At 42.1% G+C, this 109,930-nt stretch overlaps 2 protein-coding genes across 8 annotated transcripts; one reads left to right on the forward strand and one right to left on the reverse strand.

The window, feature by feature from the left end:
* Nucleotides 1-7,091: 7,091 nt before the first annotated feature.
* LOC131683987 (arginine/serine-rich coiled-coil protein 2-like) lies at nucleotides 7,092-22,321 on the forward strand. Of its 4 annotated transcripts, none has more exons than XM_058966424.1 (5): nucleotides 7,106-7,216; nucleotides 8,085-8,337; nucleotides 8,654-8,801; nucleotides 20,414-20,758; nucleotides 20,821-22,321. In XM_058966424.1, exons 2-5 carry the CDS (start codon nucleotides 8,297-8,299, stop codon nucleotides 21,955-21,957), a joined length of 1,671 nt encoding a protein of 556 aa, XP_058822407.1. In that variant the 5' UTR covers nucleotides 7,106-7,216; nucleotides 8,085-8,296; the 3' UTR covers nucleotides 21,958-22,321. The 4 variants fall into 4 exon arrangements, with proteins under 4 accessions (XP_058822406.1, XP_058822407.1, XP_058822408.1 ...); XM_058966425.1 differs by lacking the exon at nucleotides 7,106-7,216 and adding an exon at nucleotides 7,307-7,828; XM_058966423.1 differs by lacking the exon at nucleotides 8,654-8,801 and having other exon boundaries at nucleotides 7,092-7,216; nucleotides 8,101-8,337.
* Nucleotides 22,322-40,269: 17,948 nt separating this feature from the next.
* Nucleotides 40,270-108,705, reverse strand: LOC131683988 (ubiquitin carboxyl-terminal hydrolase 32). Of its 4 annotated transcripts, none has more exons than XM_058966429.1 (13): nucleotides 108,254-108,705; nucleotides 98,090-98,371; nucleotides 85,854-86,088; nucleotides 76,417-79,034; nucleotides 75,843-76,154; nucleotides 75,388-75,671; nucleotides 50,774-51,414; nucleotides 50,553-50,716; nucleotides 50,285-50,493; nucleotides 50,031-50,216; nucleotides 42,032-42,676; nucleotides 41,636-41,966; nucleotides 40,270-41,468 (listed from the first exon to the last, which is right to left on the reverse strand). In XM_058966429.1, exons 2-12 carry the CDS (start codon nucleotides 98,145-98,147, stop codon nucleotides 41,694-41,696), a joined length of 5,625 nt encoding a protein of 1,874 aa, XP_058822412.1. In that variant the 5' UTR covers nucleotides 98,148-98,371; nucleotides 108,254-108,705; the 3' UTR covers nucleotides 40,270-41,468; nucleotides 41,636-41,693. The 4 variants fall into 4 exon arrangements, with proteins under 4 accessions (XP_058822412.1, XP_058822413.1, XP_058822410.1 ...); XM_058966430.1 differs by having other exon boundaries at nucleotides 75,445-75,692; XM_058966427.1 differs by having other exon boundaries at nucleotides 75,388-75,692.
* Between the last annotated feature and the right edge of the window lie 1,225 nt (nucleotides 108,706-109,930).

Consider the following 109,930-nt stretch of genomic DNA (forward strand, 5'->3'; position numbering starts at 1 on the left):
CAAAAATCTGTGTATCTGTACATACACGCAAAAATCTGTATATCTGTACATACAAATTCTTGGTCTGAAAAAGGCTGAAAAATCTGTACAAATGCAGATTATTCTGTATTTTTGGTAACCCTGCTTCAAACATCGTTTCCCGTATAAATAAATGCCATTCCAGAAATCTTTGGAACCATTTCCAAAATATTCATATAATACTCACCATATTGGGAATACTACTGATATTCCATTATAATTGAACTGTTATCCATTTTAGTTACCATTTCCAATACCTTACGTGTATCCTATTTTGGAGATTTGTATACTCTGGGGATCTTTGTTATTCGTATATCTGTTTGCCCTGCTCCAAAAATCTGTAGTTTAAGATGGTTAAAAATCCTCGTCTTACAATGTTACTGCGATAGCTCAATTGGATAAAGCGTCAGTCAACTAGTGTCATCGAAGCTTTCTTCAGAAGATGGCGTGAACAAAATAATATTTCATCAATCGATAGAATTGAAATGTGAAGGGGAAGAGATTTTTTTTCTCCATCTAATATTTTATCCATCACTAGACCTAAAATATGCATGCCACCATAATCTGTATGTTTGTTGAATCGTATGTTGTCAAAATGTATATGGAGAACTGCACATTTTGATATGGTGACTGTTCTTAACAACCCGTTGTTTGTATGGTCGAGTATGGAAAACCGACACAGGTTATGTTCGATCAAATACAAAGTCAAATTCTCGATGAAAAAATCATGTTCCGCTGTTTAATTTTCTTTGATTATAAATCAAATTAAATCGTATTAGCTAAAATAACGACGTTATAACGAGGATATAGATTTTCAAAAAAAAAATATCATTTGGCAGTTCCAGCTATCGATGAATTAATAAAGATGCGCGTGTAGCGTTCAATACTAGGGGCAGATCACTTGTGATGCATTTTTAAAAATCAGCGAAATTAAATGCATTTATTTCCATCAAAATAGAAATTCATAATGTATTTTGCGTTGCGTGCAATGTTGTTTGCGTTCTCTGTAAGACGTCAAAACCCTACAGAAAAACTAGCCCTACATTTAACAAAACGTCGAAAAAGGGGATCAGCGTAGGACGTTTGTTAAACAAACTTTTCCGCGAGGGAGTGCCAAGCTGATGCAAAAATGGAAATTAAATGCATTTTTTCTAATTTGATGCAAATTTGTTATACATTCTTAGAGTGATCTGCCCTTAGGTTCAATACGTTTGCTAGTATTGACAAAAATATTGAACGTGCTTGCATCATTCAATTGGCTATCGTCGTTGTATCCGCCTTGCTATTGAATATAGGAACTATACCTTTCGCTGTGTTGAAAGTTACATTTAAAGTGTTTGAAGTTTACAGTATTACAAGTTACAGTAATCGGTAAAAGTATACAGAAATCTTCCTGTGGTAGTATTACTACTTCTGCAGAGCATTCGTCATGTATCATATACCGTGGCTGCCACTTAACATACCCCAGGTATGCCTATCACCACCCATTTATTTACTTCCATTAACTTTCCAATTTCCTTATATTCATCAGTTTCCATTCATGATCCCTAACTTTCAAACTACATTCGGGTCTATCCAACCCTCCCGCAACTTGACGTTTAGCCTAAGTTACTTGAAACCACCGTGTTTCGAATGATGTCGCCACCATAGAACGCCGTCCACTAATTGCGATACTGTAAATTTCTATGCGAGAAAATAATTTCGTGACGTCTTTTACGAACTTGTTTTCTTTATTTACATTCGGAAGAGATAATCAAGATGATCATTTTAAAACAGCGTAATAATTTAAGATAAATACAAACAAGTTAAGGATTACAAATTGTGCCGAATGTAAAATATAAAATGCATGATTTGATTTGATTTCTAGTGTGAACTTTTTCCTCTCCCATTGCCCTTGAAATATCTTTCGCATATGACAATTCTCGAAAGTTTGTCGTTAATCTTTAAATACATTTAGCTTTGTGATTATCATTTTTCACTTCGCATTTAACAAAGGCAGGATTGACTTCGACTGTTTATTTCTGAAGGTAGAGCATCTAACTGATAGGTGCTGCGACTTGTACGGTGTAAAGGTCTCCACGAAATTCAGAAGTGATGACAGTTCATTTTTTATCGGAGAGGGAGCAAAACAGTCCAGTATCATTGTGTGTGTTTTTTACATTGCAATACAAATATTACTACCTAATATCTTAAGACTAAATAAAGGTGCTCACTAACTAGTATAAGCGCCGCTGATTCCAAAAAATCATGAATCATTTAAAAATATTGCATCGGAACAAAGATGCATTTTTATACCAAAACAACACCAAACGCCCAAAAAGTCTACAAAAATGAATTATCGAAAGTAAAAAAAATTGAACAAGAAAATTTTCACTGTGAAGAATTTTACGCTTTTTTTAGAAATTGTTCTTGAATAAAAATTGATCCGCCATTTTAGACCCACAGACCCAAATAAAGCGGTTTCAACGATTTGTATAGGAGCTGTCAAGTTGTTCCCCCTCTGGGTCTATCAATGCCATGTGTCGTACCATATTATACTTTGCCTGTTTCTGCGTCTGCCAGCAGAGTAAATTTTATTCGGGATTTGAATTTAGAGCCGACTGTGATATGTTCAGTTATAGACCAGCCAAATACTGGACCGGGACAACCAAATCCGGACGGTATGTCGGTACGAAAAGGGCGGCCATCCGGTCAGTCCGAATCAGTCAAATGTACCGGAACAAGGTCAATTTTCACTTCCTAAACAAACCAATCCGGAAAGAATACCACTGAGTACACCGACGTAAAAGCGCACTTAGGGATTTTTCGGTTTCGGTTCCGCCTCATTCAGCTTTGAGTGAGAATCAGTTCACACCGTGTGCGAATGTATTGCCAGCCGCTACGGGTAATGATCTGGAGCATGGTCAGTCGAACCTGGGACAGGGACAGGTAGGTCGGTAAGTAGAGAGTTCGCGCCAACAACATTTCGCATCGGAATTATTGACAGCCGGTATGGGGATCAGGGTCGATCAAATGTCGAACCCGAACCAGAAGGTTGGTTTTCACTTTGTTGATTAAAACAATCCGGAAAGATTTCCACTGGGTATACCGTTGCAAAAGCGCACTCCTCCGAGATTTTTCACTGTTTCGGTTCCGCTTTGAGTGAGAACCAGTTCACATCGTATGCGCTACGGGTACGAATCTGGAGCATGGATAGTTGAACTTGAGACCGGGAGAGGTTGGTTAGGGTACGCGCCAAAATAATTTAGCATTGACAACGGAATTATTACCAGCCGGTATGTTTCTAGTTGTGGATCAGGGTCGGTCAAATTTTGGACCGGTGATCGGTTTTCACTTGTTACTCATCCGGGAAGTATACCGCAGGTTTTGACTATAAAAAGTGACAGCGCCCAGAATTCATTTGAGCAGTTTGTTATTCCGGGTTTCAGTGAATCATTAGGTGCGGAATTACCAATTCCACCATTGGCAGCTTTGGAGAAAACCCAAACCATTCTACCAAGAGATAATCGCAAGTTAAAATTTTGAATGCACGAGTTTTGGAACTTGGGTCTAACTCTTATTTGGACCCGAGAACAGTTGAATCTTCACCTGAATGTTAAAACAAGAAAGTTATATATCTACAAAAGAGGCCATGACACGTAAAAAATTAGAATGCATTAATGAATGCATTGATTATAAGAGCCAGGTTCCAAAGAACAAAAAATCCGCTCGATTAAGATATTCTAGTAATACTTCCGTTACATTCAATATATATCATGAAATGGATAAAATTGACCATCCAATAGCCTTAGCCAGTCAATTGCGAGGGCAAGCATGGGCAGAAAAAGGCTTTTACAACAGAGACCGCGAATGTTTCTTCGCGATTCTGATCAATAAATCGAAAGACAGGCTGCAAATTTAGAAATAGATAAAAACCTTACAAATTCTATTTCATAAACATAACTGCTAATATTTTAGCTTGGTTTCCTTGGATTTAATCGGAATCATTTGCAATATAAGGTTTCGTCACAGAAACTTTATACAAAAAGCTTCATCTATTAAGATTCAATAGAAAAATGGTACAACATTACAAGCATCTTTCTTTTTCATACAGAGGCAGTGATTTTCTGCGATATTTTCTGTCGAACGGAATTATTAATTACCATATGATGTTTTATTGCACATTCTCAGGAAGATCACTGAATCGAACAATGTGGACACAAAATTTTATGTTTATTGATTTTTTTAGTTTGAATAGCAGGTCAGTGTTCGGCTACAAGTGGTTAATTTTCATTCATATTGCTTCAATTAATTGGTTCCGTAGTTCATTAACTTTGCTTTAGGGGTAGGGTAATGAGTCTGTCTTTGCGCTGTTTCTTAGAGCAGTCAACTTTGTGGTCCGACGCTTTCATTTTCTATAACACCACCAGTTTAATTTTCTCGAACTACGTTTGTTCCAAAAATCAATTCATCGTATTGCAAAATGTCTCCAATTTGTTATCTTTTTTTGCCCCCTAACTAAATAAAATTTTCTCTGTCGTTAATTTGATGGATTCCGTTAGCTGTTCATCTGCGCGAAATGAAGGTATGTATCCAGCGGTCTTCATTTACTGTTGAAAATATAAAGTTAACAGCACAATTTGCTAGATTTCTTTTTCAATTTTTCCTACCAATTTTTTATTTTTCTGGTTAGATTCTGTAAGGTTAGCAGGAAAATGCAGGGAAGTCTTTGTTTTTTGTTGTGTGAAGTTAGCAGGAAAAGGAGTTGCAAATTTTTGTTTTCCTACACTGAGAAACAAAAATATGCATAGATGGCATACTTTCTATTCCGGTCTCTTCTCTTCTGCTGTGATTTTTATGTATTTTCATGCATACACACAGAAAAAAAATATTGGTAAAAGTTAGAGTGTTCCGCTCTTAGCAAAAAACAACCAACGCCAACTATTAGGTTGAAAGTAAAACTTTTAAATTAATCAAGTAAAACTTTTCCTTTTAAGCAAATGAAGAATAGTACTCAAAACAAAAGTTTTATGTTTAAACTAAGAGTATGCGTTGGTTGTTTTTTGCTAAGAGTGAAAAACTTATTTTTACCAACATTTTTTTCTGTGTGTATACTTCTAGAAAGCATTCAATGAGTGGATAAACCGAATATGTCCAATGCATAAAATTTACAGCAGAAGAAACGAGAGGCAGATAGAAAAGCATGCTATCGATGCATAAATAAAATTCTTCGTGTACCAGAATGTGTGAAGTTAGCAGGAAAAGAGTGTGGCTTTGTAGTGTACTATTTGACATGTAGATGGCGCAGTGATCGTTTTTTCCTGCTGGAATTTTTTCCCGCTGTTTTGATCGCCACAGTAGAAACTTGACGGCTGCGTGATACTTTCGCATTGAGATATCTGACGTTTAAAATATGCAAACTGCAAATTCGAATTCAGCGACCCAAAATTTACTAAAGAAAAATTTTGTATCGAAATTTGCGTTTCAGATATCGACGTCAACATTTCATGAGGCATTATATACAATATGCTCATGTTGAGAAAATGGCGTCTGAAAATTACCTCGTACTTTATATTCCCATTTATGAACAGGAGTTTGATTTTAGAACCAATCATCGCAATGCCGTGTTAAATTAATAATTTTTTCCGAATAATATACCAGATATATTAAAAAAATTGTATTTTGAAGCATTTTTTTCAGATAAATGTTTTGGTCCCTTTTGAAACATCGCACTGGTTTTGTGCCCTCTGCCATAATCCCCTTTCGGCGAGACGTTAGCTTATAGTGCATGCGGATGTACCCTTTTGTTTACATCGCGGTTAAATAAAACAACCTGCAGAATAAGTTCTTTTAACTTACTTTGAAAGCGACGCACGCTTTCGCCCTTATTAGTGTTGTCAAAACAAAACGAAAGATTCGACTCAGTCGAGGTCTTCCGTGGAGGAAGGTACTTTTGAGTTGTTTGGGGTATACTCAAAATTAGGTAAATTGAACTTAAATTCGAGTATAAAAAACCTATCAATAAATTGTAATTTTGCCGTAGTTAAATGGAAACTACCTTCAACACGGTTTACCTAATTTTAACTTCCTCCACGATACCACGAGATTGAGTCAAAGGTAGTTTTTCGTTTCCGTGTACAGCAAATGATTATATGACGTTTATTTTGATCCCTTTCTTGGTGTTGGGATGTTTTTGTTCCCTTTTCAACAGGGATACCAGATATATGTTTCAATAACGTCTTCATATTTCATTAAAAATGTCTCCATTTGTCTTCAACGGCCAGGATTCTGAATCGGCTATTGATTTTGAGCCAGAATTCTGCCAGAAATCAGTCAGACATAAAAAAAATTGTCTTCAAAATCCATATTAAATTTGCAAAAGGGCGAATAAGATTTGTAAACAAACTTTTATTTTGATGATTTCTCTTAATTTACTATAATTTCAAAGCAGAAAACAACTGAAATTACTTCTACGAAGGGTAAAAATTTGCATTAACGCATATTTTTCATGAAATTCCACTCTGCAGCAAACTAATGAGCGAAACAAGTTTGTTTACAAAAAACAGTTTCGCCCTTTTGACGAATTAATATTGAAATGAAAAACACGTCTTCACAACATTTCCAATGTCTTCAAAATGAAGACAAATCTTCAAATATGGCATCTCTGCTTTTCAAGTATAGTCTTTTTCATTAAGAAAAGGGCCCATAAACAATTTTTTCCGTTTTTTTGTTTGCTGGTGTATATGAACCGTTAATTTTTGAGGGGAAGTGAAAGGGAACATAAGCAAAACAAGTTATTTTGCTTATGTGCCTTTTCGACAATCTATTATTTCGCCAACAGCCATGCTTCAGAATCGACTTATTTAAGGTGGGTATAAAGTTTTGTTAGTGTCCATTTGAAGTAAGTATTAACCGGAATTGTTTACGTTTTATTTATAAGCCCATTTGAAATGTTGTCGTCGATATTATTGGCTCAGTGTGCACTGTGGCACTTGTGCTAAACTCATTTATAGGTTTATTGACACGAGTGTGTAGCCCATGCAACAACATTTTGAGCAAACTGTCATAATATTCCCTTTTTACTTTTCCCATAATTTAATTCCATTCGCAATCAGCTCACTAGCTGTCGTTTTCTTCGCATTTCAAAATGGACTCTCTTCTGCAAAACTACAACAGTGACGACGACCAGGAAGATAAAACGGATTTGTCCCCGGAAAGGGTAAGTATTTTGGACCAAAATAGTGTTAAATGCTCCGGGAGCAATTTTGCTATCTATGGAACGTTTTGGTTGAACGCTGGTTCGGTTTTTTCAAGCGCTGTGGCTCATTTTAGTTTACGCATTCGTGGGAAAGGGCTTGGCGTAGCGCTACTTCCCTAAAAGGAAGAAAACGTTACCGGATGGTGAAAAATCGATACTCTTGTCAGAAGTAAAGATTATAGTGCACCGAGTTGAGAAATGGTTAACAGTCACTGTTCATAATATTATTGTGCTAATACCAGGATAAGGTTTTTGCACGCGTAATCTATAAAAACGTCTATGCAATCAGGAATCAATATATTGGCTTAAATGGCACGTTCCCCGTATGTAGTCGGGGATTTGTGCCTTGATTGCAACAATGTTACATCCGCCGTTCAACCAATCAAGTCCCCTAGTTTCATTAATAAGGGCACAAATTAAATTGATGCACATCTTCGCTAATTTATTTTATTAGATAAATGGATAAATTATGTTCGAATGCGCCACCGCAAATGTTGCCCCGCTTCGAATTTTCCCAGTTCTGATTCAAAATGTAAAGTTATAGGATATCAAAATCAGAATTAGGATTACAAAGTTAGTGATGTTCGATTTTAGGCATGATAACGCCTTAAGATATTCTAGAAGCGTGAAATTCATATGCTGATTATAGCCGAGTTTCACACAGTATTTAGATGTCGAAGTAAATAAGTTCACGTTTAAAGGACCTGTTTGCTCGGTTCATGACTGCCAGCTAATTGGGTGCATTTTCGTGAACACCATTTCAATCGTCGATGTTGTTACAGTGCCACATAATAATACAATTTGCTGTTTGCCTATATATCTTGAATAGTCGACCCTTCCTTTAGGATACCACACCGCTGACCACCAGCAGCTCTAAATCAACATCAACGACTGTCCGGAAAGCGCCGTCATCATCGCAGGAAGCTCGTGAAGAGAAAAAGCAAAAACGGACGTTTGAAGATGATCATGATAAATCCAAAAAATTGAACATTCAAGGCAAAAAGTCTACTGACGCTAGTCTAAACAAGAAGAGCTCGAAAGATGTCAGCAAGGATAAAACCAGCAAGAAGCGCACCAAAAAGGTAAATATCTACAAACTTTCAGATACTTCATATGAGGTTCGATTTTTGGGAATTGTTTGTCTCTGCTTTAACTATTGTACCCATTTCCTCGTGGTCATGATTGCTGTAACCCATTCAATTGCAGCAATCAATGGCAAATTCAAGGAAACTAGAGCTTCATGAACATACTCCCTTTTAACAAAAAATAAATACCCCCCACATAAATCCCTTGTTCGATTGCCAATTACCTAGAATAATCTGACACTTGTTATGTCGTTCAAAGAACCATTTTTATTATGATAAATTCAAACCAAGTGATAGTATGTGTACCGTAAAGAAACCCCAGAGTTCCACACACCGCAGCCGCACCGCGCAACAAACCGCAATTTGGTGAAGGACCAATACACTCTAATCACGATGCATCAAGGATGAGTGCTACTATTTTAGACCTGTTTGATTCCTGCATCCGCACATATGATGAATGGGTAATTTATCTATTATATAAGGTTTCCTCACTGTGATCGTTGCGTAAGTATATATAATTTGAGGGGATTGTTTTATGGTGAAAAGGTGTGCAAAATTGGTTGCACTGTTAATACAATCGAGAAGATACTGAAAGCGATTTGAAGTTTGTTAGGCGAAGGCACTGGATAGATAGAGTTTGAATATATCAAGGGTTATATGTTATTAGGGGTTATCCATATACTACGTGGATGATCTGGTGGAGGGTTGAAGGAACAAAATAATCCACACTTCTCTGTGGAAGGAGGGGGGGGGGGAGGTTAACAAAAAACCAGCCCGGGGACAACTTGACAGCTCCCATATATTGAACTCATAAGTAAATTTTGTGGTGATTTGGTGATGTCATGGCGGCTCGAATGGAACAAAATTTAAAAAAGGCGCATCCCATCTATTATTTTCTATAGCTGTAAAAAATGAACAATTTAAGCATTTCTATCACCAAATTTATTTCGCTGTTCAAATTAAACACTGTCCTTACCTTAACAGAAACATAGATTCCATTTTGGATCTAAAAATCTAAGCAAAATAAATCGATTTTCAGAAATACAAGAAGATGGCTTTCAAAATCGAGCCACTTCCACTTATATTGAAATTTCCGAAAATCTTCGAGATCGAAACAACATGAAATCCTTCGGTAGACGTCGTTCAATTAGTTTTCTGTCGGGCTGGAGCTGAGTAATATGCGAAATGAATTCTGAAGGAATCCGTACCAAAACAATCGCAAAATCTTTTGGACAGAATTATTGCAAAAGTCGAATAAAACTCTGGTAAGAGTCGAACATAATTGTATATGGGGCCGTACACAAATGACGTAGCTTTTTTCGGCGATTTTTGACCCCTCCCTCCCCCCTCGTTGCATTTGGTCACAAAATTCTAACCTCCCCCTCGTCCCATGCAAAGCGCCCGGGTGATGAAAAAAAATTACATGGTTTTCAATTATTTTAAATACATGTCCTTTCAAACTGTTTGACGACTTTTATCAACATTTTCATTATAACAGCAAATTTCGTGCAAAATCAGCCCATTTCATCACAAATATAGTGTTGATTGTTTTGTTTGGAATTTTATATGTCAAGGGTAGCATAAAGAGAAGTTCTCTCAGTTCACAATCCTGCGGCTGCCAATGATTCTAAGAAGCATACGTTCATCTAAATTACTAAATTTTGTTTGGTTGAATCCGAAGTGAAAATTTAATTCAGCTTCCAAACTAAGTCTAATAGTTAGCAACATTAACTAACTAATGTAGCAAGTTAAATCCGCATACAAAATCTTTTCGTATTTTTGTGAACTTGTAATTCCGCGAACCGTAAATTTTACCTCATGAAAAACCGCATCAAAAGTAACTTGTTTGAATTTAAATTTATTTCTCTTGGGAATAATGGTGGATCATTAAATTGTTTCCTCTAAACAATGGGTTTTAAACCTAATGCTACGTCGCACAACTTCTGACCCTACCCTCCCCCTCGTCACACTTCGTCACAAATTTGGAATAACCTCCCTACCCCCCCCAAATGCTACGTTATTTATGCATGGCCCCTATTCCTGGCAGCATTCTAAAACCGGGCACTACCGGTTTGCTGCCAGAATTCTGGTAAAAGCGCACAAATTCTATCCAAAACCAGTTTTGCTAACTGTGTAGAAAATCCTACATATTTCGTTTATATTCCCAATCAAAATTCTAGAGTTCTTGACGTTCTTAATTAATTTGAAACAAGATGTCATATGTTCACGAATTTTAGGCTTGGCGATTTACTTTCATTGGCCAAAATGATTTTCATTCATATTTTTCGGGCAAAAAGCACAAATGATTTACCGATTACACACTTCACACAACAATAAAACAAACAAAACAGTTAAATTATTAATAAGATTTATGTACCTTGCTGACAGTTTCCAGTTAGGGAAAAAAATATTCTCTAATAATTGTTTTCTATATCCACATTTTGGAATACGCTTTTTCTAAATGTTGTTCTTGCTGCATTGACGGCGTTCATAACACACGTAACGAAACACGCTTTTCTCTTGAAACTATTTCGTTTCGTTGTTCGTGGTACTCGTACGGAAAAGGCATACTAGCGCCACCATCAAATTAGTGGTACATATATGAAACAAGCACTATCTGTCAAGTTGTCCCCGGGCTGCAAAAAACCGATTAAAGTTTTGCTCCAAGAAATACTTGATTCAATCTTCTATACCGTTTTTAAATCACAGTATTTGTTTTGTACGCATGTTTAAGTTATAGCACATTCAAGAGCTCATAGTGCATTGCAATTTTGTGTTATAATGAATGAAAAATCTGTCGTTTAGACATTCAAAGTTTGCAAATTTGATAAAAAAAAAATTGAGATATTTGAACAACTAATGAAACCTATGCAATCCTATGGACAAAGTTTGAACGCAGTGCAACACATTGGGAATCCGTTTTTGTTCTAAAATTGGAAACCCTTATGAAATTGACAAAAAACAGAAAATGTACTCGTGGACAAAAAGCAGAGAACCCATCGCCACATGTGGATCGACGTCAGTAACATCCTGATATTCATAGCTAAGTTCAATGCACAGGACACAGACTACAAATTGGACGGCGACTTTGGGATGACAGGCTTACTGTTCTACTCCCGGAGTAGGGAAAGATTACTTAAAATGGCGTGTGGGCCGTACTGCCTCCGTCCCGCTAATATATTGGCAGGTCACCGAGCACGTTCAAAACTCATCACCATTTAGTAGGTGGTACTAGGTTCGGATGAATCATTTCCGATTTTACCCCGATCCGGTTCTGAGCACTACTCCCTACGAAGGATAGTGTCAACCCTAGCAATGCCTCCCTGCTTGCATAGATAACCATGGGATTACAGGAGGCGACTATGCACAACGAGCGGAAATAGCGATGTGGAGTTGGAACACAGTAAAATGAAAGAAAAAGCAAGGCAGCGTCTGGTTGAAAATACCAAGCTTATCGAATAAAATAATATCTAAATAACTGGAGGGCGAGCTGCACAACAAGTAATGTGCACAAGGGCATAAAGACACTAGACTCGAATATACAAGGAAACCTCCGATTGGTCGCCAAGGGACGGAGAAATCGGGAGCAGAAAGCGGAGTGAACCGAAAATAAGGTGTCGGTGGCCAAGATGTCCTTGGAAATAAAAAAAAACAGCAGCACCACCAAAAATGAGGGAGATCTACGAGGCAATAGAAAAGCTTCAGGGAACGGAAACCGTGTCCCTCTACGCCGAAGAGATCAAGAGCTTCACCAGGTGATGCGAGTCTAAGGGGTTCCAAAAAACATGAAGGCTTCCAGCACCGTGGTACGTGTAGCGAAAGAAGCAGCTGCTAACGTGGGTTAAACAATCAACCTCTTCAAGGGACGAAACAAAGGTGAAGCACTCGTAGTCAAAGCTATTCGAGCGGCACTCAAAGAGCTGGGCTCAGACGTTAATAAATTCAGGAGAACCCGCACCGAAAAGATGATCCTGGAAGTTAACAAGGGTGCGAAATCAAACAGCTCTGCTTATAAAGAACTCACCTAGAAAGCCATGGGCAACGCGGTGGAAGTGAGAGCCTTGTTCCCGGAGGCATCCATCCAATGTAAGGACCTGGATGAAGTATCCTCGGAAGAGGAGCTAAGAGAAGCTCTGACACAACAGATGCGAGCTTGGAGAAGTGCAGATGACGATCCGAATGAGAAAGGAACCTTTCGGCATGCAAGCGGCTTTCAGTCGAGACAGCTAACACGACACTAAAAACCGGGAAGATCAAAGTTGGTTGGTCTGTACGGTATGTCCAGAACCTGATTCCAGTCTTTTTTTACAATGGAGAATGCAATGTACGCACTGACGCAGCACACGTGCTTAGTAGATGCCAAACTACCACACGGAGTGTACTGGAGTGTCGGGCTCCACCATAAACAAGGTAATACCGACTAAACTCCATTGGGCTCCGCCATTGTTCTCCCCAGGGACTACCTCTCGGTATTACTTCTGGGGGGATGGCTGTACTTGATGTACTCACTCACTCTCGCTCACGCGTTCATACATCCTGTATGAGGCTTACTTGGGTCTAGCTCTGTCACGCCCTGATTCACTCTCTAACACTCCACATGAGGCTTACTTTTGTGCTCATCTTTTTCGTTCCTTGCGAGGCTGACTTGTGTGCTCGCCTTTTTCATTCCTTGCTAGGTTTATTTTTGTGCTAGCCTCTAACATACCATGTGAGGCTGACTTGGATGCTCACCCTATCACCTGGTTCACTCTCAATCGTACCACTCTATTACACCTCTGTCGCTCCCCCTGGCATCCCTTGTGGGACATTTTTCTTAGGCCCCACTTCTGGCATACCATGTGAGGCTTACTTGGGTGCTCACCCTTTCTCTCCTCTGCCACGCCACGAGGCATCGATAGCTAAGTTCCAACATACTACGCTACGACCCTCCCATCCTGGCATGAGGCAGTCCATATATACGCCTATTCACTCACTCTTCTCCCTTGCTTCGGTGTGGCTGGGGTTACCCCTTACGCGGTTGCCAGTCGCTGCGCCAAACCTACCTCAGCACGAACAGACCATTCACTCACTTTTCACTAGTTAGTCGTGACCGTTTTCTGTTGCTCGGTGCGACAGATTCTCTATAGCCTGCAGGCAATCTGAGTGGTTGCAGTCGAGATTGCGTTCCACTTCTCCACCGCTTAACACATCCTCTGGATAAGGGTATCAGGGGTTGTGTCCCGGTCGCAGACGTCTAGCATTGCTCTTCTTTTGACGTCGAGACGAGGACATACGAACAGCATGTGCTTTGCAGTTTCGTCAACGCTTGAGCAGTCAGGGCAGACGGGGGCCTCCGCGTGCCCAAACCTGTGGAGGTACTGTCGGAAGCAACCATGGCCTGACTGGAATTGTGTCAGATGGAAGTGAACATCCCCATGGGGTCTTCCCACCCAGTTCGATATGTTAGGTATCAGCTGGTGGGTCCATCTACCTTTCAAGAAGTTATCCCACACGCGCTGCCATCTGGCGACCGAAGCCACCCTGGTACGCTCGCGGACTCCTCTAGTGCCACGCAGCTCAAAACACTCCTCGTCTTCCCGGATAACTAGCCCAATTGGCATCATGCTCGCTATCACGCAGGATGCATCGTGTGATACCGTGCGGTAGGCAGATATCACTCTGAGACACATCAAGCGGTAGATGCTCTTCAGTTTCCGAACTGGTTATTCCCAGCGAGACGAATTGAATGTGTATCAACACATTTGAAGTACTGGCTCCTTATGTCTTCTACATAGCTCCGCTTATGTCGCTAACATTACCCACCCATCTTTTTATTCTATTATATCAGTAAGACAAATTATTGGTAAACAAACCAGTGGCGTAGTAAGAAAATTTTTCGGTGTGTCTTTTAGAGAGCAGGTGTTGGGTAGCCACCCGACCCACTAATACAACTACTTTTGCACGGAACCTGATTCCTACCCGGCATTACCGTACGCCATTACTTCAGGAAGAGGTTTTTTTTATGTGCACAGCACACACTCCTATCCAACTACTTAGTAGTTAGTTCTTTCAGTAGGGTTGCAGCACCCATCCTCGACACACTATCAGATTTCGACCATCCACGCAACATTATGGTAGTATGAAAGCTAGTTGTGTGTCGAGAATTAGAGCTCTTCCCCTGCGAGGACAATCTGGACGGCAAACTTCAGACTGTCTAATTTACTGAGCCTCTCGGTTCCCCTGTGCCATTGAATACCATTTCCTCGTTGAGCTGCCGACTTGTTCGCAAACTACTCGGTCTAGTCCCTGACGATGGATCTAGTCTACTCCGACGAAGAGTTCACGTCACGGTCTACTCAGTCTAGTTCCCAGCAGTGAATCTAGCTTACGCTGACGGAGAGTTCCCTGGCGAAAGAAGTTCTCCCAATACCGATTCTTCTTTGGTTTTCGCTATATTTCTATCGGAATAACCGGTGGGGTGTCATGGTCGGTCTGGTGATTGCGGATGGAGTGTGGGGTCCGGTTCGCTGGCGTTTCGACGACCCATACTCGGTGCTCTGTTGCAGTTTACTCGACTAGTCCACGGCGGTGGATCTAGCTTATTCCTGCGGAGAGTTCCCTGGCGATGATTGCTCTCCCGAAACCGTTGCTCGACGTTCATCACGCCTCGTACATTCGAAGACCACATGCTCCGGGCACAATGATGACGTTGTGTACCCGAACTGATGAAGATACTTTCTGAAGCAGCCATGGCCCGACAGGAGCTGTTTCAGGTTGGAAGGTCATCTCTCCGTGCTTTCTATTGACTTATGTTGAAAGGTTTGGGATGAGCAGGTAGGTCCACTTTCCTTTCTCCGTATTGTTCCATTCATGCTGCCACGTCACCATCGAATCGATTCTCATCATCTTCCTCGCGTTTCTGGCGTTTCATTGATTGTAGCACTTGATATCCTCCTCCGCCAGGGTGATGCAGATGGGGATCATCTCGGCGATAACGCATACTGCCTTCGAAGATATTATTCTGTACGCAATCGCAAGTCGTACAACCACCAACCGGAACGTCCTGTTCAGTTTTTCGCGGTTCCGCTTGGTTTTCAGCGCCGCACCCCAGGCAGGAACCTTATATCCCAGTTTCGATGACAAAACCCTAGATAACAGATCGACTTTTTGCAGGTGGTTTCCAAGTGATTGTTAAAGCTTAACCAGTCGTCGATTATTACTCCCAATTGCTTCAGTGTACGCTTCGATGCAATCACGTACCCTTCGACGATGATGTGTATCCGCTGAGCCGCTTTGCAGTTGCTGACCTACAACACATCCGTCTTGTAGTGAACTATTTGCAGCTTGACCCCGTCCATCCAGCTCTCGATCGCGTCTACTATCTTCGTCACCGACACTTCCATTTTTCCAAGTGTCTCACTCATCACCGTTAGTGACACGTCATCCGCGAAACGTACGATTTTCGTTTTCCCGGGCAGTGTTAAGACCCTATCGTACTTCCCGTTCCAAAGAGTTGGACCGAGAATGGAGCCCTGAGGAACACCCGCTGTGACTCGCATTGACTTCTGCCCTTTGTTCGTCTTGTCCAGCAGTACTTTACTCTGGAAGTAGCTCTTCAGGATCTGGCTCATCTTCTGTGCAGCGCTGCGGCATTGGTCCATACGATGCTGGATGGCCCGGCAACTTCCCTGAGCAACACCAGCTTCTGTACCTTCCACATTTCAGGGAAATTGCCATCATCTAAACACTTCTGCAGTAGCATCCTAAACATGTCGGATATGCCAGGATCGCAGCTTTCAGCGCCACGTTTGGTATTCCATCCGGACCGAGGGCTTTTTTTTTATTTTAGTCGCATCGACGCTTCTTTGAGCTCGTCGTTAGTCGCTTGCCATTAGGCTGTGTTTGCTCCTTTTTCTTCGCAGTACGGTGTCGGTAACCAGCTAGTTGGATCGTGTTTCGGGAAGAGACCCTCAACGATTATCTTTAGCTTACCCGGGCATATTTCAGCTGGTGTCCACGGGCCCTCATCTTCGTCACGAGGACTCAGGGATTGGCGCCTACATCTCAGCACAGCTCCCTAAGGCAAACCGGCTTGCTAAGCTTGATATCCCGTTTTAAAGCGGTCCTAGTTTATCAATGCGTCGCTTGCGCTCCTCTCTCACTCGGAGCTCGCCTTCTGGCTCTGAGACAAGCAGCATGTAACGTAATTGATCTACTCATTTTATTAGTAAGCTGGACGCCGTGTGCTGCGTGGTTCTAGTTTGCGCAGCATTGTGACGTCACAAGGCGTCACAATCCTTCTTGTAAAATCAGCCGCATCAACGTACTTTATTCCGCTGTTCACCGACGTGACTCAACAAAGAGGTTTTTGTTAAAGACTTTCGTCTTCCACTTTACCTTGCGGGTCGTACTTCTCCGTGCTACAGCCGAGTTCCATAGGCCGATGCGGTAGCGAATCGCCTGGTGGTAGCTATGGGGATACATCTCGCACGCTCTCCAGTTCATGTTCGCCGTTAGTCAAGGACTACAGAATGTGGCGAAATTTCTCTCAGTACCGATGTCCGTTTCGTGAACCAAAAAGCTCCCAGTTTTGTCACGATACCAGGATCCATTTATCTCACCGTTTCGCCGCGATTTACTCATTGTAGTCCTCGGTGGTAGACCTAGCCTCGTCAACGAGCCGACCCGTAGTTGTTGAGGTCTGCCGCCAATTTTCACTACAAGGAAATATTCTCACAAGATAACTTTTGCATATGTTGAACATATTGAATTTTTTCAAAATATTTCGGGGGGTCTGCTACCCCCCCTCTACTACTTCGCCACTGAAACCAACCCAATGTTTCTTTTAAATATACTGCGAAAAAATCCAAAGCGACGCAGCCGCATAAGTAACAACTTACCCCGGCTCCAAACGCCAGTAAAACAAACAGTAGCCTATTTCGATCGAACCAGATTAGTTCGTAAACTAAACTTTCTGAACATTAAAATAGTTATACCAAAGGACCGTCAATAGTAGCATAGCTTAAAATTATGCCAAATGACCTTACTTCTCGCTAAGTCTGAAATAATGCTCTTTCCTGCCGATTCGAGAATTGTAACCAATGACCTTCAGTGTCATCACTTCTTAAAATTATGTCAAATGTTCGTTAGACCAAATGACTTTCACTTTACAAAGCAACTTTTTTGTGCATAAGGTCACAATACCTAACATAAAAGTTTGGTTTTTTAGTGTTTCGGCTTCTCCTCGTCAGTAACTAACACCAACTTAATGCTAGTTAGATAAGTTGAAACTAGCATCAGTCAAGTGATGTTTCGGTTGTAAGCGCAGAAGTTCATGTTTGGTGTGGATGAATATTGATCTGAAACCGGCTGTTAGAATGAGACCCAGACGCCTGGTACTATGCGAACGAAAAAAATATTGTCTGGCATTTTATATCTATCTATCGATCTATCTATCCATATATAAAAGAGTTAATGTTTGTATGTACGTGATTTATGGACTCCCACGTTCCACATACGTAGCAGACATTTGTTATGGAGCGTGTTTGTGTGATATTGGTTGGGAATTATCTACCCGCCAGATGGCGCTCCCGAACAAATCGTGTTTTACTCCTATTTGATTGAAAGTCGCAACAAACGCGCGACGGGTATTCGCTAGTATACTATAAAATATACTTTAGGCTACGAAATTGGCGTAAAAGATGGAAATCAAACAAATCAGTTTGATTATTGGTATGAAATTCTTTAATTATAATTTTTTTATCCCTTTATGGGCACCAAGGGCCCAGGGTGGTGGCTAGCGGATTCCATACATTGTTGAACTGACGGACGAGGCTATGGTGCCTTGAACACAGGCAACGCAGATCCAAGGCCATCATTGAAATGATAAGTTCTGCATTTGAGATGTACTTCCCCCGGTTGCCAGACGAAAACCTGTAATTATTGCGTGTGAAATTGTATGTAAAGTTTAATTATAAATCCTGTGGTGGTGTGTGCGTGGAATGTGTGAGTTTTAGCGTTGGAGTCCAGGGGTTTATACCTGTCTGTTTGCGTGGATAGTGTGATCGCGAAAGGCTCGAGCTTTTGTATGTTAACGTGTTTGTCGCTTGCGCTAGTGTGTGTGAAACTTCTCGTGCATAAATTCGATGTTATAATCGTGTGACCATTCGCATGTATTCTTGAATGATTGTGCGCTGAACGTGAGTCTGATGCTAGAAGATCAGATGCTAGGAGTCAGTTTCCCCATATCACTAGAGTTCCCGGTCATGTCGCCGTCGAAGGTTTTGTCAAGTGAGTATGAGCGTCATTGTTTGATTGGTCCAACCGAGGGTAGACTTCCGGACACGACCGATTCATGATTCATGGTGGGTTTGCTTGAATATGTGTAGATGATTGCAATTGCATGTTCGCGTTTGGCCAGGTTTGTGTTATCGCGAAGGAACGATCGTTTGTACGTTTGGAATGGGGGAGATTGTGAGTGTATATGAGAGAAAATGCAATTAATTGTGTTAGTGAGTGTTAGTATGAATCTAATTTAGGATATAGTAATAAAAGGGTTCATAACATGCCGAATAAAGAAATAAGATGCAAAGCGATTAACTAGAAGTGTATAAATTGACCGATATTATTTTTGGAATACATCAGTAGTGGAAAAGCAAACTAATAGAACTACAACAAAAACAGGATTTTATCATGCTATGCTGTCCGGGAATGGATGATCCACGTGCGTCGGTTAACTAATTACACATCAATTTACCATTCCAAGCTTCTTGAATGAATAGAGTCGAATGTACATATTGAACACTGGATTTACCAACTATTCTATCTTTTGCGCCTGTTCTGCATCTATTTCCTGATCTAGCTGTCACAAATTCTCAGACGAACACACACAGATAGACAAACGACTAGCATGTAACCATTGTACACTAGTACTAAAAACTAACTAATAGATTTCGACTTCTACATTTCTTTATTTATTTTCTTGACCTGTGCACGATGACGAAGCTGACCAATAAATCGATGCGCAATGACCCCCATTGCGAGGTGTGCCCACAAACATTACCATTAAGCTGTTGACCAATGTTTGCAAACACAGCCCATAGAAAAGGCCAATCCACGGCGATCCACCAGCCTGCCTCGCCAATGTGCACAGGCTGTTGGCTGACTGTTATTTTGGGCTGGTGCGGTGTATGGAAAAACATAAAAAAGGCACATAAGCCCTCTCAGTCTCCTCGATACACCACTATCGAGGCGTTCTGCAGTAACCTTCTTAAAGCAGTTGTCTGTCAGGTGCTGCTTGAAGATGTTTGCAATACCGCTAAACCCGTCAATCTAGGGGAGTGATATGAAATTCTTTAATTATAATTACGGAATAATAAAACTAGTTAAAACATTGTTATACAACTAATTAAACTAGTGCATTAACATTTTATATTGGCGTAGATTTCGGTACGGATTTTCTCCAAAAATAGAGCGGCTAGAAAAGAGGCAACACTACAAGTAAACCACTTTATTGACCAAACACCACTGGAAGAAAGTGACCAATTAAAATGACGAATAAAGCTTCCTTCTATCAGAATTAGTTGGATTCAAAATATTCTGAAATATGTCATGGACTAAGTGTAAAATAAAGGACATACGAAGTAAAGTAAATAATGCATCACAAAACCAAATTAAGGACAAGACCTTTAAAATTAGAATGGTTGAAAACGCTATATAAACAAAATGTGCTGTATGCAGTACCTATCTAGTGAATCTAGGAAGAAAAGGATTCAGAATAAAATTTCGAAAATTATTTTTGAGTGTTCTTGGCAGAACAAATGCACAGACACACAATTCCAAACAAAAATTCTAAATCATATAGCTTGTATGGTTTTAGGTTCGTTTAGCTTAATACGTAAGTTTAGAAAATAGCGCGTTTATTTACAAAATTTAGAATGGCATTTGGTGAAGCCAACACAATGAACGAAAAATCGCTTTCAGTATCATAACTCCTAATTTCCAATCATCACTACAACAAATAGTTATATTCAAAAATATGCTACCTCTCGAATCAGGTTTCTAACCTACCGCCACATCGTTTGTATCATTACAGAAACGTTCGCATTCATCGTCTTCATCATCCGGCAGTGATTCTTCGTCTTCGTCATCCTCTTCATCGTCCTCTTCCGGAAGCGACTCTAGCAGCGACAGTGACAGCAGCAGTAGCAGTAGCAGCAGCAGCAGCAGTGTCAGCAGCTCCAAGGATCGCAAATCTCGAAAGAAATCGAAGAAAGCGCCCAGCAGCAAAGCGCATAGCACTACTGCTACTACTACGCAAAAAGGAGTTTCCGAGGTATCTACTTCGAAGCACAGCAGTGAAAAGGTAGCCAAACTGACGTCCCCTTCATCGTCCGATAGACGATCACCACCGATTAAAAAGCCGAAAACAAATGATGAGGTAACGACCGAAATGATCCATTTTCTTCATCGCCGAAAATCTGTCTATTTTTTCGATTTCAGAGCCCGGTTAGATCAAGTCGTAGCAGTGTCGATCACAAAAAAGGAAACGCAGATCGAGAGAAGCGTCGCGAACGAAGCATTTCTCGCGATCGCCACGAAGATAGCAAGCGTCACAGCGATAAAGGAAAAGATCGTCGTGATCGTGACTGGCGTGATAAGGAACACACCTCGTCGAAACGCGATCAGGAGGATAACCGTGACCGTGATCGACGAGATAAGTACTCCAGTCGTAGCAGCGGTGATAGACGCGACAAACATGACGACAGACGCGACAAACATGACCGCTATGAGAGGAAGGAACGTGACCGTAGCCGAGATAGAAAGGATAAACGCGATTACGACAAAGATCATCGCAGTAAAAGATCATCATCTCGAGACCGAAAGCAAAAATCGAGCGTTGAAAGAGGCAAGAAAAGATCCCACTCTAGAAGCAAATCTCCCGTTAAAAATAGTTTCTCTCCGAGCAAAATTCCCCCACAGATGGAAACAAAGCCGTCAACGTCAGCAATTGGATTCACTCCCGGCATAAAACCAACTCCAACCCCGCCAGCTTTTATCCCACCATTAATGGGAATTAATGTCGGGCCAGTAGATCTGCCGTCGAGGCCAAATGTGGCTGGCGGCGGTCTTTCGATAGAGGCAACTGCTGCTCTAACCCGTAGCACATTGATCCGAAATAACGTGAAGGCAGCCCAGTTGGATAAGATGGGCATCGATATACTGCAGCAGAGCAAGAAAGCCGTGGAAGCGGTTCCGTTGCCATCGTACTATAACCCAGGCGTTGTTAATCCTGTTCGATACGCCGACCAGGTACAGAAGCGAAAGTTACTCTGGAGTCACAAAACACCTGAGAGCAAGGATGTCACCACCAATATCAGCAAATGGGAGCAGGCAAAATTCTCGCAGGATAAGGATGGTAAAGTGGCATCCAAGTTTCTGCGTTTGATGGGCGTAAAAGATGGTCAGAAGGTGCCCGGTGAAGCCAATGCAAAACCTGGTAACAGCACGGGGGACAGTATTAACAAACAAGAAGAACTTTTCTCAACGATGGAACAACAGTACGAAGTGGCACGACAGGTAACTCACACGATGCGAGGCGTCGGACTTGGTTTCAGCTCTCAGCCACGTACCTTCTAGAACCAGGGTAATTATGATTGGATCCCGCAAAGCTGTCATTCAAAAGTAGCGTGTAGACTGTCTTAAGAATATATATATATATATCCAACTTATCTATTGAGCCCCAAAATAGTAATTTGCCAAAATTGCGAGAATCGAGCTGTACAGTCGGCAGTTTCAGAGTGAACTTGTGCTCTTCCTTAGCGATATCAAGGTTACGTTACTTCTCTGTTTAGCATGGAATGTTCAGATCAGCAAATGGGTATGTAGCATTCGTACCGAGCGAGTAAGTCAGGGATATGCTTCGAATAATTTTGCACTGAATACTTCACACACCATGCGGGTGTGTAATAATCAAGATTCAATAAATTGAATGAAAGAAAAACCGCAAAACTTCTTATTCGAAGTATCACAGTATTATTCCGTGTTTTAATTTACTTCATCAAGTCTTCTAGAAACAACAGGTAAGTGTATGCATACATATCAGCAATCAGTAGCGACTGGCTCAAATGGCATGTTCCCCGCGTTGACCGTAGGTTGCTGGCTTGGGGGCCATCCACTAATTACGTAAGGGCATATAGGGGGAGGTAGTGTTTGAAAAAATCCAATCCATGCGAACCACATCATCAAACACCTCAAAATGGACTATATGCATGTGATATCTATTTCTTTCTATAGCTAATATATTTATTTTCATTTACTCAATAGCATAGAAAATTTCTATTCTCTTACTTTATAGATCAATTTACTCTGTCTTAACATTATACATGCATACTAAAAATAACTACATCCATCTTTGCTTGTTTCTACTACTTTGTTTGACAATTCTCGGTGGTTTGTTTACGTGGGAGTTACGTGAGTACGAATGTAACATGAGCAGTGAGCACCCGTTGCACTCGCACTCACCTAACTGACAAAGTAAACAAACCACCGAGAATTCGTGTCGTCATCTTGTAGTAGTCAATTATCATCATGTCTAAATTGTATATAAATTATAGCTACACGGAAAAAATCTATTCATAAATTCATGAACAAAATCGTGACCAAGTTCCTGAAATTGTTAATAATAAACCTCGTTTTCATGAAACTGTTTTTCCAAAAAAATATTTCGCCCCGAATATATACATAGCGTTACATTCGAATGTTTGGTTGGGTTATTGGACATGTTTAGTTTTTGTTATGATTCTCGTTCATAATTTGGGAATACACAGCCGACTGTCAAACGAGGTTGCTGATTTCAGGAGCTTTTTCGTGATTTTTGTGTATACTCATCACGTTACCTTGCTATTTTATTCATGAGTTTACTATCGGATTTTTATGTCAGACTGGCGAGATTTATGTTTATGATTTCAGGATCTTAGTCACGAATTTCGTACTTTATATTCACGTTATTGTCATATTTTAGTCATGAATAGAGTGATTCATGTTCATGATCTAAGGATCTTAGCAGCGATTTTTGATATTTTTATCAGGAGTAATGATATTTATGTTCATGATTTCATGTTCGTGATATCTTAGTCACGAGTAGAGATTTATGTTTATTTATGTTTTTGATTTCAGGATCTTATGTCACGATTTTCGGAATTTCTGTTCGCGTTATCGTGTAATTTTTTCTAGAGCTCACTTTCGAATTTGACACGTGGAGTAATGTGACTCATGTTCATGATATCAGCAGTTTTATTCCGTGAACTATATCACGAACACGATTTGTGGTGCTCAATGCAATTTTCGTTTTCTGACAAGACATCACACTGAACCTTATCAAATGAATAACGATGTTCGAGGTTCTAATAATTTTCCTATATCTACTGTTTGTACATATTGCTGGTCACTAGCAGCTGGACATTTCATGAAACAGTGTATTAAACCAAAATGATTCCACCAATGATACCCCAAATTTTGTGAAATAATTCCCGTGAAAATTTCACAACCAAGATGCATGAAATTAAAAATGATTAAGAATATATTCTAAACATTACAAGCAGACGAACTAAATCGTAAATCATATACTAGGAATCATGAGCTAGGTCACGAATCCATGAATAATGTTTCATGAATTTGTGAAATATTTGACGAGCACGAATAGTCAGACGAGACTATTGTACTAGGAATCATGAACCAGTTCATGAACACATCGACAATATTGTATGATTTCGGAAACTATTTCACGATTACGAATGGTAAGTCGTGTCTATTATACTAGGTATTGATTGAATTCATGAATAAAATTCCAAATTTCTTAAAATAGTTCACGAGAAAATATCCAGAATGTTTTGATTTTGTGAACTAATGTTCCCAAATCTATGAATATCATCATGAGACAACCCTTGGATTTATGTAGAATGTTCATAAATATATGAACTAGTTCACGTTCAGGAAATCCATGTGGTAATGACATGGCGGAAACCGTGACTGAAGTTCACAAAATAAAAACAAATGTTTCACTAATAAAAGCGTCATGCGAGCGTTACTGAAGGTAAATTGAACATATTTATAAAACACATGCTTTTTGTTCATGGACCTGTAACGTAAAAATGTGATTGTTCTAGAATTCATGGCACGTTATTCGCGATCTTGGAAACAATTTTTTTTTCGTATATCCAATACCGATAATGTGCTTCGGTCGCTTTGGTAGTCGTTTCTGTCCCAACCCCGCCGCTTGCTTGAACTGCAGTCAACAACATAAAACATCCAACGACAACCCATGTATTATCACAAGCCCTTGCAGCAACTGTAGACAAGGTCACTCCACCCGTAGCAGGAAGTGTTTATCGAGGAAGAACAGATAACCAAGATCAAGATAAAATTCTCATCTTCACCAGCGTAGCTACAGGGAACACTAAGGACGACGAACGGGACATAATCATAGCACAGCTACAGAATGAGCTAGCGACTCTGAAGGAAAGCAAGTCCCAAAGTTCAAATGACAGTAGAGATTGGACATTTAACCAGCTGAAGGAATACTGTGCCAAGCTGTAAAAATAGCTGCAAGTGGCTACGGCAAATATAACGAAACTGCGACATGCCTTCTCCGAGCTCCATCTACATCTATCCACCCTAGGGAGAGCACCAACGAAAAACCCCTATGGGAACAAAAGCTTAGAAGGGCAAGGTTACCGAACCAACCTCCGCAACCGGAGCTCCTGCCGCCCGTCCAACCAACCAGAACCCAGTGGGTCAAGTCGCCAAAAAGTAAAGGACACCAGAAAAAGTGGCTCTGACAAATCCAGAAGCCCCAACTTCAAAACAACGTCCGATATGACCTTGCTGATACCCGAGCTTGACGCCATTATGTCATAACGCCACGCCCATGGAGGTTCTTGGCCTGACGTCAGACCAAGAACCTCCACCGACCGTTGACTCGGACTTTTCTCAGAGTAACACAACGCACACACGCTCAACCCAACAGACAACAAAAGCAACAACATTCAATAGCCGAAACCAAACAAACAATCCTCCCGCGTCGACCCCAACCGGGGACGTTCCGAGTTTTCCCGATACACCCCCGGCGGCTGTTGGCGTGGGCCCGAGTTTTACACAGGCATCCAATACTTACTAAACGTCACCTTGCCGCCCACCACCGCCCAAATATAAAAAACAAATGACATCGACCCCTTGTCGCAAGGACAACAGCGACACCAATCGTCGGCTCCGCAGTCCCAGCTCCGTCGCTGGCAGCTCGCATTCTGATCTTCCTCAGAATCCTATTGCATCAACACAGCTGAACAAATCGAGAAAAAATATACAACCTTCGGAGGCATACGAACCAAGTGAGGAGCAGCCTTTGGATACACAGGCCGTCAAAAGAGAAGGAACGCGGGAAATCGGCTAGACCCAACAAAGTGACCCAATGCACAGAAACCTTCCACCAAGGACGTTAATAACCTTACTAGAATGCTTGAACATAGTCTGGGATAGTGGGGACTTCCAAACGTGACGCGAGGCGCTGGTCATTTATATTCCCAAAAAAGAAGGGAAGAAAGAAGCCCAACGACTTCCGACCCATCAATTTGATTAACTGTGTAGCTAAAAAAGGACTAGAGACTAGCAAACTGGCGCCTTGGAACGTTTCTAGAGAAGGAAAACTACCTCGACCTCCGGCAGTTTGCCTTCAGAAAAGGACTCGGCTCAGGCCTCCATCTCGGTTCGTTTAGATAGGTAGTCGGTCAGGCATTCGAGGAAAACAAGCATGTTGATGTCGCGATCCTCGACCTTGCCAAGGCCTACAATATGGTCAGGCGAGAAGGTGTACTGCGGCAATTGCATCAATGGGGGATAAATGGGGAATGGAACAGAACCTTCCGAGTGTGCCTCGAGGGAAACAAATCTGATACCTTCTGGGAAGCCAAGGATCCGTGTTGGCGGTCACCCTTTTTATCGTAAGCATGAACACGTTGTTCAATGCTTTACCGAAGGGAGTATTTATATTCATATACGCTAATGATATAATTTTGGTGGTGATCACCACGATAAAAGTGCAGGCAGCTGTTAATGCCGTAGGAGGCCGGTGGGCCGAAGAAACCGGTTTCAATATTGCCCCAGAAAAATGCGCTATTGCGCACTGCTGCAACTCCTACCACGTTGCATTCGACCGACCCGTGAAATTCGCCGACGCAACTCTCGAAAATTCTCGGAATTAAGGTAGATCGGAGAATGACCTGCACAACCCACTTCCAGCAAATCAAAAAGGATTGCGAAAGCACGAAAATGCTAGTGCGCACCATAAGCTCCCGCAAAGTCCAAGTCTAACAGAAAAACAGCTCTAAATGTGAGTAAGGCCCTAATAATACACTCAAAATTATTCTTGGCCTTGAGCTCACCTGCAGAAACTGGGAAGTTCTGGTCACTACACTAGCGCCTGTTTACCATGGTGCGGTCAGACTCACGCCTGCATGGAGGCAGGTATTCTACCATGTCAATGGGCGGTAGTGATTAACGTTGTAAAACGAGCACAAGTTTCCTCGAAAAAAGGACCGGGGGACATGTCAAATACTAGATATAACCAAACATATCTACTCTACATTCACTAATACCCTACTTCCTGCAATTACCAGTATGCACAGGATCTGGAACCGGCCCTGGAACAAACGTTGTCCAAACCTAGACGCCAAACTGACACGTAGCGTAAAAAAGACGATGCCCATAGCGCAACGCAAGTAAAGTTTCAGCAATTGGTCAACCGCAAATACCAAAATCACCGCAAAATCTTCCCTGACGTGTCAAAACTGGAAGAAGTTGGAATAGGGGTGAACAGTATCTAATGTGAAGGATTAGCTTTCCGTCTGCCGTCAGACTGCTCGGTATTCCCCATAGAAGCAGCCGGTATCGCCGTCGCCATAAGTAGGAAATCCGAAGACATACTAACGGTAATGTTTTCCGACTCCATCTCGGTCATCTTGGCACTGTGATAATCTCACTGCGATTTGCTAGGTTCCGGGGCATTGTGGAATCAATAGCAAACGAGAATGCTGACCATTAGCCTCTATCAGTTGGCGAGCGAAGTTAATGGTTACCAGGAAAGTCCCGGTAAAGGACATCATCACATCCTTCAAGGAGAAAGCCTCTAACCATTTCATCAACCACCGCAGGAATCTGCGAAGACACCCACAGAAAATCAATGGATCTCTTCAAAGATAGAGTGCAAAGGGTACTCTCGCGATTCCGTGTAGGGCACACCAGAATCACCCACGTCCACACTATCTCCCTAGTAAATCCACCAGTATGTTCCACGTGCAACAGCAGGTTGACAGTCGAACATTTACTCGTCAACTATCCCGTCTACGAGACCCTTCGTCGACAACACAATGTATCATCATCCATAACGGATATACTTGGAAACGACCCGTCACAAGAGGAGAAACTACTGGCATTCTTAAAAAGCGCCAACTTGTTCGCAGACATTTGAAGAGAAAGGAATACCATGATTTCCCTCGGGATCTGAAGCGTATCTCTCGCGATGCCTTCCGATTTTAAGTAGACTTCCTTAACTGGAATACATAAAATATACTGAGATGTTACATAGAGTATAAGTACCCTTTGATATGCGAATGGCCACATCGGTTAAAGCCTATAAACAAATAAAAAATATTTAGTGTTTGTTTTATTCTTCTTGAGTAAGCGCAAATCCCTATATTTTATCCATGCATTCTATGAATTTAGCACTAAACTCCTATAACATGTGTATGTGTGTTAACCATCCTATCTTCCACTATCTAATAAAAAAATATACACGAACTTTAACCCATGTAGTGCAACGATTCCACATATTGTTTGGATGATACCCTGAACTGTTAGGCGTTAGGCTCTTGAATCATAAGATGTTTATTAGGGTAGCCGATAGTAATTTACAGAAAAAAGCTGTTTGCATGTATTTAAACATATTCATGCAAATAACTTGGTTAATGAATTTAGCTAGGTGTTAGCTCAATTGACTTTCCAACGACCCATTTCGTGTACAGCGCCAGACATATTCCATCAACTAGCCCTAATGTAATGTTTGTATCAATTGGATTTTTACATTCCAGTAAAACTTTTGATTCCTTCCCTGGAGGAAGAAATCGACGTGTTTTAGTATATACACGAAAAAATTGTTCCCAGAATCATGAATAAAGTGCCATGAATTCAAGAACAATCACATTTTTACGCTACGTTTTTTTGAACAAAAAACATGTGTTTTATATGACGCTTTTATTAGTGAAAACATTTGTTTTTATTTTGTGAACTATAGTCACGGTTTCCGCCATGTCATAACCAAATGGATTTTCTGAACGTGAATTAGTTCACATATTTATGAACATTCTTCATAAAACCAAAGGTTGACTCATGATTCATATTCATAGATTTAGGAACATTAGTTCACAAAATCAAAACATTCTAAATTTCTCGTGAACTATTTTACGAAACTTGGAATTTTATTCATGAATTCATTCAATCCTAATTCATGATTTATAATATATTGGCTACGATCGAATATATCGTTCATTAGTTAAAAAAATCATGAAATATTATTCATGTATTCGGGAACTCGATCATGACTCCTAGTATAATAGTCACGACTGACGCGCCCGCGTGACTGTGAAATAAAACACAAATTGTTAAATATTATTCATGTATATGTAAATTAGTCACGACTTGCCATTCATGCTCACAGTTCACAAAATCTTTAAATATTTTGCATGCATTCGTGAACTGGATGATAATACCTAGTGTAATAGACACGACTTACCATTCGTGATCGTAAAACAGTTCACGAAATCATGGAACATTATTCATGGATTCGTGGCCTAGCTCATGATTCCTAGTATATGATTTACGAACTACTTCGTGTGCTTGTAATGTTTAGAATATATTCCTAATCATTTTTAATTTCATGCATCTTGGTTGTGAAGTTTTCACGGGAATTATTTCACAAAATTTGGGGTATCATTGGTGGAATCATTTTGGTTTCATACACTGTTTCATGAAATGTCCAGCTGCTAGTGACCAGCAATATGTACAAACAGTAGATATAGGAAAATTATTAGAACCTCGAACATCGTTATTCATTCGATAAGGTTCAGTGTGCTGTCTTGACAGAAAACGAAAATTGCATTGAGCATCACAAATCGTGTTCGTGATATAGTTCACAGAATAAAACTGCTGATATCATGAACATGAGTCATATTACTCAATGTGTTAAATTCGAAAGTGAGCTCTAAAATAAAATATCACAATAACGCGAACAGAAATTACGAAAATCGTGACTTAAGATCCTTAAAACATGAACATATATCACATGACTCGTTACAAAAATGCGACTAAGATCCTGAAATCAAGAACATAAATAAACATAAATCTCTACTCGTGACGAAAATATCACGACCACGTGAACAGAAATTAAGAAAATCATGGCAAAGATCCTGAAATCTTGAACATAAATCTCATTACTCGTGATAAAAATATCAAAAATCGCGGCTAAGATCCTGAGATCATGAAGATAAATCACTTTATTCGTGACCAAAATATGACGATAACGTGAAAATAAATTCGCGACCAAGATCCTGAAATCATGAAAAATCCGATAGTTAACTCATGAATAAAATAGCAAGCTAACGTAATGAGTAATCGCAATAATCACGAAAAAGCTCCTGAAATCATAAACCTCGTTTGACTGTCGGCTGTGTATTCCCAAATTATGAACAAGAATCATGTTGCCGGTCTACTCGTTGCCGAGTAGACCGGCAACAATTTTGACATTTTTTCGGAACACCGTTAAATCAAACGGCAATTGGCTTTACATACCATATGTCAAATATAACCTCTTTCTAAAAACTAGTTCACTCAGAAGAGTTTTCAAGTTTGTATGGTAAAATATATGAAAAATAGGCAAAGAAACAATAAATTCATTAAAAAATGCCAGCATCATCTTTAGTATCCCATAATCTACTGAAGGTGTAAGGATCAACATTGCCGAAGACTGCAAATTGATGCGATTTTGCAGTAAAAAGATATTCTCATATAAAATTATGTGCTGCCTCTCTTTCTCGCACATGCTTAGAATAGGCAATTTCAAACAAAAATCGGTTGGTCTTCAAAGTTAAATAACTGTCGGGAAACCTCCAATCAATATGCAACCTTCAACAAAGTTGTTCGTCATAAAATAAGCTATGTGGCCCAAATTTTTGAGGTATCCAAAGTTACTGTGGAATTTTTTATTTAATTTTAAGTTTTTATTTCCGAGTCACCATATATATTACTATAGAAACTTCAAACCTATTGTGGGTGAACTAGAGCTATCAGAAAAAGCTCATATTTTGCATATGATTTGTGCATCCAATTACCATTTGAATTAGCAGTGTTCCGAAAAAAAAGTCAAAATTGTTGCCGGTCTAATATCCAACAACCCAACCAAACATTCGAATATACCGCCATGTATATATTCGGGGCGAACTAGTGTTTTGGAAACACAAATAGTTTCATGAAAACGAAGTTTATTATTCACAATTTTAGGAACTTGGTCACAATTTTCGTAAACCGTTCAGTTCACGAAATCGTGATCTTTTGTTCATGAATTTTTTTTCCGTGTAGTACGGGCGGATACTGGTGCGGAGTAGGCTAATGAAAACGTGATCCGGAAGTGTAGAAGCAGAGAAGGGAAGGATGACCAGTGATGTGTTGGTCGGCTTACCGTCAAGGATGTTTGTTATTCAGCGAACATTCGTGACCCCCTGAGTCTTTAGCTCTTCCAGTAATCTGGCTTCTTCTGAATCTTTAGTGGCAGGATCGTAGATCACACCCTGACCTGTATTGAGGGTTGCGTGGGGAATCAAATTCCGGCTGTAAAAGCTTTTTCTTCGATCGGGTTCTTAATACATATCTGGATCCCTTTGCTTCCTTTGTCGCGCACACCAGGTTTCTTGGGTCGATGCCGAGCACTGATGCATATATTGATTTTAGAATAAGAAAGGGATCGGCGGGAGTCCCTCGTTTCCTGGTTCGTTGGTGGGCCTTAATAATAGGGTCTGCTGATCTATCACATCTCCGGAATTCATGTAACTCCCCGATCGACTTAGGGGGAGGGGGGTTCCTCACCCCAGTCCGGGGACGAAGGGCGTGGCATTATGCTTGATTGTTGGGTGCTTAAAAGGTCTTGGTCTTGCTTGCAGTCGAAGTGTACTGCCCGTTGACTCTATAATTACTTGTTCTTGCACACACACACATAGTTGCTGGGTTGAAACCTTCAAGCTTTACTCGTTTGAAATTTGTCACTTTACTATCATGGAGGTCGCTTCGCAAGCACACACCGATTCGATTTTTCTGTTTGAAGTTCGATATTTCACACGCGTTAAAATCGCCGGCAGTCGGCAGGTCAATGGAGGCGCAAGTCGTTTACTGATTTGAATCTTCGTCTAGGTGGAGACGCGATCAGTTCACCGAATTAACCTATACGTCATATAGGAGTTTTGATGGAGGCGCGAATGGTTTACCACAGATAACAGACGTTTAGGCTAGAACAAAACTTCTTCAAAAACCTGTGTAAACTTTCAAATTGATAAACGTTAGAAATCCGTGTTTCACTATTGCCATCTGCGCAACTGTTTGCTATACGCGTTTGACAGCTGCAATCTAACTGCATTGTATCGATCACTGCGCCATCTACAAACGTTTGCCAAACGTGTTTCAGACGTCTGATTTATTCGGAATTTCAGTAGCGGGTATTTACACACGATTCAAATCGAGCTCAAACGTCTGTTATCTGTGGGTTTACCTTATTAAGAGTCTGTGCTCCTGACACCTGCTACGATTTTCACAATACTTTTTTCCCGCGGAATTTCCCATAGCAAACGAAATAGGTTGGAAACGTCGCTTTGGTGTATAATCCGTCCCTCAGGGCACCGGAGACCCGTCGGGAATCGAGTTACGAATCACTTGGTTTTCATCCTACAAATCGGGTTTCGGAGCACTGTACTTACGTAAATTATCGTTGAGCTAACGAAATGTCGCGACAATTGGTGCCGGATATCAGAGACCGAACTCAAAAATAAATGCGGGTGGTGTAGGTCGAACCACAGATAACAGACGTTTGGGCTCGATTTGAATCGTGTGTAAATACCCGCTACTGAAATTCCGAATAAATCAGACGTCTGTGTAATGTATAACAGTTTCAGTAGAAAGCTTTTCTTTCAGTGTAAGAATTACTTGTCTAGAGAAGAAGCATAACGATACATAACGCTATCAATACTCGATAGCGATCTGAAATAAATATCAGCAGCTAGCAGTCAGTCTAGTCTGAGTAGCTGAGTCGACTTGAAGTAAAATATTTAAGTAGTGTTTCTTCTTCCGAAAACCAGTATTCCGCCGAGTTCCTGGTGTTTTCTGCCGTCATAGGCCAGGTCCGCCATAGCTGGGGGAAATCAGGAGAGGTTTTAAAGGTAAGACAGGAACTCCTATTCGGGATCATCCTTTTGTCTTTTAAGGACAAAACAGTGGCGACGAGAAAAACAAGATAAGAAGTGCGTTAGTATTCTATGGCCTTAATAGCCAAATAAGAAAAAAACGTTAAAACTACAAATTTTGTCCACGAGGGAAATTCTTTTGTTTCATTTCTTTTGTGTAGGAATAAAGCGTGTTCTATACAGACTCCTCGGTGATTGCACAATCTAGTGCATTGATAAACGTCGTAAGTGGGGTGGTTAAAAAAAAAAAAATACCGAAAAGTGATTTGAAAAAAAATTAACAAAAAAAAAAGTTATTTTAATTTTTTTTCATAAAATAAAACAAAGAAAGCCATTTTGTGCAGAAGCGTGGTTTTCTCAATTCTTTTGTTTTATAGACAAAGCGATATTTGTGATATCCCATTTTATTAAGAGTGTTTTTTTCTTTTATTTAAAATAAAGGTTCAACAATCAGCGCAATAATAGGAAGTCGCCAAAGGGTGAACAAAAAGACAGTTTTCCGAGACTGGTTCCAGAAGCACATTGAACGGGCTCTACAGATAAAGCATTGCGGCTAACTGGCTAATGGTACTATTATAAAGCAAAGGGAGTAATAAAGGTGAGCGGTGATTATTTTCTTAAATTTTGACTTAGTGCATATTATTTACAATTACAAATCACTTATTTCGTTGTATTTTTATTGAATTTTTTTTGAAATTTTTATTAGTTTCCTTTTTCGTTTGATTTTTACTTTACTATATTTATTGATTTTCAATGGCTCAAATGAGCATAACGATCGAACCTTTCCGTAAAGGATGTTCTTTTACGGAATGGGCGGAACGTTTAGATTATTTCTTTATCGTGAATAAGGTACCGGAGAATGACAAAAAGGCACATTTCATTGCCTTGTCTGGGCCAGCCGTGTACACTGAGTTAAAGTTAATCTATCCTAATGGTAATTTAAATACAACAACCTTTACGGATATTATATCGAAATTGAGAGCTCGTTTTGATAAAACAGAATCTGATTTGATACAACGCTTGAAATTTAATAATAGAGCACAGCAAACGAATGAATCTTTGGAGGATTTCGTATTAGCTTTGAAGCTACAAGCTGAGTTTTGCTCTTTTGGTAGCTTCAAAGAGGCCGCTATTATAGATAGAATCATTTCGGGTATACGGGATAATGGATTGCGTAAAAAATTAATAAACGAAAATATGGCATCTCTCGAAGCAACCGAACGGTTTTTGACAACCTGGGAGATGGCAGATACGAACGCCAAGAGCTTTGCGGTACACGTACCGAATGACCAGGATAGAATCGCTTCCCATAATACTGCGAACAGTTACGGGTCTCAATTCAATAAACTTCAAAACGTTTACGAGTCAGCAAGAAAGTACAATTACCCTGCCAATGGACAGCGGTACGAAGCTCCGAGAAGCAACGTGAAGAGTAGATTGGGATATAGTTATAAAAATAAATATCCGTACAATAAGGAAAGTCGATTCAATCCAGCGGTGCGGCATGATAAAGAGGACAGAAAGCGACCCGATTACTCGCAAATGATTTGTGATTTTTGTGGTGTCAAAGGGCACATTAAGAGAAAATGCTTCAAGCTTAAGAACATTCAGCGCGGTGCGGTAAGATTTGTGGATGAAGGGGAGCAAGCAGGACCCAGCCAGGACCCGGGTTTGAGCGAGATTTTTAGCAGGATGCGAGCAGATAATTCGGAGAGCGATGAGGAAGATCGCGATACAGGTGACATTTTTTGCATGCAACTTTCTTCTATCAATAGCATAAATAACCCTTGCATAGTCAATGTCGAAATCGAACAAAGAATTATTCAAATGGAAATGGATAGTGGCTCTTCTGTTTCAGTTATGAGCAAAAACCAATATTATTCAAGCATTAATAATCCGCTTTCTAAAAGTTTAAAAACATTGATTGTGGTTAATGGGGATAAACTGAAAATCGAAGGGGAGGCACATGTCTGTGTGAAATTCAAGGGTAAACAGGCTAAACTCAAACTGTTGGTTTTGGATTGCGATAACAATTTTATTCCTTTGTTTGGTCGAACTTGGTTGGATATTTTTTTCTCTGATTGGAGACAATATTTTTCGGGTAACGAAAAAATTCACAATGTTATTGACAGTCATGGCAGCGAAATTGCTGCAGCCTTAAGAGAAAAATTTAGGAATGTGTTTATCAAAGACTTCTCAAAGCCAATCAAAGGTTTTGAAGCAGATCTAGTTATGAAGGACGAAAATCCTATTTTTCGAAAAGCTTACGATGTACCCTACAGATTGAGGGATAAAGTCTCCGAATATTTGAGCAAGTTGGAAAAAGAAAAAGTTATAACACCGGTGAAAACGAGTGAATGGGCTTCTCCGGTGGTTATAGTAATGAAGAAAAATAACGAAATACGACTGGTAATTGACTGCAAAGTATCCGTAAATAAATTGATTATCCCTAATACGTATCCTTTGCCGACTGTTCAGGATTTGTTCGCTGGTCTGGCGGGATGCAAAGTGTTTTGCTCTTTAGATCTAGAAGGGGCCTACACCCAACTATCACTTTCAAATAGATCTAGAAAATTTATGGTTATAAACACATTAAAGGGTTTATATACATACAACAGATTACCACAGGGAGCTTCATCTAGCGCTTCAATATTTCAACAAGTAATGGACCAAGTTCTTAATGGAATTGAAAATGTTTGCTGCTATTTAGACGATGTTTTGATTGCGGGTAAGAACCTTGAGGAATGCAAGAAAAAACTGGAATTGGTATTGGAGAGGTTGTCCTCTGTAAATATAAAAGTTAACTGGGAGAAATGCAAATTTTTCGTTACGAAATTACCTTATTTGGGACATATTATTAGCGACAAAGGGTTATCGCCTTGCCCAGATAAAATATTGACAATACAGAAAGCAAATGTACCGCGAAATGTGACAGAACTCAAATCATTTTTAGGTTTGATCAACTACTATAATAAATTTTTACCCAGATTGTCTTCTAGTTTATACCATTTATACAATTTGTTGAAAACTAATATAAAATTTGATTGGAATGAAAACTGTGAGAGAGCGTTCCAGGAGAGCAAAAATTTGCTAATAAATGCAAGAATTTTAGAATTTTTTGACCCTTTCAAGCCCATTATAATTGTAACAGACGCATCAGGATATGGACTGGGGGGAGTTATGGCCCACAACATCGATGGTGAAGAAAAGCCTATATGTTTTACTTCCTTTTCTTTGAATTCAGCACAGAAAAACTATCCTATTCTCCATTTAGAAGCCCTTGCTTTAGTGTGCACAATAAAGAAATTTCATAAGTTCCTGTATGGGAAAAAGTTTACGGTTTTTACGGATCACAAACCATTAGTGGGAATTTTTGGAAAGGCGGGTAAAAACTCGATTTATGTCACAAGGTTACAAAGATTTATTTTGGAATTGTCAATTTATGATTTTGAAATTCAATACAGGCCTTCTTCCAAAATGGGCAATGCGGATTTCTGTTCGCGTTTCCCATTGGAAGAAGCAGTCCCTGCAGAATTGGATGAAAATTTGATAAGAAGCATAAATTTTGGGAAAGAAATTCCGATTGATGCGGTAACAATTGCTAATATGACAAAAAATGACGAGTTCCTACAGGAAATAATCAAGTACATGCGGAATGGTTGGCCAGAAAAACTAGGTAAACGATTTGTAAACGTATTTTCTAATCAGCATGATTTGGAAATAGTTGACGAGTGTTTATTATACCAAGACAGGGTAGTAATACCACAGCAATTGCAAGGCGGAACTTTGAAACTCTTACGTACCAACCATGCAGGTATGGTAAAAATGAAGCAACTAGCTAGAAGACTGGTGTATTGGTTCGGGATAAATTCAGACATAGAAAAATATGTGGCGAGTTGTGATATTTGCAACAGTATGGCAATTGTACATAAACCTAAGATCGAGTCTAAATGGACACCTACTATAAAGCCTTTCAGCAGAATACACATAGATTTTTTTCATTTTTCATCTCATACCTTTTTATTGATTGTGGATAGCTTCTCAAAGTGGGTGGAAGTAGAATGGATGAAAAGGGGCACAGATTGTGCTAAGGTATTAAGAAAGTTGACCACCTTCTTTGCTCGTTTTGGGTTACCAGACGTGCTGGTATCGGATGGTGGTCCGCCTTTTAATTCATATAGTTTTGTTGATTTTCTTGAGAAACAAGGAATAAAAGTTTTGAAAAGTCCACCTTATAATCCCCCTAGTAATGGGCAGGCGGAAAGACTAGTTAGGACAGTGAAGGAGGTTTTAAAGAAGTTTTTATTAGAGCCAGAGTTTGCGAAATTGGAATTGGAAGACCTCATAAATATATTTTTAATTAATTATAGGAATAACTGCATGACGGAGGATGGTAAATTTCCATCGGAGAAGATTTTCTCATACTTACCAAAGACTTTATTGGACCTTTTACATCCAAGGAAGCATTATAAGCAAAACTTACTAACACAAACAGTCCCGAATGATGCTAAAGCTAACAATCCAATGTGGAATGATACTAAAAACGATCCTTTGGATAAACTGATAGCGGGAGATGTGGTTTGGTATAAGAACCACAACCCCCAAAATCAGTTCCGTTGGTTGAAAGCAAATTTTATTAAAAAGTACTCTCTTAATACATTTCAGGTTGCAGTTGGAAGCGCAACCTTTATGGCACATCGAACGCAACTCAGGACGGTCGACACGGATAGGTTCGTGCGACCAAATGTTAAGGTTTCGATTGGCATCCCGACTGTAAATATGGACCAAGAAAACGACGATGAGCCATTTTTGGGATTCCCGGAAATCGACTTGAAAAGTAGAAAGCGAAAAGGAGATGCAGGGGAGTCGGCGATTGTCAGTCCAAGGCAATCGAAACGTAGGAGGATGGCGATTGTCGATCCAAGGCGATCAAAACGTAAGAGGAGGGCGAAGGCCGATCAAGATTTCATTTATAAATAGAATTTGAATTTAAGTTTTGAATAGGAAAGGTCAGTAGAATAGACCAATGAATTATTACTTTTTTCCGGCAAATGCCGATCTGAAGTTGTCTTTAAATTTTGAATTGATAGATTAGTTAGAGTACTAACTCCTATTGAAAAGGGAAGAGCTGTAATGTATAACAGTTTCAGTAGAAAGCTTTTCTTTCAGTGTAAGAATTACTTGTCTAGAGAAGAAGCATAACGATACATAACGCTATCAATACTCGATAGCGATCTGAAATAAATATCAGCAGCTAGCAGTCAGTCTAGTCTGAGTAGCTGAGTCGACTTGAAGTAAAATATTTAAGTAGTGTTTCTTCTTCCGAAAACCAGTATTCCGCCGAGTTCCTGGTGTTTTCTGCCGTCATAGGCCAGGTCCGCCATAGCTGGGGGAAATCAGGAGAGGTTTTAAAGGTAAGACAGGAACTCCTATTCGGGATCATCCTTTTGTCTTTTAAGGACAAAACAGTCTGAAACACGTTTGGCAAACGTTTGTAGATGGCGCAGTGATCGATACAATGCAGTTAGATTGCAGCTGTTAAACGCGTATAGCAAACAGTTGCGCAGATGGCAATAGTGAAACACAGATTTCTAACGTTTATCAATTTGAAAGTTTACACAGGTTTTTGAAGAAATTTTGTTCTAGCCTAAACGTCTGTTATCTGTGGTCGAACGCTTGCTTATTCGATGGATCACGGAGCCGGAGAAAAAACTCAAATAATCACTCGGAATGATTGATACGATCTGAAAACAGTAAATAATTTCAAATACGATTTGCTCGGTTTGATGATTTTGCAAATGGGGTGTGTACAAATTTAATACTTTCAAACCTTATTCCTCAGTAGGTCTTGGTCTTGGTCTTGCTTGCAGTCGAAGTGTACTGCCCGTTGACTCTATAATTACTTGTTCTTGCACACACACACATAGTTGCTGGGTTGAAACCTTCAAGCTTTACTCGTTTGAAATTTGTCACTTTACTATCATGGAGGTCGCTTCGCAAGCACACACCGATTCGATTTTTCTGTTTGAAGTTCGATATTTCACACGCGTTAAAATCGCCGGCAGTCGGCAGGTCAATGGAGGCGCAAGTCGTTTACTGATTTGAATCTTCGTCTAGGTGGAGACGCGATCAGTTCACCGAATTAACCTATACGTCATATAGGAGTTTTGATGGAGGCGCGAATGGTTTACCACAGATAACAGACGTTTAGGCTAGAACAAAACTTCTTCAAAAACCTGTGTAAACTTTCAAATTGATAAACGTTAGAAATCCGTGTTTCACTATTGCCATCTGCGCAACTGTTTGCTATACGCGTTTGACAGCTGCAATCTAACTGCATTGTATCGATCACTGCGCCATCTACAAACGTTTGCCAAACGTGTTTCAGACGTCTGATTTATTCGGAATTTCAGTAGCGGGTATTTACACACGATTCAAATCGAGCTCAAACGTCTGTTATCTGTGGGTTTACCTTATTAAGAGTCTGTGCTCCTGACACCTGCTACGATTTTCACAATACTTTTTTCCCGCGGAATTTCCCATAGCAAACGAAATAGGTTGGAAACGTCGCTTTGGTGTATAATCCGTCCCTCAGGGCACCGGAGACCCGTCGGGAATCGAGTTACGAATCACTTGGTTTTCATCCTACAAATCGGGTTTCGGAGCACTGTACTTACGTAAATTATCGTTGAGCTAACGAAATGTCGCGACAATTGGTGCCGGATATCAGAGACCGAACTCAAAAATAAATGCGGGTGGTGTAGGTCGAACCACAGATAACAGACGTTTGGGCTCGATTTGAATCGTGTGTAAATACCCGCTACTGAAATTCCGAATAAATCAGACGTCTGAAACACGTTTGGCAAACGTTTGTAGATGGCGCAGTGATCGATACAATGCAGTTAGATTGCAGCTGTTAAACGCGTATAGCAAACAGTTGCGCAGATGGCAATAGTGAAACACAGATTTCTAACGTTTATCAATTTGAAAGTTTACACAGGTTTTTGAAGAAATTTTGTTCTAGCCTAAACGTCTGTTATCTGTGGTCGAACGCTTGCTTATTCGATGGATCACGGAGCCGGAGAAAAAACTCAAATAATCACTCGGAATGATTGATACGATCTGAAAACAGTAAATAATTTCAAATACGATTTGCTCGGTTTGATGATTTTGCAAATGGGGTGTGTACAAATTTAATACTTTCAAACCTTATTCCTCAGTATTATGGAATCAATGATTGCTTGAAATGTCAGTAATGCGCGGTTGTAGAACTTTGTTCAGCGTCTCTCTTTGATATCATAAGACGAGCAGAGAACAATATGCAGTACTTGCCAAATAGATAATTCCAAAAAAACTGAAAATAAGGATTTCTTTCAAAAATTTTACACAGTAAAACAGCTTTCTTTGAAGTAGTAATCATCAATATTTAATATTGCTTCAACCAAGTCACATTCGATACGCAACAAAGGAATTGCTTCCCATAATAGTAATAATAATAATTAATAAGATAAAAGAAAATATAACAAACAAAAAGACGATCAAAACGAATGATTGAAATCCACAAAACTTTTTGCTGTAGAACAACAAACATAAAAAACGCAAAACATCATTTCATAACAACTCACTGTCTGTCCTTCCAAAGGGTACCTTATCTATCAACATCTAATTTTAATTGTTTTATTGATGAACAGAAACCAATCATTCTCAACAGAGTATTCAGCGCACAACGAAAATAACAATGACTGTTTGGAGTTAAAATTTTACTTCTTAACGAAAGCTGATTAAATATCCATTATTTTCCCATTTTACTGACTACACACATGCCGTAGAGCACAACACTTAAAAGCTAGCTTCGATGCCGACGTAATCCACGTTAGATGTTAGGTATCTTTGCGTGGACCAAAATAATCTGCAATTTGGAATGTCTCTTCTTCATGATCTATTGATAGTTTTCTCTAGATGCTCCGATTAGATGGTGAATCAATTTATCTAATTGCTTATCTTATCGCTTTAATAAAGCTAGTATTCTCTTAACAATTTACAAAACATAGATCAACAGCATTGATCTAGCTTGGTCCGCAGCGAACTGTAGGAACAACCTACACACGGACGATGAATTATATATATTTTTTTTATTATATAATGTATTTATATTAAATATTTTTTCCTAAGCCAAACAACATATGTAGCTTTCTAAATGATTTGTAGCACATGATGTTGAACGAACTTTTGAATTGTGTTCGCATTTTAGAAGTAGCGTGCGATTCTACCAAAATGTGCCTTACCTAGCTATGATACAAAATAAAGGAACAAGGATCATTAGCCTGTACGGGCTCTGCAGATTTGTTTCCAGCAATGGTAGCAGAAAGCAGAGCTGCCCGAGTCGCACGGGTGCAAATCCGATTATTGCTCCGGTTTTCTGCCGTACGTCGTACAAAGATCGGGAACGAACTTTGCTCATGCATGCAATAGTTAATTACGGCTTCAAATCAATCAAAGGGGAACAGATCTCATTCAATATCAGGAGCACTATCAGTTGCTGTTGTCCTACAGTGATGGCTTACCTACTCGAAGGCAACGATAGGTTGAACAATTTTCCTGTAAGTAGTTTGATGAAACAAGTCTATTACTATTTTGTACACTGTACAATTTAGATTCGATGGTATGCATTTCTGCGTATACTGGACTAGTTTGAGCGATGATGACCATTTTCTATGACGGGAAACAAAAGATAGCACAAACAAGGGTTATCATCAGTCACTTACCCAGCGTAGCGGAACCCCAACTTCGCATTGGGGTCGTTATCGCCGATGGGGCTAACTTCTACATAATCGTACACATTTTCTTGAGGTCACTTTCACTCTCTTCAAATTCAGCCAGATGCTCTGCTGAAATGTGTCTCCCGTCTGCATTAGGCAAATACGGTTCATAATCAAGATCGCGTCGCTCATAAAACAAGAGATAAGCGGTGCTTGGGTCGATCTTTGGCCGCACAGGAATCTCACGACAAGAACTGTCGTTGTAGCAATACCACGATCCGTTCGGATTGGCAGCGTATGAAATGTAGTGACCACCGTTCAGCATACCCGAGTGGCACTGTAAATGAAAAGTGTGTAGTTACGTAAAATGCTAGAAATGCTATCGGAAAATTTGCTACTTACTACGGTGGCGTATAGTTGGTATTTTAGATCGAACGGATCCGTATCCGGTTTAAGGTGATGATTATGGAAATCCTTGAACTGTCCATCGACAATTGGCGTTTTCGTCAAACTAGACGACACGAGTCGCTTTCGTTGACCTTTTGACATGGCACTGATTCGATGTTTCGATTTACTCGGACTTTCTTCCGATTCACTACCTTCCTGTCGAACAGCAACCACCGGATGCGTCCCAACGATGGCCGGAGTAATATTACAATTACCCTCACTCACTCTACAGGTATCAATAACACTTTCTGATTCCTTGTCCTTGGCACCATCAGTGTCACTCTTTTCGATATCAACAGATCTAACCCGTTCAATAGTGCCCGTTATCGACGACAGAGAAACCTCATCACCCACTTCGTCAATCATGGACATTTCTCGATCGAACTCCACAATCTCATCGTGACAATCGTGATTGCGACCATCGTAGCCATAATGACCACTTCCTATTCCCTCCAGCAACTCCTTGTGACGGAGAATAGTTTCCTGCGGGACCGATGCAAGGTATGGCGTCGGATCAAAGTCTTCGTATGGGAAGTTGACTACCTTCTGTGATTTGACCCATTTATTGTTCACGTAGTTGAAACGTTTCAGGTGTACAATCTGAAATTTGAAGTGAGATAATAATTTAGTTATGGTAATTATTACGGTCAATGAACCTATTTAGAATACAAAGGTGGTGGTCAAAATCGGAAAGTTTGTATTACATTATCTCAAAGATCAAATAAAGCAATAAGGGGGGAGGTTGCTTTGTTGTGCTTTTGTGCACCTCTTCTGCTCCATTTTGGTCCATGAAATGGTTTGACCTTTGAGCTTTGATTTAACTCTCGACTCTTCTCTTGATTTTTGTCTCCATCTATAACGTCGCCATTTATCTTTCGTTTCAGTGAGTAGTTTAGATGTTCGTTCCATGAGCAATTTGGCTCCTGTTCCCGTGAGTCATTCAGCTCCCAGCCTTATCGCAATCTACTCGGATAGTCCCCAGCGGTGAACTCACCCTACTCCGACTGAGAGTTTCTCGACGGGGAAATTTCTCCCGACACTGATACCAGCTTCCTTGAGCCATTTAGCTCCCAGCTTTATCAAGTTCTACTCAGATAATATCCGACGGGTGAACTACTCTATTTCGACAAAGGGTTCCTTGTCAGCGGAATTTCTCTCAGTAGCGATGTCTGTTTCTTCAGTCAATTAGATCCCATTTTTGTCACGACATAGTCGAATAGTCCACGGCGGTGAATCTACTCTACTGTGAATTTTCCGGCGGGTTATTTCTCCTGATACTAATGTTCGTTTCCGTGAGCCATTTAACACCTGCTTCGTCCCGATCTAGTCCCCGGCGGTGGACCTAGCCTACTCAACGGGCCAGTCAATAGGTGCTGAGGTCTGTCCAGCAATTCCGGGTGGAGCGGAACTTCTGGTTCAATGTCGATCCAACGACCTACCAGATTCTATTCGACACAATCTACTCACTCTAATCCTCGACGGTGAATTTAGCTTACTCACGAGCTACCAGCGTAGGGTGTCGAGATCGGTCCGACGATTCCGGTGAAGCCTGACTTCCGACTCACTAGCGCCCCGACGACCTGAATCCGGTGCTACGTCGTGTACTACTCAACTCGTCTTCGGCAGTGGACCTATTCTACACCGACGAAGAGTTCTCCGGCAGCGGAATTTCTCCCGGAACACAATTTGTGGTTTCACAACGGCTTTCTAGCCGATGGCGCTACTTTGTTGGTCCCTTCGCTGCTGTCTCTGCAGCTCGAAGAATATACTCGTAACCACTCTGTTGACAGCATCTCAGATATGCTCGTCGTGGAACATCTCTTCGACGATATTGTCCACTTTTACACCAGGCATACCACTTTGAACTTATTCCAACCTAGGGCATTCGAAGACCACGTGTTCCAGTGTCTCTTGTACGTTCATGCAGTCTGGGCAAAAGGGTGACGAAGCATGTTCAATCCGATGCAGGTACTTCTGGAAGCATCCGTACACGGACAAAAACTGCGTCAAATAGAAGTTCACCTAATCGTGCTTCCTTTGCACTCACACCGACCGATTTGGGATAAAACGGTGGGTCCATCTTCCTGTCTCCGCCTTGTCCAACTCTTGCTGCCGCTTCGCCAGCGAGTCCGCTCTGACCTGATCTCCTTGCATTTCGCGTATTCCTCTGCTGGTAGCATTCCACATCCTCAGCCAGAGTGATGCAGATAAGAATCATCCCGGCAATGACGCATACTGCCTCCGACGATATCGTTCTGTACGCGCTCACGACACGAACAGCCATTAAGTGAAACGTGCTTGTCAACATCGTCCGGTTTCGCTTTAAGTTCAGTGCAGCGGCCATACCTCAGTGTTGAAGATGAGACACCCGCCAGGAGACGGCTCGGGCTGCATCTTGCCCCTCCGAGTCGTCCTTCTCATATACATAGTCAGCATGGCTGTTGTAATTCAACCGATCGTCGACTATCACACCCAGGTGCCTCAGCGCACCAATTGATGGAATGTTAGTGTGAGCCTATGCTGATCACGACACGCTAGTCAGCTGCAACTTGACATCAGCCATCTAGGTTCCAACGATGCCTATTGTCTCTGCCGTCAACATCTCCACCTCTACAAGAGTCTCGCAGGTTATCGTAAAGACAACGTCATTTGCAAAGCCGACGATCTCAACTCCTCTAGGCATTTTCACTGTTAACAATGTACAACGGAGACATTATATTCCAGAGCATTGGGCCGAGTATGGAGCCCTGAGGTACTCCTGCCGTGACCCTAATCAACTTCTGCTCCAATGTTAATTTCGTAGACCAGTACTTGGTCCTGGAAGTAACTTTTCAGAATTTTCCACGAAAAGTACGGAACCCGCATTCTGTGCAGCGCTACGGCGATAGCTAACCAGCTGGCGCTGTTGAACGTACTCTTCACGTCGATCCACGTAACCACGATGCAGCAGCGATTACCGCATTCTACTTCAATGCTTTCTCCGCGCTCGCGATGACTGCGGATGGCGTGCACCGTCCAGATCCCTTTCCGGAATCCGAACTGTCTCTGCGATAGTCCGTTCTCACTTTCAGCGTAGTTCGGCCTGTTGGGGATGATCTTTTCAGAAGTTTACCATGAGTCTACAGGAAGCATATAGGCCGACACGATGCTAAATCCCCTGGCTTTGGCAGCAACACCAGTTTCTGGATCTTCCATCTGTCCGGGAAGTAGCCTTTGTCTTGACATTTCTGTAGAACTATCCTGAACATGTTTGGAAACGCCAGGATCACGGTCGTCATTGCCACATTGAGGATACCGTCCGGACCGGGAACTTTCTCCGCTTTCAGCCCTTTCACCACTATAAGGAGCTCGTCGTGAGAGACTTGATTGTCACCAGCATTTCCACCGTCTGCATCAACGTACGGTGTAGGCGGCCATGCGGTTAGGTCGTGCTTTGGGATACGACCCTCTACGATAATTTTCAATTTATCAGCGCACATTTCAGCTGGCGTCGTTGGACTCTTGATCTTGGCCATCAAGACACGGTAAACGTTGCCCCAGGGGTTAGTGTCTACTTCTCTGCACAGCTCCTTGTAGTAGGTGGACTTTCAGGCAGGTAGCACGGAGGAAGCTGAACCTTCCGTAACACCAATATGCCGGCAGTTCCTCGGCTCCATTTTCCTCAACATTGTTACGTCACACGCCCTCTCTAACGTTTCCGATAGATCATTGACATTCGAAATTGGAGCGAGGCTGCACAAAAGATCCTTATCGAAGTCCTTGATTTTTTCACTTCCGCTGTGTGACTGTGTACTGCTCATTCATGTTCATACAGGTTCATACCAAGTAGATGTTGTTGTACTACTCCTCCCATCCGTTCCGAATAGTTAGATGGCTCGGAGTATTGTAAATCTTCAGTTCACACTTACGGGATAAACCTCACCGCAATTCATGATTAATTCCGATATGATCGCGTTGTAGCCCTTAAGCATTCGAGCCACCGAATGGACAGTGATTCAAATATTTATTTATTTATTTATTAATATTCAAATATTTGTACTTCACCGATTGACGAGGAAAGGTCGTGCTTTTAACGGAGTCCTGTCCTGGGCACTTAATTAGGATATGCTCAAATGTGTTCCTGGTTCTGCATGAAGCATGATGCACAGAGTAGTGGATCGACGTTAGAAATTGTGTGTTAGGTAACTTGAAAAACCTTCAAAAGCCTGACTTATAATGTTTTCGAGTTGTGCGGGACTCATTTTTATGAACTGGGACCCTTACTTGATCCATTGAATTGCCGTTTAGCTCCCGGTTTTCCTCTTGCAATCCATCATTTCCTGTATATATTGCCCTGTTTTGATCTTCTGCATATAATGAGCTATTTAGCTCTGATCATCTACTCGAATAGTCAAAGGTGTTGAATCCTACTCCGACTGAAAGTTTCCTAGCGGGGGAATTTTTAGCGATACCGTACTTTCTAGAGCCGACAATTGTCGCCATCGATGATTCAAGGTAGAGATGGTCGGGTTTCAATTTTTTCGAACCGGAACCTGACCCGAACCCGAGAGCTTGAAAATTGAAAAACCCAAACCTGAAATTTTGTTAAACCCAAACCCCAAACATTTTAAAATTGAAAAACCTAAACCCGACCCAAGCATGAAAATTTTGTAAAACTCGAACCCTACCCGAACCCGGTAATTTCAAAATTTAAAAAGCCGAACCCAACCCGAACCAGAAAATTTATAATTTGAGAAACCCTATCTGAACCGGACTTGTTGATATGGAGAATGAACCGAAGATCCCGAAGATTTTTAATTTTATGTACCCGAGCTGGATACAAGGCTCATCTAAGAATTTTAGAATCACTCAAACCTTAAGTAGAATAATGCGCGTCCAGTTACATCTGCCTATGACGAAACGAATAACTGACAAGAGTACTTCGCATTTATATTTACTATTATCGAACACCGAATTTGTAATGTTCTGAGAAACTTATAAATCGGTATCTTAATCGGAAAGTAGGATAAATCGGTGGCTAACGCGTGGGGAAACAAAAGGCGTAATATTGACAGTTTCAAACAGTCTTGCCCGTCATACTTAACCAAAGTTCCTATTTTTTTATCAAAAACTATCCCTGCAGTATTCGTATTCGACAGTTTACACGACGTCATCAGCGTTACTGGTTGGTACGACCAAACTTGTGTCGAAGGGTGTCGATCGAGATTCTCTGAATGACCTGCCGCTGGTGCTTTCCACTGGCGATTCAATGACCCACAACCGCTGCTTCGACGCGAATTACTTGATCTACCCCCGACGATGAATTTAGTTTACTTCATGGATTGACCGGTGGGATGTGCTTGTTCGAACTGTCAGCTCTGATCACTAATTCGTTGATCTCTCCATACTTTTCTCTGTAGCTCCACTAGAATCTGCGCGAGAGCTCAACTAACGGTGTTCCGCATCTTTTCGTTTTTTTACATCGCTACTAAGGCTGCCAACAGAGTGGCGGCAGAAAGCTGAGGTGAGAGTCACCATGCAAGAAACCTGTTTATAGCAAATCAAATGAGGCCTGTCAGAGTCAAAGCAGGTAATCCGCGCAGACCGGTTCGGTTTTCTCTCTGGTGGGCTCCAATTGTTTTTCTACATGCAAGTTTCTCATATCCTAAAGCCAGCCCTAGCTTAGTTTCACGCCGCCACCCTGGCAGCGTCCTAAGGAATTCTCTTCTGTTAGAACTGGCAACTTGCTTTGCTCATTATCGCATCTGAAGTAGTCGAAGAGCATGTGTTCATCCATTCCTTTACACTCCAGACAACCGTGACCTAATAGAAACAGCGTTAGCTGAAAGTTTGTCTCCCCGTGCTTGCCGTTCGCCCACAAAAACGCAACTGAAATCTAAGCCCTAGCCGTTTTGGAAGTATGTTAATGAGCAGCCTTTAGATTTCGGTTTAACTTATTGTATGTCATTCAATGGAGTTTTAGGCACCGACACTAAGAAAATCTGCCAATTGTTCTCCGACAAATTTTCAAGCGTCTTATCCGACGAGTACCTTCCACCATAACAAGTTGTTGCTGCCGCCAATCTCACTCCTTCTTTAGGACGGATCATCAACGTAATAATGTTGCCATTCTTGCAGCAATTTCCAAGCATCTAGTTCCTGGACCCAGACGGCGTTCTATCAATTTTTGTCACAAAATGTATCAGCGGGCTTCCCCCTTCGACGAGTCTTTGAGTTATCACTCACTACAGGGAATATTCCCCTTTTGATGGAAAGCAGCTCACATGTTTTCAGTCCATAAAAAGAGAATCTTGTGTTTGAGTGTCGTAATAAAACTATTTGAGCAGATTGTTTTAGACCCTATTTTCGCTCAGTACAAACATTACATTCCAGACGAACAACGGCCTAAACAACTCGTTTTATGCCTAAACGATGAACAACGACCATCCTGCTCTCGTTTGACTTTGTACTCGATGAATTCGCTGACGGATTACAAACTGATGCTATTAACATGAATCTATCTGCGGCTTTCGACAAAATGAACCATAGTATCGCAATAGCGAAGCTAATCAAACTCGTTCTGTTGTCTGGAGTCCGTATTACCAAAGCTGGTTTAACAGAGACGAGGCTGTGCAACGCCGGTTCATACACTTTGCACTTCGACATCTCCCATAGCAAAATAGATATCAGCTGTTGAGTTACGAAAACCATTGTCAGTTAATAAAGCTCGCCACTCTCAGCATCTGGAGGGACTGCTCTCGAGCCCTGGATCTTCAGGCCCGTATTCGAGCTCTTCGTAATAACTCTCACTTGCGACTACCTTTTCGGAGAACCAACTATTGTCGTCAGAGCACTGTTATCGGAGTTCAGCGAATTTTTAAGTGTGGCGACTGTTTTCGACATCCATTTGACGAGAAATTCGATATAACTAAATATGCAAGTAGTTCAATCACCATTTTGGGGATTCTATCCAGACCGGGAGCTTTCTTCATTTTTCAACCCTTGGTCACTTTCGGAAGTTCAAACATTGAATACCCGCATATCTTCGGTTCTGCTTCTACATCGTTGTGCGAAGTCGGCGACCACTTTGTTGGATTACGCTTCGTATCATTATTCTCAACGATTTCATTCAGTTTATCCGGGCATATTTCAACTTCGGTGGTCGAGTTGTCAGATAGTCTGTTTTCATGTTTGGAGCGCACACACATCCACTAAACTTCCGAATCACCAAACCAATGACAATGAACCATGCCAGTAAAAGCTATATTCTCCAGCGTTTCGAAAGTGTCGTACGATCGTCTAGATGAATCGAATCGTTCAATTGCCAAAACACAAAAATCGTCGATTCCAGAATAAAAACATATCCAAGAAGTTACAATTTTTGCATTCCGTACCCCCTTACGATTTTAGGTCGGTTCAAGTATGCCTCGAAATACCCCTCGCAACTGTTTTGTGACCGGCGAAGAAATGATTTCCGAAAGTCCCATCAATCATCTCGTACAATCTGAAGCTGCAAAAATATATTATTATTGTGATATAGATATTCTCTCTAATGAATCAAGGCTGACGATCATTTCTCGATTGAAATGCTAATATTCTTTGATTGACTTTTCAGCGGATTGTCCTTACTGCCCAAATTAAAGTACAGTACAGTACAGAATCACTATCGTCCATTCACCCATCGAATCTCAGAGTTCAAGTAATAACTTTTCAAACGCAACTAGGTTCGAAGGGATTCGACAAACTAGGTATATCCGGAAATATAGAACAGTAAAGCTGAAATATTACATTAAAATATTCTGTTGAAGTATGTTTCCTGTGGCTATAGATATCAGAACATCAGTTTATATTATTCAAAACAGATCAGATCGCCCGTGTTGAGAGCAATTCGCATTTTCGGGCATATAACCCAAGCAGCAGTCGGGTTATCCCGTTTCGGAAGAACATCACCGAGGTTTATTAAAAAGATACTCACCAGTATCGGTGGCAGTTTCCAGATCTGCAGTTTCTTGGTGGCTGGCTTTTTCTGCTTGCAGTGAGAACAGTGGTACCACTGTTCCAGCTTTTCCTCTGAGGTGAACGCCCGCAAGCAGTGATCCAAATCGACTGGCTCAGTTTGCTGCTTCCTGCAGATTGACACAGATTCATGCTCGGTCCACAACTGTGCAGTACAACAATGGTTAGATATCATTAAAACTACACTGTAAATTGAGCACATGAAAGACTTACCCGTTCCCGTGTGCTCTGATAGCGCAAATGAAGCGCGGTCGGGTCCCAATCGATGGCAATTTGAATATGACTGGTGTTGATACATCGCAACGATGGTGTCGGGGAAGATTGATTGCCATCCAGGGAAGACCCACTCGAGCTAGCGTACGTTTTCCGTCGAAATGTTGGCGTGTGTTCCCTTGACGAAAGATTTGGCGTAGAGCTGTTACCTACAAGTCAACGACAAAATTATTTTTATAGTTTCAAAGCATCGCTCATGAGTGCTTACTGGATGATGTGGCCGAATATATTAGGCCTTGTAGCAGAGGTTCATCATTGCAGGGTATTTCACACCCTCGACAAAAACGAGACCATTGGCATAGCGCACATATTCGTCCGCCACTGGCAACGGCCCGTAGGGTAAACGGGAAATCATAACCTAAGCTATCATCACTGTAAATAAAATGCATTAGTTTATAGGTTCACCAAGTTTAGGCAGATTTAACCTACCAGTCTGTAGCATGATTTGACTGATCGGGTGGCGTCGGCGGAAGTGGACTCAATAGCCGTGCAACTTGTAACCAAACCGAGCAGTACAGCTCTTTGTTAGTTACTCCATCGTAACACGGGATCAGCAGCGGTACACCGAAAAGACCCGGTCGCGACTTATGATGTGATAGGAAATAGGTGTCCTGTCGGCTTAGCTTACGATGTACCGCTATCAAATAGTTGTTCTTTGGCTGATTATTGTACATTCCTCCGCTGTTCGCACTCAACGGTCGTCTAATTGCACTTAGATTGAAGGAGTCACCTTGGTGGTGCTGTTGTTGTTGTTGGAGATGATGATTATGTTGATGTATCGTATTGCTATCGACGTACGGAAACGGATCACTCACATCGGTGGCGTGGCCATTATAGATAATATCACAATCATTGCAGGGAGTTTTTTGCTCATCTTGGTCGCCCGTCATGCCACTGCCCGTAGATGCATTCCAGCCATTGTCGACATTGTTTAACAAATTTGTCGTCGATATAGTTTTGTGAGATTGATCTTTATACTGTGAGCTCGTTGCATACGCGGTGCTAGCAAACTGGGGTATTTCATTGAATGTAAAGGTACTATCAGGACTGGCACTGATTTCGGGAATGTGCTGAAATATTTCAAGATACTTTTATAAAGAACGGTTTACTAGAAAGCTGATCAGTTCCGTTACTAGTTAATTTTGGTGTGCCCCCTGGGAAGTTATGGGAATTCATATTTGTATGACACTATTGCAACTTTTAGCTAAGAAAATGTAAGCGATACTTGTAGAACTACCAATTAAGTTAAAGTGTTAATAAATTTTTCGCCATCCTCATATGGTTTTGGTATATGTACTTCTCAATAATCTGTTAAGTTTCAAATTTACTCGTGCGTATCTGAAATGGTTATACTAAAATCTATAATTAATTGTATCTCTAGATCTTATATGTTTATCATACAAAAAAGACTCAATTGTTTGAACTTTGATTTAAATCCAAATGAGTGTTTAGGCATCCGGGGAGTTAATATAGCTAACGGTACAGTAGCTATAACGCTTGTCTTAGCCAACCCAGTAATTTATGTTAAGAATGGATAAACAGCGACTGATATGGAACGGGCGACAGATTGAAGAAATTATTTCGTGGGGGGATGGGCTCGTTGTGCCAATGAGCCATTCAGCTCTCCACTCTTGCTTTTCGTCTCCATCTATCACGTCGCCATTTAGTTTTCGTCTTAGTGAACCTAGTCGCCAGCGGTGAACTCACCCTACTCCGACTGAGAGTTTCTCGATGTAGCAGTGTCTCCCGACACCGATACCCGCTTTCTTGAGCCATTTAGCTCCCAGCTTTATCGAGATTTACTCAGATATTATTCTGCGGTGGAACTACCCTACTCCGACTGAGAGTTGCCCGGCTGCGGCACCGATGTCTGTTTCGAGAGCAAATTAGAATCTACCCTACTGCGAATCCCTCAACGACGGACTTATCCCGATACCGATGCTTGTTTCCGTAACTTTCGTCCCGATCTCGATCTCGTCCTCGGCGAGGGACCTAGCACATCCACGAGCCAATCAGTAGGTGTCGAGGTCTCTCTAGTGATTCCGGGTGGAGCGTTCACTGGCGCCCCAACTAGACCAGCGCCAGTTCACTGGCGCTCCAACTAGACCAGCTGTTGGCTGTTCAACGCGATCTACTTGAACTAATCCCCGGCGGCGGATCTTGCCTACTCACGAGCCACCCGGTAGTGTGTCGAGATCGGTCCGACGATTTCAGTGGAGCCTGGCTTCCGGTTCGCTGACGCCCCGATGATCCGAACCCGGTGGATCTAGTGTACTCCGGCTTAGGATTCCCCTGCGGCGGAATGTTTCCCGAACCCGATTTTTTGTTCCATGGTGTAGTAGTAGTTTCTAGTAGGCGGTGCTGCTTTGTTGGTCCCTTCGCCGCTTTCTCGGAAGCTCGGAGAGTATATTGATCATTACTCTATTGACCGCATCTTCGATACGCTCATCGTAGCACATCTCTTGGAAGATATTGTCGACTGTCACGCCGGACATACCCGTTCGAATTTCTTCGAACCTAGGGCAGTCAAAGACCGCGTGTACCAGCATCTCTTGCACGTTCACACGCTGCGGGCAAAGAGGTGACGAAGCATGTTCAAACCGAAGCGGGTACTTCATGTGTGCCCGGACAAAAATTGTGTCAAATGGAGGTTCAGCTCTCCATGCTTGCTATGCACCCGTGACACATTTGGGATGCATCGGTGGGTCCACCTTCCTTTCTCCGCGGTGCAGCGCTCTTACTACCACTTAGCTAACGAGTCCCTTCTGAACTGCCTTCTTGCATTTCGTATATTCCTCCGCTGGTAGCATTCCACGTCCTCAACTAGAGTGGTGCTAACGGGAATCATTCCAGCAATGACACATACCGCCTCCGACGATATCATTCTGTATGCGCTCGCGTCACGAACAACCATTAGGCGAAACGTGCTTGTCAATTTCGTCCGGTTCCGCGTTGAGTTCAGCGCAGCAGCCCAGGCCGGTACGCCGTACCTCAGTATTGAGGATGAGACACTCGCCAGGAGCCGTCTCGTGGAGCATCTTGCTCCTCCGATGTTCGACATGATCCTTGCCAATACCTTAGTTGTCCTTACAGCCTTCTCATATACATTGTCGACGTGGTTGTTGTAATTTAACCGATAGTCTACCATCACACCCAGGTGCTTCAGTGCAGGATCGATTGAATTGAGTGTCCGCCGATGCTGATTACGCTTCCTCAAGAGTCTCGCCGGTTATCTTCAGGACAATGTCATCTACGAAGCAGACGATCTCGACTCCCACACTATGTACACTGTGTACATTGGTTGAACATTATGTTCTAGGCCGAGTATGGAGCCCCGTCACCATAATCCACCTCTGCCCCATGTTCGAATCGTAGACCAGAACTCGGTTCTGAAAATAACTTTTCAAAAACTTGCACAGGTAGTCCGGGATCCGCATTCTGTGCATCGCTACGACGATAACCACCCAGCTGAAGCTGTTGACCGTGTTCTTTACGTCAACCGTTACCACGACGCAGTAGCGATTGCCCCTTCTCCTTTGCTTTGAAACGTCCACCGTCAAGACACGTTTCCGAAATCCGAGCTACCTCTGCGATAATCCATTATCACTTCCAGCGTAGTTCGTCAGCATGTTGAGAATGACCCTTTCCAGAATTTTACCAAGAGTCTATAGGCCGATACGATGCTGGATCTCCTAGTGGCTTCCCTGGTTGTGGCAACATTACCAACTTCTGGATCTTCCATCTATCCGGGAAGTAACCTTCGTCCAGGCATTTCTGTAGAAGTATCCTGAACATCGATCGCGGTCTTCAGTTACACGTTGGGGATACCGTCCGGATCGGGAACTTTCTTCGCTTTCAGCCCTTTTGCCACTATAAGAAGCTCGTCATTGGAGACTCGATTATCACCGGCATTTCCAACGTCTGCATCAACGTACGATGTAGGTGGCCGTGCGGTTTGGTAGAGCTTCGGGAAAAGACCACGATAATCTTCAGTTTGTCAGTGTACATTTTAGCTGGCGTCGTTGAACCCTTGATCTTGGCCATTACAACACGGTAAGCGTTGTCCCAGGTGTTAGCGTCTACTTCTCTGCACAGCTCATTATAGCAGGTGGCCTAAGTACTATCTCGCATTAAAAAACGGCCCTAGCCGCGCGGAATGTCACCTTACGTTCGTCTCTGACTACCTTATATCCTGCTCTCTGAACGCGTCTTCTGGGTTTTGGGTAGGCAGCACAGAGGATGCTGAGCCTTTCGTTCCAACAATACGCCGGACGCCGGCAGTTCCTCGGTGATGTTACGTCACATGCCCTCGCTAATGTTTCCGACAGCTCATAGGTATTCGAAATTGTCCTTTATTTTCCACTTGCGTTCGCCAGTCCGCAATCTCCGCGTTACAATGCAATTCCTCCGACCAATGGTGTAGTGGATCGACTGGTGGTCGCTATTTGTGTACTGCTCATTAACTCGCCAATTCATCTTATCCATCAGCGACGGACTACAGAATGTTACGTCGTTGGTGGATTCTCGACCTTCTTTACGGAATGTGCTAGCAGAACATTTATTGCACCGCTTTACATCCAGCTTCGCAAGGGCCTCCAACAAGCTGAAAGTTCCTGTGTTGGTCAGCCTGGTACCCCACTCCACGGTTTAAGCGTTAAAATCTTCTCCTATAATAAGCGGCGTTCGTCCAACTAACGAGTCAGTTGGTGCGTCCAGCATCCAATTCTGCTGCCTGTTGTTCACCATGAGGGAGCACAACAGCTACATACGTATACTCCGTTGATTCTGGCGATCACGAAGCCTTGGTTTGTGCTATCCACCACCTCTTGGACATAAAAACCGCCCATCACTTGGACTGCCGCCATCCCTGTACGGTCCTCCATCCAGTAACCGTTATCAGGAGGAACACGAAACGGTTCTGCAATAATTGCACTTTGTTTCTGCTGTTGATTGCCAGAAAAATTGCTGTGCAATGTCTCAATGATTGAATTAGGCTGGATCTATCTCCATCATCATTGGCCTGCCTTCGCCTTTTTGTACTCTGGACAAAAGAAGCCTGTCGTTATGTGGTCCTTTCCCTCATACTTTGTGCAGAGCCTGCACGTCGATTGCTTTGTGCAGTGTCTAGCAATGTGCCCCTTTTTCCCACATTTTCGGCGCAGATCAGATATGTCCGGGCTATTACTGTTTCTTGCCTGATAGCCGAAACCCAGGCATTTGAAACACCTCTTTGTTTGTTTAGTTGCTCTAGAGACCAATTGTAATGAGCACATCATCCGACTTTGATATTACGGGTCGACATACGCTGGTTGGCTGCGACTGGCGATAAGCGTATCGCCGCTGCCTGTGTGCCACTATACGCCTTCCTTAACCTGATTGATATCTGCTCTCTCTCCAGGTTACATTGCTCTATTGACGCGCACCTCACTTCGTCTTCCGTTGTGATCTTGTTAAAATTCCTGTACTCGACCACTGCTACCTGAACTAAAGCTCTCACGTCCTGATAGGTCGAGCTCTTGATCAATCTCTCTTCAGCTCGCACAGCATCTGACACCTCTAAGTGCGGCTGCTTCTTACTACGTTCTCCCCCAGTTTCTGCAGCTTGGGATCGGCGTTTTCAGCTCTCTCCAGTGACGGCATCTGTTCGCATTCAGCGGATTTGATGCTAATCACTAGATTCTACTTGTAAGTAGCGGTTTTGCCCACTACTCGGGTTCTTATTTGCCCGACTGACCCTTTGTCAGGGCGGCCTAGGTGCCTCTACAAGAATTTCGGACTTTCGTACATAAACAAAGAAATGGGTAAACAGGCAAAATAAATTAATAAATTTACCGATTTTTATTCTCCTCTGTTCTGCACACTTCGCTAATGCTGCTGCGGGAATGGGTTGCAGTTTCTTATCGCTTTCGACCGGCCGGGATTCCCAACGGCCGCGTTCTCCCTGCTGCGAATGCTGGTTATAGTTGGCTGCTATCGCAGCGGTCCTTGACGTTTAGCTAGGGAGGTGAGCTTGGCTCCTTTGTTGGAACCTCCCTTGCAAGGTTGGCATACTATCGCCGAATCGACTTGCTCGCCGCAATCGTTCCCGGAAATCACCGCAGTGCACTTCCCAGGGGGAACTTTTGTTCACCGTACTTCGTTCTCGTTGGCGATTAACTGTGGAGGAGAGCTAGGCTCGTTCGACTGATCCCTCTATGGCGAGTCAACACCACACACTTCACTTGTGCCCGAACCACGGGCCGGCACTATTTGACGGTTTTATATCGCCGTCGCACGCGCGCACTGAATACTTCCTTCTAGTGGCGAGAAACTGTCCCGAAAAAAGACAAAACTTATCTGGACGTCTGTTTAATGCCGTGGTCCGTCATTTTCTATCAAACCGAAATCGAAGACACGATATATACTTTACCCCCATTCACTCTTCCACGCACACATATCTGATACGAATCGGGATACACCTACGGTGCATCAACTTTGGTCCCGAACGCTCAGTTAAAAAGCAGCCCAGTTAAAGAGCGCCCAGTTACCGAACGATTGCTGTACATATTTTCCGTTCACAGTGCACTCTACAGCAACTTCATTTCCAGCTCCACAGGGATTGACGAATATCAGTTGAGCTTTCAAAATAACTTAGTGTCGTTTCTATTTTGATTGCCTCAGAGTATATTATTGTGCACAACAACAAAAATATTGATAACAAATGAGAATACGTTGCAATTCGAACTCGCGTTTTTCAGACCACATGTTTCTGATGATACCATCTGAACTATTTGTCGGCTTAACACAAATTGTATAACTAGTGACCTCAACAAATACGCCAAGGTTCGTTTGATTGAAGGTTCGCTACCGCATCGGCCAATGGAACCCTGCTGCAGCACTAAGAAGGACGGGCAGCAAGCTAAAGTGGAAGACGAAAGCCTTTAACGAAAACCTCTTTGTTGAGTTACTTCGGCGAACAACGGAATCAAGTACGTTGATACGGCTGACGGCTAACAAGAAGGATTGTGACGGCTTGTGACGTTACAATGTCACTAAAACTAGGGCCATGTAGTAGACGGCATGCAGCTTACTGGTTAAATGAGTAACTCAGTTCGCTATACGCTGCTTGTCTTAGATCCAGAAGGCGGGCTCAGAGCGCAAGATCGGAGAGTGAGACAGGAGCGCAAGCGACGTATCTAGAAGCTAGGGACTCTTTAAAACAGGAGATCAAGCTTAGCAAGCCAATTGCCATAAGTAGCTGTGCTGAGAAATAAACGCCAGTCCCTGGGGGACGCGTACTGAGTCGTCATGACGAAGACGAGGGTCCGTCGACACCAGCTGAAATATGCCCGGGTAAGCTAAAGATAATCGTTGAGGGTCTCTTCCCGAATCACGATTCAACTACCTGGTCACCAACACCGTACGCGAAGAAGAAGGAGGTAACACAGTCGAGTGGCAAGTGACTAACGACGAGCTCAAAGACGCGTCGATGTGACTAAAATCAAAGAAAACCCCCGGTCCGGATGGAATACCAACCGTGGCGCTGAAAGCTGCGATCCTGGCATATCCATGTTGCTACTGCTGAAGTCTTTAGACGATAGTAATCCCCGAAATGAGGAAGGTGCAGAAACTGATGTTGCTGCCAAAGTCAGGGAAGTCACCGGGCCATCCAGCCTCGAATAGACCAATGCCGCAGCGTGGCATAAAAGAATGAGCCAGATCCTGAAGAGCTACTCCCAGAGTAGAGCACTGCTGTACCAGACGAACAAAAGGGCAGAAGGCAATACGAGTCGCAGCGGGTGTTACTCAGGGCTCCATTCTCTGTCAAACACTTTGGAATGGGATGTAAGATGCACTGATAATATAAATTCGTGAATATAATAAGTCATGCAATGCACGAATTCATTCGTCGTTTTCTGCAACGAAGTAGGGTTACTGTGCCCTAATGCATCTTAGCACCTCTATTCATCCTACCCATTTGAACACATTAGTTGGAGCAGTATCTGCTCTCTCTATTCAACGCATTGGCTCAAATGGTAGGACGAATAAGGGTGCGTTGTACCCGACTTTTCGCTTCGCTCAAACGGGAGTATTTTACATTTTCCAGGCGAGATTTTTTATTGTACTGCTTATTAGGAACGAAGCAAAGATGTTGATACCGATTTAAGAGCATTCCAATCACTGAAAGCCGAGTTATCCGCGAAAGAGTGTGACATCCCGACTAATGAGATGAATAAGGGCTCGTCTACCCTATTTTCGTGCATTGTAAATAGTAAGTTTCGTTCATTTCATTAACAAGAATGGTCGTATGGTGAACGAAAGCTTTCGTAAATTTTACACATTTAATGTACACTGCACGAATGTTATCGTTGATAACGACATTATTTTTCGTGAATGAAATGAAATGTTTTGTTTATTTTAATAAACGTTTGTGTATATTACGAACGATTTCGTTGGTCGCACGAAATTTTTTCGTTTATCTTAGAAAAGTTTTCGTATTTATTGGCCTCTTATTGTTTTCAGTCGATCTTTTAGGATCGATGTTTTTTTTTATTTAAAAAAATCGATGTGTCCAAATCGATTTTGTGATACGAAGAAATGGCCGCTTAATGAACGAAAGTTTCGTTTATTTTAATAAACGTTTATGTATATTACAAACGATTTCTTTGGTCGCATTCGATCTTTTAGGATCGATGTTTGACAACACCGATATCGCTCTGGCAGAGAAAAACTCAAAATTATTCATACAAAATCAACGAGCAGTTCGCGACGGCTCAACTGGTACTGCTCCAGATTCTGAATCAACTGGAAGCGAAAGAGGTTCAGGAAATCTTCCTGCAACCGGTGGACACGGATACGACTACTAAATAGTCAGACAACAGCAATTATCTGACGAATAGCAACAATGGCTCCATATTGCTCTTTTGACGTGGACAGTTTGACGAATGGTGCTCGTAAATATTATAAAGATATATAACAGCGAACGACTCGTTTGCTGAATGAAGCTGTTTCGTAATAAGCTAACGAAAGTCATTTCGTGGTTTTCACGAAAAACTCGTAATAAAAAATAAAAGTGTTTCTATAAAACTACGAACGATTCATCATATGTACGAAAAATTCGTATATTTTATGAAAGTTGTTTGTACGAAATTAATTCCTAGAGATTTACGAATATATTCTATCACTGTTGGGGCTTAACACTGCGGCTGCCCAGGAAAGTGAAAATCGTTGGTTTCGTGGACGATGTGTCAATAACGGTGAGACACTTGAAGAAATGGAGGTGTCGGTGACGGAGACAATAGATGCGATCGAGAGCTGGATGAACGGGTCAAGCTGCAAATAGCTCACCACAAGACGTTGTTGTTGGACAGCAACTGCAAAGGGGTTCAGCGGATACAGATCACCATCGAAGGGCATATGATTGCATCGAAGCGTGCACTGAAGCAATTGGGCGTGATAATCCACGACTGATTGAGCTTAAACAACCACGTTGATTACACATGCGAAATGTCGGGTCTTTATCTAGTGTTTCGTTATCTACTGCTTGGGGTGCGGTGCTGAAAACCAAGTGAAACCGCGGAAAGCTGAACAGGACGCTTCGACTACTGGTCGTACGAGTTGCGATTGCGTACCGGAGGCAGTATGCCCTGATGTCGAGATGATCCCCATCTACATTACCTTGACGGAGGATATCAAGTGTTACAATCAATGAAATGTCAGTAACGTGAGGAAGATGATGAGAATCGATTCGATGATGACGTAGCAGCAGGAATGGGATAATACGGAGAAAGGAAAGTGGACCTACTGGCTCATCCAAACCTGTCGACGTGGGTCAATAGAATGCACGGAGAGATGACCTTCAACCTGATACAGCTTCTACCGAGCCACGGCTGCTTAAGGAGTATCTTCATCGGTGTGGGTACGCAATGTCAACACTGTGCCTGGAGCGTCTTTGAATGTCCGAGGTTTCAAGTATTTGAATGTCCGAGGAGAGTCTTTGAATGTCCGAGGTTTGAAGTGACGTGCAGGGAGCTACTTAAAATGGGAGAACCGGACATCAACCCGGATAATGTAGCCTACAGAATGACAAGCGACGTAGAGACGTGGAACGCAGTAAACAGAGATATTATGTAGATCAGTGATTCTCAACCTGGGGTCCGCGGGCCCCAGGGGGCCGCGAAGTCATTGCTGGGAGTCCGCGAAGAAAAATATGTTTTCCGAGTGCATATTGAAATTTCAAATCTTGTTTCCTAACAAATTGAAAATAACATATTGATAGCATACAAAATTGATGTTTATCTGTGGGGGTCCACGGCAACCCAGTGTGATATCTAAGGGGTCCGTGGTACGAAAAAGGTTGAGAACCGCTGATGTAGATCATGACTGTCTTACAGCGGACATCGAACAACGGTTTCGGGAGAGCAATCACCGCCAGGGAACTCTCCGCAGGTATAAGCTAGATCCACCGCCGAGGACTAGTCGTTTAGACTGCAATAGAGCAGCGAGTATGAGTCGTCGAAACGGCAGCGAACCGGACGTCACGCTCCATGCAGATTCGCCAGACCGACTACGGCACCCCACCGGTTGTTCCTATAGAAAAATAGCGAAAACCAAAGAAGAATCGATATTGGGAAAACTTTTTTCGCCAGGGAACTCTCCGTTAGCGTAAGCTAGATTCACCGCTGGGGACTAGACTGAGTAGACAGCGACGAGACACCGCTAGTCGCGGATCATCGGCGCACCAGTGCATCGGATACCCTGCTTCACCAGAATCGCCGAACTGACCTAGGCACCTAGCTGATTAGCTCGATCTCGGGAGAACTTCTCTCACCGGAGAATTCTCTGTCGGAGTAGGTCAGGTCCATCGTCGGGGACTAGACCGAATTGTTCGCGAACAAGTCGAGGACTGAATGGACCATCAAGGAAGTAGTGCTAAATGGCCCAAGAAGAGAACTAAATGGCTTAAAGGAGTTGCGGTGCCAAATGGCACCGGTTACGGAGTCAAAGGGCTCAAGAAGTTGTGGTATTGAAACCAAATAAGAATCGGTATCGGAAGAACTTCTTTCGTCTGGGACCTCTCCTTTAGCTTACAGTCAGATTCATCGCCGAGAACGAGACCGCTTAGACCGCGACGATACACCACCAGCAAACCGGATGCCCCACTCTACCACCGGACGTCACGCTCCATGCAGATTCGCCAGACCGACTACGGCACCCCACCGGTTGTTCCTATAGAAAAATAGCGAAAACCAAAGAAGAATCGATATTGGGAAAACTTTTTTCGCCAGGGAACTCTCCGTTAGCGTAAGCTAGATTCACCGCTGGGGACTAGACTGAGTAGACAGCGACGAGACACCGCTAGTCGCGGATCATCGGCGCACCAGTGCATCGGATACCCTGCTTCACCAGAATCGCCGAACTGACCTAGGCACCTAGCTGATTAGCTCGATCTCGGGAGAACTTCTCTCACCGGGGAATTCTCTGTCGGAGTAGGTCAGGTCCATCGTCGGGGACTAGACCGAATTGTTCGCGAACAAGTCGAGGACTGAATGGACCATCAAGGAAGTAGTGCTAAATGGCCCAAGAAGAGAACTAAATGGCTTAAAGGAGTTGCGGTGCCAAATGGCACCGGTTACGGAGTCAAAGGGCTCAAGAAGTTGTGGTATTGAAACCAAATAAGAATCGGTATCGGAAGAACTTCTTTCGTCTGGGACCTCTCCTTTAGCTTACAGTCAGATTCATCGCCGAGAACGAGACCGCTTAGACCGCGACGATACACCACCAGCAAACCGGATGCCCCACTCTACCGGAATCGCCGAACTGACCGTAGCACCTGGCTGGTTGGCTCGAACTTCTCTCGCCGAGGAACTTTTCGTCGGAGTAGGCTAGATCTATCGTCGGGGACTAGACCGAGTAGTTTGCGAACCAGTCGGAAGCTCAACGAGGAAGTGGTACTGAATGGCACAAGGGATCTGAAGGGCTCAGTAAATTAGACAGTCTGAAGTTTGCCGCCCAGATTGTCCTCGTAGGGGAAGAGCATTTATTCTATACCAACAGCTACCTTGACTACCCAAACCTGTTCCCTGAGTTGTTGGTTTTTGAACATTTTTTCCTGCTCAGAATGTTTTTGAACATTTTTTCATATATATACAAAAAATTTCAAATCCCCCCCCCCCCCGAAAAATTTTCTTACTACGCCACTGCTTGAAACGAGCACAGAACAAGAGAGAATATTGTTCAATGTTTGTTTAAATAGACTAATTTTCTGGGTTCAGCTAGTTTCGTAGTATACAGAGTCGCTTTAAACATGCTCTGTATAAATCGCTGATATTCCTAGTTGCGCTGTACCTCCAAATGATGTGTGGTATTAGAGAAAGACAGTGATGGGCATTTTAAAAAAATCGAAATCGATTTTGTATCGAACCGCAAAGATCGGATGAAAAACAAACGATTTGTTCGAGGTAAAAGGATCGATATTAAAATAAAAATCGCATTGAAATCACCCATTACTAGAAAAAGCATATTATCGCGCTCAATGCTCAAGTGCATATTAAAAAACTGATTGTTTCAATTCTACAAACAAGTTGATAGCAGATTACGGTGTGTACTGGACATGTAGGGCGATCCTCGGAAAAGCGATCAACTAAAATGATATGACATGGTGTGTCTAAAACCATTATTAACTATAAAAAGTGACCATAAATTTAGCATACGGCATTCGAAAGATACAGTATCCAAGCATCTTTTCAGTGAATTTCAAAATGATCCATCGAGAGAGAAATGGCGATTTGAAGTTTTATGACACGTTTCATAAGGCTACCAGCAAACACCCACGGTTTTGGTCCCATCTTTTAAACCAAAAAATATTTGTCTACTTATTTGGTACTCGGCATTCAAAAGATACAGTAATCAAGTATATCCCCGCTGCAAGTTTGAAAATATTTCATTGACGGAATCGAAAGTTATAACGATTTGAATGCGGTATGCGGTCAAAGATGGGTTTTCTACCAGATTTCAAGCATGAAGCCATGTTTGTCCATTGACTATGTAAGTCGTTTATACGTGTCGCTGTTTTAAAGAAAAACCTTAACCTTTAATTGCACAAATATAATGGCCAAAAGGTGTTAATTATATGCTGCGATGAAAAAATATGAAAATAGGGTTGTCTACCTAACGTTAACTATAACGTGTAAATTAAAAAATTTGAATAAAAGTTGGAATGTTGGAAGGCCATATATCAGTGGTTTGTTGACTGACTCTAATTATTTTTTTATTAGTTAACTGGCAGACGTTTTATCAACAATTTTCCGGCAGAAGAATATAAAATAGAGTTGTCTACCTCAAATAATAGACAATATAAATGATCTCAACTATATGTGTTGGAACAGCTATGGATTTCGGACCTCCGAATAGCACAACTCGTGTTTGCTTTTGAGCAAGAGTTAGCTTTTAAGCTGTAAATATTTTTAATCCATTAGGTGTTAGTTAAACTTATAATAATTCAAAAAATCTTACATTTCTAGTCCAAATTTTCTGTGTCCACTGTCCAACGATTTCAACTAGGGTTTACAATTTTTTATAAGTTTTATAATTGTTGTATGACGTCCTAGCTGTAAGAAATTTTAATCTGTTGTGTTCGTGTATAAGTAGGTATAATTAATCTGCATGACACTTAGCTCACTTTAACTTGCGTGCATTGGCACTCCTGATAACTATAGTTCATTTTCTACTGCGTGTCGCCCGGGTAAACCTTTCGCGCCCCGATGCTGGTTGGTCGTCGTTCGGAACAATATGTATTATCATTATTTAGTCTATTTTTTATTAAAAACGATGACATCGTTTTCTATACATTGGTTCAATGCAGCGAACGCAAACTAAAAATCATGGAAAATAAAATTCAACATATTCAACATATACATATAAAAATATGAAGGTATTTGCTGATTCAGATCAATTTATGTTATGCTACGGTTTTTTGTTGAAAATTTTGTACATTCGTGATTTGCTGGTTGGGTTGACAGATGTCAAAAACTGGTCAAAGGGGATGTTATCAATACAACAAATGCATCTGTTCACATCTCTAACTATTGTCAGTTTTATTGTCTAAATGAATTTAACAAGAGAATTTGACATTCAGATGCTTTTTAGTTCGACAACAGACCAACTAGCGGATTTTTTTTTAGTTTACACGTTATAGTTAACGTTAGGTAGACAACCCTATTTTCATATTTTTTCAGCGCAGCATATAAACAACACCTTTTGGGTATTATATTTGTATAATTAAATGGTAACTTATATACTATATACTTGATTACTATATCTTTCGAATGCCAAGTACCAAATAAGTATACAAATATTTTTTTGTTTATAAAGATAGGACCAAACCCGTGGGTAGCCTTATGAAACGTGTCATAAAACTTCAAATCGCCATTTCTCTCGAATCTCTCGATGGATCATTTTGAAATTCTCTGAGAAGATGCTTGGATACTGTATCTTTCGAATGCCGTATGCCAAATTTATGGCAATTTTTTATAGTTAAGGTTGGACAGAGAAAGGATAAAATTCGCTAACGAAAAAAGCAGTTTTTTCCACACCGTATGTCAGATCTGCATAAAAATCAATCAGCAGTACTGTAACAACATTCTACATACGCTGATTGATTTTTATGAAGATCTGACATACGGTGTGGAAAAAACTGCTTTTTTCATTTGCGAATTTTGCGCATTCTCTGTCCAACCTTAATAATGGTTTTAGACACACCGTGGATATTCAGGAGAAACTTAAATGAGATCGGAACTAACACTGTGTAGTTGAGGAACGCACTCGTGCGGTAAACTTGCAAAGACACTTGAGATAAGCGCTCTAAAGCCTGAAAAACTTCATTTCATTCGGTTCAGATTTAATATGCACGATTACAAGATTAAGCTTAAGGAAAAAGGTAAAACAAATTGCGTGTTTGATTTATTGTAACAGCAGTGTCGATTGATTTCCATTTGGTATGCGCTTACAAATTTTGACAAAAGCTAGCAGAATTTAAATATTGCAAGATATAATTTTCAATATTTTAAAAGAGATTAAAGTAAGATGCTGCACCAATGATCAGAATATAACAAAAACTAACGGCTGATAGCTGACTGTGCAGAGAATAATCAGTATATCGACAGATCATAGTTTAGAAAGATAAGAATAAAATCCAGATACGAGGTGTTTAAAAAGCATTAATTGCCTACTTGAGGAAGTACCTAATTATACCATATACCAATACTGATAAGATCCATAACTATGAATTATAATATTAGAAAAGAACAGATAACTAAAGGCCACGAAAAAATAAGATTTAACAAACTAGCCAACGAAACGGACGCAACAATACTAACTTCTAAAAATATTATTAATTTTGTTAAATATTATTAGAGAAAGTTTTCTACAAGGGTTTACAATACCGACTACTGTTACTCTGCCGACTATTAATCCACTTATTATGAAAAAAAACCAATCCACCTTGTATTCTCTAAGAATATTTAACAAAATGGGTTTCAGATAGGTGCTTTCTTTTTATTATTAGGTTTAACCGATGCACAGTGGGAAAAAAGTATCAAAAACGCGACTTTAGTCAATGGTGTGATAGAACGCTAAGCACAATTACAGAAAATGTGCACTCCTTATTTAGAAATGTTTGGGGAATCGATTGCAAGTATTTAAAATGACCGCAAAGTACACTATCATACTTGCTTTGCCCTAATTCCCTTTTTGTTGGTGTTTATTTTTATTACTGGCTATATAACTTGAAATAAAACGGAATGCAGACTATTATAGTTAGTGTTTCCTAAGCAAAAAAGTCCAAAGATTCTATGCAAGATAGTAGGATTGTCCGCATAAAACTTTTTAATCCGTTTTACCTCAATTCTCCCCGAATGTTGGGTTTTTAGTTTAACTTTACTCAATATCTCGGAAGCAGGCCCGTTGCCGCTGATCAAAAATAGTGTTTCAGATGCAAAAAACTCCAAGCAAGCGATTAAAGATATATATAATGGGTGCACGGAACTTGTGAAAGCGTTTTACCCATTTTTTCCCAAACTCAAAAGGCAAATTAAACATGGAAATATACTTCGGAAAGAGTCTACATGCAGTTGATTAATAGTTGTATTGCTTATGTGAAAAGGTCCTGGGAATCCATGTCAGATAGTTAGAATGTCCGCATGAAATGTGTGAACCCGTTTTACCCCGTGTTCTTCTTATAACTCAAGTTTAAAGTTAAACTAGGTTTTACATTTAGGGAAGAGGTCGAATACGGCTCATCCAAAGTAGTAATCATTCTGTAAAAAAGTTCAGGAAATCAATTGAAGATAGCTAGAAGGATCGCACGAAACTTATGTATCCGTCTTACCCCAATTCTCGTAATTCAAGTGTGAAGTGAAATCTGGTCCTTTATTTCTGAAAGAGGCTGAATGCGACTGATCAAATGTATACATTCTTATATAAAATAGTCGGGGGAATTGGTTGAAAATAATAAAACGACTGCACGAAGCATATGAACCCTTTTACCCCAGTTCTCAGCACTCAAGTTTGACGTTAATCATTCAACAAAAAGGCTGTGTGCGGAATATTTCTTATTTATGAGAACCCGAGAAATTAATTACAGATAGTTAGAATGACCGCACGAAACGTGTGAGCCCGCTTTACCCTACTTCTTCTCATATCTTGTGTTTTCAGTTAAACCTGACTACGTTTTGGAAACAGCCTGAATGCGATTTTTTGTAAATAAGAATTATTACTTTTTATCAGCCGCTTACTGAAATGTAGGGTAAGTATAATTTTACACGGCTATAAGGGAAAAATTGGGATAAAACGGGTACACACGTTTCGTGCGGTCATTCTAAGTATCTCCAATCGATTCCTAGGAATTTTACCAACCTATGTGCATCAACTTTAACCTCACCGTTGCACATGTTGGTATGTCGTCGTTGTTGTGCTATCTTATGACAAACGCCATTTTGGGGAAAACTGAGTTAGATATGCCACATCACTTGTCTAAAAAAACTCTACAAAGTGGCGTTTTCAGAATTTTGACTTTCTGCTTGGTTACTGAGATATAGCGAGAAACGTTCAAAAAAAAAATTAATTTACAACTTCAAATGACTGTGTCTGAGGATTGGCTCAAGTTATCTTGATGCATAAGATGTGTTTATGCGTAAAACTATCTGAGGAACACAATTGCATAATCATTTTCAAAATAAAAATACACGAATTGTGAGAAAAATGCAGTTTAAGTTTTAAAATGGAAAAATCGCATATTTGGCAACACTGTCCCCAAAAATTACTATTTTTTATAGATTCCTTGACGATGATTCTGTATAAGTACCTGGACGCGATCACGACGGAAGACGAGCTGAGATGTGTATTGAAGCAGCAGTACAAACTGGGTGAGTTGTACATGACGATCCGATTAAAGAAGGGATGCCGAGAATGATTCGTTTACCGGTAACCGCTACTGACAAGGCGCTGGGGGTAGGCAAAGCTGGTTGAGATTCTCATAGAGAGTCGCCCCTCGAGTGAATAAACTAGTGGAGAATTGCTTCAAGTATTTGTGCTTTGGACAGGGATCCGCAAAGCCCCGAATAGATCAAGGATGTGCTGGAAATGCGGGGAGTCGGGACATCTAGCGAGAGACTGCACGCAGAGGCCAAAGTGCATGCGTTGTACTCCAGCGAATAGAAACGACGGGAGGCTTCAAATGCTATGCCTACAAGAGGGCAACTGCAGCCCAACGGTGATGGAGATAACCCAGATAAATCTGACTCACTGTGACACCGCACAGCAACTGTTGTGGCAGTCTACGACAGATACGTCAAAGTGACGTCGCTTTGTGTTATATATTCTGGAAGCACTGTTAGCTGTTACCCAACAGAGTAAGAGATACCGTCGCACAGTGTATGGTGCACTTTTAATTAACTGCCATAGAAAAAGAAAGACACATGTAATTTGAGTTCAACAGTAATAAAAGTTTTGTGGTATGTTCCTGCTGTTTATTAAAGTCTTCGGTCCTGCGAGTCATCCCTGCAACAGTCAGCTACAATAACTTGGCGACGAGGATAATCCGCACCCGGAAATTGAAAATCAGCACAGGAGCTGGAGATAACCTCACTTTCCCGAAATGGCTATTCCTCCTGCTCAGTTGCCTACTGCGTTTACTTTCGAACCATTCAATCCTTCTACTAGTAAATTCGACCGTTGGCTACAACGTTTAGAAGTTTCGTTCCGGATCTACCGAATAAACCAAGAGGATAAGCGGGACTATCTCTTGCATTACATGGGGAGTGCAACATACGACGTGCTGTGCAACAAACTTAAAGCGGAGTCCTCGGAGACGAAAACTTTCGATGAGATTGTTGCGTTACTTAAGGCGCATTATAGTCCAGCACCGCTGGAGATTTTGGAAAACTTCAAGTTCAATAGTCGGAAGCAACTCGACTACGAGTCATTGTGCGATTACGTTACGGATTTGGAAAAGCTAGCTCAAAGCTGCAATTTCGGTGAGCATTTAGACAACGCAATTCGCAACCAGTTTGTCTTCGGCATACGAAACCGTACTGTACAGTCTCGATTACTAGAAATCCGGGATCTTACTCTAGCAAAGGCTAAGGAAATCGCTTTCGGTATGGAAATGTCTCACAAGGGAGCAGATGAAATGCATGGTTCCAGTTCAACAGCAGACATTTCAACATATCGAGCACACCAAGACGAAGAAGAAGCAGTTGCTGCCATCATCACAAACTGTCAAAATGAAGTACAGGCTTGCACCGGATGGCAATCCGAAACTGTGTTTTCGATGCGGTGAAGCAGATCATCTTGCGAACAAGTGCAAACATCAATCAACCGAGTGCAACTTCTGTAAAACCAAGGGCCACTTGGAAAAAGTGTGCCAGAAGAAGATGATGGCTGCAGGGGAGCAGAAGAAGGACGCACACTTCATCGACGAGACCTGTTCAATCAAAGAAATTCTACACGTCCAAGGGATTCGGGACTTGGCTGACAAATTTCTGCTGGATCTGCGAGTAAATGGAAGGAAAATGGTTTTCGAGGTAGACACTGGCTCTCCTGTTTCACTGATCAGTGCCGCGGACAAGAAGTGTCATTTTCCGCACCTGGCACTAAACTCTACCAGTACTCAGTTAGTGAGTTATTGCGGTGCAGACATTAACGTTCTAGGTAAGATTTACGTTGATATTATTTCAAATGATCAGGAGTGCAGATTGCCTTTGCATGTCGCGGATTCTAAAAGACACCCACTACTAGGTCGCGATTGGTTGCTCCAATTGAATCTTGATTTCAATCGCGTTTTTAAACCGGGTGTTCATTCTATTACTAGTTTTCAAAGTTTTGAACAACAAACTGTCACTGCGCTCAAGGATCTTTTGGCAAAATACTCTTCCCTTTTCGATGGTAATGTTGGGAAAATTTCGGGTGTTCAAGCGTCTTTCAATCTGCGTGCCGGTTCCAAGCCAGTCTACATAAAGGCAAGGCCTGTTGCGTTTGCTGTTCGTGATGCTGTCGGTGAAGAGATCGTCAAATTCGTTGAAGCTGGCTTTTGGGAGAAAGTCGATCAATCGGACTGGGCTACACTTATCGTTCCAGTTTGCAAAGCCGGTGGTAAGGTTAGACTATGCGGCGACTACAAACTTACTGTGAACCCTTCTTTGTTGATCGATGACCATCCACTTCCTACGGTGGAGGAACTGTTCGTATCCGTTGCGGGAGGAGAACGATTTTCTAAAATTGACCTGTCCCAAGAATACTTGCAGTTGGAAGTGAGAGAAGAAGATAGAGCTTTACTAACCTTGAGTACTCACAAGGGGTTGTTCCGGCCGACAAGGCTTATGTACGGCGTGGCTTCCGCGCCCGCTATATTTCAAAGACTCATGGAGCAGATCCTGCTGGGTATACCAGGTGTCACGGTGTTCATCGACGATATTCGTGTCACCGGGCCCGATGATAAGTCCCATTTGCAAAGGTTGGATGAAGTACTTAAGAGGTTAAGTGCTCATGGTATGCGTGCTAATCGAGAGAAATGTGATTTCTTCTCAGATAAAATTGAATATTGCGGATACATGATCGATCGGCTAGGAGTTCATAAGCTTCGGAAAAAGATAGATGCAATTCAGAATATGCCCGTTCCTAAGGATAAGGAACAAGCTCGTTCATTTATTGGTCTGGTAGGATATTACGGACGTTTCTTTCCTAACCTGAGTACGATTGTTTACCCGTTGAACAACTTGTTAAAAAACGATGTACCGTTTTGCTGGAATAAGGAGTGCAATAAGTCGTTCATGTTAGTGAAAAACGAGATGCAATCGGACCGATTCTTAGTACACTACGATCCAACACTACCGCTAATTTTGGCTACAGATGCTTCACCATATGGAGTAGGAGCGGTCCTCAGTCACGTATTTCCGGATGGAACTGAGAGACCATTACAGTACGCGTCTCAAACATTGAATAGAACCCAGCAGCGGTATTCCCAGGTTGATAAAGAGGCGTATGCGATCATTTTCGGCATTCGTAAATTTCACCAGTATCTGTATGGTCGTAAATTCACCTTAGAAACTGACAACAAACCTGTGAGTCAGATTTTGTCCGAGACTAAAGGTTTACCAACGTTATCTGCTATGCGCATGCAACATTATGCTGCATTTCTACAATCGTTCGAGTACCGAATCCGTTTTCGTCGCTCGTCGAATCACTCCAATGCGGATGCTATGTCCCGTCTCCCACTTGCGATCACTGACCCCGAGTCCGAAATCGAAGAAACTGAAACTGTTGAAGTAAATTCAATCCAAACGTTACCTTTAACTGTTGACGAATTGGGTTCTGCTACGCTGGCTGATCAGAACGTTAAGGAATTGGTATGCGGGTTACATTGCGGCAGAATAGTTGAAGCTAAATTTCGTTTTGGTGTTCGACAAGAAGAGTTCAGCCTTCAGAAAGATTGTATAATGAGAGGCTTACGTGTTTATATACCACCATCTTTGCGCAAGAAAGTACTGGATGAGCTTCATTCTACTCACTTCGGCGTTTCGAGAATCAAGTCGTTGGCAAGAGCATATTGCTGGTGGCAAGGAATTGATGGTGATATCGAGAGACAAGTTCAAAATTGTGCGTCGTGTCAGGTTACAAGATCAAATCCTTCGAGTGTTTCGTTTCATTGTTGGGAAACTCCCTCAGAACCATTTCAACGTGTTCATGCAGACTATGCCGGTCCATTCATGGGACTGTATTTCTTAATACTAGTTGATGCTTATTCTAAATGGCCTGTCGTTAGATTTGTGAGTAACATGACTACCGAAACTACTATCCATGAGTGTAGGGAATTTTTCAGTGCATATGGCATTCCATCGGTTTTCGTGAGTGATAATGGCCGTCAGTTCACTTCAACTGAATTTGCTAGATTCATGAAGATGAATGGAATCGTTCAAAAGTTCAGTGCGCCATACCATCCAGCCACAAATGGACAAGCAGAAAGGTTCATTCAAACTATGAAAACCAAGCTAAAGGCTATGCAATGTGATCGTTCTGAGGTCCACAGTGAATTATGTTCCATCTTACTTTCGTATCGTAAAATGATTCACCCTGCAACTGGACGATCGCTATCGATGTTAGTTTTTGGTCGTCAAATGCGCTCTCGTCTGGACCTTATGGTACCCTCTAACGATCCAAAGCGAAGTGAAATCGAACAAAAAACACGTGAGTTGAATGTTGGGTCTAGAGTGGCTGCGCGAGAATACGTCCACGAGAACAAATGAGAATTCGGAACAGTTAAACTACGTTTTGGAAAACTACACTATCTAATTTCACTTGACGATGGAAGAGAATAAAAAAGACATATCGATCAAATCCGTTTGGTCGGTACGGAGCTACGACGTTCACCAAGGGACGACCAAATCTTTAGAGGGGAAAGACATGTGTTCGATGAGAATGTCGCTGATCATGAAGCGGAGGCTGCCCATACGGATCGAACAGTAACTCCAGATTCGATTAAGAGCTCAACAACTACGCCCAGTTTTGGTTTGTCCACTTCAGAAACCTCTTCGGATGCGGAACAACCAACTCCGAGAAAGCATACAGATTCTCAGCAACCTTCATGTCCGGTGGAGTTTGAACTACGACGTTCTAACAGAACTATCAAGCCACCCGTAAAGCTGAATCTATAAAGCAACGTAGCAATCGTTCGTACGCCGCGGAGAGCTGTTATATATTCTGGAAGCACTGTTAGCTGTTACCCAACAGAGTAAGAGATACCGTCGCACAGTGTATGGTGCACTTTTAATTAACTGCCATAGAAAAAGAAAGACACATGTAATTTGAGTTCAACAGTAATAAAAGTTTTGTGGTATGTTCCTGCTGTTTATTAAAGTCTTCGGTCCTGCGAGTCATCCCTGCAACAGTCAGCTACAATACTTTATTTGCAGAGCCGTATTAAATCTCCCTTGATAGCGGCAACTGGGTGGCGGATAGATTGTAGAAACGTAGAACGCTCATAAGAAGGCTTCCAGATCCCTAAAATCATCTGCGTCTATGTATGCAGCTGTTATGCTCCTCCAAGGTGGACAGTGGAGCAGTTCAGCCTAATGCTGGAGCAGCTAACCGAGCAGTTGATCGGCCGGAAGCCGATTGTCATTAGTGGCAAGGTAGCGTTTCGAAAAGCTACAGCCGCTTTAAAAAAGGAGACCAAGGTTAGCATGTCAGATTACCACAAGGAACTGTGCCGAGAAGTAGATGCCAATCCCTGGGCGACGCATACCGGTTCGTGTTAGCGAAAATGAAGGGCCCGTCGACGCCAGCCGAAATGTGCACGAGTAAGTTGAAAAGCTGAGGGTTTCTTTCCGAAGCACGAGCGAACTACCTAGCCAACGACACCTTACGGCGAAGAAGAAGGAGCAAACACGGACGATCGGTAAGTGACTAACGATCAGCTGGTAAAAGTTTAGAAGCGACTGAAATCAAAAAAAGCCCCCGGTCCGGATGGGATACCAAACGTTGTGCTGAATGCTGCGATCCTGGCATACTCGGACATGTTCAGAATGGTGCTGCCCATAATCGCAAGTCAGTCCCAAGTTCTATGGGATTCCCTATCTACATGGGACTGACTTACGATCATGGGCAGTGCAGAAGTGTCTAGATGAAAACCATTTCCCGAAATGTGATGCTGCCAAACCCTAGTAGCAATTGAGGTTTTATGGTAGTTTTATAGCCACTCATAAAACTTAGATTGCACTTGTAGCATTCTATAAAACTTCAATTGTTACTTGGGAAGCCAGGGAAGTCATCGGGCGGTCCGACAAAATGGTTACCTAGGTCCGAAGCGGATCAATCGACTATTAATGGATAAGGTAAACATAATAGCAGTGTTAGTCCTTACTTGCAAATACATTTTCCTACAAATGTTTCATCTTCAACTTCTAACGGAATTCGATTATCCCTGTTCTAGTCAATATACGTAGTTATTAGGATATGGATCAGGCAAATCCTTAATTCTTTTCTATCATTATTATGCTGAGTAGCTAGAAGGGTGAAGGCATTTTAAAGTTTCACAAAAAATTTCCGCGCATAAACCACATGAGAAATATTCATCCACGATTCCCCAGAAAGTTTGCTCGATCCGAATGTTCATCTGGCTCGACACGAGCAGACTACACCGACGCAAAATGGCTGCTTAGCATTTCTTAAGAGCCGCTGTGCTTGGTCAAGTCAAGTCATAAAAACGAATTTTGAATAATTTGAATTATCTCTTAGGTGACAGGTGATCCCCATATTCCCCCACCCAAGGGAATTGATATATCCGCTTGTAAGTAGGAGCACACCAACCAGCCATGAAGATGTCCGAACCGATGAGAATGGACCATACCAGTCGAATGCCACAGGCCCAGCCGTACAGTTCCTGAAATGGTTGAGCCTGAACTGATTTCATATCGGTGGTAGTTCTTAATAAAATCAATGAATCAATCAACGATCAAGGATCTCTACTGGCGCGCACACCAACTATCTTAAACGAAAAAGATATTACATATCACTTTATTCATATTCCCTAATCTTATAATCAACAAAGGCTGTCTGCCAATTCTAATTCAGTAAAGCTAATGATGTGACCATCAAGAATACGTCAGACAACCTTAAATGACTCCTTCGACACCAGCTTGGCCTTATCAAGCGATAACGCGGGTGGCGACGTGAAAACTGCCAAATAGGACTTAAGAACAGCTTGATGTAATATCTGACTGATGTTGCTCCAAATGTATGTGATCCAAGACTGACTTGGATAATACATCGAGCCTAGTTTGCACACCTTACATAACTAGACTCACTGTTCTCCATTCACCCACAATTGATCTGTACAGTCTTTTTTTTTCGAAATCATTAGTGTAAGTAAGTAAGCCCAGATAAAGTAGGTGGAAAGTCATTAATAAATAGTGCCAATAACTAAGAGCACAACATACTGCCCTATAAAATGCCTTCGACGTTACAGAACTAACGATAGACGAACCCAATGTGCCAGCGAATTTACGAAATTTATAAGTAGTAATTCACCCAAGTTATTAAAGCTTAGTCAATACAGCGAATATTTAGAGCCACAAAAAAGTAAACTTTTGCCAATTAGTGAAAACCGATCTACCGAGTACTAATCTATCCTGCAATGTGGACATAAAATTCTAATCCCGGATAATTGTGTTATTGTAAACATTGGCCTCCATTATTTTCGAACAAGCTCACGATAAAGATATGCCACAATAATGTTAAGTACAAAGTTCCTGATTTTTGGACGATCTGAGTCATAATGTTCTAATATATAATAGCACGACTTCCGAAATGTTAAAATTGATATTGTATAAAAATCGTTTGCCCGTTTTTGAGCCGTTGAGGGCTAGCTTTTGCATACTGTGAATACATAATTGAGACTTTAGGGACATTTCAACCATTTAACTAAAAATAATAAAATAAGAAAGCACCAATCTGAGCAAAATTCTACGCGCTAGAACTATTCTACTGTAAACTTATATACACAACCATACCTTGAAGCACAACATATTCGGGGGCATGCAGAGTGTGTTCCCAAAGCACCGGCTTACCTTCGCTGCCGTCGTGGCGGAACTTTTACGAAAGTTGATACCGCTCGGACCAGTGCAGTCGATTGTTGTCCCACTGGAACCGGGTCTACATTTGAAGGGGTTTTCACCACCAGAACCTATCCGCAGGCCGCTGCCGGTAATCGCCACCGATTCATCTACGGTGGTCGATGACGAAGATGAGGAAGAGATTGTTGTATGGGCCGAGCTGGTTGTTAGCTGGTTCGGCTCTAGTGACGGTAGTAGAAGAGCTTTTTTTGGTAAAAGTATTGCGATTGATGGACACAACACGGCATGATAAAAATGACAGATATGGAGAAGAAAGAAGAAAAGATGGATGGTGGCGAGAAACAAAACATTGAATTAAACGAAAACCGCGTACACACAACACAAATATTTACCTGGTGTTCGTTGAATATCTTTCAGTCCTTTCTCAATGTTGATAGCTAGCTCGGAACCAGCCCGGGATCGTACAAGAACGTTATCCAGCTTTGGTAGTTCGTAAACAAACAGCTCACAGGCGGTACTAGGTTTGATTTTCTGCTCGTTCGGAAGGATACAACGGATTTGAGAATTCGACAATTCGCATATCAACATCAGTTCGGGGTCAAGGATACACAGGTCAGCAAGTTGTATTTTCAGATCCCAATACTTCTGCTCCGAGTTCAGTCGAAGGCCATACTTCACTGGGACCGATCCATCCAGCAGTGTTACTGAAATTTTTACCACAATATAATTAACATTCCAACGAAGCTAATCAAACGTTCTCCAAAAATCATTTTCCTGAAATAGTTCCAATCAAGACATCTCAAAAAGAAACATGTTGTCTGACAATTCTCCTATTGGTAACGGTAGCTAAATCTGAAATGATTGCATTTTACCGACCTGAGTTATAGACCAACATTTTTTCGCTGTGATCAGTCTGTACGGAACTCGGAAAAATAACTTTTTGTAAAAAACATGTGTAATGCTTACCTAAAACCTCACAATAAGTGTAGTTCTCCACAGGCAGTGGCAGACTGAGCAAGCTGAACGGATCGAACCGAACCGAATCCCGCCCACAGCCGGTACAGGTAACCTTAGATTTCAACTGTCCGTAGAAAAGATCCACGATAATACTTTGATTTCGCGCGTGATGCTGTGACCAAGCTTCTGTCGCAACCTCCACATCGGATCGTCCATCGGAATCTTTCAGTTCACTGTACGGTTTCTCCATCACTCGATTTAGATCTTCATGCAACGAATCCAGTAACCAGTCGAGCAGTTCTTGGGAGTCGTGTTGGCCTCCGCCGGAAAATTGCGGTGCATGTTTAGTGACACAAAACCGCAATTTCAGCGGAGCAATTGAACGCTGTGATGCAGTCCAAACTTCTCGCAAGAGTTCGGCATAGCGCACCGCAAGTTGTCCCTTGGTTCCCAGTTTGTTGCTGACATTTAGCTCATACATGTGCATCTTCTTGATGAAATATTGTGTGAGTGGTTGTGTGTTGAAGAGGACTTGTAGGGCTGCGTTCATGAAACAGGTATTTCCGAGATTGTGCAACCCAGTGGCACCTGGCGGATGCTGTGATTGAATGGACGCAAGCGTTCCACGGCGATCCAGATTACCATGACTGCTGCTATGAGCTAGTGTTAGAGACCCAAGCTCTTCCGGCCAGGTTAGATCTTTATTGCGGATTTCCAGCAACAGTTGATCGTTATCTGATATGGACAGTTCTTGAAGAGTGAGGATATCGTCTTCCAATAGATTCCCATCAGTAACTCCCGCAGGAGTTGGCACTAGGTGCCAAAGCCGAATGTCTTCCACGCGGAGTTTCAGTCTTTGGCAAAGGAATTCAGCAACTTGTTTGACAGTGGCGAGCCGACTGAAAGCTGCTGTGTATGCAAGATACTTTTTTGGAGGTTGTAAAACCGATGAAACACTTGGGTAGCTACCAGTAGTCAAAGTACCGTAGCCACCTGATATACTACCCCAAGCACTATTGCTCTGTTGTTGTTGTTGATTGGGTGCACTCTGATGTCTCATGATTCGTAGATTGTACGGGTACAGCTCCAGCTCAACGTCTCCCGTACTAAGAGGTTGAATAGCTTGCCTTGGTAGCGGTAAAGGACCACCATACCACTGGGAGAGAGCTTTCCACAAAGATTCTGGAACAAGCTCGAAATCTCGATGCTGAGCAAGAGTCAAATCTAGTTTCAGTCGTCCACCTTCTCCCGTTAACGTTGGTATCTGTTTATGAAGGACAGGTGATATCAAATTACTGTTATCTATCACACCCGGAGGTCCGCCGGAGTGTCTACCGCATGAAATGCCACTGCTTCCAGAACCAAGACTAGACGAATCTCCCGTGTTGAGTAAATCACCCATGCTTTCGGTCGAGTTCGACGTGAAACTTTCATCACAGATCATCGCTTCGTCTACACCAGCAATGCTAGCGGTGGTCGCATTTTTACGATTACTACCATAACTGGAAGCAATTTTGCAGTGAACGCAACTAGTATTCGCCGGGGGTTGCGTATACTGGCTCCAATAATGCCACCAATCAGACGAAATCAAGTACCAAAACTGACCGACTTTGTAGCCTCTTCTCACTTCTCGAGCTAACCAGCCTCGGACTATATCCCCTTCCAAATGTTTGCACTGCGGCCTTAATCCAAGCACGATGTGACAAACCTCAAATAGTAAATCCAAGAATGGTTGAACCAAATTGGTAGTGCTTTCTATACTCCAAATTAGGAAATCCTCCTGGGTGAACCGAAACTCTGGAATGGGATCTGGAATCTCCTTTTTCATATGTCCTTCTTCGCAACTCTGGTTCACATCGGTCGCCCTTCGATACAGTTCCTCCGTCACTTTCTTACTGGTAACACTTTTGTAGCAAACAGCATTCGTTTCTTTGGCGACAAACAGTAGAATTTCCACCATTTTACCAACCTCAGCAGAGTTCAAGACTCCATCTCGATCAATATCGAATACTTTGAAGCAAAATTTACTCCTTTCGACATTCGGTCCTCGACAGGCAGCGCTAACCCCGCAGCAAAGTTCCTTGAAATCAATATGCCCGTCATGGTTCTCATCGAACGCTAGGAAAACGCCTCCAAGGGCCGCCTTTGGCACCGGTGGACAAATCAGCGGTCCAAGCGATTCTAGATCCAACTGACCAGTCAGTGCCAGTCCCTTCAGCAACCAAAACACCTTCTCCAGATCACCGATGTCCTGCTCCTCCAGGTGTGTAACCCCCGCCAGGCTCTGGTAGAAAGTGGGCGTTTCCAGCTCCGAGCTAAGATTAACGCATGCATCCTGTAGCAGCCACTTCGACAGAACTGTGGCCCCCTTGTAAATTTGGATCCACGATTTGAACTGATCGAACGTGACTCGATCATTTTGACCAAACAACGCTACGGTGTATTTGGATAGGCTGTTGCTTTTACTCACTATCGATTGATTGTTATTGTTGTTATTACTAATACTACAATTGGTGGTTGCGTTCAAAACATTGCTTTGGTACGTAGTTTCAATTTGTATGGCTTTTTGGAAATCTTGCTTAAGGATGTGAGTCCCGGAATCGTTGCAGTAGAGTGTCCATAGAAATCTAGAATAGAAAAAAAGTTTGATTTTAAATTGTTTTTCGTCTAGGGTTTTTTAAGAATTATTGCGATGATAAAACTCTGCAACATTGCAATAAATCAACGCAACGGTTGTGATCTAGGATTTAGGCTTCGTTAAAGATGTAGGCACACGAGGCTACAGGACAAACGCTACAAAAATATTCACCAAGAATTTTGTTCTCGCTATTCCAATGCAGCAACAGCAACAGCGTTGAAATATTCTGATTGCACTTGGAAACTGGAAAATCCAACCAGCGACAATCGTATTTTCTCTTGCTCTAAGCAATGGAATAACGTCGGAAGTAGTGCGCATTGTTCGTACAATGATGCCTTATATTACGCATTATTTCCGATGTTATGGATTAGCACTGAACAAGAGAAAAAAACGATTGTCGCTGGTTGGATATTCCAGTTTTCAACTTCAATCAGAATAGGTAGAACAAAATCCCTAGTGAATATTTTTGTGGTGTGCGTCCTGTCGCCTCATGTGCAAACTTCTTAATTGTTACGTTTCGAGAAATAGGAAGCAATTGTTTTAACTAACATATACTTGTAGATTTCGACAACCCGGTTTGTTGCTTACAATTACTAACAATCGATGACTTCACCTGAAATTCATTTTAATTATAATTACACGATAACAATACCTCCTGCGCTCGGGTACGTGCATTCTGATATTGCTCGACAGGTCGACGCGTTAACTGTTCGATAGGTAGAATGGGCGTCCTTTGCGTTAACTGCTCTACATATACTTTTTTGAGCAGTGATATATTGTTGCCGATTTGATAGGTTTAGTATATAACCGTTGTTGTAGTCGGGGGCAGGTCGGGAGCCTGGTTGAATAAATAAAAAAGACACTCGCGTACAGACTACATAAAATACTTTGAATAACGAATGGTTAAAATAGAGCATGTGCTCAACGGACTGACTGATGACTGACTGGTTAATGATGACTGGTTAAAAAGTGGTTTCCGCTTATGGCGGCATCTCGGAGTGACAGCAAGACTGTCACTAGAGAGCCTAGCGCAGAGAGTGGCGGATGGCAGGGCGGAGTTGCCATCGCTCCAGTTTAGTTATCTCCAACATCTCCCCTCTTAATAAAGGTGGTACGGGTCAAACCACTGCGACGCTCTTCGAACTCTCGAAGATCGGCGTGATAGTGCTGCCACCGGATCTGCTTCAACTGCTGAGTTAAATTCGGAAGATGTTGCATGTGATGACGAAGACAGTAGAGAAGGTGATGGATTAACCACCGATTCAGGAGGCTGATCACAACGAGGTGTCGACGATGCACATTGTGAGGTGTTTGGCTGCAGCGTCGACGATGACTGCGATGTTGTATCAGTTGGTAAGTTCGGCAGCTTCCACACGTCCAACAGAATATCCAAAGGAAACTGAGCATATCTGGTTTGCTGTCCTACTGTGTTGGTGGTTGATCCGGTTACAGTTCGACTACGGAGTTGATTAATATGCGAACGTAGCATTCGACGGTCCTCCACATAGATGTTGTACATCACGTCACCAATTCTTTCGACGATCACACCTGGAGACCATTTCCAACTGTTTCTTGCATATATTTTGGCAAATACTGGATCATTCCGACTAAAAAATCTCAACTGGCTGTACTGCTTCTCGATTGGTTTCGGATCAGTCGCAGGGGGCGGCCGTAGTAGTTCGAGACAGGTTCAGATCTTGCGACCGAACAAAAGTTCAGATAGAGATTTGCCTTCAGGAGCCGAACGGTTATGTATGCTTCTATAAGCGAGCAAAAAGGTATCCAACGCATCAGTAATTGATCCTCTACCCTCTCGGATTTTCTTGACGGCCCTTTCGAAAGTGTCTACAAAACGCTCAGTTTGGTCGTTGGATTGTGGATGAAAGGGGGTGTCGTAATGTGCTCGATACCGTTGATAGCGCAAAACTCAGCAAATTCCGCGCTCGTAAATTGGGTACCGTTGTCGGACACTAGAGTCACTGACATACCAAGTCGAGCAAAAAGGCCACACAGGATACTGATTGTAGCCGTAGAGGTGATTCTTCTGGTTTGCACAATCTCCGGCCACTTGGAGTATGAATCCACTGCGATGAGGTAATATTCGCCTTCGATGGGACCGGCAAAATCTACGTGAACACGCTGCCATGGGCCGGATGTTTTCGACCACGGTACAGGAGCAGCGCAAGGAGGGGACCTGGAAACGGATGCGCAATGCTGACACGCCTTTACATAACCAATGATATCATCTATGGAGGGCCAGTAGACGTAGCTTCGGGCGATTGCTTTCATCCGCTGCATGCCCGGATGATGTCCACGATGAAGCTGGTCCAAGCATCGTTTTCGATATTGTGATAGAAAGACGAGTCGTTCAGCAAACAAAATACACCCATCGACCACAGTAAGTGACTCCTGTCTGGAGTGAAATCGCTTAAGCTCAGGATCGACGGCTTTTGATCAAGGCCAACCGTCTTGTATGTACCGGAAGACTTTGCGAAGCAATGGATCAGCTTGGGTACTCTGTGCTACGACTCTGAAACTGAGCGGTAATATATTAACAGCATCAGCGGCTACTGACCTTACATCTTTTACGAGGATAATGCTCGCAATGACGTAATCCTCCTCTGGCTTAACGTGCTGGTTGATTAGACGAGACAACACGTCAGCGTTGCCAAACTTGTCGGTTGGCACGTACTCAATGTCAAAATCGTACAACAGCAGATTGAGGGCGAAACGTTGCACCCGGTTTGCCGTATATACCGGTATGCCCTTCTTAGAACCAAAAATTCGAAGCAGCGGAGCGTGGTCGGTTTGTAGACGGAATTTCCTACCGAAAATTATTTTGTGGAACTTGGTGACTGCAAAGATGATTGCTAAACCTTCGCGATCGGGCTGGCTATAGTTTTGTTCCGCTTTCGTGAGTGCTCTGGAAGCATGCTGAACAACCTTGATGGACCCATCGGGGAATTTGTGACTGATGGATGCTCCGAGGCCAACGGATGATGCGTCAGCTGACACTATAAGCTCCTGTTTCGGATCGTAGTGTGTCAGCAGAAGTCCCGAGGAGAGAATCTGCTTGAATCGCTCGAACGCTTGCTGGCACTCCTGATTCCATCCAAACTTTGTCTCCGACTTCAGCAAGTTGTCGAGCGGATAGCGCAACTGTCGCATGTTGGGCACAAACTTGCCGTAATAATTGATCGCCCCAAGGAAAGAGCCAGGAGGTAGCTTGGTTATTGCCTCAACCTGTACTGGATCAGGTTGCAATTCACGTCGGTCGAATATATGGCCCAAATAGCGTATCTGTTGCTTACTGAAGCTGCACTTTTCGGCTCTGATGATAAAACCAAAATCCTGAATCCGCTGAAGAACTGCTTCCAAATTACGGTCGTGCTCCTCTTGTGTTTCACCGCCAACGATGACGTCATCGAGATAACCAGAAGTGCCCTTAAGGCCGGCTAGCATGGTATCGATGAGCTGCTGAAAAGCACCAGGTGCTACCTTTACACCAGGTGGAAGGCGGTTGTAGTGGTAAAGACCACGGTGTATGTTAATTGTCAGCAAAGGACGGTATTGTTCGTCGATTTCCACCTGTAGAAAAGCGTCCGAAAGATCAATCTGGCTGAATATTTTGCAGTTAGCCAGCTTGGCAAAGATGTCTTCCGGGAGTGGCAGTGGATACTGATAAGTCTGCAAAGCGGAGTTTAGACCTGTAGAATAGTCTCCGCAAATTCGGATGTTGCCATTTGCTTTGCGCACTACGACGTTCGGCGCTGCCCATTATGAATAATCGACCGGTGTGATGATATTGACTTTTTCCAACCTGTCAAATTCCTGGTTGACTACGCTGTACATTGCATACGCCACCGGACGCTTGGCACAAAAAACAGGCGTGCACTGTTCTTTTACCTTAAATTTAATTTTGGTCCGGTTGCACAACCCGAGCTTTTCGCTGAACACTTTTGGGTAAGTAGCTTTGAGAGTTGCACTGGTGGACGGGGTACTAGTAATTTGGCAGCAAAAAGTATCCATTGGTATGGACCACAAATTAAAACTATCGACTAAATCAGATCCAAGCAGGTGTAGTGGTTTCTCGGTGACACGAATTATCTGCGTGTGTGTGTTTTCGCCGATAGTGATGTCACAGTTAAATTCACCATCAATAGGTGGCAAAATGTTTCCAGATGCTGCCTTGGTTTTTACTGTTGCTGGTGACCAACCTTGGGCTGCCAATTTTCTTCCAGATCTGCTGGCTGATGACGGTAATATCGGAAGCCGTGTCCAACTGAAGACGAACCTGTGTTCCATCAAGGGTAACGGAGACGAATCTCCTTCGCTTCTGCACGCTGCACACATTAACGACGACCATTTTGCTTGCCACCGAATGCTTACCCTTTCTCGATGAACGTTGTGACTTTTTTGAACTGTTGCAGTAGCCTTCACGATGTCCAAACTGCTTACATTCGGAGCATTTGTGGTTTTTGAAGGTACAGTCCCGTACGTAGTGAAATGCACCGCAAAACCAACACGGTGTATCAGGTTTTTTTCTCGTGTCGTTTACAGCAGGCTGCGAAGATGGCTGATCCCGTTTGTTGAACCGTTTATCAGAAGATCGCTGCTTAATGACATTCACTTGACCGAAACATGTGGCTGACTCGATCATAGCATTGTCATGTTTGAGGTTAAGAAGACGCTGGCATTCTTCCGCTGACTTTGCTTCGTCGTCCAAACGAGCGGCAACTTTCTCGAATAAATCGTCATACCTGCTGTGCCAAGCCCCAAACGTGAAGCTATTGTCAGCGTCGTCGCGAAATTCCTTCACGTTGCCTGCCAAAGAGCGAAGAATTTGCTCTGGGTTGGGTGGTACTTGTACGTGGATAGATGAAACTGCACTCCGGAAAAATGCTTTCTGCTGCTCGTCGTTTTGCTGCTGGAGAAACTGTGCCATTAGCTGCTGGTGCTGAAGCTGCTGTTGATGCACCAGGTGCATGAACTGCACGATGAGCGGATCTGCTGCTGGTAGGACCTGCTCCCGGTCATTATCATGTGGAATTTGACCATTCTCCATGCTTCTTCTCCGTTTTTTACGCGGGGGTGACGGAGTTTTGAGGTTACTTTTATTGAATCGAAATTTCACCAAATATCCGCTAATATACTCGTCGTCACTATTGTAGCCCTGTGCGCGGGGCAGGTCGGGAGCCTTGTTGAATAAATAAAAAGGACACTCGCGTACAGACTACATAAAATACTTTGAATAACGAATGGTTAAAATAGAGCATGTGCTCAACGGACTGACTGGTTAATGATGACTGGTTAAAAAGTGGTTTCCGCTTATGGCGGCATCTCGGAGTGACAGCAAGACTGATCACAGTCTATTATTTTTCTCCGGACAAAACCAGCCTGGAGGCCGTGTGGCATCCAGCAGGTTGAAGTATCTCAACCAAGAATTGATCCACTGGGTTCCTGTTCCCATATCGTAAGAAGGGATCAAAAACAGAAGTCTTCAAGTCAAGGTGCCGAGGACTGAATGGCTGGCAGGACTAAAATATGCCAGACGCACACGGAGTGTTGTGGGTCTTACCCTTACTGTGTTACGCGAATCTCTGACACAGTGGACATTTGTTTCTTCACTATGCTATATTTCACCCTAAGGAGGAAAATTGGGTAAACACCAAAATTTCTCACCAGGGCGAAAATATTTTTGGTAAAACCAGTCTTTGCACTTGAAGGGCACAAATCCTTATTTGTTACACGGGTGCGTTTCGGCTTCGCCTCATCAGAAGTGTTCGCATAGGCCTGCCAACACAAGTTTCGGCTTCACTATGTCTCATCGGCATAAACAGAACTTCTGCTCGGACGGGACATCACGTATGATCAGTCATTCGATTGAAACACAATGTGTGTTTTAGTTTTTAGGGATTTGCGTCAAGCCGGCGCTAATCTATCCCGACATAAAGTTAGTGTCGGTTTCACATTTATATTTGATGGCCAACCCTCTAGGCTTAATAGTTGATCCCCCATGTACTGTATTTCTAGTTTAAGGTAGTCTAAAAATTGTTACTCATTTTAAGATAGTTTAAAAAAATGCTCTTTAGTTTTCAAATGTAGTTTGAAAAATCTCTTGTTGTGATTCCTCACTTTTAAGAAAGTTAAAATGTAAAATGCAAAACTTGGCACCTTTAAGCTGTAATGGTACCGTGCCTTCTCAAATAACCAGACTGAATGAAAAAACATGTTTACTTCAATACCAAAATAAAATACCACATGAATCCACCAAATGTTCCAGTATGGTGTGTTCAGCGGTCTCAAACATAATTAGCACTAACGTTTATCACCTTTTTTCTTATTCGCAAGCAACACCGTTACCCAAGCAGTTATTTATACCGAATGTAACATTCATGGAGAGTAGTGAAATTGAATATGGGATACCCTATCGCGATCCGTTGAAACTTTTATCATGAACTGGTTAATTCTGCATTGATTTGATATTTGTTATAATGAGGAATTATTCCATTACTTTATCACTTATCAAACTCTTGGAATATCCTTAGTAAACTTGTGATTTGATGAAATAAGCATTTTTCACCCATATCTAAGCTCAAATTAACGATGCGACAAAATTATACGCAAAAATACCTAAACTTGTAATTTGGTTACAACTCAAGTCCACATTTATTTGCATATTTCATTCCCAGAGAACATCCGTCTTGACTGAGACCAAACCAACCAATTAGGGCAGAATTGCCATATTGAGATAAATATATGAGACCTCCTATAAAAAATGCAACTTCAACTACTCTAACGTACACACCTGATTTTTTCGTCCTGCGTTCCTTTCGTTAGCAACACCAGTCCGCACAGGAGCTCCTTGAATGCGATTCCTTTCGTCGTGCCACCGCAGGCCGAGTACAACCAGTCGGCTACCACCGTCGGAACACCATCACCGAGGACATCCTGCACGAAGGCGCTTTTGCTAAGAACGGTTCCGCTGGTGCCGGCAGAGCGCTTGAAGGCATCCTTTATTCTTCGAAGCTCGGAATCGGTAACTGTAACGATACAAACACAAAAAAATGAGCTGACTAGTATGAATGAGTGGTATCGGTGCTACTCTTTCCAAGTGAGACAGTGTGTATGTGTGTGTATTTGTTATGATAGCACGCGCAATCTTATCGTGCGCTCCGGACTTATCTGTAGCGGCTATCGTATCAGAGAAATTACCGTTGCCATTAACGCATAAAACTACATCGTAATTAGGTGAAGGCCTATCGGTTGGATAAGGGATTGAGCAAGCATATTGGAATTTGTTTGGAATTTCAAAATTGCAAATCAACTACGATTCACCGTGGATGTCTGGATAGTGGAGTGATATAGAGAAAATGGAATTTTTGCTCGAATCTTTTTGAGATCTTCCTTCCATGACAAGAGAAACATCTGTACCTAATCTAATGGGGTGTAAATATCTCCGAAGAAACGAAAAATATGACTTGCCATTTCCAAGTGCCTACTTGTTAACTAACGAGTCGCTTATAGTAGATCCTTTTTCTGTACGTGTAAATTCGACTGAAACAGAAAAATTCGCAAATGGATTGTAGTGCGAACGCTTTGGGCTATAAGACTTCAAAACGATTTGCATTGATGAAGTTTCTACCCTTGATTTTTCACATTAGAAGCAAAAAGTAATTAATATTACGAAACTTGAAGAATTTTAATCTCTAACTCAAGGTGAGCACAGCGTAGTTGGTAAATCGATTGCCTTGTAAGCAGTTGACCTAAGTATCCCGTTCCCGGATATAGATTCAAGACATTTTTCTAACTCGAAAACAAATTATCCCTGAGGGTAAAACCACCATAATCGAAACGAAACAAAAATGTTGCTTATTTAATGATATTCAACGAAAATTGTAGTCGTTATATTATAACCTGAGCAATGGGTTGAGTTGTCCAACGCACAATTAAATAAGTGGAACCATTCACAGTACCAAGCATAGCATCTAGAACACACCTAATGTGAATAAAATAAAGTTCATTCATGTAAATTGCGAAACCCGTTATCTTCGAACAGTAGTCGCCCTTGCCGTTTTTAATCATTGCCACTACCACCATTTGTTATCAGTTGCAAGACCACAATATCGTAAATCGTATTGTTTACGTTACGGTCTTCTGTTTCAACCTAACATAATGGCTTACTGCAACACGACTACAAGTTTCGAGCTATTCGGAACAAATTTGATAAGTTTGAGTAGATACTCAGGTGGCTCTTAGTGATAACATAGTTGGATGCTAGTAAATCGGTTTAGTTTGGTTCCGAAACGAAGTTGTCCTTCCGATAGCATTTCCTATTGCCTAACAGATAAACGGTTTTTTCTCCAAACCGGCAAAAATGTATTCTAACTTCTACCGACCATGAAAAATCAGTTTTAGAGCTAGGTTAGCTCATAAAATATTTCCTATTTTATATAGTTATATAAACATTTTGGTAATTAACCTCATTAAAGATTGTATTTGCAAAATCTTGGGCGATGATGTGCTTGGATGCATGTTCGCCTTTGCGTGCCATGGTGAGGGGCTCAAGCGCTTGTATGTTAACGTATTTGATCGCGGGGCATTGGTATGTCACGTGGACCCGTGTGTATGTAATTTCGCGTGTATAAATGTGTTCTTAAATGATCGCGCGTATTGTGAATCTAATATTTAATTTTCAATGTGCGGTTAAGATGGTAAAAGAGAGTGAGTGTCCCATATCACTAGGGTTCCTGGTCATATCGACATTTGTTTTATTTGATTGGTTCAACTGATGGCATGCACCCAAGTTGCTAGAACCGAGGGTAGGGACTTCCGGACGTAGCCGCTGCATAATCGTCATAATAATCATGGCATACATGATTTCATAAAAAAATTGGATTTGGTTTTGTTTTGATTATGCTGGTCCCAACACACAAATAAGAAATTTCCTACCAACATGGAAAACGTCAATTTTGGCTTTAGTGTCGCAATGTAGTTTAACAGTATATTATTCGAAATCAATAAGTTCACGCATATGGTGGTACTGGAAATCATGTTTGCTATTATTTCTATATCTTAGATCTGTATTCGAAGCCTCTTGAACTTCTTCAAACAAACGACCAATTGGAAGAAAAGACCATGCAATGGTAGCTTGGGCACGGTCGTTTACATGTTGGACCAAACATACTCGTACATTACTACGAACTCCTTCGACTACCTCGAAATATTGTTTAGCTTCAAAAACAATTATAGGTCATAGATGCATTTCTTTGCCTATTATTATTTAATTGGAAAACATTTTTTTTTTCGAGAGTTGTCCTACTGAAGCTGTAGAACTAGGTTCTCGGGAGGGCTCCCGACGGGAGACGGGAAATATCACCCACTAAAACACTGCTTTAGGCCAATTGCAGTGGTCCGTGATTCTGAATGTGATATTCATTGTATGGTTCAGATATGTGCGGGCGCAGGGACTTGACGATCGCGTGTATCATCGCGAAGGGCTCGAGCGTTTGTGTGTTAATGTGTTCAATCGCGTGCCCGTTTGTATATCGCGTTTACTAACGTGTAGATAATTTTGCCTGCTTAAATTCTTAAATTTTATGACCGTGTGTCCTTTCGCAAATTCGCGTGTGTTCTTGAGATGATCGTGCGCGGATCGTCAATCTGATACTTAACCCCAGAACGTTGCACTGGGGTACAGATGTATCCCACGCCTTCTTTTGAGCCGTGTGAAAACGAGAATTCGGCATTTACCGACCTGGGACCCTAACCATAATTCAATTTAGAGTTCCTAGTAAGAGTTGGAAAAGGTGGTAAAGCCAGTTTGCTTATAGCCTTTGTGGAAGCAGGTGTGAAAGTGGCGGCGGGATACACTTGTATTCCTGTGTACGGTTGCCGTTAGTTTTTCGTCAGGTTTCGCGCTGTCAGTGGAAATGTGATTCGTTACAATACCTGTTTAAATACTGGTTGCTTTACTACGTAAGCAACAATTAGTATTATATAATCGTTTGTAATCATTTATTTAATTTAATTTTGAAGCGGAACAAAAAATCGTTCTCATTTTTACTGATTTTTATTGTTCTATTGTTTATTTTTCTATAGTTTTTCAAAGCAAAGGCTTGCAAGTATAATTTGCGCACAATAACTGCTGTAACAGTAACGTTGCGTGTTACCACAGATAACAGACGTTTAGGCTAGAACAAAATTTCTTCAAAAACCTGTGTAAACTTTCAAATTGATAAACGTTAGAAATCTGTGTTTCACTATTGCCATCTGCGCAACTGTTTGCTATACGCGTTTAACAGCTGCAATCTAACTGCATTGTATCGATCACTGCGCCATCTACAAACGTTTGCCAAACGTGTTTCAGACGTCTGATTTATTCGGAATTTCAGTAGCGGGTATTTACACACGATTCAAATCGAGCCCAAACGTCTGTTATCTGTGGTGTTACCAATGTATTACTGTTCAGAAATATTTTTTTCATTTCAATTTCCACCCCATTTCGTGGTATTTTCCAAAACACGATTTTTAAACTTTCACTCTTCAAAATAATAGCACTTTTTCAAAAATATCAAAATTTTCTTCTATACCGTTTCAAGACCATTCTTTCAACTTTTAGAATCATTTGATTTTCTTCAAATCGGTTGAAAATTCGCAAAGTTATAGTAATTTTGTGTAAAAAGTCAAAACCGCGATTTTTTCACTTTTTATTTTGTTCAAACCAATTTATGTGTCATTGATTCAATAAATTCCTTACTTTCACTTACACAGCTGTTTTCGCAATTAAAAAATAAAGAAAATGGTCTATTATACATTCATTTTGTTTGCATTTTTACCTGCGAAAATTGCGATCAAACGCGTGGGATACATTTATACCCCAGTGCAACGTTCTAGGGTGGAAAATGCAAGTGAAACGTTCTAGGGTTAATTTTCGGTGTACGGTTCAGATGCATGAAGAAAGTGAGTTCTTCCATATCACCGAGTTACCGGTCATGCTGCCATGCAACGTGTTGTCTAGTTGATATTGGAATGAATTATTGTAGCATTTTATTGATTTCTGTTAATTAAGCGTGTATAGTGTGGGCTCAACAGAAATGGGCGTAAAAGTACGAACCCACTTTTAGATGTCAAAAGTGAGCATGTGAGCTATAAGCACTGAGAACTGACATACATGTAAAGTTTTCAACTTGTGTAAGAAATAAAGCTTTCGCTTTGAAATGACAACAGCAAGTAGCTACTTGCCACTGGTCGTCGCTTCGATCGGCTAGCAATCGCTATACGGGACTTGTATGCAAACTTGGATACACTCACTTATGCGAACCTGTATGCGATGGCGATTTTCAACGTATTTTCATTTAAATGTTTACACAGGTTTTTCGGGAAAGTTTGTTCTACCTTATATGTCTGTTTTCTGTGCTATAAGGATGGTGAGAATACACTTGGTCGATCACTTGGTTTGTGACTCAGAAGGCGAACAGACGTTTTTATTTAGTTCGTCCGCAAAGGTTGTCCGTTTTCCGAAAAATAGTTTTTATCGCAAGTGATTCCAGTTTGAATTCCAGGCAATTCGCGGCACAGTAGTGCAAGGGCGAAAGGTTTTTACCGCGACGGTTCAGTGGCGTCGTTTAACAATGCCAGTTCTTTTTGGTACCGCAGGCCGAACAATAGTACAAAGGTTTGTAAAATAAAGACTTATTGTGATTGTATTATTGAATTCTAATAATACATTGTTACACAACAAAATAATTGAATGGTATACTTTAGAATTCTATTGTAATTTATTGATTTACTAATTCTTTGGTTTTATATTATTTGGTGTTTTAGCCGGTCGTTAGCGACGCAATTGTGCCCTGGCCAAACGTTTGGCGCTACATAATTTCGTGGAAGGTTGTGGCTACCAGGAAGCAATGCAACAACTTTCTAGGCCGAGCCCGAAAGTGGCTGAAAGGCAATAGGAAAGCAAAGGACAACAAAGAAATTTAAGCTTCTGGACAGAGAGTTGGCTCAACGAAGCATCGACGCTTCCGGTACTGAAGGAACGTGCGTTTTCTTTTTATTTTTTTTATGTTTTGACAATTTTTATCCGGTGCAGGCATGGCGTTAATAGAAGCGGTTGATCCTTACGTCATTGGTACGTCCTTTTCTAAGTACGTAGAGCGATTGGAATATTTACTTGCATGTAATAATATTGCAACCGAACAAAAAAGATATTTCTATGAGTTTTCCAGGATGCAAGTTTTCGAAGAGTTAAAGTTGCTTTATCCAGACACTGATTTAACCTTAGAACGTTGCACTTGCGTTTTCCACCCTAGAACGCTGCACTGGGGTACAAACGTATTCCACGCGTTTGATCGCAATTTCCGCAGGTAAAAATGCAAACAAACGAAATGTAGGGTGATGAGCCTATTTTCACCATACTAAGCAAGGTGCCTCATTAATTCGGTAATCTCTTGCCATACAATCAATGGAATGCGTAAAAATTGACATCAACCGCTTTGCTTCGTTGTTAAGAACCAATAGAATAACACAAATGCATTGGAAACAATAAAATTCTCGTGTTTGAGCACAATGAAAACTCGAATCGAGTGCCCCTATTGTTGCGCTACCATTCGACTCAATGCGTTGAACAAAGATGGCAGACACTGCTCTAACCAACGGCTTCAAATGGGTAGGGTGATAATAAAAACATGGCGCAAATAGGCTCATCACCCTATATTACATAATTTGCTTCATTTTTAATTGCTAAAAGAGCCGTGTAAGTGAAACCACGAAATTTATGGAATCAATTATACATAAATTGGTTTAAACAAAAAAAGTGTGCTGCTAGCAGTGCACTCTTCGAGGGGAGCAAAATGGCCAACATTCTGAATAAGATTTTCGTTTGTCATGAAGATTTTGCTAATTCAAAGCAATATAGGTGCTTTCCCCATCTTACAAAAAATGTCTGGGAAATGGTAATATAAGGGGAACGAAATTCTGATCATACTGTAATACTTTTAAAATCAATCAATAAAATAAATAAAACTTTTCTGGGGAATGACTTTTTGGGAAATAGTACATTCTGGGGGATGGAATTCAGGGGAATGTTAGGGGAACTGGGAGCAAATCCAACACTGCGGGTAAGCCCGACACCCCCTGACTTTTCCTAGAAACCAGCTTTGAAATAATCTCAAAATCATAATGAACCTTTAAATTACTATTTTGGGCACTTCGAGACACATTTGATACATATTGAAGTGTGAAATATCGAACAATAAACTAAACAAACACAACCAGTGATTCGTGTACAGGTAGATATTATTTTTTGCTCGCTGATTTTAGTTTTAAGAGCACTTAAAGTACCGGAAACAGGATTATTTAAGTTATATAGCCTTATCTACACTTCATATTATTAACTGTATTCGATAAGAGGTAGGTTAGACCAATACAGTATTAATTATTATGATTTTGAAAAATTGTGCGTTGTTGGGTTGAGACCGACACTCCTAATGTGAGGTAAGTCCGACACCCTCTTTTCATAGGTGATTAGGATTCTGTAATTGACTAAGTTTAGTTTTCGGCTAACGCAGCTACGAATTATAATACTAGATAAATATAAAATTATAAGTGTACATATTTATGTTTTATAGATGCCTCGAAACTACAAAAGGAAGACCTGTCGTAGGAGCTGGAGCAAAAAACAGGTGAATCTTGCGAAAGATGCTGTCAGTGATCCATAAAATGTGCGTCAAAATTGTTTGGTATTCCAAGAATCACACTATTGGATCACGTCCGTGGCAAGGTGACGAAATCTAAGCTCGGACCAAAATGAAACTGTCTTTACGGCAGATCAGGAAATTGAATTGATACATCATTTGCATGACTTGGAGAGTCGATTCTATGGAATTACAAAAGACGACGTTTGTCAACTAGCCTTCGAACTAGCTGAAGAAAAAAAACGGGATACATCCTTTCAACAAACAAAAAAGAAGAGCTGGACGCGATTGGCTGTACCGATTTATGAAACGTAATCCGAAACTAACATTACGGAAGGTAGAAGCAACATCCGCCGCAAGAGCCAGGGCATTTAACAAAGTGTCCGTAGATTCCTTCTTCGATATGTACACAAATCTTCTAGAGACAACGAAATTTCCTCCGACACTTTGCTATAATTTTGATGAAATAGCTACTTCAACGGTTTGTAACATGTGTGTGTGTTCAGGAATCAGAATATATTGGCTCAAATGGCACGTTCCCCGTACATAGTCGGGGATTTGTGCCTTTATTGATTTGTGTGAATGCGTGGGTGTGTCGATAAGCAGAATTAGAAGTCAGTTTTCTAACGTTTTTCCCTTTCTGATTTTAGGTTCCCAGTAAGAGGAAATTTGCAGCCCTCAGAGGTAAAAAACAGGCTGGAATGATTTCGTCGGCAGAACGAGGAGAGACAACCACCATCGTTATGAGTATGTCAGCGAGCGGTCATTACCTTCCGCCTTTCGTCATATTTTTAAGAACTCGAATGCATGATTCTCACAAACATGGAGCGCCACCGGGAACAAAGTTCACCTGTAATCTCTCAGGGTACATGACCATCGAAATATTCAAAAAATGGTTTGATTATTTCCTCGAGCACGTTCATTCTCCAGAAACCGATCCTGTGCTGCTTTTGGTGGATAGCCATTCGTCTCACACCAAAAATTTAGCGGTTACTGAGAAAGCTCGTAAAAATTATGTTACGATTCTTATGCTACCGCCCCTTTGTAGCAACAAGTTACAACTACTAGATGTCTCGTTTATGTCTCCATTTAAGGCATATTATTCAAGCGCTGCCGAAATTTTCCTGAGATCTAAACCAGGGCACGTCATAAACCAATATGACATTATGCAACTTATGGGTACTGCTTTTGGAAAAGCGGCTACAATACCGATCACAGTTAACGGTTTCAGGAAATGTGGACTGTGAAAATGTGACCGCGCAGTTTTTGACGAAAATTCTTTTGCACCATCATTGGTCACTGATCAAATCTTGCCAATAATAGAGCCGGCAGCAACTCCAACCAAGAACGATAAGGCAGATAAAACTTTTGAAGCAAAAATCACCAAGAAAGGGGAAGATGAGTAGTCCTCTGTGTATTCGTTCCTAATTTCACCGGAGAAAATTTTACCATTGCCAAAAATGATTAGTTCACACTAGACTGCCCAGAAAAAATAAGGAATTTTTGAAAACTCAATCGGCCCATCCCTGATTCGATTCCTAGTCCCACGAGGAGTACTTGCTCCAAATTTGAAGCAAATCGGACAAGTCTAGGTACCGGACCAACGTGCCTGAAGTTTGTATAGGATTTTTCGACAATTTACATGGAGAAAACCCACTAATTCGCATTTTTGCCGCTAGGTGGCACTGTATGTATCGTATTATCATTGCAAATGAAAATAAGAAAAATAATTTAATTATCTACAACTTTGTTGAAGACTGCTAGTGAATCCGACTTTGTTTAAAGAAGTTATTAAACTTTTAGTGAAGTGATGTCTGTGTCAGTTTTACATAGGGCCTAGCAGTGCATGGTTGTGTATCAGTACTCGATTCGCGCGAACTAAACATTTTTTGTAAAATAATCGTAAGATTTAGCTCTATGGTATGTTCAGAAGAATTGTAGTAAATAGAAGAATAGAAGTACTCCTGGTGGGACTAGGAATTTAATAAGGGGTGGGCCAATAGGGGTCATTTTTTTCCTGTCACTCTAGTCCACACGTTACTAAGAAAAAAAGTCAAGCAGGAAAGGTCGCTGAAAAAACATCTGCTAAGTATTGCCAAAATTTGATTGATGCTCAAGCTGCTAAAGACATTTTGTTAATCAAAAAAGGACGCAAAGCAAAGAGATCCAAACGACCAAAATTAAAAGAAAATTGCATGGAAGATTCTTTGTGTGATCGATGTGGATGCTGCTTTTCCGATTCTTCAACCGGAAGAGGATGGAGAATGTCTACTACATGCAAGAAGTGGATTCATACGCAATGTTATCAAACTTTTGATACGGTTTGTATTTCTTGCAAATAGATACACAAATGAACCGCTATCAATATAATACAAGAACAAAAGTAATCTCAAATAAAAAACTGAAGCAAAATTGTCAACAGAATCTATCCTTTCTACTTTATACATTTCCTAAATATCAGGATATACATAACTAAACACGCCATTTTAGTCTCGTTTCTTATCAACCATATTGATAGCATGTAATTTATATTGATCTGTAACCCCTCAACACCTCAGAAATGTTCAAACTCTTATCATGTTCACCAATGACGTAGAATTGCATATTGCGTTTATACTTCGTATTCGTCAATCCCCACTCGACTTCCGGAACCATCAAAAATATTTCATATTCATCAATGATATCAGCGATTTCAAGAACTGCTGATATTGCCTAAAGCACGTTTCAGTTCCTTTTTGTTTAATCTGTTCCTGCAGTACGAATCTTGAAGTCCATACTGAAAATGTTTTATCCAATCTGAATTCTGGTCACTTTCAGCGGTACTTCCGGAATCGTCAGAAGTGTCCAATGACATTGTCACGCCAATGATTGGGGCCTACCGAATCAAACAGTTTGATAGTTATTTTAAATGGGTCATCTTAGAACCGATGCAAATGGAATTCCATGAGCGAACGCGCATTTAAACCCTTACTTTCGGAAACGGAACTCCAATAGACCCCAATCTCATGCGAAATCTATGGCGATAATTCACCATTCATTTGAGTCCAATATTGCGCAAGTTTATTCATTCATCACCTTAAGCAAATCAAAATCAGAAGGAATGTCGGTCTTGCCCGCACAGTTTTAAATGGGCATGATCTTTCACTTTTTTTGCAACGTACATTAGGTTATAAAAATAGTACTTTTTATACTATAAATGCATATGGCTCATTGAAAAACATCTAAACTGAGATTTGAAATGGGATATCAATTAATTTAAGCTCTATAATACTCAAAAACAGTCATAACGCTTAAGGTGTCGGACTTGCCCCCAGTTCCCCTACATTCTGGGGAATGACTTTCAGGGGAAACACGCAAACACGGGTGTCTATGGGTTCGCATTTGAGACCGCGTCTGTAACTTTGTAAGTTCTAATAATTACCTTATTACCGAAGTGTTATCAAGTTTTGCGCGATCGCAGGCGTAGGTGTGCATAGGTGCTCGCGAAAGGCTTAAGCGTTCGTATGTTAACGTGTTTGTCGCATATGCTAGCGTGTATGTGACTTCGCGTGTATAAATTATAACCGTGTGGTCGTTCACATATCCGTGTGTGTCCTTGGATGTTTACGCGGACCGTCATTCTTATATTTAGTTTTCGGTGTACGGTTCAGATTCCGACAGGGATCAGTGATGCCACAAGTACAGATTTATCTAGAAAGGCACAGATTTTGTAAGCATTTTTGGTACAGATTCTAAACGGTACGGATTACAGATTTATGTAAAAAAGTACAGATTGGTACAGATTTACATGACAGCAAGGTAAAATAATTTAATCCTGCGATGCATCCCAGCAAACAGCAGGTAAACATTGAGCTAGGCTGCAGTGATGGCAAAAATCTGAAGAGGAGAATTCCAGCTCAAATAAAACAACCGAGTCAGAATGTCTGATTCTATTTCCCCAAATAAAAAATATGTATAAGAAAAATGAACCTTGTTGTTTTTAAAACAACTTTATTGTTTGGTTACAGAATCCGGTACAGATTTTTCTATAGAAGAGTACAGATAGAAAAGATTTTTCAACTCTCGGTACAGATTTTATTGTGGCAAAACTGTCAGGGAGTATGTTACCCCATATCACCCCATGTCATCATGCAACGTGTTGTCGAAAACTTTATTTTTGAAAATTTATAAGTGCTGAGACGTTTACCTTATCACCGGGATGTTATCATGTTTACGAGATCGCGGTTGTAGGTTGCGTGGATGATCGCGAAGGGTTCAAACAATTGGATGTTAACATGTTTATCGTGTGTATGTGACTTCGCGTGCATAAATTCGATTTATTTGTTTGCTTCACCTGAAGGCGATGGACATATGCTACTAGGACCGAGGATAGGGACTTCTGGATGTAACCGATTCATGGTCGTGCGAACACGGTTCATTAGTGAGACCGAGTTTCTAAATTTATAAGTGTTAAAACGTGCACTTAGTCAACATGATGTTATCCTGTTTGCGAGATCGCGGGCGTAGGTGTGCGTAGATGATCGCGAAGGCCTTGAGCGTTTGTATGTTAACGTTTTTGTAGCGTGTGCTAGCGTGTATAAAACTTCGTAAGCATAAATTATTTTCATAACCTTTCGCATATTAGCGCGTTCTGGAATGATCTGATACTTAATTTTTGGTGTTTGTCTCAGATACTAGAAGAGAGTGAATTCTCCATTTCACTAGAGTTCCCGGCCATGCGTTGTCTAGTGAATAAGAGCTTCATTTTTATTGGTCCAACAGAAGACATGAGTCTAAACTATCCCAGTAGAAGGATAGAGAGATGAGAGCAAGGTGGATCGGCCAAGTTTAAAAGAACTGGGGAGTCTTCGTGGATAGTGAGGTTGGCGACAAACAGCCATGGACCGAGTGAACTGGAAATGACTTCATGATACAGCAAAGAATGTAAATGTATGTCCAACAAAAGGTACCTTGAATAAGCCTACAGGACACCCGCCAAATTGAAACGCTCATAACTATATAATTTTTTAGCGGATTTAGTCATTTTCAGAATATGTGGATGCACTCTTGGATATTGATAGAAGGAACCAGATGAGTTACATACTCACTGTCATCAAATATCATCACAAAATACAAAACTCCCCCTCCCCATATAATGCTACGTCATTTATGGATGGTCCCTAACATACTCATTCCCCCGGGATTGTAGTGCCGTGGCTACGCGTTGCTACAAGTGGGGAATCACACATATACAACGCCACTTGGTTTGTAAGGTCTAGACCCGAGCACCACTATGGTAGAGGGTCTTTGATAAAGAAATAATATTAAAAACGTAAGATACACAATTTAGATTATATGAAATGCTTACCTCTTTTCACTGCATCTTCGTAGCTGATGCAGGATGGTTTCGAATCCTTTGCACCCATTTTCTTCGGGAGTTTTCCAGTATCAGCGTAATTTCTTCTACCCACACAGAACTCTGCTCTACAGCAGTCTTCAGTTAGGATTCCATACAAAAAGCTGTAGGGTGCACTTTTTTCTTAGATTTTTTTTTTCTTCTTATTCACTATTTATTCTCGTACCACCGAAGTGATAGTCACCATTTCACATTGTTTTGTGTTAAACTGATTGTTCCGTTCGGGGTTCCATGCTGTTGAATAATTTTTGTTATTTCTTTTCTTTGTAGATTTTATCATGTTCTGTGAAGTGCTGCCAGATCAAGTAATTAAATCGTAAAATCACTACTCTTCTCGCCAATCTGTGTTTGCCTTATTGGTTTTGGTAAAAAAAAATTAACTTAGGTTAATTATTTAAATGTAGTTTTATTGTAATCAAAATTCTTTCGAAATTATATCCTTTTTGTTGAAATTTGCAATTTGGCTTGGTTCCCTAGACGTAAAATAACTCAAAATACAGAAAAAATGACAGCTCTATCATTTCGCGTACAGCAATTATGGTAGCGATATATCTACTCTGCAGAAGACCGTCATTGTGGCGCACTTTGTTTCGTCCGGGTACAGCAGGGCACTGACATACGAGATGACAGTCCTTAAAAAGGTGAGAAAATCGAGTGCAAGTCGAGCGGAACGCGTAAGGCAAGGTGGAGAAATCCTTCCATACCTTAGACTGGGAGGTCGGTACAACCGGTCTGGCAATCAAAAAGTAATTGGTCACCAAAAGCAACGGTTGAAGGTGCTCAGCAAGGATGTCTATTCTGCGAAGCACAACGTGGTTATGATCATGGACGTCGATGGGTACCTGACACTCGACGGCAATGACTGGCAGGGGACCAGCTTTTTCACGCTCCCCAGGAAAGAGGTAAGCAACGGCGTAACGTACATTTCCCACACGAAGTTGCCAAAGAAGGTGCTCTTGTGACTGACAATCAGTAAGAAGGGGATGTCAAAGCCGGTCTTTTTCCTCGGAGCTTGCGGTGAACGGGGAGGTGTACAGCACAATGTACTAACGTTCTTAAGGACGACTGAGATCTTCAAATGATATGTGTCCTCCAGCGCCCGCTGTTCGTAATGTACCAAGGCCCGGTTCGTTCGGAAACGACATCGTCCTACATTACAAGCCCCTGTTGCAACCCATCGAAAATTTCTGGGTGAACCTGAAGGGTAGGATTTATTCGAACAAATTCGTGTTGGTACTCATGCATCAATCTCCATCAGAATTGGTTTAACATGGTCTGGCAAAGCTGCCAGCCTCCTCTGCTCGACATCTACGGCACTGTTCGCCTCTTCGGCGGCTGCACCACTGCGCTTGAACTTGCAGGAGAAAACCGTTCGCCTCTTACTGGAATGAAGATCAACAGTTTGGAGTTGACGACGCTTTCCACCATGATTATGGTTCAAATTTACCCTCACTGCACGGTGTTTTGATAGTGTTTGGAATGGGTTCAATCCATGAAAACTTCATCATAATGGTCCAGAAGATCCCATTTAAAAACCACATTCTGGTGTATTAATGGGCTCCGCGTAAAAAACTGAGTGTATACTATACGCTCATTTGATAGAATTATTGGAAATCGGGGATCTTGTAATCTGGTCGGATTACTCCCGCCTTGTCTATGTATGGTGACAATTTCCTGATCCAGTTCGTTCTCTAAAGTTTCACCAGTCGCTTCGTCTTCTGGTGATTCTTCTCTTCCGTCAGCGTAGCAACTTCATCTTGATATGTTTCACTTTAGGTCAGTCAACATATGATTGGTTACGTAAGTACCATTTGCTGTTTTATAAGCCGAGCTGGTAGCCATTCGTTTCTAGATATCTGCTGTAGAATCTCCCGATATCGGTGAACGTACTCTACAACTTGCAGTAGTCGTGGCCAGTTGAAGAAACGTTCTTCGTTGGCGACGAACTTCAAAATTGCTACAGTATTCCGGACATGGCCGTAATTTCTCGTCTGTTACCGCCCTATCAACAGGATTAACTCCCCAGGACCACGGTATTTTTGGCACGCTGAAAAACAGCTTCTCGAACCATAGACTATCAGTCAATAAGCAAGGTCCACCCCACCCCATTTGTTTGCCAAATTTTCAAGATTCAGCTTACTCGGTACGTACGGTTCGTCGAGAGTATTTTGCCAACTCGACACGCAACAAGCTGCCGATATGTTCAATGATTCGATTTTATCCAAGACAACACAGTTTTGGAAGCGGTCTACATGGCCGTCTTGTCAAACTTAAGCGTGTCTCCGTTGGTGATAGCTTTCCACAGTCGAACTCCGATAACTGCTTCATTTAGTTCCAGCCTCGGAATAGAGAGCGTCTTCAACGGAACCACCTTCGCCATGCCACCAATCAACACAAGTTTGATCCCGCCACCGGGAACTCTGTCCGTGTCGTCGACGAATATTCTTAATCGATAAGAATGCGTTCTCGTACTCTCCACTAACTTTGCGTATCCCAGAGATCACCAAGGTAGGGTCACATCGACTTCTTCACAAATCTTCAACGCAATCAGCTGAGACTAGGTCTCAATTCATTTCATGTTAGCTATCAACTTCAGACACAGACGGATTTCCTTTGATACTCAGTTGTATCACAATCTATTCGTCGGTCAACGTCCGCAAAGACCCAAGAGTCCAAGAAAGCGTAAGTTGACACCGAACGGTTGTTCCCATGCAGCTCTATCGGTATAGTTCCGAACAGTGTGGCATTGCCAGTGTAGAAATGGTTGGCAACGGTGTTTGATACTAACGGTATGGGCTCGCTCGACCGGTCTTGGTCAAACAACTTCATGTTCAGCATCGACAACAGCGATGTTAGCCAATCTGGACATTTCAGGAGTGAGTTCAAAGAAACACCATGGACGGTGGGAGGTGCGTCTCACACTAAGCGAAACATGCCAGGCTTATTCAGTTTCATCACAACGAATATAGGTAGGGACCAAATACGCGCACGCTTGAAGCCCTTCCAGAGTCAGCTTCCTCGCGTAAATCTTCTTGTCATGTTCTTGGATCTTCTGCTCAAGAGCATCGACCAGTACTGAAGGCCATCGCTTCACTGGTCCGGAAGTAGAATGTGATCGCATCTCCAGAGCAGGCCGGATTCGAAGTGGTTAGGGATTCAAACAGTGACTGAACCCGTTGATCGTCCTTAGAGAGTAGCAGCTTGTTCGGTTTGATAACTCCCATGCTATACAACGTGAAATGAGATTTTATCGCTTTATGATGATCGTCATCATTCTCTCGCCTACCGGTACAGTTGCCCCAAAATCATCCACCCCAAGCGGGTCATGATAGCGTTCGGTTCGTTTCGACTTCCCGAGGTTGGCATAATCCAGGCCAATTACAAGTTTTGGACTGATATCGCGGTATTCTTCGATTGGTTGTCCGGCTAAGTACAAGAACTGGAAACCAGTAACGTCTGCGGTTATATTTACTACGAAGAGACATGGTGAATCCCCGAAAGAGACATTGTGGATCCACCTTTTGCGTATCACCAGCACTAGGGTTTTCTAGATCTTACTCCAGCAAACTTAGCTCAGACCCATCGTCTATGAAGGTATAGGTCCTCGCCTTTTTCTTCGGTCTGATCAGCACTCCTGGCACAATATGGAGTAGCACTGCCGACTGCCCTTGATGTAGGTTACAGAGTTTAGATTCAGAGGAAGAGGAAACAGTAGGCTTTGATGTAGATGGCTTAACGTGTCGGGCATCCAGGTTGTGAAGTAGAGGATGATGCAGGAATGTACACTCGTTTACTTCACACGTTTTTTGCTGTTGTGTTTCCGAAGACATTTGCGACATAGCTTGCACTCTTTTACAGCCTGGAGTTGGCCACGACCGTCGAATCTGCCTCACTTTGCGACGGTCAGACAGTTTCCCTTGCATACGTAGCGTTGGATTTTTGCAGTATCTTTTGTTGCGGTCGGACTTGGTTTGCTGGACACATGAAGTGAATTCGGGGTACTTATGTTCGAATTAGTGGACGTTCAAGAGCACATGCTTCTTAGTGCTTCGGCTTCGCCAATGGTGCCCCGTCGTTGTTATCACTGTACTAGCATTCTACGCTATAGTATATAACAACACACTAAGGCTTTCGAGAATTGGAATCGGTGAACTCCGAGTGTTCCTTGCCCAGTCTAGTTTTAAGGATGCGAGCAGACGTTCAGCTAGTTCGTAACGCAGAGATCCGTTAATGATGGAATCATCTACTTCGCAGATATGGACTGTCGCGGCGAAATTCTTCAAAGTTCACAACCATCTCGAGTTCCTCTATGTTTAGCGCTGGAAGACTTCTGAACCTCTTCACTGAATGAATGCATCTGGCAGTTCGTATAGCACTTTCAGGGTCGATAGTCGTCGATGTCTGCAACGTTTGACTTGTGAATCAATTCCCATCTAACCAACGACGTTGATCTAACTGAAACTCCCTATCAAAGACAGTACTGTTGTATTGTTCAGGGAAATACATCCTGACGCCCTATCCAACACGGTTTGCTTAACACTAGTTGATGCCTTACAGAATTCCTGTGTAGCGCCTGTTCGGGATGTTGTTGAATTCTCCGACAGCTGAGCAGGCCCAGTACTGCTGACTCCGCCACTGCTGTCATCATACTCCTCGTTTTCCAACTCGATCTGGTCGTTATCACGTAACAGGAAAGCTTCGTACAAAGCCTCCACTTCGACCTGCCGGTTCATAGCAGCAAACTCAATATCTCGCTTCTCCGACTCCAATCATAAAATTCTTTTATGTGTCGCAGAAATCGTCAAGGTCTGTACCCAGCATGCAGGTTTCAGCATCCGGGTATATAGGAGGAGCCGGAAGTAATTTCGTTGCACTGACGGCGGCGAGAATTGTGGCCAGCAAGCCCATTGCTTTCTTCCTACACCCTCCTAGCGTTTGAAGACAGGTAAATGTTGACGTTGCCAATAATATTCAATCCAGAGGATACGGACAAATCAATGCAGTCAATGTCGGACAGCGCAACATCGGTTCGGCGAATGGTGTTAGGCGCAATCCGTTGCGCGAAGCTCGAAGAGTTCGGGAGTATCAGTGTCAGTTGTGTCAAGAGCATGATAATGAAGAAATGGTGTAGTGTGATGGTTGCGATAAGTGGTTTCACATTGTGTGTGTGCAGGTTGCGGAGAACATTGCGAACGTTGGCTTTGCCCGTTCTGCAAGACCACATTCGTCCCCCCACCAGTTCTACCAACCGAACGACCGGACAACATCAAAATCCCCCAATGGGAAACAGGATGCCATCGGTTGGATCCAAGAGCAAAGCTGGATCTGCTCAAAGTGAAACAAGGCGGTTGAGGGAACTCGAACTTCGAAGGCTCGAGGAAGAATTCGAAATGGAGAAGTGGTTTCTTGAACAAAGGTACAAGGTTCTAAAGGAGTACGGCATCGAATCATCATCAGTGGCGGAGATCAACGAAGTAGATACTACGCGTCGAAAGCAGAGGAGTGGTTAGCTGAAACGGAACGTCTCGGCGAAGCTGAAGATTCCGAATTAGATGCAGACGAGGCAAATGGGCAAATACCTAACGACTCGGATAAACCCGAGGAGCACCAAGCTGTGGATGTCGTTCAGCAGATTCGGAATCCATCAACTATTCATACCAAGCAGCGTGATGTGCGCGCCCAGTTATGTCTTTAGGCGCAGTTGGCACAACAGCAAGACCAAGTGGATCAGCCGTTCGTATCTCCATCGGCACAAAATGCGCAACAGCGCCAGGGCCATATGTACCAGTTTCGATTTACTTCAACTCGTTATCCACTTACACATCAGTAACGTAACAGCAGAACAACGGTCATGCCTACTTTAATTGAAGAAGCCTCCTTCCAACAGCCAACACGAGCTGCTCCAGCCCTAGAGTTCGCCCAAATGAACATCCACGCTAGACCGATGTTTCCAGTGGAATTAGGCGATGGCTTCCCGCAACATGCGTCGCATCATTCTTCACGGAATCGACCGCAAACGAATCCGAGGCCGGCGTTCGTCTTTTCGACGATGTCCGGTATCCGGATAGGACACAATGCCGACACTCGTACTCATCCGCAAATCGATAGCCAAGCGACGGATATACCTTCTGCAATTCCAGAAGCCTGCTTCCACCAGCCAGCACGAGAGCTGCCAACCCTCCAGTTCGCTCAAATGAAGATCCAAGCTAGACCGTTGTTTCCAGTGGAATTTGGTGATGGCTTCTCGCATCGACCACAGACGAATCCAAGTTCGGCGTTCATCCCTTCGACGAATTCCGGTATCCAGACCACGAATCCAAGACCGGCGTTCATCCCCTCGGCGAATCCCGGTATCCAGACGGGGTACAATACCTTCATTCCAGGTCAGCAACCCACACCGATACGACCTTCCATCACCGAACATAGAGAAGCTCGACAGTGAAGAACATTACCGCGACGCGAAGGTCCGAGCGAGTGAAGTTGAAAATTTTACCTTCAGCGCGTCTCTCCGGTATGAGCTAGTGGACCGTCTGTCGGCATCCCCGAAGCTGGGCTGGGCGAGATTTGCTAGTAGTATCCCAAACCCGAACCTCGCCGACTTCAGTGCATGGTTATATACAGTAGCGTAAGATGCTAGCACGGTGATGCCTACTTCAAGTCATGATCAGCGAAGTCGAAGTGTCAAGAAGGACGCGCACCTAAATTTTCACTCCGAATCGGACTCAAGCGACCCGAAACCATCCGAGTTACTCAGTGAACTAGTATGGGTTGTAACCTGTGTGTGATGGCAAGGGCAACTGTTCGACGGTTTCACGGTGTAGCAGATTTGAGGGTTTCAGCTACGGTTCGACGTGGGCAAACAGCAACAACAATGCGGCATAAACGGGTGCATATACCTACACCATCCTTTACTCCACAATCACGATAGCTATACGATTAGCGCGCTTGCGAAACTCGATACTGTGCTAGCTAATAATGGCTCTGCTAGCACATTCCGTAGAAACGGGGTGGAGGCATGCATTGACGTAACGTTTGCTAGCCCGGGTCTGGTTCCAGGCATGGAATGGAGGGTAGACGAAGGCTACACCCATAGCGATCATTTAGCAATCCGCTTTAGGATCAACTATGGTGTGCAGCATCCGAGGGCGGGAGATCCCTGTCAGGTACGCGGGTGGAAGTCCAATAACTTCGACAGCGAAGCTTTCACCGCGGCCCTGGGACTGGAGGCCAACACCGACAGTCTATGCGGGGATGCGCTGGTAGCCGTTCTATTACGCGCGTGCGACGCCACTATGCCGAGAAAAACCTTGCCAAGAAACGGCAGATGCCCGGTATACTAGTGGAGTGCCGAGCTCTACGATCAGCCTGCCTCAGAGCTAGACGTAGGATGCAAAGAGCTCGCACCGAGGATGCAAGAGAGAACCGCCATGAGGTGATTCGAGCTGCAAAATTGGCCCTTAACAAGGCCATTAAAACAGCAAAAGAGCGTGTTTTGACAACCTGTGTGAGAGTGCCAACGCTAATCCGTGGGGTGACGCCTACAGAATCGTGATGGCGAAGACCAAAGGGGGCTCTTCATACCCAGAACGGTCACCGGACCGGTTGGCGATGACTATCGAAGTACTCTTCCCGTCTCGAGCCACAAGCCCCTGGCCACCTGCACTACGAGACAGTGCAGGCACGGCCAAAATGGTGGCACCGGTGACGAATGAAGAACTACTCGCAGTGGCTAATTCCCTAGCAATGAACAAAGCTCCAGGGCCAGGGATGGAGTTCCAAACAGCGCTCTCAAGGCAGCGATCATAGCGAACCCGAACATGTTCAGGCTAGCTATGCAGAGATGACTTGACGAGTGCCGCTTCCCCGATAGATGGAAAAGGCAGAAATTGGTGTTGTTGCCGAAGCCCGGGAAGCCGCCAGGCGGCCCATCGCAGTACAGACCAATCTGTCTGATCGACACGACTGGCAAATTGCTTGAGAGGATCATCAGGCTAACCCCGTACGCAGAAGGTACGGACGGCCTGTCAAGCAACCAGTTTGGCTTTCGGAAGGGTAAGTCCACGGTGGACGCTATCAACTCAGTGATAAAAACTGGCGAAATAGCGATCCAACGAAAATTCGAGGCATTCGATACTGTGCGTTAGTGACACTTGACGTGAAGAACGCATTCAACAGCACAAGCTGGGATGCCATCGCGCTCTCGTTACACCGGCTTAGCCTACCGGTGGATCTGTACCGGATCGGATGTCAGTAAGGGCTACGTAAGGAAGTTGACTCCGGAAGAATTACAAGAACGTCATATACGAATCTGATACCTTCCTTTCGTAGTTACTAACCCGAACAAATCGGGACATGTTGCTCACCAAGTACAGCGCAACATGTGAAGAACAGCAATGAAAAGCAAAACGGTTCGAGCAAGAGTACCCAGAAGCAGTGGACGCTATCATCAAGCAGAATTACGTTACATCCCTAATCTCGAAAAACCGACGACGACAGAGCTTCATCCCCATCTACTTCTTCATGCTCCAAATGGGTTCCACTCCTACGTCGCGTAGCATTCATACTCAGATATATCGGTAACTTGCAGTGATCTTCGAGACGAAAATGATGTTTTACTGGACCGCTGAAACAGGAAGAACTGACTAAAGCGGAAAACTATTTGTACCGAGAAGTACAGTCAGAAATCTACGCCGCAACGTCTCGAAAGGAGAGCAAAAATATACAATCAGAAATAACCTGCTCTTTCGCGGTGCATTCCTGGACGAAAACGGTGTTGCTCGCGTTCGGGGTCGAACAAAGACATGTTTATTAATTGATCGTGATGCTGCTGAACCCATTATTCTTCCTCGGAATCACCACATCACCCAATTCATCATCGTTTGAGCGCTAGCTTCTTCCACGCTTCCACTTTTTTTTTTCATTTTCAATTGAACTGGCCTCACCCGGGCACTGGCGATGGACTTAATAGAACTTGCTCTGGAACTTGTACAACTCCCTTGGGCATGTAAAAGCCCGGTCTGCCTCTGTAATGCATTTTTTGACACCTACGCTACGGTTGTGCCACCACAACTTGCAATGATAGCAGCTTACTATTCTGCCCGTATCCATTTCGACACACGGTTTCACCTTGTTTTAAGGATCGCTTATGAATGAATACAAAATTTCTTAGGTATTTTATATATGGTGTCAAAATTAATCAACTTTGGATCTTCACTTTCTTCATCCCAATTACAAGTTGAGCACGCCATATACGTAATCTCGCACATCACATCTCGCGTAAAATCTCCTACATGTCCTACCTGTAAAACTCGGCGAACAGTCGAACATTCAAAGAGAAATTTGACAGTTGGCTTTTAAGCCGTAATCATATGTTTGTCGAGAGTTGTTCTAACACGATAAATTTTCAGGCATAACTTTATAGGACGACAATTAGTTATAGGAGCCGTTCACAAAGAGCACAAAAAGATGAGGTCCGAGATGAATCCCCTGAGGAGCTCTCGATGTAATGTATAATATATAATTAAGAGCGAATCACACGAAAATCAGCTTTCGTTAACGAGATAGGACGTCAAAGTCATGTTATCGTTACGTCAGCATAAGTTGGATACATTTTATGAATTATACACTTCTTGTGAGCGAACTCACACATTTCAAGCCGTTGATGTAAGTTTGTAGAACATGAACTGTACGAATTTATTTTGATAGGCGTGCTATACCGGCAATACTACGATGTTAATGTTACATTACAAATAAGTCGCACTCCTGTTATTTCAAACTGCAAGCTTGAAATATATCAATCAAGATATATTTTTTTAAAAAAAGTCCATGCTTTTTGAAACATTTATTATGTAGAAAATTCCAACTCAATAGTACCGATTTGGTAAATAAGTAATCTATGAACTATGTCAAACAATGAAGCTTCTAAATTGTTTTATTATTTTCAGGGAACCCAATATACCTAACTACAATTCGCTTTTAACATTTTTTTTAGCAACTCAACTTTAGTTTAAAATAACTCAATCTGGCAGCGCTGCTAGTTTTTATGACGATTGTCGTTTATTATTGCACATCAGACTGGAGAACAAACAGCGATCACGCAAAAGGGACCAACTTTACCGTATCAGGTGATTAGGACGTACAAACTACATCTAATCCATTGGGGCAGAAAAAAAAAATCCAGTATTTTACGCCTCAACGGGATAAGCGTTCCATTATCAACACCATCACTTTTCTAGTTGTCCTTGCACTTTGCGTAGTTGCACTTTATTTCTCTCTTCCTCGGAATCGAACGGAGTATCGAAGAGGGAACAGGAAACAAAACTAATTTCGCCTTTATCTCGGCGCACTTGCTGCGACTGAACGGTGACGATGCATTTTTAGACTATCCGAATGTTTAAGATAACTGGTGCACTCGCGATATCAGCAGGTTATCGAAACCAAGCGCAACGAAACGGATGAGCTAATGGAGAATCACTTTTTTTTCGCAAACTGCAAATTAATCACATCAAAAATTTTCCCCTTCACGCGAGCCCTGCTGACGGTATACTTTGCATTCTGCTGGCTGAATGCTCCGCTGTTTGACTAACGTATCGGAATGACATGAGAGGAGGATTTCGCTTATCAGCTCATTGCTCACCGCTCACCTTCTCGCGATTTTTGCTGCTTTGAGAAATCGAAACACCTGATTGGTGGTGAATATGGAAACTACACGGTTAAATAAAACAACCTGCAGCATAAGTTCTTTTAACTTACTTTTGAGTTGTGCGTCGCTTTCGCACTTATTAGTGTTGTCAAAAACAAAAAGAGAGATTCGACTCAGTCGAGGTCTTCCGTGGAGGAAGGTACTTTTGAGTTGTTTGGGGTATACTCAAAATTAGGTAAATTCAACTTAAATTTGAGTATAAAAAAACCTATCAATGAGTTGTAATTTTTGCCGTGGTTAAATGGAAACTACCTTCAACACGGTTTACCTAATTTTAAGTTCCCCCACGATACCACGCGATTGAGTCAAAGGAACTTAATTTTAGGAAGTTTTTCGTTTCCGTGTACACTGGTATTGAAAAATCCATGCACGTGTCTGCGTGAAGATGGCGCGAAGCAGAGCTTATACCTAGAGCACTCTACGGCCAAGACGCGTTAGACGTATCCAAACGAGCAGAAATCTGACGTATTTCTATTGTGAATACGTCAAATTTAATGTTCGTTTGGATACGTCATGGCCTCTTGGCCACACTCTAACTAGAGTGCTCTACTTATACCCGGTCAGCGTGGCAAGCACAAAGTTAGCAAAAGTTGAGCAAAACGAAATCGATGCCGGCAGAGTTTCTGCGAGAATTTTGCGCGATTTGTGCGAGAATTCTGGCAACGAATTCGCTCAAATGCAACAACCGTTTTGCGACAGAAGCGGTTAAACCAACCGATGCTGCTCATTTTTATCCAGAATCCTGCCAGAAATGTACGCTTCCTGCCACATCTTTGTCAGATGTTTTGCTCGATTCGTGCTAAATTGTACCAGGTAGGAATTGCCAGGATGTTTGCACAGTTTATTTCCGAATTATGCCTGCCCGAACAGAAAGCAATATCGAAATTAATCGTAAGACGTTGAATTTACAACAGTTTTATTTGTTAACAACAACTTTTCTTGTAACATCAATGTACTTATGATGCAGTCCTTCATGCCTCCAAAATCTACAACGGAACAACAATGTAAATCGATGTTTTTGATTTCAGAATGTATGGGAAAAGATCAATTTTTTCATAGTTACATCCCTTAACGATCCCCCTTTTTCCATA

This window comes from Topomyia yanbarensis, chromosome 2, assembly GCF_030247195.1.
Source record: "Topomyia yanbarensis strain Yona2022 chromosome 2, ASM3024719v1, whole genome shotgun sequence".
Lineage (NCBI taxonomy): Eukaryota > Metazoa > Arthropoda > Insecta > Diptera > Culicidae > Topomyia > Topomyia yanbarensis.

Bases quoted from the DNA above. Each gene is read 5' to 3' on its own strand.
- LOC131683987 (XM_058966423.1), top strand. From the start codon at position 7,145: ATGGACTCTCTTCTGCAAAACTACAACAGTGACGACGACCAGGAAGAT. The intron at 8,338-20,413 runs GTAAATATCTAC...GTATCATTACAG, and splicing joins GCAAGAAGCGCACCAAAAAG to AAACGTTCGCATTCATCGTC. The intron at 20,759-20,820 runs GTAACGACCGAA...TTTCGATTTCAG, and splicing joins AGCCGAAAACAAATGATGAG to AGCCCGGTTAGATCAAGTCG.
- LOC131683988 (XM_058966427.1), bottom strand. From the start codon at position 98,147: ATGGGTGCAAAGGATTCGAAACCATCCTGCATCAGCTACGAAGATGCA. The intron at 50,717-50,773 runs GTAGGTTAAATC...TTTTATTTACAG, and splicing joins TCAAATCATGCTACAGACTG to TGATGATAGCTTAGGTTATG. The intron at 42,677-50,030 runs GTGAGTATCTTT...TTCAAATTTCAG, and splicing joins GGAAACTGCCACCGATACTG to ATTGTACACCTGAAACGTTT.